This window comes from Carassius auratus, chromosome 43 (assembly GCF_003368295.1).
Source record: "Carassius auratus strain Wakin chromosome 43, ASM336829v1, whole genome shotgun sequence".
Lineage (NCBI taxonomy): Eukaryota > Metazoa > Chordata > Actinopteri > Cypriniformes > Cyprinidae > Carassius > Carassius auratus.
Window position 1 is genome coordinate 2,577,587 of NC_039285.1, and position 123,885 is coordinate 2,701,471.

At 34.5% G+C, this 123,885-nt stretch overlaps 8 protein-coding genes across 12 annotated transcripts; 4 read left to right on the top strand and 4 right to left on the bottom strand.

The window, feature by feature from the left end:
- Positions 1–20,382: 20,382 nt before the first annotated feature.
- LOC113061250 (hemagglutinin/amebocyte aggregation factor-like) lies at positions 20,383–21,855 on the top strand. The gene is made up of 5 exons (XM_026230291.1): positions 20,383–20,495; positions 20,580–20,658; positions 20,976–21,164; positions 21,240–21,392; positions 21,788–21,855. Exons 1-5 carry the CDS (start codon positions 20,441–20,443, stop codon positions 21,831–21,833), a joined length of 522 nt encoding a protein of 173 aa, XP_026086076.1. The 5' UTR covers positions 20,383–20,440; the 3' UTR covers positions 21,834–21,855.
- A 1,733-nt stretch (positions 21,856–23,588) lies between these two features.
- On the bottom strand, positions 23,589–25,185 carry LOC113061251 (hemagglutinin/amebocyte aggregation factor-like). The gene is made up of 5 exons (XM_026230292.1): positions 25,054–25,185; positions 24,863–24,931; positions 24,039–24,227; positions 23,805–23,954; positions 23,589–23,697 (listed from the first exon to the last, which is right to left on the bottom strand). The coding sequence occupies exons 1-5, from the start codon at positions 25,122–25,124 to the stop codon at positions 23,652–23,654; spliced, it is 525 nt and encodes a 174-aa protein (XP_026086077.1). The 5' UTR covers positions 25,125–25,185; the 3' UTR covers positions 23,589–23,651.
- A 26,235-nt stretch (positions 25,186–51,420) lies between these two features.
- Positions 51,421–80,729, bottom strand: LOC113061425 (leucine-rich repeat and calponin homology domain-containing protein 3-like). 4 transcript variants are annotated; one of them, XM_026230522.1, is made up of 21 exons: positions 80,415–80,728; positions 69,857–70,001; positions 67,954–68,080; positions 67,775–67,880; positions 67,555–67,691; positions 67,319–67,428; positions 65,247–65,340; positions 65,015–65,141; positions 64,786–64,931; positions 64,640–64,716; positions 64,271–64,316; positions 64,009–64,149; positions 63,056–63,103; positions 62,407–62,487; positions 61,385–61,456; positions 59,858–59,891; positions 59,652–59,753; positions 58,090–58,190; positions 57,772–57,909; positions 57,596–57,673; positions 51,421–53,567 (listed from the first exon to the last, which is right to left on the bottom strand). In XM_026230522.1, exons 1-21 carry the CDS (start codon positions 80,662–80,664, stop codon positions 53,409–53,411), a joined length of 2,319 nt encoding a protein of 772 aa, XP_026086307.1. In that variant the 5' UTR covers positions 80,665–80,728; the 3' UTR covers positions 51,421–53,408. The 4 variants fall into 4 exon arrangements, with proteins under 4 accessions (XP_026086307.1, XP_026086306.1, XP_026086309.1 ...); XM_026230521.1 differs by lacking the exon at positions 51,421–53,567 and adding an exon at positions 56,792–57,354 and having other exon boundaries at positions 80,415–80,729; XM_026230523.1 differs by lacking the exons at positions 51,421–53,567; positions 61,385–61,456; positions 62,407–62,487 and adding exons at positions 56,795–57,354; positions 62,873–62,926.
- Positions 80,730–82,758: 2,029 nt separating this feature from the next.
- LOC113061426 (stress-associated endoplasmic reticulum protein 1) lies at positions 82,759–84,452 on the bottom strand. Its single transcript, XM_026230525.1, has 3 exons — positions 84,216–84,452; positions 83,915–83,990; positions 82,759–83,381 (listed from the first exon to the last, which is right to left on the bottom strand). The coding sequence occupies exons 1-3, from the start codon at positions 84,297–84,299 to the stop codon at positions 83,341–83,343; spliced, it is 201 nt and encodes a 66-aa protein (XP_026086310.1). The 5' UTR covers positions 84,300–84,452; the 3' UTR covers positions 82,759–83,340.
- Positions 84,453–85,389: 937 nt separating this feature from the next.
- eif2a (eukaryotic translation initiation factor 2A) lies at positions 85,390–91,199 on the top strand. Its single transcript, XM_026230526.1, has 14 exons — positions 85,390–85,472; positions 86,180–86,249; positions 86,338–86,409; positions 86,492–86,610; positions 86,786–86,885; positions 86,995–87,077; positions 87,530–87,603; positions 87,687–87,831; positions 87,921–88,037; positions 89,216–89,790; positions 89,865–89,978; positions 90,054–90,167; positions 90,596–90,661; positions 90,888–91,199. The coding sequence occupies exons 1-14, from the start codon at positions 85,445–85,447 to the stop codon at positions 90,951–90,953; spliced, it is 1,743 nt and encodes a 580-aa protein (XP_026086311.1). The 5' UTR covers positions 85,390–85,444; the 3' UTR covers positions 90,954–91,199.
- A 15-nt stretch (positions 91,200–91,214) lies between these two features.
- On the top strand, positions 91,215–95,397 carry LOC113061429 (DCN1-like protein 5). Of its 2 annotated transcripts, none has more exons than XM_026230528.1 (11): positions 91,215–91,335; positions 92,015–92,056; positions 92,168–92,210; positions 92,315–92,417; positions 92,499–92,590; positions 93,037–93,107; positions 93,205–93,296; positions 93,375–93,483; positions 93,779–93,883; positions 94,811–94,913; positions 94,987–95,397. In XM_026230528.1, the coding sequence occupies exons 4-11, from the start codon at positions 92,347–92,349 to the stop codon at positions 95,040–95,042; spliced, it is 699 nt and encodes a 232-aa protein (XP_026086313.1). In that variant the 5' UTR covers positions 91,215–91,335; positions 92,015–92,056; positions 92,168–92,210; positions 92,315–92,346; the 3' UTR covers positions 95,043–95,397. The 2 variants fall into 2 exon arrangements, with proteins under 2 accessions (XP_026086313.1, XP_026086312.1); XM_026230527.1 differs by having other exon boundaries at positions 92,168–92,202.
- A 2,420-nt stretch (positions 95,398–97,817) lies between these two features.
- Positions 97,818–121,412, top strand: LOC113061430 (calpain-5-like). The gene is made up of 13 exons (XM_026230529.1): positions 97,818–97,966; positions 101,641–101,813; positions 105,128–105,259; positions 112,167–112,375; positions 113,731–113,923; positions 114,008–114,201; positions 115,740–115,817; positions 116,757–116,952; positions 117,036–117,158; positions 118,103–118,299; positions 118,390–118,511; positions 119,608–119,744; positions 119,822–121,412. The coding sequence occupies exons 2-13, from the start codon at positions 101,649–101,651 to the stop codon at positions 120,002–120,004; spliced, it is 1,929 nt and encodes a 642-aa protein (XP_026086314.1). The 5' UTR covers positions 97,818–97,966; positions 101,641–101,648; the 3' UTR covers positions 120,005–121,412.
- On the bottom strand, positions 110,220–111,275 carry ompa (olfactory marker protein a). The gene has a single exon (XM_026230531.1). It carries the CDS (start codon positions 111,025–111,027, stop codon positions 110,443–110,445), a length of 585 nt encoding a protein of 194 aa, XP_026086316.1. The 5' UTR covers positions 111,028–111,275; the 3' UTR covers positions 110,220–110,442.
- Positions 121,413–123,885: the final 2,473 nt, after the last annotated feature.

The window sequence follows — 123,885 nt, forward strand, 5'->3', positions numbered from 1 at the left end:
CTGTAACTGGATTAACTACATCAAGCTATTAGTTTGTCCATAGGGAAGCTGCAGTTTAAAAGTACCTCTGGTTGATGGGAATCGCACAGATCTCGAGGAGAGAGACAGAGAGAGAGAGAGAAATAGAAAAACAGGAAGCCAAATCAGCCAAGGCAAGCCGAGAGCATATGGAGCTGCACACAAACACTAGCACACACACACACAGTATCACATAGAGGCATGAAAATACATGCAAACCATTCATGCATATGCTCAATCGCTCACACACACTTGACAGCATCCACAATTTCCTTATCACCCGCTGGACCTGTTCACCTGCCAGAGCAAAGACTGCACCAACTGCACTAAATGAAGGGAAATGCACAGTATTTCTACAGTCAGCATCAGAATGTAGTGTATAATGCATGTTGATGTGCAGCCTGTGAGATCTATGCAAGCGAGGAGTGCAGCTGCCCAGTAGATGATAACGTTAATCTGCTCCCCTCCAGCACAGAAGAGGTTAATGCACGTCTGTGCCACACATTTGAGCATGACTTTATAATCCAGCACTTTAAAAGGCATGCACTGGGATAAAGGCAAGCAATAAAGCTGATGTAGTATTTGATGTTAAATATGACCAGACAGCTACATACATAAGCTGCTCCAAAATATAATGATTCCTCAATCATGTGCCTTGTTGAGAACAGGTGTGTTGGTACTTTACTATGTGATCAATTTAATTTCGGTGGACTGAAATCTGTTCTGTTGGGGGTCTGACACACTGACAGATTAAGGATGAATGAGGGGTGAGAGACTAAACGACTGAGTCTGACGTTTCCAATTCCCCATCGAATATTACAACGGCCCATTTTGGCAGCAAATCAATGCACGGGGAATGAGAACAGCAGCGGCGTGGACATAAATGATTGGAATAGACTGAATTAGGATGTAATTCATGCAGTAACTTTAGCCTGTGTGCAATAGTGCATCTGGTCCTGCGAGACTCACTGCAGAAAATATATGAGCATGAATGGCTTCAGTGGGAAAAGATTGGCATGGAAAAGATTAAAGCATATTGTAATTATAAATTGAAATTATTAAAATAAATTCTTAAAAAAACGTATTAATTTAGGTCCGATTAAATTATTAAAATGACGAAAGAGAAAAACAATAAGAGGTTAATTTTAAAATGTAAATCACATATTTTTGTTTTATGATAAGGTTATTTTAATTTTTAAACAGTGGTTCTCTGACCCTATAGTAAAATCTTAACAGAACATGATGGTTAAAAAGTCCCCCATAAAAAAACTTCCACCTATTTCAACAAGTTGCTGCTTTAAATTTTAAGTGTAAAGAATTTGTTTTTTTAAATTATATTACATTAAACTGATTAAGATGAATTTCATATAACTTATAAAAAAAAAAGCTGAAATTGTAAATGTAAAATCAATGTAAAAATAAAAATGTTTTGCCATGACTTTCTAATCATATCATTTTTTACTGTGTGTAAACTAAACTTGGTCTGCACAGAATGCAACCCAAACACCAAACCAGTCACATTTACTTATTAACTCTAAATGTTTGTGTCTCTTGCTGTATATAAACTTGCATCAAGTCATAAAAAGACTCCAGCAAACAATATACAATATAGTTCACTCCGTTATTATTTTTATGTTGCTTCATAAAAGCTAATATACTTGAAATATTATCCTTCAGTGTGTTTTTGGAGTTAAATTAACTTCAGGAACAGAGCATTGCTACAGTACATTTGGCTGTGAATACTGCAATGGTAAAACGTCAATATGAGAGCTAAAATACATACATAGTGCTTACGTATGTATTATACAACAGGCCTCAGGCGACAATGTGTGAAAAAGACCAATGCAAGTATCCAAAATTAATTTACTGACTCCAGAAGGTGCTTTCTGGAGTATATGTGTGTGTAACAGTGTTCACGTATTTATAAATGAGTGTGTGTGTCCTTCCTCAGTCCAGGCCTTCTCTAGGGAGGTCAGTGAATCTAGAGGAGTGTGTTCGTCTCGCTATCAATCACACTAAAGGAAAACTCTCTGAGCTGAGACAGCGGGAGGAAGTTTTTGCAATAAACAAGTTCTACCAGATACTAAAGGAAAAGCATGCTCCCCTTCCAGTAATGTTCAAAAGCATCCCAGGATGACTTTAGCTGATGAATGTCCAAAGCACAGCTAATAACCAGACAAAATCCCAGATATGAGAGAGATTTCACATGCTTCCATTTGTTTTATTTCAGAGTTTGCATCACTTTAATATTATTTCAACACGTGTAAACTAATGGTTTGCAGTGTAACGGTTTATTCACCGGGTCAGGAGCTGTTTGAAGACAGCTGTTTGAGAGCGAGACAGAAACAGACAGATTCTTTTAGAGAGAAACGTGAGACACCTGAGAGCTTCACACTTTTATCCTGGGAATCCAAGGAGACTGGATGAAAAGCACAAAGGGAGGAGGAGGAAAACTGGAATAAGGAAAGCGGAGCTGACAGGAAAGACACCTGGAGGACTGGAGACTCTCCCAGTCATCACGTCTAAACGCATGAGAAAGGCTTGGGTACAGATGCATATTCAGCAGCACTGGCTTCAGGATGAAGAGATTAACCTCCTGAGCGCACTAGAGGAGGAGAGAGAGAGAGAGAGAGAGAGAGAGAGAGAGAAAGAGAGAGAGAGATGAAAGAAACAGACACAATAAAGACAACAAAGAAATGAAATCTGCAGGTACTAAAGCGATTGACTCAGCTCTCGTTGAGATACAAAAAACAAATAATTACAAATGTTAAATCCGAGGCAGAAACAAATTAGATTAATTAAACGACCATCTCACAGAATCTCGATTGAATTGCTAAACTTTAAATTAAAGAGTTGCTTGCACCATGCAATAAACTTACAATAAATCAATGTTTATCTATTAATTCTGTCCAACTCATTCACATTTTAAAACTTATTTAAAATACAATCAGGCTACATTAAACACATAATTTTGGTTCAGTAGGCCTAGGTTAATTTTTTCGTATTACTTCAGATCTTATTTAATTTTACAAGGTTTAAGGGAGGTTTAATTTTCCAAAATGGCAGCACTTATTGATTGCTTGGGGACAATAAAAGTTGTCTGGATAAAATAAAATTCCCCCTTTTGAGTTTAACGCAATGCAATATGACCTACACTATTGTTTAAATTATATATATATATATATATAGAGAGAGAGAGAGAGAGAGAGAGAGAGAGAGAGACTTGACTTTGACAATCCTTTAATTTACCATTTTTCGGACAAATTACATAATTACATTACTACACATAATATAACTACACACAAATTCCACCACACCATACGTAATAAATATTACAATTTAAAAATTTTCTAAACACCTCACAGTTTAAAAACAGATCAGAAAAACAAACCATTCGTTGTTTAAGAGAAATAAAAACAATTAGAAATTAATTTGCAGAGAACCATCAATATCAATTTCACATAAACACTTTTCCACTCCCCAAGTATATTTAAATGTTTCTATGTCTTTAATCAGTTGATAGTACGCATGTTCCACCGTTAGCCTTGATTTGACTAAACCCTTTAAGATAGCCACTGCATCGGTTGACCCCACACCATTTAGTTTACCTTTACGTGACAGCCATATTGCCATTTTGGCCTGCCCAAACAAAAAGTTTAGCATCACGTGGATCTGCTTTCTATTTTTTTTATACATGGGTCCATAAATAAAAAGTACAGGTGAGAACACTTCTCCTAAATTTCTACACCATTCTTCTATTTGAGATAGCAAAGCTTCAAGTCTACCACAGTAAAAAAACAAATGCAAAACAGTTTCTGTTTGCCCACAAAATAGACATTCCTCCCCTACCTGTGGATCAATGTGTGCTCTGTATCTGTTTGTGGCTATTAAACCATGCACAATTCTCCACTGAAGGTCCCCGCACCTTTTTTCAATGGGAGGTTTGTACAAGGTCCCCCAGCTTCTTTTAGGGGAAGTGCCTGGTCCAAAATCCTCCTGCCATTTAGATTCTTTTAGTCCTTCTAAAGAGTTCATGTGTGAGACTTTGACACATGTGACATACAGTGCTTTTTTCCCAGTTTCACTGAAAAGTTCCATTTCAGGAGTCTTGAAGGTAAGCAAAATCCCTTCCCTTTCTTGAAAAGCACTAAAAGCAGGTGCAATTTTTAACTCTGGGAAAGGAACATCTATATCTTCATTTGATGTCTCCAAACCACGTTTAAAATCCGTTGGCAAACGTTCAAAGAGCTCATTCAACAGTCTCTGTGTCAAGCGAATTGACCTCACCCCCAGCTTAGCGGCCAGCATCTCAGCAGACATCCATTCATTCGTTGTTATTAAATGTCCAATCTTTGTTATTCCAACATTCCTTAAAACAGTCCTCATTGTTGATGACTTCAAATTGTCCAAGTCCACAACAGGATTGTACAGCAGGGGTTCCTCTCTCATCCAAAGGCCTCTCACATCCTGGAGATTCCTTGATACATTTAATATTTTCCAGGCTTTCAACATAGACTGATAAAAAGGTGTCAGTCCAGACAAATCCATTCCTTGAGTGTCCATTAGAAAGAAATGTCGGTCTAGCCCCATATTGCCTGCTTTTCTTAAGAGGGCACAAGCTACTCCAGTCCAGCTTACATCTTTTCCATAAAGTAGTCTTTTTGCCGTCTGAAGCCTGAAAGTCTTTATTCTGCTTCTAATGTCCACCAATCCTTGGCCTCCTTCTTGTCTAGGTAGATATAACGCAGATGCTCTCAGCCAATGTTGACCAGACCAGAAGAAATTCACCAGACGTTTTTGAACACTTTCCACCAATTCCTCAGGGGGGTTCTAAGACAGTCATTTTATGCCATAAGGATGAGGCAACAAGGTTGTTGCAGACCAAAACTCTTCCCCTGTACGATAGCTGGGGGAGCAGCCAATGCCAGTGAGACAACCTTGCACTCACCTTTTCCATCAGGCCCTCCCAATTCTGTTTCTTATATTCCTCTCTACCTAAAAATACCCCTAAGTACTTTAACCCAGCCCTTCCCCACTGTAATCTAGCTGGAAGCTGCGGTCCCTTATAATCCACACCACACCATAGTGCATCACTTTTATCCCAATTTACTTTGGCAGATGAAGCTTTCCCATAACTCAGCAAAATATCTTTTAAAACCTGAACATCATATCCATTTCTTAAAACCACAGTGATATCATCAGCATATGCTGAGATTTTCACACAATCATTACAATTTAGAACATTTGTCTGTAACCCCGTTAGCTTTTCTCTCAATTTACAGAGGAGAGGTTCAATGACCAAACTATATAGTTGCCCTGAGAGTGGGCATCCCTGTCTTATGCCTCTTTGTACCTTAACAGGAACACTTAGTCCACCCGCCATTTTTATCATACATGTGGCATTATTATACAACAATTTTATCAATGAAACAAACTTGTCTCCAAAACCAAAAGCCTTTAAAACCTTGAAAAGAAACTGGTGATCAACTCGATCAAAAGCCTTTTCCTGATCTAATGATAAAATTCCTATATCAACATTATTTTCCAAGGCATAATCAATAACATCACGCACTAAATGCAAATTATCAGTGATACATCTATCTTTTATACAATAGGATTGATCTTTGTGTATAATTCTGTGCATTATCTTGTTTAACCTGTTAGCCAAACACTTTGATATTAGTTTATATTCGGAACATAAAAGTGCAACCGGTCTCCAGTTCTTTATTAAGGTAAGATCACCTTTCTTGGGAAGTAGGGTTAAAACTGCTCGTTGACAGCTTTTAGGCATCAAACCTATTCGAAAAACTTCTTTTAGTACTTCGTAGAAATCAGTTCCAATTAAGGTCCAGAAGTGCTTATAAAACTCGCCAGGTAGACCATCTATACCTGGGGTACGACCTGAGGCAAGTCCTGATACCGCAGCACTTAATTCACCAAAGGTAAGTTCTGATTCCAAAGTTTTTTTATCTTCAGCGTTTAAACAGGGAAGGTTCTGTAAAAGTTCATTCTGGCTCTTCTCATCTGTGTTTTCAGCAGAATATAACTTAGAATAAAAGTCCACTGCCAATCTTCGCATTTCTACGGGATCGCTTGTATCATGACCATTACTGTTTTTCAAACTAAGCATTTTATTTTCTTGTACACTTTTATGTTCCAAGTTAAAAAAAAAAGAAGTAGGCCCATCCATATCTTTCAATAACATAAACCTGCTCCTCACAAGAGCACCCTTAACTTTCTCATTTAGAACAGAACTCAACTTTAATTTCTTATCACTCCACTCTTGTACATACGCATCAAGATCTCTCATCATGTTCTCTTCAATGACTAGAATTTCTTTCTCAATCCCTTCCAAAGTTCGTTTCAAACACAAAGTTGAGTAAGATGTATATTGTTGACAATATTCTCTTATATGTGTTTTACCAATTTCCCACCAGAGAATTATGTTTTCATATCTGCATTTTTCGCTTTTCCAAGTTTCCCAAAAATGCTTAAAGGATTCACAAAAAAACTTATCTTGAAGTAACTTTACATTAAAATGCCAATATGACCTCTTATTTCTTCTCGATATCAAAGTACAGTCAACAGTAATAAGCTTGTGATCAGTAAAATATGTGGGGATAATAGCTGTATGTACAACTCTATTTTTCATATTATTTGATAAATACAATCTATCTAAACGTGCAGCTGAAATTCTCCCCTCATTCACCTTTACCCAAGTATATTGTTTTACCTTAGGATTGTTTTCTCTCCAACTATCCGTGAAGTTAGAAATTTTTACAATGTTAGCTAAAACCGTAGGTGACTGAAAATTAGGTTCTTCTCCATTTCTATCAAGAGATGGATCAAGTGTACAGTTCCAATCCCCTCCTAAAATGATCAAATCATTAACCTGCTGTTGTTTTAAGAAGATCTTCAATTTATTAAAAATATTTATCCTATCAGATCCAATATTAGGTGCATATATATTAACAAAAACAAAAAACAGACCATTAATATCAGCTCTAACTGCCAATAACCGTCCTGGTTCAATTTCTTTTTTTGACAGAATTCTAACTTTAGTGGTAGGAGAAAAAAGAATTGCAGCTCCTGCACTCAGGTTAGTCCCATGAGTAAGAACACACTCATTACCCCACCACAGTCGCCAGTCAACCTCATTATTCATATCACTATGAGTTTCTTGCAGGAAAATCACATCTAAATTTTTCAACCTGATAAATTCTATTATATTTCCTGCCTTCTTCCTATCCCTCATCCCATTAACATTTAAGGATCCCACCCGTAAAGTGTCCATCAGAAGAAGAGAGAGAAAAAAGACAGACAATAAGAAAAGCGTATTACCCATAGTGATTATTAGTTAGATTTTTTACCCCTCTTTGGTCCAAATTTTTCAGTTTTACCTTTATGTCGAATTGCAGTGATGTGTTTTCTTAGTCTAAAACGCTTCTGCTGTGAAAGCTCTTCATGATTGCTATGTCTCCTTGCCCACATAACAGATGTTATAAACTTCTCCAAGTCTGGAAAAAAATCACTAACTTCAACTTTTCTACCCTTCGTTTCATCAAGAAATTCACTGATTTCAGCCACAGTATACAAATCTTCCTTCGCCACTGTTGGCATATCTACACCTTCCACCCATTGATCATCATCTTTCATGCTATCATCTGTACATTGAGACATTCCATCCAACTCATCTACTGAGCCTTCCTCCACTGTTTGTACATCTGTCTGTGTCACATTCTCAACCACATCTTCAACTTCATGATTTGAATGCCTGACAACAGCATAACTACATCCAGCTTTCTCACCATCGCTTTCACTCACCTCATTATCCCCGATGATTCGTTCAGCAGGCCTTTTCTCTGTCACTTTTTTTCCTGCCGTTGTAATTTCCACGATATCCGAACTGTTGTTATCTTTTGACGATCCACTCTCGGTTGAAACGACAGGCAAAGGCTGTTCATTGTCCACTTTTTTGTGCGGGCAATAGAAACGTTTGTGGCCCAAATTTCCACATTCGAAACACTTAAGATTATCAGTACTCGCATACAGCATATATGAACTTTCTCCATGACTCACGCGGAACGAAATCTCTAAAGTGCGCTCGGGAGAAGTGAGAAACATCAAAACCTGCCGCCTGAACGAAAGGACGTGTTTCAATGCCGTGTTTTTACATCCCAGCGGGATCATTCTAACTGGACTAGCAATTTTTCCATAACGAATCAACTCTTTAATGATGGCTTCATTTGAGATGAAAGGTGGCACGTTTGAAATTGTTACTTTCGTGGCCGGAGCCGCCAAGGGAGTCACAGGCACAAAAGTTTCATTGATCCAAATCCCGCTCTCTGTCAGCTGATTCACTAACTGTTCCGTTTTTAGAAACACTACAATCGCCTTGTTCATTCGTGATGCTGAGAGAATATTCTCAAAACCAATCAATTCTCCCACCACCACGAGAACATCCTCCACGCTAACACCGGGCTCGACCACACACCTGCACCCATTTCGCATGGACACGTGTGGGTTTACCTGTGCAGTGTCAGATGCCATACCGTCGCGCGACAAAAGCCGCGAGCGGCTAAAAATACAAAAGTACTTTTACTAAATAATAATTAAATTTAACACCAAAGAGGGGAAAAAAGAAAAAATTAGATAAGAAGAACAGTTTTTTCGCTCGCTCAAACCAACACACTCCACTCTTCCACCACACGCACCCTCTCGCTACCCAGCATGCAACACACCAGAGAGAGAGAGAGAGAGAGAGAGAGAGAGAGAGAGAGAGAGAGAAGAACACTTTAATTCAGCACGGATGCATTAAATTGATCAAAAGTGACAGTCAAGACATGTAAAATGTTACAAATATTTTCTATTTCATAGAAATGCTGTTATTTTGAACTTTGAACTTTGACTGTTTATGGTTCTTACACAAAGGGGAAGAGAAACGGAATCATGGCTGTTTAATGAAACATAATTAATCTGAGATAAAAAGTTTCAGGGGAAGTCGTGGCCTAATGGTTAGAGAGTCGGACTCCCAATCGAAGGGTTGTGAGTTCGAGTCTCGGGCCGGACGGAATTGTGGGTGGCACATGAACAGCTCTCTCTCCACCTTCAATACCCCGACTTAGGTGCCCTTGAGCAAGGCATCGAACCCCCGACTGCTCCCCGGGCGCTGCAGCATAAATGGCTGCCCACTGCTCAGGGTGTGTGCTCACAGTGTAGTGTGTGTGTGTGTTCACTGCTCTGTGTGTGTGCATTTCGGATGGGTTAAATGCAGAGCACAAATTCTGAGTATGGGTCACAATACTTGGCTGAATGTCACTTTCACTTTATTCCCTGATTTATTAACATAAACTGATGAACACCACTAAAACTTAAATGGAAAATCTAGATAATAAATATTGGATTAGATGAACCCTGCTGTTCATCTCTTATTCTGACGGCACCCATTCACTGCAGAGGATTAGTTGGTAAGTAAGTGATGAGATGCGTCATTTCTCCAAATCTGTTGCCATGAAGAAACAAACTCATCTACATCTTGGATGGCCTGCGGACATTTTCAACAAATTTTCAATTTTGGGCAAACTATTCCTTTAAAGCTAAAGGACGCATCAGAGAAAAGGGAAAGTAAATAGTTCATTGGTTCTGTGTCACTCGGCTCTCCTCCACCAAATGCTCTCATGTCTTCATCTAAACTTCAGGATGGTCAGTGTAATTTCACCATCACTCAACAATAATCAAACCTCCAGCCCAGTCTGGCTCTTTCCACTAATTTGGTTTGTCAGTGTCTCTTTAGAAGAAGGGTTTGTCACCTCGGCAGGACTAGAACTCTCTCTGTCTTTGCAAAAGTGGAACAAACTCTCAGAACTGTCAATTTAGCTTTATATTCAGACATAAAACAACCTGGCCAGAATGAGAATGTTCCCTCGTAGTGAAAAGTATCATGGTACTGTTTGGTTGTTTTGGACATTATGCGTGGTAATGACATGGTATTCTAGGTAGTATCATGTAAATACCATGATTCAGTATTGTAAATCAGATTACCATGATATTATGATCTGAAACCATAACATACCACGGTCTTAAAAGGGTTTAATTAAAATATTAATATGTTAGTGTGGATGAATGATTCTAAAATGCTGATTTCCACTTTTTTCAATCTTTTGCAGATTAAAAAGCTATAAATTATACATTTTAAAAGCTTCTTTTTATCATCAAAAACCAAAACTTTTGTTATTTTAACCCAAATAAGCTCAAATTTGAAAACCCTTCAACTGTACATGATAGAAAGTTTTATTTACATTTCTAAACTCAGCATCATCAAATTATACAATAAAAGTCATTTTTGCAAATCAAAAACTTTGTTATTATTAATATAATATGCCTTTGTATGGTATAATTTCTAGTAATATTGCTACAGTATATTACCCTTCTAAAGTAATATCATGGTATTTTTTGTGTTTTTTATTATTTCATTTATTTATTTTGTGTAAATAAATATACATAAAAATACATTCTTAAATCAATACATTTATACATTTACAATATGAGTCTAGTTTTCTGGCAAAAATGAAGCGAGGTATTGCTTACATATAGGAAAAAAACTGGCAATGGGGTCAAAAATAATACTCTTGGAAATAAATGTACATAGAAATATGGAAAAAAATATGGTTATTTCTTGAATAAAATCAATGCAACTCATTTCTATAGACAGTAAACAACATCATTCAGAGGCCACTCTACAACCCCACAAACAGTTTTAACCCTTATGCGTTGTTGGGAACGTTTTCATCCACTAGGAGGTAAAGTTGAGTCTTATTTTGGCCACAACTTTCTCTGTGTTTGAGCTTATGGAATGATTTTTGAAAAATTTTAATTTTTGAAAAACTCAACGGTACACTCTGAGCTGTAGCTTTTTACCAACAATCAAGAATCTCTCACACACACAAACACTATAATTTGCTGTTATACTCCATATAACTCCATATACACGCCATATCTAAGCCTTTTTTTGGACAGGCCTATCTAAAGGGTTAATGGTCCCACCTAGTGATCAACTGTAAAAATAAAATTTTTTACCTCTTCCCAAAAGGTTAAACCACAAACAATCAAGAATGCATGATTATATGGTGTCATGGCTTTGAAATCAAAAAATTGTGTTATAATGGAAGTCAATGGGGCAAAAACAGCCACCAACAACAAATAAGGGAGAAAAATTTTAAATCTAATGCTGCACAAAAACTAACAATGCAACAAAGCCAATGTTGCTACTAATCTTTGACATGCCCAAGACTGTTATAAAAAGTAAAAAAAAAAAAATCCAGCCACAATTACTTTTATATTGAAAATAAGTCATTTTGTGTGTTTCCCCCCCCCCCCCCCCAAATCAGTGACATCATTTATGAACTTGGCAAATAAAGAGCTAAAATCTTGGATTTTTTAAAAACATTTGGAAGTTTTGATGAGGACTGAAGTTGATTCACAGATTTATGCAAAAAAATGTGAGAAAAAATATGAATCTGACACATTTTTACAGCAGTTTAATTGAGTGGATGTTTTCATCCCGAACATAACGAAAGGGTAGTGAATTTGAACAATGAACAAGGGTTAAAAACACAGAAAAACCTGTGCTTTTGTGATTGCATTTGTGTTTTATCTTACTGAAAAATACTTAAATGTCTTATAGAAAGAAAGAAAGAAAGAAAGAAAGATGGCAAAAGGGCATGAGATGTGTGTGTGTATGCATGTGTGATTAGTATTCTGTGGCGAGTCTTCATCCTTCCGAATGTCAGCAGCACCTGGTCACGCCTCAGAGAGCATGATGGGATTGATACGGGCCTCCCTGGAGGTGGAGGAAGCGTGTCAGAGAGGAGTGTGTCTAACAAGACTCTGCTCTCCCGCTTCCAGCGATACGGACACCTGGGCTCTTTCTGCTCTGAATGCAGCTCTCCCGAAACCCCAAAGGAGACGCTCCGAATGACCGGAACCCAGACGTGCAAGGGCTTCTCCACACACAATGTGCAGAAGAAATCCTTTTACCTGTTAAAGACTTCTGACACTCCTGAAATAAATCTCTCTTTGGATGAAAAGCACCACTGAACGCCTCGTGCAAATTCGTTTAAATGCTTTTAGATTTAAGCCTGTTCCAACAACTCGAATGTTGAAGCACTTTCACTGGATTTTTGCTTCATAACCAAAATGTAATGCTATACAGATGATTTCTGATTTCTGTTTCTACATTGATTTTTTACTCAAGATCGACATACAATGGTTATCAGAAGCAGACTACCATCATGAAACGTAATTAATATATTTACCTTATTAAAAATTTATATGGAACCCAAAAATCACTACTAAGGAAGAAATACTGTTAATGCTTTACAGTAGGTTTTAACTACATTAGTTAACAAGAACTAACAATGAAAAACATTTCTACAGCATTTATTAATCTAAATTTCAACAGTTATTAATAAATTTTATATGCATATCATTCTTACATACATATATATATATATATATATATATATATATATATATATATATATATAGCATATATGTATATATATATATATATATATATATATATATATATATATATATATATATATATATCATCAAATAAAATAATGATATAATATAACGCTTTACAACAAGTTTTGTTGGCTAGTATAGTTAACAACATTATTTATCATGAACCTACAAATTGACACTCCTGAACCAATTATTAATCTTAATTAATGTTAATTTCTAACTAAAGTTTAGTTTCTAAAACATTTTTTAAAGTCAGAATTTAAATTAGTTAATGCACTGTGAAGTGAAAAGCAACTATGAACACCTGTGTTTTAATTAACCAACGTTAATAAAGATTGATAAATGTAGCATTTCAATCTTTGATGTAATGTCTTAGAAATATAATATAATATAATATAATATAATATAATATAATATAATATAATATAATATAATATAATATAATATAATATAATATAATATAATACATTGTTAGTTCATATTACATAATGCATATCTAATGTTAACAAATGAGACATTATTGTAAATTAAAGTAAAAAAAAAAAGGTTACTCTTCCTCACGGCCTGGTCTACTGATGCCAAACAATACAGAAACTCGACTCTTCAGACCTTTGAAGTGAAATCAGCGTCATTATTATTCTAATCACACAGCTGAAGTTTACTGAGTCTCAAGATATCAAAGCACTAGAGATTCACCATGTTCTTCAGTGAAGGTCTCGCACCTGCTTTATCAGCAGAGGAACAAAAAAAGAAAAGAATAAAGATTTAATGGAAGATCAATGGTTCAAACTTCAGACTATTTAAAAAAAAATAATAATTATATATATATATATATATATATATATATATATACATTTGTATAGACAACTTAACATTTAATAATAATAAAAAATACTTCAAACAAATATGAAAAATGCATTGCTGAAAAAAAATATTGGTCACCATTGAAAATTGTTGATAGCGCAAGTAAAATGTTCTTGAGCTCAAAATAGTTATGTTTGTATCATCCAGTGTTATTTTATACTAAAGTTATTTTACTTTATTTTGAATCATTTGAATCAGTTTTCATTAAAATTTTAATTGTTATTTTTGTTAATCTAGTAATCACAAACACACACACACACACACAAACACACACATATACATACACATAAACGTTTTATAATTATAGTACATCAAGTCAAAATGTTGCTTTGGAAACTAGCTGAAATCAAAAAGCTTTTCATATTTTATTTCAGTTTACATTTATTTTATTTCAAGTAACAAAATGTGTGTGTTTTTTTAAGGGTTTTAATTTTAGTTTTAGTGAACTATAATAACTCTGATACCATCTAGACGGTATTCACATGAAAGACTATTAGAACTTATTAAATTTATAATAAGATAAAACTTTCACTGCAGTAGATTAAAAGACTGCATCAACAATCAGATTAATAAACAATTTGCTTCTCTGCAGGGTTCATAAAGAGACTTCAAAACATTATCCAAATATCCAAAATTAATATCACAGTATGTAGATGTCAATCACTGCAGCCCACTGTGAATCTCTGATGAGAAACTGGGGAGTTGAAGATCTCGTCTTATAACTGAAGAAGAATCATCTTTCTGCAATCAAACATGTGACACATAAACACACTGATCGCTCTTCATAAACCAGCACCATTACACTGCAGACAGAGAGGAGGAGAGATGATGACGATGATGATGATGATGATGGAAGAAGAGGACTATAATGGGCCACTGGGAGATCCAGGATGAGAAAAGACAATAAAGATTGTTGCTCGAATACAGACACCACATTCGTATACAAACACCTTTATTTACTTCTACTTTAATGATCTTTTCATCATTGTATTATTATAAAAGTAATCTGTATAACTTGTTTTACAAGTCTGTCAAGTCATATGGTTACTTTGTTGTAAGTCGTTATGCTGTCATGATATAATATAACAGTTGGTCATGTGACACAAAAAGAACCAATAGCATTCATGCATTAATTTAGTATTATGCAATGGAAAAAAATTGTGTAGTATCACATTTAAATTGGAAATGAATAGTACATTTCACAAATATTTTCAAATAAAATGGTGACAAACACACTGATTTTATAATTTTTTTTATAAAAATGTGGATGTAATTTTTTTAATAGAAAGAGTGAAAAGGTATTTTCTTGTCAAATATATTCCAAAAATCTTAAAGTTGGTTTAATTTTTTTTTATGTTTACATTTTTTAATGTAGAAATAAAGCACACAAATCAAGTGGACTAATTTTATATTAATATAAAAAATTATATTAATTTTTGAGTCTTTTATGATGCTTTTTATCACTTTATAGATTAAATGCACCTGGTCGCTGCATGCAAGCATGAAAATCTCAGCAAGTATCTCCTTTTATGTTTTATAGTAGAAAAATAAATGATATAAGGTTGTGTAAATGATGAAAAATTTCAATTCTTGGTGAACAAACCCTTAAAAACAGCAACTTTTAAACATTTAAAACAACATTTACAATTGCTCACAACTCAATAAAGTTTTAATACAATTATAATGCCAAACCCAGGGATCTGAAGCTTTGGTTAAGCAGCTGTAAATGAATCAACTATGCCAAACCAGCTCAAAACAAACAGGTTGGGAGAATGAATTTTCCAGCTAAAGGCAGACGACTAGAAGCTCCAGAACAAGTCTAAATGAAAAGTACACCACATCCTCAGCTCGAGTTAGTCCTGAAGATAAAAGCTTCAGGCAGCACATGCAGAACGGACACATTGAAACCGAGGCCTTTAATGGAGCCTTCAGACCAGAGCGCCGTTCCACTGGGGATTTTATGCTGTGGTTTTATTGGAAGTGATTTTCTTATGAGCCAACATAACATCACAACAGTGATTGCTTTAGATTCCAGGACCTTCTTTGGGTTTCGCTGGACTGATTTCTACTGCTGGAGGATGGAGTTTATGGCTGGGAGATTTTATTGTCTAAAAACTGTCCCAAAGGCAGCTCGGTTTGATCACATAAACAATAACTAGTGAGTACTTCAAATTTCTGTTGTTTACATATAAAGCTAAAAAGGTTTGAAATAATTTAATTTTTTTTTGTTTTTGAAATAGACTTGCAGATTATTATTTTAAAATATAGTAAGATATAAAAGCTATTTTAAATTGAAATGATATTTCATAATATGACTTTTTTTATTATTATTTTTTTATACAACTGCTGACAAAGCAAAGTGAAAATGTGCCTGAAATGTACTCACCATCCAAGATGTAGATGAGTTTTTCTCTTCATCAGATTTGGAGAAATGTATAGCATTGCTCACTAATGGATGCTCTCCAGTAAATGGGTGCCGTCAGAATGAGAGTTCAAACAGTTGATAAAAACATCACGATAATCCACATCAGTCCATCAGTTAACATCTAGAGAGGACAAAAGCTGCATGTTTGTTGGAAACAAATACATCATTAAGACATTTTTAACTTCAAACTGTTGCTTCATTCTAAAATGAGCCCATAATCCACAATAATGCTTCTTTCATTGAAAAAGTCCATCTCCTGTTGTCTCTCGCATCAAAATCCAGCCACATTTGTTTAGAGCTGTTTTGGCTTGTAAACTGTGCTTGATCTGTGCAGATTTCACTACTGACTTATGGAATTATATTTGCTTCAAAAATGTAACTTTATAAAACTGAACATAACTTCAACTATAACTATCAAAAATATGCCATTACAAAAGAAGAAAAACGCAATGAATTGTTTTTACCTCAATCGCACAAATTTAACAGGATCTTCAAATATGCTTCATTCTTTGTTAATGTTTTTCAAAGATTAGTTTTCACTAATCGTGGATTCTGAATGCATTGCCACAGATTTTGCTTACGCTTCACAGTTTTTCGTTTGGTGTTTTGACACAAACCTCTCGTGGGGGCGGGCTTAACAGTGATCTACTCTGATTGGATAGTGAGCTTTTGATGGACAGGTGCTCTCTGACCAGGAAGTACAGACGTCACTCATTAGCGCGCATATTGGAAAGCTCTAACGGTGATTTGTATGCAATACGTCATGCTTTGTATGACTAAATATTTGTATGATTTCTTTTTCACTGGAGAAAGCAATATTATTATCAAGAAATCGTATTTTATCTGTAAGCAATGTTTTCTAGATAAAAAAAATAATAATGATGGTTTTAATTCCTTCAAATACTCTGCTGGACTGGAGTGGTGTGGATTACTTGTGGATTATTGTGATGTATTTATCAGTTGTTTGGACTCTCATTCTGACGGCACCCATTCACTGCAGAGCATCCATTGCTGAGCACTGATACATTTCTACAGTTATGTTCTAAAGAAGAAACAAACTGGATAAACTATTACTTTGTTGCTCAGCTACACATAAGAAAAGAAAGAAAAAGAGTAAGACAGAAAGCTGGTAATGATTTGCCAAGATAAATATATGCAGCCTATACGTACAGAGTAAAACAGGCCTGACACATTTCACATATGTTGCTTGGATAGATGCATCTGCATTCATATACAGTAGTAGCACAGAGGATGTTTGAGACCTAACACAGCAGTCGATTCCTGTGAATCCATACACACACAGAAGATATGGTCATAGAGCCAGGGCTCTTGAGACTCGGTTCACTCTATAATGAGGCGTCAGTCTCCAGCAACACTAATGCGAAGCCCCCAGGTAATAACTGCACACTGTTCCACATCTCCTCTCTTCTTCTGCACCTAGAGAACCAAGCAGAGAGGAAACACTGTTCTATATAATGAACATGTGTGTGTGTGTGTGTGTGTGTGTGTGTGTGCGCACGTGTGTGTAAAATAGCTGCAAAAGGGCACTTAAGTGTATACTGCAGTTTCTGGTGGTTTGTATTGCGGTGAGTTTCATGCAGAGGCACCACACCAGCCCTGTGTAATTAATCAAAACTGGATTACACACACACACGTTTGTTTTTGTGAAAAGTGTGCTCATCCCATAGGCGTATTGGTTTTTATACTGTACAAACTGTATATTCTATCGCCCTTCACCAACCCTACACCTAACCCTAACCCTCACAGGGTTAAAAAACTCATTCTGTATGATTTATAAGCGTTTTGAAAAATGGGGACATGGCTTATGTCCTCATAAGACACCCTCTCCTTGTAATACCTGTGTCATACCCATGTCATTATACAGAGTTGTGTCCTGATATGTCACAAAAACAAGAGCACACAAACACAATCACACACACACTGTGAGGACAGTAGAGAAGGACCATGTGCATTCATGTCTGTTCATGTACTCGTATATCATAGTGTGTGTAAAACCTGTGCTGTCTACATACAGGTGTCTACTAAGGCAGCATACTAACTAGGGATGGGAATTATCAGGATTTTAATGATTCAGGATCTGATTGCACTTAATGATTTAGCTTCCTTAACCATTTCATTCATTAATCTTTCTGTACTTGAAGAATAATTGTTCTTAGCTGTAAACAAGCTACACAAAACCATCAACCTCTGGTACTATTGTATATATGGAAGGTGGCACAACCGTGGAATATGTTGTTATATGTTTTGTAGCAGAGGCAGTCCGGTTTAGATTTTTTATCTGTTAGTATTTGATAGATGTCATGCATCTGAAGAAGATTTCCAGGCGTGTTTATGTTACAGAATAACAAACACTTTTTGAACGATGTGATCAATCGTTTTTTTCTGTTTAAGTTGATATCTGTATCATGGTGAGGTTGCTTGTCATGTCCTTAACACTTTTTAAAGGTAATGACCATATCCAGTGTCTGCTTTCATGTGTTTTGTTGATTTCAAATTATTTAATTAAATGGAAAAATGCACAATTGATGCATGTGTAAATCCATACAGGACAGAAACTATATCAGAGGTCTATCTAAAGTTCCAAGGAAAGACTGTAACACTACTTTCTTCAAAGCTAGCACAGCTATTAATGTCAATTTCTACATTAGCTATGTTTTCAAATGCACATTTTAGGATATTGCATGAAAAATAACTCCTACTGTTAATCTGTTAACTGTGGATATAAATGCCAAAATGCATAAAATAAAATAAAAAATGTGCATCGTAAAACATGAGCAACTCAACTCAACTGAGATGGGTAGTTTATTTATTTATTTTATCTGATAAAATGATGATAAATCAGATCATGTGAGATAAACCAGATCTCACAATTTTGATATGAACTTGAGAAATATCATGATTTATTGTCTCAAAATTCTTCTCGCAATTGAGAATTGTTTATTGTGCACATTTAGTGATTCAGTAGACCCACATTTTATTTACTTTACAAGTGAGTTACTTAGTATTTAATTTATTAATGCAATAGTTTATGTATGGATAACCTTTAAGACCACACCTCTTTTTTGTTAATAAATAAATTAATCTCAAGCGTCTCATGATTTATTATGTGTGTAATTATTTGGCTAAACAAATTGTATTATTGTATTATTTAAAAAATATACAATAAAGTCAAATCATATATTTATCTTAGATCAGCCTTAGCCTTTGAGTAAATATACATAACTCGTCTTTCATAACGATTAAGTTTAACTTTCAAAATCAAGCACCCAATGCACAACTTACCAGCCTGGGATCATTGTTTATCTCCGTTCACACTGCACAAAAGGAAATGTAAGTATGTTTTTCAAAAAGTCTCAGTTTTGGACCGTTTAAACTAAAACGCAAGCCCAGACGTCTCAAACTAAAACAGGGTCTACAGCGTTTTCGAAAGTCTCTGTTTGTGAGGGTTGAAAACGCTGGAGAAGTGTTAACGACATGTGTAATCATTGCAAAAGTTTTGTGCTTTAAAACGTAAATCCACTAGTGTAAACATATTTCATATTCATCCCATTGTCTGATAACTAATATATCAATGAAAACATTTTCAATGAGAATTTGGCTGCATTGAAATATAGTATGTCAGCACAGAGAGGCAAACAAATGTAAAAGCAATAACGTCATGAATATGCTAATTAGTATATGACATCATTAGTGGGTCGACTTTCCTTTGAAAGAAGTAGGCTACAGTGGTCACTGCTGAGGATGGAGATTAGGATTGCAGAGTAAAGGCTTGGAATTGGTTCTGTTCCTCGCAGTTGTATGGATTGTGAAGATCTGGATTAGAATGCACAAATAAAATTGATTCCTTTTGTAATTATATTGCATTTTTTTAGTGTATTCAATTTAATGTTCGCTTGTCAGTCACAGCGTGTCAGAGAAAATGCTTTTTGTGTCCCACGGGCCACGGCAAACAAAGTAAATATTACATGATGAATAATGGTTAAACAATTGCAGATATGTTATTCATTTGTAAGGATTTGAAGTGTAGCCTTGTTAAGCATTATGTATTCTTTGAAATAAGTTGACTGCAGAAATCACACAGAACAGAACAAAATGTTATTTTATAGTAAGTAAATGAGTAGACTCAATTTAATAATGCAATTGAAAACATGATGATATTGATATGACAACTGAATACAATGATTTCACTAGGATTCATTTGTAATGTTTAATTTACAGCACTGCTTATCTGTTTCCTGTTAAAGGTACATGTACTGTTTCCCCACAGACAAAAATCCATGATTCCCTGATAAAGATGAACAAAGCCACACAGTGAAACAGGTGAACTGCGTGAAAGATTCTCCAAAAGCGTCAATAAAACAAGTTAAATTTCACCCGGCACAGACAATACGATATTTCAGGCAGAAATTCCAGAGAAGCACAATAAATGGCTTTGAAATCAGTCCCACCTTTTCAAACATGACTAGAAGCCATTTGTTAATTAACAGAATGACCTTATATTGCGTATAGGTGACCTTAAGTCTTGAAGTCCTTATAAAAGTAGAAGTTTTGTCTCAAGTCTTGTATCATCCCTCCAACCACACCATGAAGAGAGCTGCTTCATTTCTACTCCTGATGTGTCTCTTGGCCAATGGACAAGGTAGGACACTTTATGAAAAACTGTTTCCTTTTATCAATCGGTAGATATGCATGTTAAATGTTCAATCTGAATCAAATCTTACAGAGTTACGCTGGGAGAACACCTACGATGAGCCTCTTGATTTTAAGTGCCCCTCAGGACAGTCAATATCCTACATAAAAAGGTGAGTTGAATATTACTTTATTACTTCATAGGGCCAAAACCACTGAAATGCACGTTATTTTTCATAAAATATAATACATTTAGCTTGCAACTCTTGAAAAGTGAGCAAAAAAAATCAACTGTAAGGATGAAAGATATCATATTTGCTTTGGAAATTAGCAAAAATTCCAGTTCGATATACTTGAGTAAAGTATGCATTCTAAAAAACAATGCTTTTGTATTATTAATGATACATAAGTAAGTATATATATTCAGAATGTCATGTTATGATAATTCAGCTGAATTATTACAATGTTTCCCTGCCTAACAAAACCAAAGCCAACATCACAATCATCACGAGGACCGAGTGTGGGAATTCGGCTGTAAAGACACCTTTGACTCTACTTCAGACTGTTTCTTGTCACCTAATGTCAATGATTTTGACCAGAAATTCACCTTTGAGTGTCCGCCTCACCACATCATTACAGGAATGAGCAGCTATCACAACAACAAGCATGAGGACAGACGGTGAGCTCTGATTTTGCACTGACTTTGCACGAGTTCGCCCGAGCCGATGTCTTTACTGTGATTTCACACATGCAGGTGGCAGTTTAACTGCTGTAGAAGTAACAACCAATGTACTGCTGACTGTGAGTGGACTCCTTTTGTGAACAACTTTGATGAGTATTTCCACTGGACAGTGCCAAACCATAACTACCTGGTGGGTGCTGAAAGCTACCATGAAAACAAACACGAGTAAGTACAGCTCCCCAGAATAATTCAACACACTGCACACTGGCTTTATATGAGCCTGACGGGATTGTTTTGAGATAGTGATTGGCTGCTTCAGGAACAAAATATACAGACATGGTCAAATATTTACTGATTTCTGAGAGCAGAATGTCACAAATAATCAATCAGAATTAAGTATTACAAAGAGCTGCATAATTAAGATTAATAGTTTCAGCATATTTTCAGCATATTCAGGGGGAAAAAGTGTTGTGTCGTGTCTTTATTTGGTATATTTTTAATATTGATAAAGGTTTTCATGAGACAGTGAAAACAGGTGATGCAAATATGATACTGTAGTCATAATAGCACATGAAACTGCCTTTAAATACTAATGTGATGTCTTTTTACATATTTTTCAGAGACCGGCGCTGGAAGTACAAGTATTGCACCAAAGTGCAATGCTGAGACTCTCACAAATTCCCCCAAGTGCAAAAACATTCAAATTTAAATTCAAAATGGAAATGTTGTCATTATTGACCTGAGAATCTAAGGTAAAAAATGCTGACAGGTCTAAGACTGTAAATGCATATGAATATCTGTAAAGTCATTTTTGCACATCAATAAAATCAGGTGTTCTGAATAAGTCATTTTCCAACCTTTTCCAATTGATAAAATAATTAGTGTTTGAACCATATCTTTTTTACAGTAAGAGACTGTAGATACAAAACTCTTAGACCACTTTTTGGATATGACATCTGTACAAAAGATTTAATTATTTTTTCACAAAGGATTTGTAATAGATAATACTGAACATAATGCCATCGATGAGACAACTGATTACAATACAACAAAATGTTAATGCCATGATTTCACTATTCATAAGGATGTGACAAAAAACAGACAAAAATCCTTTTTTTTTTTTAAGCACAGCAAACACTTAATTTTACAAATCTAAAGTGGGCTTGCTGCAATCTGAACTTAACGTTTTCTTAAAATGTCACTAATTTTATGATAATGCATTATTTCATTATTTTGAGTCACTGTGAACCAGAAGTACATCTAAAGTTGTATGCATAAAAAAAGAATACATTTTAGAGAGAGTAATTAAAAATTGTTTTAAAAGGCTATAAAAATTCATAATGTATTTATAATTTCTAGCTATATGATCCTCTATAGAGGTGCTTTCCATTTTTGTAGATAATTAACTAAATTAAAATAACTTTTGGCTATGCAATGTCACTGAAAACAAAAGTGACACATTTCATAGAAAAACAACAACAACTGTATCAGTGATGTAAACAATAAAATAAACTACATTATGTTTAAAATAATTGCATTAAATTAAATAACAGGTATTTTAAGACAATATTTAGATTTTTTAAATTGTCACATATGGAATAAGTTAAAATCTACTTGTCTAAGTAAAGTGAAATTAATAAAGACAATAAGTAACATTACTATGGCCATTAGTGTTGAGTAATTTCTACTTTAGTTAATGTTTACTATGCAATACTCTGTTTCAAGTACATGTTCTTCAAACAATATAAGACTATAAATTAAGCCAAGCTTTTAAAGTGTATGCTTTACTTAGAAACATCTATGTAAATAATAAACAGTAGATATTGTGTAGACAACAAATACTCAATACTTGGTACACAATAGGCTACTCAACAACGCTAACATCTAATGGATCATTTCGGAGTATGAATGTGTCCTTTTGAGAAAAACCTGAACTCCAGATGTCGCAAAACAGCAAGTTACTAAACCTAACTGGAAAAGAAATGATAAAACAGTGTCCATACAGCTGGAAAAACTAAATGAGTTTTTCTTGCCCCAGTGCATGATGGGAACGGCAGTTTCAGAAAGTTAAGTAGTTGAGTAATTTTAACGTTTGAATTACTACAAGCTTAAATTGAGTACAAACATACAATTTACTTTTTTTTTTTTTTCATTCTTGCCTGAACTAACTTATTCATGTAAATTACTTTCTTTGTAGTAGTATTTATTTCACCACACTGTCATTTTTACACCCCCAGTGAATGAATGTCAATATTGTGATGTTTTTTTTTTTTTTTTTTTTTTTTGGAGATTGTCTGGATTTGGCACATGATTAAATTTATGATTTATTATTTAATCCAATGATTTCAGCCTATTGACACATGCACACACACACAAACACAAGCCTGTCTTTTTTTATTAAACATGAGATCAGCCGCAGAGTTCATTTTCAACTTGCATTTATTTCAGAGGATCATGAGAGAATATCATCATGAATTCTTGGAATCAACATCTGCGCTGGGAACAGACCTTGAACCGAAATCGGCGATCTCTGAAAGAAGTACAATACATTAGTGAACAACAGAGCTCACAATCTGACATGTTCCACTTGAAATAGTCATAGCATGAATATATAGAAATAACATAAATTCTACCCACTCTTCACGATTTTGATGGTAGCTTTGAGTGCCCACCAGAACGCTCTCGGAAGGCACAGTCCAGTGGAAGTACTCATCGAAGGAGTTCACGTACGAGGTCCAATGACAGTTTGCAGAAATACAATTACTTCTACAGCAATAAAACTTCCAGCTGTGTGGAAACATGGTATTGGCATCAGCTCAGAGGAGTTAGAGAGAGTCAGAAGATGAGAATCGGTCAGACATCAGAGCTCACCGTCTGTCCTCATAGCTGTTACTGTGGTAGCTGCTCATTCCTGCGATCACGTGTTGTGCTGGACACTCAAAGAAGATCACTTGATCGAAGTCATTGACGTAACTTGTCCAGAAACAACTTCCACTCTGGCCATTGGTGACTTGACAGCCAAAGTCCCAAACCCGGTCCTCATAGTTATTGTTGTGCTCGCTTTGTTAAGTTGGAATGGAGAAATGTATATTTATTATTATTTAAATTGCATTGATATTTACATTTAAATTTGAAATGTTTGAGTTTCCATTTAGCTTTGCTAAAACTGACATTTATAGACATCCCAAATCTCCTCAAACAGACAGCATCTCTGCAAATTATATACAATACTCTGGAAATCAAGCAAGGTGGGAGGAAAGTCCTGTTTAGAGAGTATTAAACAGCATTTTTGGTGATTCAGTTAGAAGTTTGTTGTTTCCACTTGGTATACGTACATGTGTTTTAAATTAAATTAAAATTAAACTTTTATGCATTTAGCAGACGCTTTTAACCGAAGTGACTTACAGTGTATTTTAAATTTTAAATGCTTCTCCTTTGACACTAAATCACTTTTGCGGTAATTAACATGAAAACTGAATGTGCATCCAAACCAGGTAATGCGGCATGATTCAAGGAGTCCTTGATAGTGTATTATACTTATTTATTTCTGATTTAATGCTGTGTCAGCAGCAAAGGTAATATCCAACCATTGCATCACAATGTTTACAACAATTAAACAATTCTGTCTTAAAAAGTCTGATAGTTTATTATATGTTTATAATCACTCAGTACAAATTAATAAGCAGTATACTCACCTGGTTATAGAGGATATTGACTGGCCTGCGGGACAATTAAAGTTTAGAATCCCATCATATCTGTTCTTGCCAGCCTGTGTAGAGAGAGATATCAAACCAAATTCAGCTTGGAATACAGTATTTATTAATGCATACACACACAAACACACAAAAAAAACATGGTCCAGGTGAAAAGGATCAATAGAAAATGCTAGAGAAGCCTCTCACCTCGTGCACGACCCACCACTGCAGTCAACAGCAGAAACAGAACAACTCTCTTCATTGTGTTCAGGGATGCAACTGCAATTTGTGGTGTTTATCTAAGCTCTTGCTGCGCAAACACTTTTGACAGTGCTCGTCCTGACTGTGTTCTTTTAAATACTTTATCAACATGACTCAATCCAGCAGTGACCAATCACGAGTCAAAACAAGCCAGTGAAATCTAAATATTTATCTTGTATCATGTGATTTAATGGTATTTTGCATATTTTTATGTGGTGTTATCAGTTTATGAATTACATGAAAACACCCTGAAATATAATTGTATATATTTCTTTATTCAAAGACCTTTCTCTAACAGTTAGGGTTAGTTTAGTTTTTTTTTTTTTTTTTATGCCAAATGCAACTTGCAGAGTACACCTTTAAATCATTAATTGATATATATTTGATTAATCCACAATTAATTCCTACTGATTTGTAATTGTCTCACCTCATGGATTTGCATCTCTGTGTGTTGATATTATACACTATGTGTTTGTATTACCTTATGAATTCTGATACCATTATAAATTGCTGCAGTGTGTTCATAATGAAATACATGTCTAATATAGAGCCCTTTTATGAGAAATGTTAATACATTATTTAATGAGGATTAGGACTGGTTAGCTAACCAAACTCTAAGAAAAAAATAATAAAATGCTTTCATAAAGGTAATTGTGCATACATTTATGGAAGCTTGTTTCCACCATGCAACAAAGAAAAAATAATTGATGATGAAAGATAATTGCATTCTCTTATCTTGCAGTTCTGACTTTTATTTCTCCAAATTATGAGGTTTTTTATTTTTATGTCTATACTATATCTATACCTATACATTTTATATCTATACAATACTTTTTTATTAATAAAATCTGAATTTTTAGACTCGTATTTGCAAGAAAAATGTGATTTTATAACTCACTATTGCAGATTTGTATCTCATACTTCTTCTTTTTTTATTATTATTATTTTGCCTTGCAATTCTGACTTTATAACTTGCAAATTCTCAGCTTCAATCTTGCAATTCCGAGAAAAAAAAAAGTTGGAATTGTGAGATAAAAAGTTGCAGTTACTTTTAAAACTTTTTTTTTTCGTCCATATAAATGTGTCCACATAAAAGGAAAAAAAAAACACCACACTTGAAACCACTGAAGGCCATTAGCAAAAAGCAATTATCTTAAACATAAACAAGCATATTTACATACAATAAATTTCTCACTAAATGGAGAGTCTTTTTGTTGTTGTTCATATTTTATCTTGCATTTGACACCAAGTGAGTCAGACGTGCCACTCTGGACCCTCACATTACAATAAATTAATCAATAAATAAACTGGTATAAGAGTGCAGCACTCAAGTGTTTACCGTCATCATCTAGTTATGACTCATATTATCAGATGGATAATGAATGAATATAACTCTCTGTAAACCCTTGTCTTTTGACTCATGATTAATGTTTCTTAATCAAACACCCCTGACTGTTTCATTTCATCAGCACACAATAAAAAAAGTCCATCCGTTTCAAATACAGAATTTGGGTTCCATTGGTGCCTTGAAATTTAAGTACAATTAATGGGACTAAATGTGCACGGTTACTTCCTGCTTTTAGAAAAACCAGCTCAGACATTTCCGGTCGACTGTCAAAATCAGCTGTGTTATAAGAGAAGCGACCTTACTCTACATAATCCATTCACAATTTGAAGAACAAGGGACCATACTGTATACTATATACTAATGTAAACGGTTTCAGGAATGACTAACACAAGTGTAAAAAATTGCACGAGTGAATCCCCTAAATTTTTTCATGAGTCATTGCTATGATTGACAGTCAAAACTGTAGCAATGGACAGAATGAACTTTCTAACAAGCCAATGTCAAAAATTACCTGTGTATTCTGTGATTCAAGTCAAGTCAGCTTTATTTATATAGCGCTTTAAACAAAAAAGCTTGCGTCAAAGCAACTGAACAGCATTTATTAGGAAAACAGTGTGTCAATAATGCAAAATGACAGTTAAAGGCAGTTCATCATTGAATTCAGTGATGTCATGATCTCAGTTCAGTTTAAATAGTATCTGTGCAATCATTTGCAATCAAGTCGTCAAAACGTTACAATTTTTAGCTTTTAATTTAATTATAAAAATATTTTATGCATTATTATTTAATTATTATAACATTAACAATGAACTTATTTAGTTTAACTAGTTAAGTATTTAAATAATTAACCCTTCTAGGTTGTTGGTGTCTGGGCTTAATTATTAATTAATTTTTCAAATAACATGAGACTTTGTGACTTCCTGCACTTGCTTTACTTTACTTCAGTACAATAAAAGACATCACTTCATGAATGAAAAGTTAATCTAGCTAGTAAGCATTTAAATGTACAATCAAGTTTCGGGGTGCTCTCCTGGGATTACAGGCTCAGCATATGTTGTTAAACAACTTGAAACTACATGTTAATGCCACTTTCATCATTTACCATTTTGCAATTATTTTGTTTCTCAGTTTCTGGAAAGATCTAGGCAGGAGAGGTTTATGTGAGGGTCCTTAAAAGTCTCTATATATATACACAACATCAAATGATGCTTATCTTAAAGCAGAAGTTATGAGGAATACTCTATGCACATACATTGGCTGCATAAGTTATTTTGACTGAAATGATAATAAATTGGCTTTAAAAAACCAAGCTGAAGCTTGTGTAACATAAAAAAGTTGAAACTGAAAAAGAAACAAAGTTTACAATATAGTAATTAACTTTCAATATAATAAATGTTAGCATGAAATACAATTTTAAAATACGTTTTCAAAATGTAAAGAATGCTTCCCACTGTAAATGTTATGATTATGACACTCTCTATTATTTTGAGTAGCTTTGACCCAGAAGTACATTTTAAATGTTATGCATTAAATTAAAAATTATAGATTTTAATACATTTTTGAGATATGGTAATGAAAAAAGAATACAAAATAAGTAAAAATAAATAAACTGTTATAAGAATACAGCACTCAAGTGTTTACCATCATGCTCTAGTTATGACTGACAATATTATTTAATGAATGCATGACTTGAAAACATATATTTGCTCTGTAAATCTTTATCTTTTGACTCATCATGGCTCAGTAGAACAATGGTTCCCAAATATGTTGCTCCAGGAGGAAATAAAACAGTTCATATTTTCGTAATCAAACAGAAAATGTGCATAGTGTAAACACAAACTGGATACTGCAAATATAATTCAAGTCATGTTTGAGGAGTGATATGAAGTTTATTGAAATGTGTCTGGTATCTGATAGCCTGAGGGGGAAAGACACCAGAGTTTTTCACCGCTTTTAATTAATCAATGTTTAATCTTAGATCCAAATCAATGAGTAGACCTTCAGTGTGTTTAAGATCCTCTTCTGGATATAACACACTCAAGTCTTCACACCGCAGGTGACGTCTTATTAGGGGAAATTTACACTGTGTCAATATTTGGCGATATCTTTATCCACATGCAGAACAATGGGTTTCAAAGTGAGAAAAAACCAGACATCGAAGTAATTAAAGATTCAGATTACATAAATTATCAAAACAGAATTTTTAAATGTAGTTAGGATTGAATGAGCCACATTCAAAGCCTAATTTATATACTTAGTATGCTTAGGGCTTGATTATGATTTAGCTTTATTTAGAACAAATTTTGTTATCAGAGAAAAACAAAAACAAGACACAACTGCCAGCACTGTCTAAAACAAAAGTCACCATTATATAAAAGCAATATTACACTCACAAACTGATTAACAACAACTGTACACTTGCTTGTGTTAATATACTACAAAACATCACTACTGTACTGCCTGAAACACTTTTTCAATGGCTAAACCACACAGTATTCCTTAAGCACTAAGCTATTACATTCTTAACATGCTTTTGCCAATGCATACTATATTTTTCCAGAGTAGGCATACTGTATACTACAAGCATCTGCCTTTAGTTGAGGGAACCCAAAGAGAGCATTAATCTTATTATACATGACCCAGTTTATGAAAACAGTGGTGGAGCGGTGGAGACAGAACTGGGTTTGGACACTAATTATTAAATCAGTTCTGATGGAGGAAAAATAAGAGATTGAGAATGATTCAGATCAGTCCTGTTATTACCGTCCATTTCAATTTGCCTCGCTCAAAAGCAGCATTAGCAATGCTGAAAACTAACATGAGTTATGTAAATAGCATTCAGAATATACCAAAATAGGGGCTTTATGTCGGGAAGAGCTGGACAAATATTAATTTGGCTCGTGAAAAGTGGCTGTTTAAACAGTCAGTCATTTGAATGAAGTAAATATTGTCGGGAAGGGATATAATTTTCCCAGCAAACATTATTGATACATACATCAGCGTGCACTTTCCTTCTCCTATTCACACACACACACACACACACACACACACACACACACACACACACACACACACACACACTTTTCAATTATGATTGATACTTGGATATGGTTTTTAAATCGATGGTATTTAAATGACAGTAATTTAATGATATTTTAATATGTCGTATCATCTAGCCCTTAACACTTAACACTTTTCTGCATGTTCATGGAGACATTATTTATGTGTTTATTATGATGTTTTCTCACGGGAACCGTTGGCTGTTCAACACTGTGCAGCTCATTTCAGGTTCTCATGCAATGTAAAATAAAGGCAAAACCTGAATATCATAGACCTTGACTGTTTTATTATTATTTATAATATTATATTATATTATATTATATTATATTATATTATATTATATTATATTATATTATATTATATTATATTATATTATATTATATTATATTATATATGATTTGGGTATTTGTAAAATATAAATAAATGTTAATACAAATATAATTAGATTATATATTAGTTAAATTATTTTCTTATATGTAATATGTAATTTAATATAAAGATGTTATATTTTATTAAATTGTACATTTTAAAATATAAAACATATTATCATTTAAATATACATTAATAAATGATTAAATATATATATATATATATATATATATATATATATATATATATATATATATATATATATGTGTGTGTGTGTGTGTGTGTGTGTGTTTGTGTGTGTGTGAGTGTGTACAATTTTTATATTTATATATTTTTATATATAATTATTTAATAAAATTAAATTTTATTATTTAAAACAAAAATGTATTTACATTAAACCAATACATTTAAATGACAAATTAATTTAGATTAATTACATAAAACTATACAAATGAATTATTGTTTAAATATCAGTAATTAACCCCTTAACTGTCACTCACATTTTTGAAGATAGACTTGAATGTGCATGATACAAACCTAATTTATTTTGACTGAAAACATTTTGTAACATGATATTGATGTGCCATGTTCATGGTAATGCAATGTTAGAATTAAAAATGGGTTTCAAAGGATGAATTTTGAGATTTTAAGTTTTCAAGTGATATATAATTTCTGATGATTTCTAAAGTGTGATAGAGAAAAAAGGCAACAAAGAAGACTTTTTTTGACAAAGGTCAGAACTGTTGTTATGATTAAGGTTTTTGGGGTCCACTCTTGCCATAAATTAATCTACTACTCTTCCAACATAATTTTTAACTAAAAAGATTGGTAAAATATCTATTTAGGAGTCTTAGACCTTTCCAACGATATAGTTTGTTATGATTACATAAAGATTTTGTGAAGTAAACGTATGGGGTGACAGTTAAGGGGTTAAATACATTTAAATAAAAGTAATCTATTTAAATCATATATCAATGATTTTGTGTGTTATGCAACCTTCACAGCGCTGTGAGTTCACACTCGTTGTGTTGATGCTTGCGGCTCCTCCGATCTCCTCCAATCAATCACACGTAGCTGCAGCGCTGGGAGACAGGCTTTCCCCTCACACTGCACACGCTACAATACACTCTATCTGACGGTCTCATCATGAAAACACTGACTTACAGCATCTCAGACAGGTGTGAATTCTGTCAGTGATTCAGCACTCACGCAAGAAGCAGAAAAGGTTCAGACTGACATCTGAGACACAATACGGGCCACTGTGGGTGTTTTTGCACTGCCAACGAAAAGAGTGAGATTCAGGAGTGGGATCAACTGATGGACCAACAGGAACCAAACCACATTGCATCACCCCAGTGTCAGATTTTTGGACACGTTTTGCCTCCTTAGTTCTTCCTGTGTTTCCTTTTATGGTCTTTTTCCTGTTTCACTTAGTTTAATTATGATTCCTGGCACCTTTGTCAATCATCCTCTGTATTTAAGTTCCTGTTTGGTCCTTCCTTCCTTTTAACTTCAACAATTAAATACAACATTGGATGACATTACTGATCCAAAAAATAAATAAATACATGCAACAATGTACCGTGACACCTAGCAATCGCTTTCTAGCAACCTCTGTTAGCAATGAATTACATTGTTGTGTGATTTATCAGCAAAGCATTAATTATTTAAATTAAATTAAAATGTGAACAAATGTTCTGTATGTTTTATGGCCATATTTAAGTGACTTAAATATGCATAATCAGACTTTAGCCATTAATATGGTTTTAATAGACTGAAAAAAGCACACAACCCTTTAAAAAGCAGATCATTGAGTAATGCGTTTTAAAGTCCTCAAAACAACACCCACGGTGTCATGTACATAGATTCAGAAATCCAGAAACTGTCCTTTCAATCAGATTTTTTTTACCCAGTGTCATTTATTGGTTGGTTTGTTGTACGGCTCTATGAAGTCATGTTGAGAAACATTTCTAAAGAAATAAATGAACACTCTTGACCAATCAGATTTCAACAATGCTGTGGTATAAAAAATCAATAATGCTTGTGGGAATCCCTTGAACTTGATCAATGTCATTTTTAAAGGCGATATATATATATCATACACAAATAACAGATGACACAGCATTCAGTCTCCATTGAACTATGGAGAATTTTAGCACTGAATGAAATATTAATACACAGCAGAGTAAATGGCTTTAAAAAATATACAATATAATCAGGTTTTATTGATGCATTCACTCTGAAATTGTGATTTTCTTTTAAACAAAACGTTTATTGTTGCAAAGTAGATTAAAATATCGAATGCAAAAAATACATTAAGTGTGTTAAATATGAATAATAAAGGCATGTTTTAAAGTAATAAAAATGTGTGCAAATAAAAAATATACATGTGTTTTATTTACACTACCCTTCAAAAGTATGGGTTCATTAAAATGTTTAATCTTCTGCTCACCAAGGCTTCATTTATTTGATCAGAAACATGGTAAAAACAGTAAAATTATAAAATATCACTAAAATTTAAAAGAATTGTTTTCTATGTGAATACATTGAAAAATATAATTTATTATTATGTTTAAAGCTGATCAAATGTTCATATCAATACTGCAGTCTTCAGTGTCACATGATCTTTAGAGATCATTCTAATGTGATGATTTACAGCTCAAGAAACATTTCTGATTATTATCAGTGTTGAAAACAGTTGTGCTGCTTAATTTCTTTGGGGAAACCGTTATATATATATATATATATATATATATATATATATATATATATATATATATATATTTCAGGATTCTTTGAAGAATAGAAAGTGATAGAACAGTGACAGTGATTAAAAGTGCAAAATGCATGTGTTATTGCCTAAAGCACCTGTCAAAAAAGCAGCTACTGCACATTATTCAAGTATATCAAACCTGTAGCCCACCAGATTATGCTGGTTCTTCACAATAAGTTTAGAAACCCACAGTGTAGATGTTTTCCAGCATGTTCGGTGCCATTATGGAGACACAAATGGTTCTGATGGGTTTGTTGTGAAGCAACATAATCAGTTATTTTACGAACACACATCTGAGTATTAATGAAATCATTTAAGCCATGCAATTGAGCTTTGTTTTATATTTTGCAATGCATTTGAAGTTGAAATGTGACGCTGGTCACATCGATTCAACAGCGCAGACAAATGCCGGGTCTGACGCGCTCCAATTTAACATGCTTATCTAAACATTTCTCTCCCCTGAGTCTTTAGAAACGAGTCCTGCAGGCTGGATGAAATCTCTCTCCAACATCTGTACAGAGGCACAAAGGCTAATGGCTCAACCAGATGGTTTTACTAACGCTGGGGAAGACAGATGTACACTTCGTAATATGTCAATCTGGTGACTTGAAACTAAACAAGAGATTCGTATTCGAAGAACATAAATTGTATTTTTTATTTAGATGCTTTGACATATGGTCAATGCTCTGAAACCAGCTGAAATGTTGCTCTCGTTCTTTCATGCAATCAGTTCTGATTTTTCAGTGCAAATGTCAACACACTCCCATTTTCTCATAGGTCACCTGACCCTGTCACGTCACTGCAACTTGATCAATGTCATTATTAAAAGCGATATATATATATATGACAGATGAAAGTGCCTACTGAATTCTAGCACTGAATGAAATACTAGTGCACTTGTAAGTGCATACAGCACAGTAAAACATTTATATAAAATATATATTAGGTACACCTTGTTAGTACCGGGTTGGACTGGTATGCATTGAATATGCATACCTAATAAAGTGGCTGGTGAGAGTATATATATATATTGTTGTACAATGTACATTACAATTTTATTTTTATTTGCTCTGAAATAAGGTGTTTTTAAAAAACAAAATGCTCATTGTTGTAAAGTATATAAAAAATAACTAATGTAAGAAGCACATTAAAGTACATTAAATGCAGTATACAATTTTTGTTTTTATCAATGCATATTTTGAGAGTAATGAATGTGTGTGAATAAAGAATAAATATTTGCAATATTTGCACTACCATTCAAAAGTTTTGTTAGGATTTTTTAATGTTTAAAAAGTAGTCTCTTGACGATGCATTTATCTGATAGAAAAATGCAATAAAAACAGTAATATTGTGAAATATTATTCCAATTTGCACTGGAAAATCATAATAGTTTATGTGTATATATGTTAAAATGTAATTTATTTCTTTGATCAGTATATATATGAAAACATATGTACAGCCATTGTGCATTCAAAATGTACACATAGTATACACACTGTAGAAATACTATAAAAAGTGTGCTATGTGAACATCTGTCATTTATTCTAATGGCTCCACCCACTGACATTATGACATCATGAGACTCAAAACATATCAAGACGATGTAATTGTGCTGCCAATACCTTGAAGGAGCGGATGAGACGAGCCAAAGCCTTTAAAGCACAGCAGGTGCTGCATGAATAAAATAATGCATATTCATGAACATTAGCATTCATTTGCATACATTGATACATCATGCATCAAAATAAGGTCGGTTTAAAGCAGTCTAGAGGTGAAACACCTAGAGCCATAATAGGACTCTAACACTTCTACCAGAGTTATGCTTAAGGGTATGCTTTAAAATATTCACAGTGTTGGGGAAAACACTTGCTGAACTACTAGCTGCATAATTTAAAGCAGCTATAGCAATCTAATGGTTTTTAAAGGGATAGTTCACCCAAAAATGAAAATTAGCTCATTATTTACTTACCCTCAAGCCATCCAGGCGTATATGACTTCCTTCTTTCAGATGAATCCAATTGTACTTATTTTAAAAAAATTACTTTGATCTTCCAAGCGGTTTATTGACACTCGGTGGGTGTTGCAGTGAAATAAAACACATCCATCCATAATAAAAAGTTCCTCACATGGCTCCGGGAGGTGAACAAATGCATCCTGTAGCGAATTGATGCATTTAAGTAAGAAAAATATCCAAATTCTAAATTTAATCACTTAGCTTGCGCCAATAGCTGTACGTGGAAGCAGCTCCAGGAGGATGACGAATGAGGTCGGCGTTGCACATGCGCTTTATTTCACTTCTTTTGGACTGATGCACTGCAACACCTGCTGCCTGCCACTAAACAGCTTGGAAGATCAAATACCCCAACTGGATTTGCCTGAAAGAAGAAGTCATATACATCCAGAATGCCTTGAGGGTGAGTTATTCATGGGCTAATTTTTGGGTGAGCTAAATTACTATAGAAAGAATTGGGGAGCGTGATTTCACCATGTACAACATATTCCTGGATCAACATCCTTGTTGATCCTGGAACAACATTCCAATCAACCAATCAGATCTGAGATATCACTTTTAAGAAAATATCTGTTTTAGGCTTACAGGATAAGGGTAAGGTGCTTCTACACCATTGTTAACCCTTTAATGTTCAACTACTTCCTTCAGTCAGCGTGATTTTGCCAAGTAAGACATGTTCCTGATCAACATCTTTTGATGATCCTGAATCAACATTATTGTCCAAAAATATAGACTTTACCCAGTCCCTACCCCTAAACATAACCATACCCATATTTTATTCCTAAAATCAGTGGGAAATGATAGCTGATTAACAAGGGTGTAGAAGCACCTTACCCTGATCCTGTAAGCCTAAAACAGATATTTTCTTAAAAGTGATATCTCAGCTCTGATTGGTTGATTCGAATGTTGTTCCAGGATCAACACGGATGGTGAAAATCACGCTCCCCACTTCTTTCTATACTAATTTAATACACATAGACAATTATAGGTAATCAATTTATAGGTCAGTTCGCCTGAAACAATGAAATGGAGCTTAATGCAGGACTGTCCAAGAAACTTGTTTGAACATAGTCTTTAATTTTGCAATCTGCTTGGTAGGAGTTAAACAAATCATTGATCCGTGATCCGTATGGACCAGGCCCCGCAGTTCGGCACACATGTGACCCACAGATTAACTGCAAAAAGTAACCATGTAGAGTGAATGTTTTCATTTGTACATGTTTTCTAGCACAAGAAGAGGTGAAAGAGACCTCAATTTGGGACTCATGCATCTAGTCTTAAAGGGACGGCAGCGTGTGATCAGAATCAAAAAAAGAAAGAGTTTTATTGCCAGGTATGTTTACAGATATGAGGAATTTATATAAATACATGCTGTCATGAATGCCAATCAAACAACAAAACAAAGCTTTAACAAGATTAATATGCATTATATTTATATAGTGAATACTATGCAGTGTTAATATAATTAAATTTCTGTACCTGAATACTACAGACCTTATTTTATTTGTAACTTTGTTCTATTGTATTTATCCATGCTTGTAATTTGTGTATTTGTTTTTTTTTCTGTTCACTTGGTAGGTATCGAAGAAGGTATCGAAGAAGTACTTAGCTTCAAGTAATAAAAGGAAAGCAAAGTTATATGGATCTTTTTTCTTGCTGATCCGAAAAACATCCGATTAGTGACTCAAAAACCATAATCGTAATCCATTGAACCACTACTGTCTGATGACATTAGTGTCACAAAAATGACACACATCACCTTTAAACTAATGGCAAGCTACAATAAGAGAGCGGATAGGAGAATTAGATTTAAACTACATCAGGAGACAATTAAACTGATTTGAAAATAAAGATTTTCATTATCTAGACTTTACAGGATGGCGATAGCTGGAAATAATCTATGTTGGAAATGCAAGGAAAAAGAGGGCACTTATTTACATATGATTTGGTAATGTTCTTTAGTTCAGATGTTCAGGCATAAAATTCAGAGAATACTTGAAGAGTGGTTGAGCTTTAACCTGTGGAACCACACTTCTGCCTTCATGGAGATAAATCAGTTGTACCTAATGTAGCAAAAAATGCTTTTACCCTAATTAAGATTGGTTGTATCACAGCTGCCAGGATGATCTTGCACAATTGAAAATCCCCAAAACATTAGAAAAGATTAGATTGATGGGATGATTGAAATTGCACCATATGTATGTTGGGGAGACTGCAGAGTGAGGGAGAAATAAAAAAAAACATGGGATCATTTTTGGCAGCATATAGAAATGGTGTGATTGATGAGCAGGATTCCTTGACAACTGTTAAATTTCCATGTGCTTTTGTTTTGTTACACTGATGGTGACTAGTGGCTGTATGTGAAATTGATTGGAAATGTGAATATTGATGACTGTTGAACAATAAAAAAGTTGCATTATGAACAAAGATAATCAGTGAAAACTACAAAGGAAATTAGCTTATTTTTGTTGTTATTATTATGTAAAAAAACAGATGCATATGAGATGCAAACTCAGAATTCAGAGGGGAAAAAGACATAATTGCAAGATAAGTCACAGTTACCTTTTAGTTATTCCGTGTTAAGAAATTAATAAAAAAAACATATATATATATAAACAACTGCAAGAACTAAGAATTCAGAGAAAAAAATAGAATTGTGAGTTTATATTTCGCAATTCTGAGTTTCAATCTTACAATTAAATTTTTTTTGTTATTTTTTATTTTTTTGTTGTTTTTTTTTCAAATATAGCATATATAGGCTGCAAAGTTTGAGGCCGAAAGGTAGACAAAGGAATTCATATAGCCCTGACTGTTACTAAAGCAGTTTTATGGATGTTTTTGGGTTCCATCTCAACTTGCCAATAACCACTCTTAAGGTCGAGGATACTGAAGACTGCAGCACCATGCACAGACTCTTTGGCTTGAGAAGGTCAGATCATTTGCTTATCCAGCATTGTCTTGATCTCTTGGTCAATGAAGTCTTGTTTCTCTTGAGATACACGGTAGGCTTTCTTATGGACAGGTACTTCATTTGTGGTGATGATACAATGCTTGACTACACTGGTGTGTCCAATTTCACTTGTGCAGACAGCAGGCCAATCTTTGAGTAATTGATAAAGTTGTGACTGGTATATGGGCGGGGGGTTGTCAGAATTTGTAACCAGTTAATAAATAGCTTGCTGTGTTTCTGGTGACTCTTCTGGAATGGGTAAAGAAACGAAGAGAGACCACAGTGCATCTTTAGCAGGAGAGGACAAGAATGAAAAAGTTTCTTTTTGGTAGATAGAAGTCGCAGGTAAGGTATATTGAGCTTTGAAAAAAAATTATCTGTGTGCCAATTCTCACCAACTCACCCCCTTCACAGTGCCTCTCAATAGACTTGCAAGTTAGGGGTTGCAATTTCTTAAAATGGCTTGAACAATTTCTTTCTCCGTCATCTCCTTCTTCCACCTTAGACAAAGTGCTCGGTATTGGTAAGCAAAGACACAAATGGATTCTCCGGAACCTTGTTTCCTCTACAAAAGATGCTTAGCTGCTTCGGCTTCATAGTCATCAGTAAGGAAAGCATGCAAAAAAATATTATGGGTAACCAATAAGTTGTTTAAACTTTTGTTTAAATTGTTTAAACTGTTTCCAGGTAAACACATGACTTTGTTCAGCCAACCACTAATCTTTAGCAGTACTCTTTAGAATGGAAGTAAGGGATGCTAGTGAGAGGTCTAATTGCAAAATACTCTTTGCTTAGTTATACAAAAGAGACAGGATCACTATTGTCATCAGAATCAAATTTGGGGAATTCAGCTTTTACAGGTGGGCGATATGCAATATCATTGGAATTATCTGGTGAGATAGGAATTTGATGAGATCTTGAAGGGTATGCCGGGGTAAACACTGGAGTGGACATGACAGGGGCATGACTTCAACCACTGACTTTCCCAAATCTTGAGTGCTTAACTCAAGGCTTTACTTGCACTGGTTGCAAAGGTGTGGGATCACCTTTGCAAATACCAGAATTGGTCTGATGTGAAAGAGTTCTACCAAAAAATAAATTCATGAACGAACAAAATGTTTTTGTTTTGTTTCTTACAGCATGTTTTCAAACAATATACACATTTCTACATACACAAACCCCAAATACTGCAAGTCATATACAAATACACACATACATACTATTCAACAAGTTTGCCATGAATATGGTGCATGTGTGAGGAATTGAAATGGTCAGCAAAGTCCACTGCAGGTTGAGATCACAAACAGTTCATAAAATAATGAGCAGAGTTATGAGGGCTGATGATGATGTCCTAACCTTGGATCTCTGGTCAGCATGAAGATTTCATTCCAAATAAACCCAAGGAGTTGCTTCAGCAATATAATGATGCCATAGTCCATAAAAACAATGAGGTAGCCACATACTTGATCAAGAGCTACAGAATAAATAAGCCTGTTTGAGCATGTATGTATGTATGTATTAATAAATTATTTATTAGTAATTGCAAGGAAAATGTCAAAAATGTGAGATATAAACTCTGAAAAATCTGAATTGTCAGAGAAAGAGTTGCAATTATCTTTGTGGCAGAAATGGGCTTAGAAAACAGCAGCTGCTTCATATTTTCAGGAAACTGTGATGCATTTTGTTCCAGGATTCTTTGAAAAATAAGATTTATTCGCAACATTTTAAATGTCTTTACTGTGTCTCAACTATATAATACTGTAACATACTGTAAATAGACAACTTTCAAAAGGAGGAGAAAATTATTCCCATGTGTTTTGCTGTTGATGTAACAAATTAAATGTCACCATGGAAAAAAATCTAAAAATGTCAAATAAAATAAGCAAAAAACACAAAAAAAAAATGTCTAATCTCACTTTTGATCAATTCAGTGCATGCTGAATTATTATTTTTTCTTTTTAATCTGAAGACCCCAAACTATTGCCACGTTAACAGGTGGTTGTTTATTTTGTCATTATAAATGCATACACTTTATCCTTCCTATTACAATGGCTACTTAAAGGAATAAATACACACAGCATGAAATATTGATGTTTAGACATCCATCAAAGGTTTTTATGTCACCATATCTTCAAAATGAACACTCATGAAGGCCTACTGTATTGCAGTCAGTAGATAATTGCTTCTCTATTTTGTGTATGAAAAGATAGACTGATAAAAAACAAACAGTTTAGTTCTCATTATATATTAGACTCAGTCCTGCGACTGGCCAATCAGAATCAAGCATTTAGAGAGCAGTGTAATAAATGAATCACAGTGAGTGTTTGTTTTGCTGAATGTGGACTGGATTCATCTTTCTGAGAGATATATATGACCGTGTCTCTGTGTTCAGGATCTGTGGCCCTAAAGGAGGCTTTGATCTGTTCTTTCACCCCTCAGGTCACTGTGCTGAAGGAAAAGAAGAGGAGGTGCAGAGATCAGCGCTCACACGGAGAAGGAAAACCAGCGGAGGTCACAGAAAAAAGGATCAGTGTTGTACTTTCTGATGCATTCAGAGTCTGTAGCCTCATGTTTTTAAAGCAGCTCATCTCAACTGGTGGGTCACGACCTAAAAATGAGCCTCGGGTCTGTTCTGAAAACAATGCTAATGCCAACAATTAATGCAAATAACCACATAATCATGCACAGTTCAAAAATGAACTGACTTCCAATCAAAGTCTGCTGTGTTGTGCCATGAATTCATTCAGTCACTTGGTTGAAACTAGTTAAATCAGATGCCAACATGAATGTGTTGTGTGACAAAAATCATGATTACAGTAAAACAGAATGCAAGCAAATTTGATGATTTAATAACAATCTTTAAAATGTAATTTATTGAAATGACATCATGATAACCATAATCAAATACAATTCATTGAATTAACGCATCAGCCTAAAGTAAACTTGAATATAAATGTATATTTTGTTCAATCATAAAAGTACTGAAACCAATAAAAATCAACAATATTCTAATCTGATAAAACATTGACTTCTTGTGTACCGTGCCTTCATGAACAAATCAACACAAGTTTAAAGAAAATATATTAAACCACAAACGTGTTGGAACTAATGTAAACATTTCAGTAGAGCAAAACGTATTGAGACATAGATTTGTGCATGCAACAACACAGGGTTATTAATTATAGTTAACTAAAACAGCAACTCATATTAGAAACCTAAAATAAATAAAATATTTAAACTATTTTTATTTCAGCTAGTAGCTTAGGCAACACTTTCCATTTTAATTTAGCTTAGCTTGATGTACTAAATTAAAACTGAAAAATTAAAGTATAGACACAGAATAGCTACTAAAATAAATAAAAAAATCATTCAAAATATTAGTATGAACTCTAATAGTATCTCGATACTGGAACAAAAGTCACTGTGAATAAAAAGTTATTTGTGGACCTTAAAGTTTCTTCTACAACATCAAGCTATAAAACTTTCTGGTTATTTCTAATAATGCAGAGTGAATTGTTGCACAATCTGCATGGCTCTGTAAATTAGAATGCAGAAACACTTCAGATGTGCCACTGTGCACCGCGGTTTCATCCAGATGGATTTATTATTGCAGAGCGGCCACAGAGGGCAGTCGGCCTCGTTAATGCTCTTCACAAATGTCAGCGCATAAATCTTCGTTACTCTAATGATATTCAAAAACTTTGCCATCTTGCAGTCGCCGCTCTGATGCCAAGACGCCACATACGTCTAATGTTATCCAACCTGCTGTTGCTAAGTTACCAGCGCTGACACTGGCTTCTTCATGCTGATGAGCGAGCGGGAAACCCAACGGTCTGAGAGAGCCTGGTCCATGAAGCGAAGCCAATCACTTAGAAGTTATTGCAGAAGAGTACAGCAGTTGCTTTCATTGAAATATATCAAATACATATCCAGAAACTGAGCATGTCCATCGCTTCATTCTTTCAACCTGATGTATGTCACCAGGTGTCTTTTATTTCAAAGAAAATTAAAAATATGAAATCATTGAATCAATATTTAATATTTATTTATCAAATAATATGCATTACACAGTTATTTAAAATATAAAACATTTTGGGCGCAAACTATATTGTGCTATATGCCTTAACACTCAAAAAAATAAATAAATAAATAAAAATGAACTGGATACAAAGTTTCCAATGTTTTAACCACAAACTAATAAACTTAATGAGATGCATATTTGTCAGTTGCACATTTATGTTATTTATGCACTCAAAAAATTATAATAATACTTAAACTATTTGCCTTTATTTGATTTTATCTTAATAATGTTTTTAAGATGCATTTATTCAAAGAGCTTAGAAATTGGCATAAATGTGTTCATTGTGAAAACAATTACATTCATTCAATTAAAAAATTATGAGCATAGTTAAATGAAGGATTAAGCTAAATTTATTTTCTTTTTGTCAAAAGTGTGTAATGCAAATATATATATATATATATATATATATATATATATATATATATATATATATATATATATATATATATATATATATATATATATATATATATATATATATATATATATATATAACTTTTTTAGCATGTACTTTTGATTTAAAATTCATCATATTGCAATATGATATAAATTACAAAATGCATTATAAAATTAGTATTTGTGGCCCTACAGTTGAGCCAGTTCTATTTCAGCTTCCTCCTCCTAATGTCTGAAACACATGTGAAGAAAAGGTAACACTTTTTTTTCTTTTCCTATTTTTTTCTTCAACAAGTCTGATGAAAGAGAGAGAAACAAAGAGATTAAAGGCAGTTCGATATGTTCAGACATTTTAGAAAAAAAAATCTTATGAATTTTTATTCATTTAGTAACAGGACTATGACAACGCATGAGAATAGTGAGCTGCCTACATAGACGGCATTTAAGGCATCATAAATGTAGATGTTCATGAACATGCTGCCTTCTTTTAAGGTTTATGCATCCTCACAGAGAAAACAATCCCATAATGCATTACCAATTAAATAATAATAATATAATATATTATTATTAATATAATATAATATATCATATAATATATTATATTATAATAATAAATGGTATTGTATTGCTGGAACTGAAAAAAATAGTGAGTTGAGCGTCTGAAGATCATGTGACACTGAAGACTGGAGGATTGATGCTGAAAATTCAGCTTTGATCAAAGAAATAAATTACTGTTTACAATATATTCACATAGAAAGCACTTATTTTAAATTGTAATAATATTTCACAATATTACAGATTTTACTGTGTTTTTTTTTCAGCCTTGGTGAAATCAGCAGGTAATTTTATCAATTGTTTAGTTTATATTCCTGCCACATTGCTCCAACAACACTAAACCAAAATCCTGCTCCACATAAATGCACATAATATATATATTCTGACTGGTTTTCACTGTGATTCTTTTTTTATTTTGCACCTGGTTAGATTGGCATCTTTCCCCTCATGCACACTAACCGTATATGCATCCTATAGGCTCTAATTGACCATTAGCTGTTGGTGCATGCATGACACGCTCACACGCCTGCTGTGCTTGAACCCAGAGGATCTTCAGCTCAGATTCACACGTTAACCAAGTGAAGCCACATGCTGACCTGCTTTTTGACTATTTGCAAACCAAAAGCTTCATTGTCAGCAAAAATAAGACATGCTTTTGAATGCAAATTTAAATTAAGTCAGAATTAATTATTTAAGGGAACAGTAAACCCCAAAATGAAAAGTTGGTGAAAATGTTCTCACCCTCAAGCTATCCTAGATGTAGTTTGTTTCTTCATCAGATTTTGGAGAAATGTAGCATTGCATCACTTGGTCAGCAATGGATGCTCTGCAGTGAATGGGTGCCGTCAGAATGAGAGTCTAAACAGCTGATAAAAACATTACAGTAATCCCCACCACTCAATCTGTGTGTTTGTAAGAAACAAATCCATTAATAAGGTGGTTTTAAATTCAAACAGTTGTTTCCAGTAAAAATATGAGTCCATAATCCATAACGCTTCCTCCAGTGATAAAGTCCATCCCCTTTTCTCTTATATCAAAATCTACTCACATATATGTTTGGAGCTATTTTGGCTCGTAAACTTCTCTTCAAATGAGATGACTTTTTCACTGGAGAAAGAAATATTATGGACTCCTATCTTAGCACATTTAAATTGCCTTCAAAGTAGTTTTTTAGCATAATTTCCATTAATAAAAGGACTTTAAAAGACTCTTACATTTGTGACCACGGACCACAAAACCAGTCATAAGTGTACATTTTTCAAAATTAAAATTTATACACAATCCAAAAGCTAAATAAATGAGCTTTCCATTGATGTATTGTTTGTTAGGATCTGACAATATTTGGCCGAGAAACAACTATTTGAAAATCTGGAATCTGATCTAAATATTGAGAAAATCATCTTTAAAGTTGTCCTAATTAAGTTCTTAGCAATGCATATCACTAATCGAAAAATTAAGTTTTGATATAGCAAATTTACAAAATATCTTCATGGAACATGATCTTGACTTAATATCCTAATGATTTTTGGCATAAAAGAAAAATCTATCATTTTGATGCATGCTATGTTTTTTGGCTATTGCTACAAATATACCCCGGAGACTTAAGACTGCTTTTGTGCTCCAGGGTCACATGTGGCCTGTGCCTACTTCTTGTGTCAATAAAGGGAAAATGGCAGCTCAGGAAATGAAACAGCTCTGGTCAAGCCTCTTCGTGAGGTCTGTGTAGTCTCTGCATCTCGTGGGACGTCTGCTCCTGTGAGACTCTCACCGTCTCTCTCTGTGTTTCACACAGCTGTTCTGTCAAATAAAGCTGTCAGAGCTCACAAACACACACATTTGACATCTCCACCGTCTATAACTTGACATATTATCAACATGGTTCAAGAGGCTAATTCCAGACAGTCTGTTAAGCCAGAAAGTGAAGCTGAACAGGCAAACGAACGCCATTGAGACGACACTCACAGATGCAACGACTCAATGATCTGAAAGTATTATAGTTTGCATATACTACAGTTTCAAGCAACATTACGTTTGACACAACAATAATAGTTTATGACTTGCTCCTTGCAAAATTGCAATCTAAACCTATTGAACTGAATCCAAAACTCTTTTTATTTGCACTATATTCTTAAATAAATCAAAAAGATATCAGGGTGGGATTTTTCTGCAGTTTCTCTCTCTATAGAAACACTCTCCTGTGTGATATAATCAATTACGGCCTCAGGGAGTCTCTTTTTCAACACATTTGTCATTGAGCCTGACTTCATTTGCATATTTAATAATTAGTGATAAAGCTCTGCATCCCATTTGGGAAAATAAGATGCTGCTGGCATCCTGCATTTGGTCGCAAGGGATAAAGATTGATTTGATGAGCAAAAACAAAGAGGAATGAAGTACAGTAACCCAAATGCACTCCTAATGTGCATATTCATCTTGTGAAATGATGTAATTATGTGATGATATCTTCTGATAGGTGCAGATGGAGAACACACCCATGTGAAGGGCTTTAATGAAGCGCAGCAGCGACCTCTACAGGACAAGCGTGATATTACAGCACAACCACGTCACAGATCAATAATAAAGTCATTATTATTTCTTTTTTCTCTTTTAATTATCCTCATCATATGTTTGAAGAAACTCACAACAAGCCACTTGTTAACCAGACAGCTCATTTAAATTAATTTGCATTCAATAACTCCAATTCAAATACAGTAACCATGTTTAAACTACATGCTTAGTGAAGCAAAACCATGGTTATGTTTCTTAAAGGATACTCACAAAGGTAGCAGTATAGTAATATATTTCAAATAGGACCAGCTTGTATAAACTATGTTGGGTGGAAAGTCTGTTTTATGCATATAGATTAAGGTTCTAAATAGGAACTATGACTATTTGTCAGTGGTTGTGTGGTTACAGCTGTTCTTGTGTAACAGTAATTGGTTACTGAAGTGCTGTAGATGTTTCTGCTCAGCAGCTGCTGAGAAACTCAAGTGCTGAGAGCACTTAATGATCCATCTACACACTCACAGACAGGCAGGAGAGAGACAACACTTTCACTTTGTCAAGCTGCTTTACAGGAAACAGACTCTGTTAGAAGACCTGGAAAAAAGAAACGAGAAAAACACGACTGTGATTTGATACAGGACACCGGGGCTAGTTGTCACACAGGAAGTCAAAAGTTAATTAACGTTTTTTTTTTTTCTTAAGCAGTAGATGTGCATTTAAGATAATATTTATTCATTTAGTCTTTCAAATATATACCGTAAAACCACACTGACATAACTTCCACCTGAAAATAAAAACTATCAACATTTACTTTTTCTATTAAAACTTTCACTTCTTGGAAAAGAGCAGCCTGGACATTCATCTAAACATCTGCTTTAGTGTTTCACAGAAAGAAAGTCATACAGGTTTGAAAATACATTACTACAATATATTTTGGGGTGAATTATCCATTTAAGGCAACAGAAAATGACATAATAAATAGATAAACAAGTGTGGTTAAAAATGACATATTGAAGTTGACCAAAACAATAAAAAAAAAAATTATTCTATATTTTTCATTTTTTTTAAGCCATTAAATAGCCATATCTTAATTGCAATTTTAGCAATTATCAATAGCAATTTTTATCTCTTAATATTATTATTATAGCATGCTCTACATAGTCAAAGAGGCAGGGCAACAACAGTGGACATGTTTAATATCTTTTATGCAGTCAATACTTTAATGTTCGTATATAAAGAAACAGATTTCATAAACTCATCAGAATTAACTCAGGCACCGGAGTTTTTGCTCTCAACACAGACACAGCAACATCTATGAGAACATTAATTATATTTCCACATTTCTCTTGCAGTGTGTGAAAAGCTCCTGTAGCTCAGTGAGTGTTTGTGTGGAGGACAGAGTCTGGATGTGCATTTAAAGCAGCTTTGAAGCATCTCAGGAGACGGATTTCACACTTTCTAGGAGTGGATCACAACAGACTGCAGAGCGAAAACCCAAACCAGACTCACTTCAGACCACACACACTAAAACCTATCATGCTTTTCAGGATGGACGTATTAAAAAGTCAAACTATGAAACTTAACTGCAAGTTCATATCCAGCTAATGCATTTTATATCTTTGAAATAGGAAGTCTTTGTTCAGATATCACCAGAACAAGCCTGTTTTAAATCCTGGTGAACACATGCAGAATTAATGACTTGCATATGGGCGTTTCTTCAATTTAGGACTCAAATGAAGAACTTTAGATTTCAAATAACTAAAAAATATTTGAATATAATGAAAGTGAATCACTGAAATCAGTGTCTGGGAATAAAGATGTGCTCAGCCTAAAACTGGTGTAACGTGCTCATGAGGATCTTTGATATTATGTGATTGTTTTATCACTTTAGAATGAAAAATTATAGCACAGTTATTTATCAGTCAGTTAACACTGCATTTAGGCTAATTTCAACCTATAACCAGTCAATACATTTATTTAGATTGCTTTTATTTACTTGCATGAAACTCACATCCACAGAGCAACAAAGGTTGTCTGAAATACCCATTAAAGTATTAAATAAGTTCACTTTTGAGCTTAGAAAAGGTAGAAAGACTGGCAATTAAAACTCGGTGTAAGTTAATATCACAAACTTGTAAAAAAAAAAAAAAAAAAAAAAAAAAGCAATCAGTGTGGATTGTGGAAAACAATGGCTGTTTCCTCCGACAAAGACTGGAAACTCCCAGAAAACCCCTCTGCAGCCCATTCAGAGCAATATCCTGTAACAGATCTCCAAACATGAACAAAAATCATGTTCATTTTCACACAGCGAGCGTTACTCCTGTCCACAGAGACAAACAAAACACCTGCTCCATCGAAACACCGATCAGTCACCGCCACTTCACCAGAAACAAACAAAAAAGGCCTTGAAGGCATGTGAATAATGAGAAACACAAGGACAGAAGCAGAAAAAAACATTCGCTCCTTTGAATAAAAAAAGTGCAACAATCAGACAGAAGTCCAGAATAACAATAACAGATATATTTGTGCTTAAAGTAATTTTTTACCATAATCAATTCTGTCATTTTTCAAATAAAATGAGCTGTAGATAAAATAATGATTTGTGTTTAAATTATTGCATGAGAAGAAACAGACTTAAACACGAGAGAAGGAAAACTAGCACAACTTTATAGGGAATCATTTGCATGTGACCGCGGTCAAAACGTGTGAATGTAAAATACACCTGACCTGCAAAAATCTCAAAACAACAATAAAAACCTGTAAATAAAGACACTGTTGCATCCAAATCCAATGCACATCGAAAGAGTCCAAATCAGAGATGGGACCAAGTCACACATGTGCAAGTCTCAAGTAAGTCTCAAGTCTTAACCTTCAAGTCTCAAGTAAGTCCCAAGTATTTTTTTCTTGGGCAAGTCAAGTCAAGTCACAAGCAATGTCAAGTCAAGTCCAAGTCAAGTCACCTTTATATTGTTATTTTACCTGCATAATCTGATCTTAATAAAGTTAAAAGACAAGATATAAGTAACTGTCAGTAAATGAAAATAATTTGGATTTGCATTGTAAATACTCATGTTCAGTAAAATACATCATGGAATCAAACAAAATGGTAACTTCCTAAAATTATTTATTTTTCACTTCTGCCAACAGTGTTTGAAATGTTTTACATTTTCAACATTGAGTCCATAAAACTAAACATCCAACAGACTCCTCTCTGAACACCTCTCTCTCTCTCTCTCTCTCTCTCTCTCTCTCTCTCTCTCTCTCTCTCAAACACAGTTTACATACAACATTAAACTGTTACATTTCTCCCCTCTCTCTCTCTCTCTCTCTCACTCTCTCTCATACACACTCTCTCTCTCTCTCTCTCTCTCTCTCTCTCTCTCTCTCTCTCAGAGTATAGAATATAAATATGACGTATTTTCAGTTGTTTCATACTTTTTTGTTATGTACAGTACAGTCCAAAAGTTTGGACACACCTTCTCATTCAAAGAGTTTTATTTTCATGACTATGAAAATTGTAGATTCACACTGAAGGCATCAAAACTATGAATTAACACATGTGGAATTATATATGGAATCATATACATAACAAAAAAGTGTGAAACAACCGAAAATGTCATATTGTAGGTTCTTCAAAGTAGCCACCTTTTGCTTTGATTACTGCTTTGCACACTCTTGCCATTCTCTTGATGAGCTTCAAGAGGTAGTCACCTGAAATGGTCTTCCAACAGTCTTGAAGGAATTCCCTGAGAGATGCTTAGCACTTGTTGGCCCTTTTGCCTTCTGTCTGTAATGTAATATATATATATATATATATATATATATATATATATATATATATATATATTACATTACAGACAGACAGAATATATATTATATATATATATATATATATATATATATATATATATATATATATATATATATATATATATATATATATATATATGTAATATGCACTTCTCATGATTGGGTAATCGCGGCAGCTACATTTGTTTTTCTGATTAATTGTTTTGCTCTATGAGAAAGACAAGGTAACAAAATATTCGGGGCTTATGCCCCCTTAGCCCAGCCCTAGCGCGGCCTGCTAGCGGATCATTAGGGGCCGTTCACATCACGTCTTTTGCGCGCGCAAGTTCGTTATTTCCAATGTAGGCGCGCGGTATGCGCACTCATAATGGAAGCAACGCGCTCGTGCGCGTCGCACTGCATCGAGTTAAAAACATCCAAACTTTTCAGATTGCCGCAAGCGCACCGCAGGTCATGTGACAATAACTAACCAATCAGCTTCATCCTTTTCCGTAACAACGTTGAAAGCTCAGCTAAGATGAAGGAACAGCTGATCATAGCTGTATATGGATTGCCATTTTGAAATTAATTTAGTAGCAGAGCTACTGCGAGCGATTTTTAGTGCTGCAAATCCATTTATCCTTTGCTGAAATTTCTACGTCTTCATTGAGAGAGAGCGTGTCATGGATGCTTAGCAACGACAGACGCCCCAGGAGCACTTCTGCCCGAGCGCTTTGGAAAGAAGTAGAAAGCGGCGCCACTAGCGTTTTCCACGCGTTTTTAGGCGCGAACTATTGAAGACAAAAGCGATGACCCTCGGTACTTCTCAGGCTGACATGTTGATGTGATGTGATATCTGATTTAAGTGGGCGTGGTGTGTGTAAGGTAGAGAGGGCATGACTGATGATAGTGTCCTGATCCAGTCATGACGCTATTCTCAGCCTGCGCTCCAGCTGAGTAATCAACTTTATTTTAAAAAATAATTTATATATTTTATATTCAAACTGAAAACATGATGTGATTAACACTCAAGTCATCGTGTCTCAAGTCAAGTCAAGTCCCGAGTCTTTAACTTCCAAGTCCGAGTCAAGTCTCAAGTCCTAAAAATAGCGACTCGAGTCGACTCGAGTCCAAGTCACCAAGTCACAAGTCCCCATGTCTGGTCCAAATAAACCACACCGCAGCAGAAATGGGAAACTTTTTATTAATGTAAATTTCATAAATCCAAATGTTCAGACCATCTCATGTCCAACATCAAAATTTTACAGAAAATGTTTTGCAGGGAGAAGTGTTCAAAATCAAAAGCGTGAAAATAAAACGGCTAATGTTGGGGTTGTCTGGAAGCGCACAGTAGGTCCTCGTGTTTCAGGTGGACAGTGGTTCATACTTATAAACGTATGGAATGTATTTATTACTGTACAGACACGCAGAGACAAACCCTGCAGAAGAAACTACATGATCTGTGCTGGGGAAATAACCCTAGTCAAACTATTCATTTTATAGAGAAAACTAAAAACAAACATAGTAAAAATATACAAAACCTTTCGTTAGATATTTTTATACCACTTTTAATTCCCATTTTAAAGTCTCTAAAAAAGCAAGTTGAAACCGTAACTTAAATGAGTCGGTTTTCTACACCTCTTTCTTCCGCTCTCAGTATTTTCTTTTATCAGGCATATCAAAGATGATGAGGAGTTTTGTAAATGTGGCGTTATTATCTCTGAAACCCACATAAATAACAGCACGTTCATGACCCTATGAGTGAATCACATGAAAATATGCCCAGGTCACATTTCACCGACACATAAAAAAAAAAAAAAAAAAAAAAAAACTTTTTTTTTTTTTTAAGATAATTTTTGCATAAAGAAAATGTAGCCTATTGTCAAGCTTTTTTTTTTTTTTTTTGCATTGTTATTTTATTTTCATAATAAATAAGCACATTTTCGCATCAAATGTTTATTTCTTTAATTATATATATTTATAAAAACAAAATTCTTACCAGCAAAGTGGTTTATTGTAATTAAAACGATTAATTATGGTGATTGTCATTCGAGTTCATTTTATAATTTTATATAATAAATAATATTTAAAGACTTAAATAATACATAATAGAATTTTATTGGGGATTTTATTTTCTTTGCATTATTAAACAGCGAAAAGTGTTGTATTTTTTTTTAAACTGCATTATAATGAATCACAGCGTCATAGAGGGGGGAAAAACATTTTAATAGTTTTTTACTGAATTATAATGCTAAGAAAATTATTTATAAGTTTAAAAGTGTTTATTAAAATAATATTTTTAATATCATTATAATGCAGTAAACATTTGTTTGAAAATGTTTTCCCCTCCCAATGCATTATACTGTATTATTTGAATAAAAAAAACAAAAAAACATGTTTCATTTTTATTTTTGTGTTATAATGCAGTGGGGGAACAAATCGTGTTTAATTTTTTTTCCCCACAACATTATAATGCAGACAATTAAGTCTACAAAGCATCATTTAATGAAATTCTTAGCATACTAATAACAATAAAAAAACTTGCTTTAACACATTCCCATTGCATTATTTAAATGAACCTGTTTTATATTTTAAAGCATGCAGTAAAAATGTGCTTACTTGTCATGAAAAATAAGTAAACATAATTGATTTCTCTTGATTTTGGGGTGTAATGACCTGGCCATGCTCTTGACCGTGTTCAGGACTCACTCCAAGTGGATCTGCAAAGCCTACGTCCTCAACGAGTGAACAACACACACAGACGTCTGGGCTCCGGAGGAGACGTGTGTTGTGTTGAAGACAATCCATAATCAAAGACATGCAACGGTGCCAATGTAACAATCTCAATAAAAAGGAAATAAAATAAAAACAGCTTTTATACCGCCGTCCCATTTCAGTCCAACTCCCAACACCCAGAATCCCACACATGCAAAACCAGTTACATATAAACACACAACAGCAATAGAAATCAGCCCTCGCCGCTCGAAAATAGGCTATGAAAATATAAGTGTTTTATTCATTTACCGTGTTTCAAACATCTTTACATATATATTTTTTTTTTGTTTTGTTTTTTAACTGTGCCCATCATGCTAAACATTGCTATAGCACTTTAATATGCCTCTCAATTTGACTAGGTCAATAAAGTCTGTGAGCTCTTTAAGTTTTAATAGTTTTCTTCTGGTGCGATTGTAGTACTCAAAGTAGCACTAAAAGTGTCATTAGAAAAAGAAAAAAACACTAAAACTGTACAGAAACTCTCTCTGGATCCCTCGTGTGTTATTCTAGGACAGCTGTGAATTAGTGTCATTCAGTCATTTACACGCTGCTCTGGACTGTTTCTATAAACGCTCACAGTTGAATCTCACGGAAACACGCCACACTTCACCTAAAATAAACAAGAAAACAGCCTATGGCAAGGTTTAGTTATCTTTTTCATTATGACATTACTTTCATAAAAATGAATTCATTTCCTGCTCCAGTTCTTATTGTCATGATGCATTTGAACATTTTATTATTTCATTTTAGTAATTCTCATTATTCAATAATTATTCTCATTACTGTAATATAGTACAGATATGGCAATACATCGATTATTTAAATCTTCACGAATTAAAGGTATTAAGTTAATTTAATAAAATAAATGCATAAAGTTATTTTAATAAATGTAAGTAATTTAATTTCATAAATTCAAATGCTTTACAATTTATTTAATATTTCATTATCATAATAACAATACACCATGAAAATGTGTGTAAAAAATATGTATTTATTTTTCACTGCAGTATAATGCAAAGCAAATTGTTTATTAAAATTGTTTTTTATTATTTATATAAATACATCATTTTATTTGCATTATAATGCACTGAAAAAAATAGACCAATATTCAAATGTATTATAAAAAAAAAAAAAAGTTTTATTTAAAAAAAATACATTTTTCTTTGCATTGTGATAATGAGAAATTGTTTTGCACGTTATGAAAATAATGTCACACAAATCACAGTGGTCCTAAAAAATGTTTCCATTTCTGTAAGTGTCATCTTATTTTATTTCATGTGAAATGTGACCTGCGCAGGTTTTTGTGAGATTAAACCACCAGCCAAAGTAACTCCGATACGTGAACTCTCAATCTCACATAACTTCAGAGTCGATAATAATAATAATAAAAATAAAAACAATACAGAATAAAAATAAACACCACCCATAATAGTTAAAGATAATGAAGTGTTAAAAACGAAATAGAAATCTAGCTTCAAAGAAGTCTCTGGACATGTTCGCAGGTCTCGTCAGTATTCTCTTCTCTCCGGGTTTGAAGAGCAGGTAGTGTGTGTGTGTGTGTGTGTGTGTGTGTGTGTTACCCTTACAGAACCATTCTGAGTGTCACTCAAGATCAGAAAGGGGTCTTAAAGATCTTCGGGGGTGATGGGAGGAGACTCCTTTAGCTCTCGGTCCTACAGGGCGAGGGGGGAGACCGTGTTGAGCCCGGCGGGGGTCGTGCTGGGGGAGGGCGTGTTTTTCGGAGGGGCCAGATCCAGGAGGGCCCGAACCGTCCCGGCCACCTGAGGCAAACCTCTCTCTTCCAGGATGTGCAGAGGGAGACACAGCTGGCTCTGCGGCCGTAAACACACACACACACACACACACACACACACAGAGCAGGGGCGAACAAAATAGGGACGAAAAGGGTGTGTTAATGGAGAAACAAAATTATAATATCAACATAACTTAAAAAATGTAATGATCAAAGGAATAGTTCACCCAAAAAATGAAAGGTTCAGGAAAAATTAAACATTGCTTCTACTTTAGTTTTGGAGAAATGTAGCATTGCGTCACATTCGCTCTGCAGTGAATGGGTGCCGTCAGAATGAGAGGCTGATAAAAACATCACAGTAATCCACAGCACTTCCAGTCCATCAGTTAACATCTGGAGAAGACAAAGGCTGCATGTTTGTAAGAAATAAATCTATCATAAAGGCGATTTAACTTTAAACTGTCGCTTTTGGCTAAAATATGAGTTTGTAATAACTATTCTTCCATTGAAAAAGTGCATCTCCTTTTATCTCTCACTTCAAAATCCAGTCGCACATTCGTTTAAAGCTGTTTTGGCTTCTAAACACTGCTTGATCTGTGCAGATTTCTCTCCTGATTCAGACCAGACGACCTTTTCACTGGACGAAGTGTTATTATGGATATAATAGACTTGTATTTAAGCAGAAAGCAACGATTTAAAGTTAAAACGTCTTAAATGTTAGATTTGTTTCTTACAAACACACAGCTTTTGTCTTCTTCAGATGTTAACTGATGGACTGGAGTGGATTACTGTGTTTTTATCAGCTGTTTGGACTCTCATTATGACGGCACCCATTCACTGCAGAGCATCCACTTCTGAGCAAATGATGCAATGCTGCATTTCTCCAAATCTGATGAAGAAACAAACTCATCCTAATCTTGATAGGCCTGAGGATGAGCACATTTTCACCAATTTTTAATTTCTGAGTGAACTATTTATAATAATGAAGGAACTCCAATAAAACAGATAATATGTGCAACTAAAGAAGGACTTAAATCGAGATGAAAGTAAAGTAAAGGAAACTTTTGGAAAAAAAAAAGATGGAAGAAGAAGAGGAGAGATGGAAAAATCATTCAAAACCTGTCACAAACTAGAAATTTTACATCAACTAGACTCTTTGTGCTAAAAATATGAATGATAAATCAAACTGATGAGCCATCTATCTACTCAATATACAGCTGTGACTCTGAGACTCAAACACACAACTAAACTAGCGATAAAACACACATCTACAGCCGATGCATGAGTTTAGATTTTATTGTAGAAAAGCAGAAGACGACAACAGTCAGACTGTAGGAAAATCAGGCAATATGGCACACAAATCTGACAAATACGCTCACACACCGTCTGCGACTGCTGTTGCGTTTCCTACATGTGTTAGGAATATATTACACTGTATATTTATTAACAACAGGCATGTACTGAGTAAACTGTGTTCTGGTGCACGACTGACAACAGGCTTGATCACTGCAGGGTTACAAGTGGTTTCCTAACTATTTAAAGGGTTAGTTCAGCCAAAAATGACAATTCTGATGTTATTTACACACCCCAAGTCATTTAAAACATGTATGCTTTACTTTCTGGACAAAAGGAGACATTTAGCTTTTTTCCACATAACGGACCTCATTTCCTGAAACACAAGCAGACTTTGTGTGTAAAGTTTTTGGATGCATAAAAGTTCATATTTGCATTAGATAATGTCTACTTTTAGTTTTAAGTTTATGCAATACTTTTTTTTTTAAGCAAACTGCATTTTGATAACACTATTTAGCATAATTGCATTTAACACTGCCACAAAATTATCATAATAAAATAATACGAGATCAATATAAAAAGTCACTTTGGAAGAAAGCACAAAAGCATTTAAATATTATTGGTGTTGTACATAATTATTAAAGCAATTATAAGAAAATGTATCTGTTTTAAATAATCAATCAATTAGTTAAATGTAAAAATAAATTTAATTGATAAACAAAAATGATTCAAAAGCGTTTTTTTTTTTTTTTAATGGATTACAATTGTTCTGAGCTCAAGCGGTATTTGTCTATATCGCAATGCTTTAATTTAAGAATTAAATTAATTTCTTTTGAATTTATGCAATACACTGAAGCCAAACCAGAGGATAACCAGCGTTCCTGTACACATAATCCACCTAAAATGTAATTTGTGGGTGGGATTATGCTAATTATGAATGACCACACATGACTGAAGACCGGAATTCATTAACAAACTTCTGTTTATCAAATCTGAGGTTTATGAAGGGTTTTTTTAACAATTTACTTCAAATGTACTTATGTTTTTATGAATGAGGCCCAATTAAAGTTAATATGACTCGTGTACTATGTTACAAAAGTACTGTGTGAGAAAACAGTATGGAAAAGAGAAGGTCTTATGGAATGCCCAAATTTCTGCTTTTGTGTTTCATGGAAGAAAGCAACTCGTACAGGTTTGGAATGACATAAGGGTGATTAAGTTTTATTTTTAGGTGAACTGTTGTGCTAACTGTGAGGTGGAGGACATTGACATACACACACAGTAAGGCACAAAAGGGGAGTTTATGGTTTGGCATCCTCGGTCTCATTTCCGTCTTTCACAAACATCTGGGAGAATTTAATTCATGCAAACCTTCCGGAACTCAAAGCTTCACATAGTACTCATACACTTTGGCAAACATGGGGAAAGTGTGCAGAAGTACTAACGCACAATGAAAGGCTCGTTCTGTCGTCTTATTTAAGGCTGTGTGGGTGAATCCACCCATCTTTGTGCTTTTTGATGAAGCTTGGAAATGTGCTCTCTACACACACGCGCATATAAACACTCTCAAATGATTGTGCACTAAGCCCCGCCTTATAACACCACTGACCAATCCCATCTTAACAACTATTGCTGTTTATGAAAGATGTTTTTTTTTCAGCAAGCATGCATTATATTGATCAAAAATGACACTAAAACATTTTTTAAAATTCTAAATACTTAAAAAAAATCTTAATAATAAATAAATAAAATGTTTTTTACTAAAATATTCAGCAACACAACTGTTTTCTACATTGTTAATAATCTGAAATGTTTCTTGAGCATCAAATCAGCAGAAATCAATTGATTTCTGAAGAATCATGTGACACTGAAGACTGGAGTAATGATGCTGAAAATTCTGATTTGATCACAGAAATAAATTACATTTGAACAGATATTCACATAGAAAACAGTTACTTTAAATTGTAATAATATTTGTCAGTTTTAATGTTTTTACTGTATTTTTGATCAAATAAATGCAGCCTTGGTGAGCAGAAAAGTCTTCCTTTAAAAATATTTAAAATGAAATCTTTTACCTCAAACTGAACAGTAGTGCAATTTAATTTCCTTTAAAGAAATGGCCTTTCTTTCATCACAATTCTTTCCAGTCTATGCACTAATACAATTCAATCAACTTGTATCATTTTATCAGCACACTTTACTGAAATTTGCTTGAATGCTTCAAAGCGGACAAAATCACACAAAGGGGGCGGAGCTTAGCAAAGTATCACTATAAATGTAATATCTGTGCACATAAACACAGCCTATCCTGTAATTCTGCTCAAACACACAAACAGTTGGAAATTTTAAGGCTATGATCAATAAGGAAGTGTGATTTAAAGGGTTGGCACCAGGTGGCAGTAAAGAGCACACAGCAGCGACATGATTGACAGGTAGAAAAGGGCAAATCCAGCCAGCTGGGAAGAAGGGGCGGAGTGAAGAGGAGGCGGAGCCAGGGAGAGCAAGGCCTCAACCAGCCTGAACACACAAACCACCTCCCCTTTCAGCACGTCACCCGCTGAACACAAACTATCCTGCCCACAGGGCCGAGACAAGGACCAAGAGGAACAAATAAAACACAACGAGGGGTTGATGGGATGGTTTAAATTGGAAGGGAATAGAGGGAGAGAGAGAAAGAGTTAGTAGTATTAGCGTTAAAACTTGACAGCACTAGAGGAAACAGCAAGAGATGTTATGTTTGAAGCAAACATGCAGCAGAGAATTAATTTTTTTTATTTAGTTTTAAAGACTTAAAGTGCAGGAGACCAAATATACCTGAGGAACTCCAATTCTGCGGCACGCCTCCAGGAAGTTCTCCACATTTCGTCGACACTTGGCCATCGTCAGTTTGGGCTGGAAAGAGAGAAAACATGAAGCCTCCTATGGACAGACTCGCACACACACTTAAGAAATGTAGCATTGACTAAAATAAACCCCAAAAGGTCACCCACCACTGCCGGTGAGGGTACATGGATGCTCGATATGGATCGGGGACGCACGTGGTTGGCCAGATGGCACAACACGACCCCGTCAGTCAAAGCTGCCCCAAGATCACTAGGTAAGGACACCTTGAGTCGACACTCGATATTCTACAGGAGGGATGAAAATAAGACAAAGAAAAAGGGTAAAAACTAAAACTGCACCAAATATAAATTAAAGCTACATTTTTACATAGCAATAATAATAAAAAGTATATATACGTATAGAAATAATAGATACATAAATGATGGATAACTGAAAGAGGAGGGTACTAAAGGAGTTTGACGCACCCTTCTCAGCTGCTCTATTAGGATCGCCTCCTCTCCCGTTGGGGCGGGGCTCTGTGTGGGAGTGGCTTCCACTGGCTCCGCCTTCTCTGTGCCGGATTCTCCTGTAAAACACGTATTCCATTCGGAGCATGTCACAAAGTAACAATCAGCAGCAATGATTGACATGCTTGTAACGGAGCACAACAAAAAAGCCCAGTTATTTTAGTATTTATACACAGTATTTATTGATATTTTAAAGTAGCTGTTATATTGTTTTTTTTTTGTTTTTTTTTTTTTATATTTGTTTAGCTTTTAACTTACATTTCAGTTTTCATGTTTATGTTTTTTCAATTTAATATTTATATTTCTGCTTTATTTCAATGAGCACTTCAATTATATATTCAATTTCAGTTATTTAGCTAACAGTAACAACATTGACACATTTTCAGTGACTTTTGATTCCCGTAGCTTTTCTCACATTTTCTCTATAAGGATTTTAAATTCTTCAATTAAGAATTCAAGACAAACCAACGACGAATGACATCATCACAGCAAGAGTCGACCGATAATGATTTTTGCCGATACCGATAGCTAGGTTGGACCACACTGGCCAATACCGATTAATTCACCAAAAATGTATATTGAACAAAAACTAAAAAAGTGCTTTATTTGTGCAAAAAAAAAAAAAAAAAAAAAAAAGAAAGCCCTATGAAATCCGTTAAATTTCCATTTCCATTTTAATTTTTCTCCACTACTTTTTAATAGTTAAACTGAAGTTTATTAATCATAAAGCAAGTCTAATTAATTAAAAATACTGAAACAAAAATGACATGTTTAGGGCCCTATGAAATGTTACATTTTTTTATCACCATATTTTTTATTGTTACCAAATTTGACCAAATGTTAATGTATATAAATGTAAAATGTATGTAAATGGATGTCGCATTCAACTCGAGCAGTGGTCTAAAACAGTTTATTTATTCACAAAACGGACCAAAGTTTACTTCAAGAATGAGAAATGAGGCATAGATAAGTTTGAAGTTCATTGTTTAAAAAATGGAGCAAACGGAAAGAGCAATCTAGATTCGGGGCGAATATAACGTAATTTAACAGAAAGCATGGATTTTTGCAGATAATCGATTGTTTCAGCAATAAACTATCGGTACCGATTAATCTGCAAAACCGATACATCGGTCAACCTCTAATCACAGCATGAGATTCAAAGCAAAGTCTATGAAAACAACTGCAAATAAAGGAGGCAATGGTACAACCCCTTGTACTTCAATTCTTTCCTGAGGGTTAGGAAACAGCTACACAAAATGATTAAACATTATAATGCAAAACTGCTGACTACAAGCAACTGCTAAAACACAATACTTCAGGAGTTCATTAGAAAACATTAAAATATACAAACCAACATTAAAAACCTTCATTGTGGGAGTGAGCACTGAGCAGTCAAATAAAATAACTTTTTAGATTTCTGTGGTAATTTTATATAAAATACGAACCATAAGCACAAATAAAAGTGTCCGAGCATCATATGTTTAATCAAAGAAGAAATTGTCTGCATCAGGTGAACACACCTTTTTTCTTCTCCTCTCGCTGACTCAGGCGAAACAGGTAACTCTCGGGTCTCTGATTGGGGCCGCAGGAGGGGGACGGGGGGGACTGAGGGGACTGGAGCGCTGCACGACATGCAAAGAGTTAAAATGTGATGTGGGACAAAGAGATTAATGATAACACAGCAGGAAAGAGGATAAAAAAAAGTCTGATTTAAACAAACACATACCGGAGGGTGACACCGAGGCATAATCTTCACCTTGCTACCGAAGGAAGGAGAAAAAAATAAAAGGCCAAATCAGTGGAAATAACACAAATAATGAACAGTGTATCTTACGAAGATGTCCATCACAGCTTTTCTTCACAGTTTAATGACCTCACTTTCACACGAGGTTTTTGATGTGAGAACTTCCAAACCCGAAACAAACATGCACACACAGCGTTACATCATCAGATTACTTTTTTCAAGCAACTAGTAAAGTAATGCATTACTTTTTAATTTAAAACCTAGTATCGGAGTTACTTTTTCAAAAAAGTAAAAGGTTAGTTACTTTGTTTTTAACATTTATTGACTGACAAGTCTCCTGTCCCCATATTGAGAGAAATCTGGAGTACAGAGGCGTTGTGTGAACATGATGTAGTTCTAGACTAAATGTGAATGTGCATTAATTCATTCCACTAGCAAAAAAAAAAAAAGTTTAGTATTCAGCAAAATTAATTAAAACAGTGAAATGCAAACTCAGTATAAATTAAAATGTATGCATTTAGCAGACGCTTTTATCCAAAGTGACTTACAGTGCATTCAGGCAAACATTTTTCACCTAACGTGTTCCCTGGGAATCGAACCTACAACCTTGCGCTGCTAACACAATGCTCTACCACTTGAGCCACAGGAACACTATAGAATATGTTAAACAACACAAATATAACTAATCCCATTTTATTAACTAATGTCTTTGCTGCTGACCTTTGATGATCCAGTTCAACCATACTAATAAGCAAAAATGATTATCAATTGTGCTTTATTGTTGTTGTTTTTTAATTGCTGAAGAGTGTTGAACCTTCTTCTCCTGTGTTCTACAAAGTGAATTTACTTCTTAATCCTTCAGCCTGAGGTTTATTCATTACACTTTATGATGTGAAAGGGCTTTTACATTTGCTATGAATAGAACTTATAATTTTTAAAAACAATCGAGCCCTGTTAATATTTTAAAAAGTAACGCAAAAGTAACACAAATGTAATGTAACATTACTTTTCATAAAAAGTAACCAAGTAATGTAATAAGTTACTTTTTTAGGGAGTAACGCAACATTGCATTAATAATGCATTACTTAAGTAACTTTCCCTAACACTGCATGCACATGCATCAGCTGAAATCTTAAACCACGTCCTAAACAGGCAGCTTTTCAGCATCATTTCCTCAATTAAATGCAAATACTACTCAAAGTTTCAAAATTGCAGTCAATCATTACATATTTCAGGTTTATTACAGTTCGAAAAGAAACAAAAAGGCCAAAAACTGATATTTTGTTAAGCAATGCTTGTCGGAGTTGCGGCCTGTTTTGGATTAAACTCCTATTTAACAGATTGATCAAATGATGCTTTGCTGCATTCAGGCATGCAAGATCTTAGTGCTAGCACAATAAATTTGTGTGGGGATTTTTTGAAAGAAAAATCATCCACATTAATCATATTTGCATCTACAGAAGTACAGTGACAGAGGCAGATCTTCCCCGGGCTCTTGTGGTTCAGTACCTGCGGCGTACAGGAGGCAGAGACGGAGAAAGTGGGAGACACACACCCATCCAGAGGCACAGCAGAGAGGGACTAGCCAGCCAGAGCAATGAGCAGAGGGTAACGAAAGGGAAAAGGGTGATACAGGAAATAAATAGAGGGTTTGAGAAAGAGAAAGTCTTTGTTCAGGAATAGTCAGAGTATAAAAGATTTAATAAGTTTATTACTGAAATTACTGCAGGAAACATATGATGAGAAAATATTACTGCAGTAATTCATTAACTTACGTTTTCATTTATTCCAAAATTTCTAAATGCTTTCTTTTAAGGGTCATAATCTGCTTTGCCTTAAAATAAAACCAAAATAAATTACTATATTATAGTATAATTATTATTATTATTATTATTGTTGTTGTTGTTACGACTACTACTACTGCTGCTAAAATGTAAATAAATCAACATAATAAGATTATTTGCATTTACAGAAATAAATTGATGGAGGCGGATTATTTTTTATTAATCTATAAATAAATAAATATTAAAATTGACAAGTTTAAAACAACTTTTGAGAATAAAATCATAAAGAAAAAATAAGCTTATTTGCAATCTACAGAAATTAACTGGAGGCAGATCATCTCCAGGCACAAAAAAAGAAGATATTGTTATTGTTTTACATTTTAAAACTTAAATTTAAATTATATATATATATATATATATATATATATATATATATATATACTGGTTTATAAATCACTAAATGGTCTAGGACCTCAATGCACTGCAGAAATACTCATTGAAAATAAACACTCAGATCATTAGGATCAAGTCAGTTAGAAATACCAAAGGTTCACTTAAATCAACAGGAGTCCGCTTTTAGCTATTTTGCCACCACTGTATGAAAAGTGCATTATAAATAAACTTGCCTTACCTTGCCTAACCCTAATTATGATCAACACTACTAATTGTGAAACACCATTAATCAATAGTAGTGCATGTTAAGTCCCCATTTAGAGAGCTAGCTAAACATGTCTGTGTGTCTTTCACCTGTTTGTGAGGGTCTGGCCTCTTCTTTATAGTGTTGGTATCTGTGTCTATCTCAAATATCAGTAGGGGCTCAAACTCACTCTGACAGAGGACCAACATGACAGAGAGAGAAAGAGAAAGAGAAAGAGAAAGACAGAGGGAAGATGAAGAGAGCAGACAGGGAAGCAAAAAGAAGCAGGGCAGGCGTGTTAAAAAAGCAGATCTAAAATTAAAGGTGCACTCAGCAAGCTTTAATAGTCAATATAAATATAAAAAACAATATTTTCAAGCCACTAGACTAGGACAGCAATTATTTGAGTAAACTTTTAATTACTGAGTGCAACTTCAAAAAGGATGCCAGCAGTTCAAACTGAATAGAAATAACCTTAAATCATGTTAATACATTATGCAAAGTTAACGGAGGTGAACACAAGAGAAATGAGGTGAGGCAGATGGTGACGCATGATCCGAGCTGATTGGCTCTTACCATGAAGAGGGCGGAGTCATCGGTGTGAGTGGACCGTCTGGAGGGGTACAGATTCTGGGGTGGGACAGTATGCATATGACCACAGAGCCACACTCTCACATTCACACACACACACACACACACAGCAGGAAGATGTGATGGATAGGGAGGAAGTGATTGTGCAAATCTGAAGAGGAGACTCACCTCACTGTCTGTTGGACTGAGCTTCGAAGGGCTCTGAGACAACTTGTGCTGAAAATACAAAGACAGAAAATGCATTTCTAATCTCTAGAAACACCACCAGGCAGATCCGGGGAGCGTTTCTGATCAGGATTTGGATGCTACAGATCACATTTCATCGTGATGTATTTTGCTATAACCTGAATAAGGCCAAATATCATTAAATTAAAACTACTGGTAAACTTTTAGTAGCCTAAAGCAAGATTTAAAGGGATAGTTCACCCTAAAAAATGCAAATGGTCATAAGTTACTATGAGTTTCTTTCATCTATTGAGCAGAAGATATAAAAAAAAAAAAGATATTTTGAATAATAAGCTGATGGTAGCCATTGACTTCCATAGTAATTTCTTCCATACTCTAGAAGTCGATGGCTACCGTCAAATATTTAGTTACAAACATTCCCTAAAATATCTTCTTTAGAAGAAAGAAACTAATAATGGTTAGTAACGTCTTGAGGGTGAGTAAATGGTGACCGAATCTTCATTTTTGGGTGAAGCATATCTTATTAGCTTTACAGTTCTGCTGGGATGATGCACTTACTGTTGCTTTCTAAGATTTTTTTACCCAAATGGTCACTAACAAGTGTCTAAATGGGACACTTAAACATCTTCACACCGAACAGGCAAATTCATTTAATTCCTAGTCTGCTTTTACAACCTCGCTGTGTTTATAATCATGCTCTTGCAAACTATTCTCTAAACTCAAACTTTAAAGAAAATTGTATAATTGTATTTAGGCTTCAAAATTCATAAAGATTGTGTTAATTTGTGAATATTATCATGATGAATAAAGCATATATGCATCATGAATGTTTTTTGGTCACAGAGCCTATTTAATGCAATAGCTCAAAAGCCACTGGAAAAATCAGAACGGGTTTTAGTGAAGGGAACAAGTGTGATGCTAATTTCTAGACTTACCTTGGCATTATTCATAACAGCATCTCTTTGCACTGATCTTGTTTTCTGTCTCTCTTCTTCGTACCGCAGAGCCGCCAGATGAGCTTCTCTTCTCACTCTCTCCACACCGCCACCAGAACCTGACAACACACCAGCGGACCGCTGACACACACACACACACACACACACACACACACACACACACACACAACCAGAGTAAATCCACAGGTTTTCGATTTGATTGGCTGCATAATGAGTGGTGTATGTGTCCCGGGACTCTCACCTGGTTATGAGTGAATGAAGATGTGACCGCTGTATCCGACCCACCACTAAAGAGAAGAGAAAACAACTTTTAGTGAACACACAGATGACATTTGACTTCTCTGTTCAGACTTAATTCTGTTTAAATCGTTTTTTTTTTTTACTGAATTGTCCATTTTTTTATGTATTATGTGATTAACACACACATATACATGCATGCATACATATATATTTATTTAATTATGTATTTATATATAAACTTTTTTTTTAAATAATAAAAAAAATATAAAAGCAGGTGGGAAACAAGCATGAAAAACCAGATCACTAGTGTTTATGATAGTGTGGAGAGTACATTACACATTGTAATGATCAAGTTTAATAAGCTCAGTACCGGTTATTTAAGGAGGTTTGGTGTCTCGGATCATCGGTTCTCAAGTCTCTGAATGGGCTGGTCTTCACAGGTGAACCCTAGAAACATAATAAAGCTATCATTAGCACTAGAAGTGATGTGATCAAGCATTAAGAAGAAGTGCGCACCTCTCTGGTGATTCGTCTTTCAATGTAGGCCATGAACTGTGAGCTGAGGCTGACAGGCTCCGCCCCTCTACGGCTCCGCCCATCCTCCCCCTCATCATCCACCGTACAGCTGTCAATGAAGTCTATCTGTTCAATCTCCGTTTCCACTTCAGAAAGACACAAAGATAAAATTAAACTTCCTGTAATGGACCGCTTCTCGTCCAGAACTGGTGTGTCATGAGCCTCTCACATGTGCCATTGGTCACGTGAGACCCCGTCCGAGGATCCTCGCGCTCTCTTTCTCTGTCTCGTCTCTGTCTTTGCTCTTTGGTGATTTCCGCCACTCTCAACGGCAAGTCTGACAACTCGTCTGAAGGCTTTAGATGGGGAAGAGGAGGAACGGAACAATAAATAAAGCGATAATAAAGAACAACAGCAGGATAGAGTAGATTCTTGATAAGAGTGATCTGAATAACACTTGCCTCATTTCCTGACCACCTCTTGTCTCCGCTGTCCACGCTGTTAAAGCCAGAGTCCAGAGCTCCGTACGGCCGGCCGGGAAACAAATCCTCTGCACTGAGAAACAAACAGACCGGAGAGAACAACATCACGTCATCTGAGGTTTCAAAAGGACCAAACACATTCAAATAGTCTGCAAAAAAATATATATATTTTTCTAGCATCCATATACATTTTAACAAGAGTTTGGGTAGAAAGTGTGCATCTGTGCGAAACCCCCACGATGCCAGGATCTTATTATGCATTTGCCAAAGAGTTTTTTCCCCAAACACGTTGATATGTGGTTTCTTGAGAGTTGTGGGTGTTTTTTTACTGGTCCAACTCAAAACGGTCTGTTGGATTTTCTGGTTTTTAGAGATGGTCAATGCAAGACTGTGGTATATTCTCATTGTATTTATTATTTTATATTTTACTTGATTCTATTTTTTATTTTAAATAATTGTATATTCTATATTTTAGTGTAGTTTATATGTAGACTTTTTCATTTTCTGGTCTCTAAATAAGGTTTGTATCCCTCCTTCAATGCAAATTGTGGTATTTTATCACTTATTTTATTATTATTATTTCTTGAATTTTATTGAAATGTTTTTTCATTTTATATTCTATATTTTGTTTTACTTTACCTCAAGTCTTTTTTTCTGGTCTCTAAATAAGGCTTGGGTCCCTCCTTCAATGCAAATTGAGGTATTTTCTCACTTATTTTAATAATAATAAAAAAATAATAATAAAATAAATTGTTATTGCATTTTATATTCTATATTTTATATTTTGTTTTACTTTACCTAGGGCCCTATGATTTCTGCGATGCAGAAAACGCGGACAAAATCGCGGAATCCAGTCATAAAAACGGATTTTACAGTTTAACATGGAATGTCACGGAATTTGCCAAATTTTGGATGAATTAATCAAAAGTTGGTCATTGCACTCACATCAAATCGCGATATGGACTGTTCAGCAGCTTGTACATAGTCTACTACTACTAAAAAAAATCTAACAATTTTTTTTAAGGTTTAAATCACACAACATTTCTTCCATGTTTTATTTTTAGTAGTAAATCCCCTTGGTTTACCAAAAAATAAAAGTTTGCTTAATTTTCTATATTTAAAATATATATTAAATCAATGTTTAATGCCTTCATTTGAAAACCAGAAAAATGCAAATACACAACAGAGTTTCTGAGGGGGAAAAACATTTCATAAGGCTATTTAAAAAAAAAACAAAAACGAATAAATGTAAGTTGTTTTTATGCGTTTAAATAATTAGAGATGTTAAAACACAGAATTAGGTAACAATAAAACATATGGTGAATAAAAATAAAACGTTTCATAGGACCATAAATATGTAATTTTTGTAAAACTTTTAATAAATTGATGCGAAAATGTATAAGTTTTATGATTTTAATGAATTAGACACGCTTTTTTATTTATACAACTTAATTTAACCATGAAAAAGGAGTGGAGAAAAATTAAAATGGAAAAAAATGGAATCCAGGAAAATTAAAACGGAAAAAAAAAAATTTAGGAAAAAATAAAACAGATTTCCTAGGGCCCTATTTAACAGAGGGGTTTTTTTTTTGGTCTCTTGATGGCTTGGGTCCCTCCTTCAATGCAAGTCTGTTGCATTTAATTTTTATGCCATTTTATAATTTGGAATAATTTGGAATCTTTTAGATTTTCAGATTTTTATATTTTATTTTCTTCACCACCACAAAAAATATCCTGCTTATTCAGAAAAGTAATAGCAACCTCTCGCCAACAAGATTTCGTACTGTATTTGTGTACACTAGTTGTTCTGTATATCATCTGTCAAATCTCCAGAAGTTTGATCTCTACATCATCTCATCTACTGTCATCCGGTCTTGCTGCAATCTCTCCCGTCTTCATACCTTCATTCCGATCAATCCAAGCTTTCATTCTGCCAAGTGTTTTTTCCTTTCCCTCCCTCCTTATCTGCAGAATCGCCCTGCTCTGTGCGTCCTCTGAGAGACACGGCCGATAAACACACTAAAACCCAGGGAACTGAACTGAGTTCTTACTAGGATCCGTAGGGCACTGGTCTTCTGTCGTAGTCTGGAAGGTCTGATGCTGCTTTACACGCCTCCATGTTGAGATATTTAAATATATGGATCTTTCCCTTTATACAGATCTGGAAGAAGATGCAGAAAAATGATGATCCCGAAGGATGTGTAACCTCACAGAGATGCTCCAAATTTTGTAATTTCATAAAATGAAATATTTATTCAATGTAGATCAAAACAGGAATGTGTGTTACCTGTGCAGGTGGACTCTGGAGAGGATTGTTGTCAAGAATGATGCTCTGGAGGTGTCTGAGATTGCGGTAGCACACTGGGATCGTCGTTACCTTATTACAGGAAAAATCGAGCCGGACCAACGGCAGCTCGGCCAGCTCTGCAAACCCAACAACACAGAAATGACACAAGCACATCTATAAGAAAACATGACTCGTTTCATCAGGTGTGTGTGGTTCTGACCAGGAGGCAGACGAACGAGGTGGTTTCTGCGGATGTTGAGGTCACGCAGAGCTTCCAGCTGACCGATCTGTGGAGGAAGCGTCTGGATCTCATTGCAGCTGACATCCTTGAAGACAGAGAGAGAACTGATGAGTAAAGTGCACTAATAGCACTAGTGAGACGAGCGCTGGTCCACACACCAGTTCAGTGAGCTGTCTGAGTCTGCCCAGATCCTCCGGCAGCGATAGCAGCTTGTTATTGCAGGCGATCAAAACTTTGAGCGGCAGTCGGCACAGATGAGCGGGGAGACTGGACAACTGGTTTCGACTGTGGAGAAAAAGACAACCAAGGGAATAAGAAAACACGGGGTACAATGTCTAGAGTGGTACTTTCACTTGAACTATTAAATGTGACCCTGCAGCACAAAACAAGTCTCTGGGGTATATGTGTAGCAATAGCCAAAAAAACATTGTATAGGACAAAATTATCGATTTTTCTTTTATGGCAAAAATCATTAGGATATTAGGTAAAGATCATGTTCCACGAAGATATTTTTTTAATTTCCTACTTTAAATATATCAAATCTTAATTTTTTAATTTTTGCATTGCTAAGAATTTTTTTTGCACCCTTAGATTCCAGATTTCCAATTAGTTGTATCTCGGCCAAATATTGTCTGATCCTAATAAACCAAACATCAATGGAAAGACACTTAAGACTGGTCCAGGGTCACAAATATAAAAGGCAATGCAGTTCATAAAGAGTTCTGAAGTGTTTATGTTTCTAACAGTGTTGTTATTATTAACTAGACCTATTTTAGTACTCTATTAATTTACTGCTTGTTTTCTTTCCATAAAAAAACAATAGCTTTTCTAATCTTTTTATATTCTATTTGTTTTCTTTTTATTAATTATACAATTAAGAAAAGCAAAAAAATGCCTCTAACATTAGCTTGCTCTTTTCTTTTTCTATTCTGTTTTCTTTTTAATTATTATATAATAAAAAATAAACCCTGTTACATTTACAGCGTTAAGCAAACTCATTAGCTGATAAACATACCACTGCTCTTTTAAATTTTTATTGCATGCTTATATAGTCCTCGTTTTGGGAATAAATGACTAAATGTAAACTAAAACTAACAAAAAAAATGTTTAAATAAAAACTATAAATATTAGATGAAAATATGTTATTTTAGATTTTCAATATAATTTTATTTTATAATGAATAGTTTTGATTTTATTTTGAATATTTTTTGAGATTTTGCTAAAGTGTTGTTATTGTTAACAAACTATAAAAAATGTACTAAAATTTGAATGTAAAAATGTATCTAAGAAAATAGAAATAATCAGAAGGAAAACCTAAATGCAACAACTTTATTAGAAATAAGAAATGTTGCTTTATAAACTAACTGAAATTAAAAGTATTAAAATGACTAAAAGCTAAATAGAGTAAATAGAGTAAAAAAAACTTGGAAATCTAAAAATAACAGCTCAAAATATTAAATAATACTATAAAAATAATAATATATAATACTAAAATACAATAAAATAACACTAAGTGGCTTTTAACTTGACTAAGCCCTCTCAATTAGATTCTCTTCTCTAGGTATGGCCTTCAATGTAAGGCTGCGTGATTTTTTTTTTTTCATCTTCGGATCACTTACAGTAATAACACACCTCATGCATGTCTAAAAAAGCCAAACACTATGAAGTGTCATTATGTCTGAAACACAAACAGTGCAGGACCCGTAGAAGCTGAATTTGGGTCAGACATTCTTCAAATGCCTAACCTTACGCATAAGCAACAGCACTTTAGTAAACACCATTAATTAACATTTGTCTCAAAGCAACTGAAAATAAAATATGGTTTTGGTGAATTACTCACTCAACTGAGTTACTTGTCAGACGGTTGGAATCTTTTTAGGAAATGCATAATACGAGATGGTTTAAATCTCAAAATCAAATTTTTTTTTCACTCCAAAATGCCATGTTAATACACTTCTGCTGTTTAGCTGTGGTAACAATGAAAATGGTTAAATAGCAAAAATTTCCTCTTTTTTTTTTTTTTGCATGTTGTGTTATGAATGCCGTGTCTGCGGATATGACCTGATGTTTAGGTAGGTGAGAGACTGTAGGTTGATCAGACTCTCTGGAAGAGAACGTAGGCAGTTCTGGTACAGGTTCAGATTCTCCAGCGACACGTACATGCACACCTCCACCGGCAGCTCCGTCAACCTGTTTCGTGATAGATCTGAGAGCACAGATAACAGAGAGAAAGAGACAATGAGAAACGCATGTCTGGCATCCAGGACTGCTGCACACCTGTCTTTGGTTTGGCTCATGTTAAAGCGTGTTTGGTGAGCTCTTGCATGGAAATACAATCTCTGAAAATCCTCTAGAACTTTGTTCTATTTTCCTGCTGGTCAAAGAAATGATACAAATATAACAGCATCAGCCAAAATGTATGTATATAAATATATATTTTATTACTGTTTATATAAGCATATTTCCACCTTTTTGTGTACTAGTTCATACAACACATAAATAAAATAAATCTATTGAAGGACAGCGATCTGAAGAATGTGATCTTTCAGAAGTTTCTGATCATCACAAACTCATTATCTGCTACAAATGGTAAAATAGGGATCAGATTCACGTCTGAATGGGGGGAAAAAAGAAATACATTTCTATTGCACACTTATTATACAGGTTCATGGATGTGGTTGTATTATGAATGTCAATGAAATATAGATGCATGATTATAGTTGTTGTAATTTTAATTTGAAATGCATGCTTAAATGACAATGAAGAAATTCAAGTAACACTCGCTGTATTTTGCATGCACACAAATTTTAATTTCAAATAGAAAATGCATGCACATATTATACAAAATAATTAATTTAGAGCCTTATGTTTACTGCAATGCAGAAAATGTGGAGTGCAGTCATAAAAATGTTAATTTACTGTATAACACAGAAGAATGTCATGGAATTTGACAAATTTTGCATGAATTAATCAAAATGACAAAGTTGTGAATGAATGGCTCAAATGAGCGGTTTCATCTACTTCACACATACAAGCACTAGTGACACTACTACTACTACTTATAGAATTATTAAAATGTTATTTTTTAAGGAATAATTGCACAATTTTATCTACCAAGTTTTAACTTCAATATCAAGCATCTGTTGCAAAGGAGAGTTTGGTTAATTTTCATTTGATTAAAGGGTTAATTAAATTAATGTTTAATGCCTTCATTTGATAACCAGAAATATTTAAATACACAACACAGAAGAAAAAGAAAAATTTAATTTCATAGGATTATATTATTATATAACAAAAATATAATAAAAATAATCAATTAAATAAAAAAGTTACAATTAAGTTCCGTTTACACATTCAATTAAACAGAATATTGTAAAAATTAAACTAAATGAAGATGCATCTGAAATCTGAATCTGATCTAGTAACAGCAATATTGCAGCCTTTTTTACACATTTCTCACTTTTTCCAGACCACTTTCAATCCCACAATACTCCAAGTTAAACCGTTTAGTAACTGTGTAGGGGTAAACAAAGTCCCTCATGCATCAAGATTTAGGATCTTCTTCAGATCTAATCCAGAAATCTTGCTTTGATTTCAGAACAGGGTTCCTACACATTTCATTTCAAAATCCCATGCTTTTCCAGACTCAAATTTCCAAACCTCTCCGTAGATTTTTTTTGACCATGTTTAACATAAATGGTTCATAAAATATTATTTTCAGCTTTATATTTGGTATATGCTGTAGTACAGTCATCTGTATTAATTAAATAAAAATAAAACAAATTATATATATATATTTTTTTCTCCTCAGGGTTTTTTTTTCTCTCTGATTTTCTCAAAGTGACAACACAGAGCCTATAAAAAAATGCAGACTTTTGCATGCACACAAAGAACATTTTTTGTGCCCTCAAGAAACCATTAAATAAAAAAAGAGATCAAATCTCACAAGCATGGATCAGTGTTTTGCTACACATATAGAAATCATGCCTGTAAACAAAAACTAACAAAAAAAAACACACACGTCACATGAAAAAGTGCACTTTGAATTAATTCAGTCATGTTTGACAATCACTGATAAATCCCTAAAGAGCTGCCATGAAAACACACTTCTTGTATGATACATTTATTTTCATTAAATTCTTAATTAGAAGAAAACTCAAAAAGTCTGGAAATGCAAACATTTTTCCCAAACTTTGCTTTTTGTTTTCACACTCTTCAAGAACTGGAAATTACTCGAATTCCCTACATTTCCAAACCACGTAGGAACCGTGTCATAAAAATTCAAGTGACTCTTCATATATTAGCATGCACAAATATACTCAGACTTCACCCTCACACACACTTTCAAGCAGGACCCCATGACCACCAAAAATAGCTGCTGGGCTGGGAGTGAGATAAGGGTCCATTTTTCTGTTCTGGCCTACATGAAAGAGGCCAGTATATCCTCACTGCGGCTCTAAAACTCATTTCTACTTCAGACCAGATTCTGGCTCTAATAATAGCAAAACGCAGAGAGAGACATCAGACAATGGTCACGCAGGAGATGATGAAGATCTTACAGCCGTTTCACACACACCACATGCAGCTGTGATGGTGTACGGTTTACATTACAGCTCACAAAGCTACAGGACAGGACCGCTCTTACCCCAAGAAGAGACCAAGCTTGTTTTGTGAAGGATTTGATCTTAAAATCCATCATCATTGGTTTAGATGCTTCTCAAGTACAAAATATTTTTTTTCCGGCAAAAACTACAAATAGCACTTACTTGGAAATTTTGTCTATATTTTATATAAATTAATTTACATTTAAGATGATTTTAAATATATATATATATATATGTATATGTATGTATATATATATATATATATATATATATATATATATATATATATATATATGTATATATATATATATATATATATATATATATATATATGTGTGTGTGTGTGTGTGTGTGTGTGTGTGTGTGTGTGTATGTATTATGAATACATTCACATTTTCTGAGTATAGTAATAGCAAAAACACAAAAAAAGAGAACAAAGATAAAATATTTTAATATAAAAATAATAAATATAAAATATATATTTATATAACAATAATAATAATAACAATAATAATAATAATTAAAAAAATATTCTTTATTTTCTGATACGTTGAAGTTTTTTTTTTTTTATTCTGTTGGTATGTTCTGAATAAACTAAATAAAAACAGAGCAATTCTCACACACCTGAATCAGTGTTTTGCTACACATAATCAAAGTAATCATGGCTTCACGGCCTGTGTATGTAGTTTGTGGAGCTGTGTGGATGGACTAATGGATTTCCAATCCACACTGGATCTATATTTGTAACTGTGCAGCTGTGCAGAGATCCGGGATGGGGAAGACAGGAAGTGCTGCTGACTGTAACGTCTGCTACCTAAAACCAGCACACATACAGATCCATTACACAGAGCTCAGAACAGAATTTGGTAAAAAAGGAAGTGGAACGCAAGAAAAAATAAAACATTTCATCATAAATGCCAAAATGCAATTTCTCTTAATTTTTCAAACTGATGTTAAAGTGTACACGTTTCATGATTTCATGACACCCACACAATAAACTGGATATATGTTTACAAATCTGAGGGTGATTCAGGGTCAAAGAAAACTAAAAAAACTAAAATATGCATGAATACAATAAAGCTTATTTTTTAGGTTTTAGATGCTCATGCAAACCTCACAAGCACACACTGTTATTGGAAACACCCACTAAACAAGCAAAGTGGGATCAAGATCATATCAGGCCTAGACAGGATCCAAAACACTTGTGCTAAACAGTCCCTGATCCCCTTGTTTACAAACCTTACTGTAATTCTGAGACGAGACACCAACATTATACAGAACCGAGATGAGCAATGACTGAGTAATGTGCATCAGCTCTTCTCGTTTTCCGTTTGTGAGTTCATTCTGAGATTCTGTCAAGCACCAGACTCAGCCGGACTCATGACCTCTGTCAAGTAATATCAAGATGACTTCACTTCCTCCATACTTTTACACAACAGCTATCACTTCTGGCCTCGAGGCGAGACAACGGCAGACAGTTCAATCCTGCATTTCCCTCAAAGGATTCCTTCTAGATCAAATATCTCTTTCAGTAGTCTTTCCAATAAAACACACTGCAATACACTATTCTATTCATGCATGAGATAAATAAACATACATACATCATGAATCTTCAATGCATCACACAGAATTAACACTAGTAACAAGACCACAAATTAAAAATAACTTCATGAACAATGTTATAACACAGTACAACAATAAGAAGCCCAGACATTTTCAAGGAACAATCCTGTTATTATGCCTAATAGTAATGCAATTTCTTGCTTTTGTAGTTGCTCTTTTCTGTCATGGACACGTCAGTGCTGCATAATGAAGACAAGCACTTCTTTCTCGGTCCGTGTCTGTGATGTGTGAGAGCAGAACACAAGAGAAGACACGCCAGCGTATGTTTAAGTGCTCATCATGTTGCAACCAAAAGTCTCTCAGCGGTGAACTTCACATGCCTCTTTATAGGGCCAAAAGCCTCAGTTTAAAACAAAGCATGGCGTGGGAAAGTGTGTAACTGCAATGTCTCCAACATTTACAATGCAAGTAAACTGACATGACCACAGTCAACAGTGCTTTGAAAGAGTTAGTGTTCCTCAAAACACTCATGCACTGCTAAAACATATTATCGGTCCAAATACATTACATTTCGCCCCAAAATCCTTTTTTTTTTTAATTTTAATGCCACATTGTCATTATGGTATAAAGTATGGTACTTTTAGTGACTCTTCTTTTGAATAGATTTTTTTTTACTTTAAAGTTTTGTTTTTTTTTCTTTTTTGACAACATTACAATGGAACATTTGCATGCAACATTTTTGATGTTACTAACATCAAAAATGTTGCATGCAAATGTTCCCTTATAAGGGCAAAATTCACTATGCAAAAAAAAAAAAAAAAACTTAAATGGTCCTAAAACAGGCAATGCAAACCTATAATTCTTATTGTATTACTTTTATATTTTAGGAGGACCCAAACCGAAAAGTTTCTTGAGATTAAATCTTAAAAGGACTAATTAAAATCTAATTAAACTAAACAAAAACACAATATTTACAAAAGGTTTTTATAGTTAGTCTTAGATAAAAAAAAAAAAAATTAATACAAATAACCAATAGATAAACACCCAACAAAGAGAAAAAAATAGCCAATAATTAAATAAATAACTAATAAATAAGTATCCAATAAATTAATAACCAACAAATAAATAAATAACTAAACATATATCCTAAAAGAGTCATTTAGGAGTTGAAATCATCCCAATAAAATAATCAATGAAATATTTGCACCAGTTAACAAAACCTTGAGAGTGCTAATTAAGCAGAATGATAATTTAACGGTGAGCCTAACATTCACAACCAAACCTCCACTGCAATTTTATTCTGTTTTATTCTTATTCTTCGTGAAAATATGTTCAGAAAGATTAATAAGCTTTGTTCGGGATGTTAAACTACTTTAGGAGCCCTAAGGACTGCCATGGTGAAAATATTATTTGAAATTTCCTCGTGAAATTTGCCAGAGTACGTATGGGTCAGTGTTTTGATTGCAGAAGAGTTCGACCATGGATTACTAACTCCAGGTATGTTTTTGATGAGGATATGACCATGCAGAATGGTTAAAAGAGTCTATGTTGAATGATAAAGACCCTTTATTAATAATTTACTTGGGGGAAAAATGTGCAATACTAAATCATAAGTACATAATCGCAAAATAATCGACCGATTAATCGATTATCAAAATAATCGTTAGTTGCAGCCCTAATTGACACAGTGGTCCAGAATGCCTTGTTATCACTCTCCGATGACAGACACCTGTTTGGAGTCTTCTGCGCTGAGGGAAGATAGCGTTCCTCTTTCACAGGAGACCAGGACATTTGACACAGTTCACAGGACAACACAGCCAAAGCAATCAGAGGAGGTAATATCTGAGGTCAAGTCAGCAGAGACTTACAAACACTCTCAACAATAGCTGCTCGACTATGAATTATTAAAGACGAACGGCCAGCAGATCATTTCAGTGATGCATTTTTAGATTACACCCCAGGTGGAGCATTCAGATCTGTAACTCATTAAAATGACTTCACACACTGTCAGAAGCATTCGTACTTTTAACTGAAAAAGAGGTTAAAATACTTCCTGAAAAACCTGTTATTGCTCAGCTGTATGTTATTTACCATGTTACACTGTAGTGCTTCATTTACACTGCAAAGGTGGCATAGAGGCGCTTCTGAAGAGGCATTCAGGTCTTTACACTGACTGTTTAAAACTTTTCAGGGGTGGCATAAATGCATGTTCACTGCATTTACAACTGTATATGATACTAGGGGCTGAGTCTTGGATAATTTAGGCTGACTTTTAATGCGCCTCGGTAAAGACATCCTAATCTTCATATTTGTGAAGTTGTTTTAGAGATACACTAGAAGTAATCTTATGCCTAATGTACATAGCAAATGTGGCAAGGAAGCGCTTCTTAAGTGGCATTTAGGTTAATTATGTTTAATGCTGCTCAGAGAAGGAAAAAATGCATGTTCACAGCATTCACAACTATATACTATAATACGAGGGGCTGAAGTGGGTCACAGTTGGCATAATTTAATCTGGATTTTATATGAAATTGGGTCTCGTCACTATATTTTAAACAGGCACAGAGCAGCCATAACTCAGCTGTGCAAAGATGGCTATAAATGAAAAAGTCCCCATTAAAAAAAGAAAAAAATAAGTGTTATTTTACTGTAGGTTACCTTATTATACACTCTAAAAAATGCCATTGGTGGTTTCAAATAGTGGGTAAAATATGAAGTAACCTAGCTGGTGGGTTAAGTTTTTTAATTAAATTTATAACCTAAAAGTTGGAGAAATCATATTAGATTTCACAGGACAAATTGTTCAATTTTACTGTTTTGTATTTGTAAAGATTTAAAGGGATAGTTCACCATTTTTGTTTTCTTTGAGCAGAAAAAGTATTCTCGTAGCTTCATGACATTAAGGTTGAACCACTTGTGTAACAAGGACTATTTTAAAGGGGGGGTGAAATGCTATTTCATGCATACTGAGTTTTTTACACTGTTAAAGAGTTGGATTCCCATGCTAAACATGGACAAAGTTTCAAAAATTAAGTTGTACGTTTGAAGGAGTATTTTTGTTCCCAAAATACTCCTTCCGGTTTGTCACAAGTTTCGGAAAGTTTTTTTCGAGTATGGCTCTGTGTGACGTTAGATGGAGTGGAATTTCCTTATATGGTCCTAAGTAACTTCTGCCGGAAGAGCGAGCGCTCCCGTATAGCAAAGCACTGAGAGCACAACAGACTTCACTGATCAGAGCGAGAGCGTCACGAAATGTCACAAAAGAAGTGTGTTTTTGGTTGCCACGGCAAGACAACCCTGCACAGATTACCAAAAAATAAAACAGCATTAAGGGACCAGTGGATGGATTTTATTTTTACAGAGCATCCACGGAGTTGTGCAAGTGTTTTTGTTTGTTCCCTGCATTTCAAAGATGCTTGTTCACAAGGCCCAGTTTGACGACGGATTTGCGTATCGTTTATTTCTTAAGGATGATGCAATCCCAAGGAAAAAGGGTCACGATAGTGTGTTGGAACCGCAGGCGGTGAGTAAAACTGCTTCAAATATCTCTGCTTCCTTGTTAGTGCGTCCGCCTCCCATGCCGGAGATCCGGGTTCGAGCCCCGCTCGGAGCGAGTCGTTGCTGCTGCTGCTCTCGTTCAGTTTCAGCCTCTGGATCTGATTCGGGATCATAAATAAACGGCTGAATCTGACTGTTAGCCATGGTTTGTTTTGGATGATGGGTTTTCCCTCACGGTAATGTCACAGCTTCCAGACGCTCTCAACACAAAAGCCTACTCGCGCTCGTGATTCTTTAGCTCCGCCCACACGTCACGCCTCCAGTCAGTCGTGTTTTTCCGGGAAAAATCGGTACAGACTATCTTTCTCTTATGAATATAATAAAACTAAAGACTTTTTGGATTTATGAAGGATGCAGTACTACTCTATATGTACTCAAGATTAACAGGATATTGAGTGAAAACGAGCATTTCACCCCCCCTTTAATGATGTCTTTACTACATTTCTGTGCCTGGGCACATTTCAGTTGCATTGAAATGTCAGAAAGCTCTCAGATTTCATAAAAAATATTTTAATTTGCATTTCAAAAGGTGAACAAAGGTATTTTTGGTTTGGAATGACATGAGAGTGAGTAATTAATTACAGAATAAAAATTGTTGGGTAACAACGCCTTCACAGAAAAAAAGCAAAAAAAAAAAAGCAAAATGTCATTATTAATAAACCTCTCAGTAGGAATCAAGAGGCAATGTTAAATTGCTATTATCAGCCGAGAAAAAAAAAAAAGACCCATAAACTCTCTGGCAAAAACAAAGCTATGGCACTCACAATCTGTCATTAGCAAACCATAACAAACTCACAGTCACAGCAAAGCAATAGAACTATTTTGGGTGTTGCAAAGCATTGAAAGCTTTCCTTATTTTTTTTCCCCCATTCATTCCTACAGTCTGCATTTTTTCGTGAACCGGCTTTGGATGAGAACGAAATCAAGAGATTTTTGTGTGGATCCCAGAATGCACTTCACAGACGATCAATATTGACACAGACACAAGACACCAAGTATGCTCGGGATCAGAGCTGTAGTCCTGAGCGACGATGACCATTTCCTATTTTCAGACCGTGCAACACAATACGAGGTGGCTAAGCGGGGTAACACTAACTAGACTTTGTTGAATAAGGACAGTAATAGTGAAACTTACATTAAGAAACGCCACTTTATTCCCTAAAACATAAAATGCTTTTGTGAGTTATGCATCTAAATTTCTACGCAATGCAATTAGCTCTTTGTGATATATAGCTGATATCTAAAATAACCATCTATCTTGGTAATTTGAGACATTATGCATGAAATACTTTGTGCAAATAAAACCGTCAATTAAATAGCAATTTTCTCAAACATCAGCAATTTGTCCACAACACTTACACTGAACTGAAAACCACAAAGCAACTGTACACACACTGTGGCATTTTCATAACTGTTAAGATGAGTAATGAACCTGTCTATCTGCATGCCGATCAATTAAGTAGTCGTTTAGGGATTTAACAGTCATGCAAAAACTTAAAAGATACAGCAGTCCGTAAAAACCTTCAGAGAGATGTTTATATAGCCTGCGCTGGTTTTACTGTACACACAACTCATTTAAAGAGGTAAATGCAACAAAATACAACTCTTTGTATTAATATATGGGGTCTTACACAGCTCTCGAGCATGACACACTGCTTTTCTGATTGTCATTCTTGCCATGAAATGAAAATCGCATGTCTGAACACGTCTAGAAACTCCTAAACCATAATGTCTGCACCTGTATGTGTCAGATAAGCAAGCTACATTACTAGTTTCATTTGATTACAGCAGGAGCAGGTCCTGTTTTGATGTGCACAAGAAACTAAAAAATAAAAATATGCATAATGAGTAATAGTATCAATAATATACTTCTCAGTCACACACTACATAAACATTTGATTTAAAAAGCAATGGACTGATTGGAATAATCATAATCATCAAAATTATATTATATATACTTAAATATTATTCAATTAATATTATTCAATCCAGCAGTACTGTTACAATGTTACATAATAGAAAACTAATTATATTAAAAATGATATTCTTTTTTCAGACTATAAATTATGTCTTTAAACATGGAAAAATATACAGAAGCCTTTTAAATTTAGGATAGGAATCCTTTCGACAAGGATGATATATATATATATATATATATATATATATATATATATATATATATATATATATTATGCAATTTATATTATTCAATCCAGCAGTACTATGTTATAATTTTACATAATAGAAAACTAAATATATATTTAAAAAAATATTATTCATTTTTCACAGTATAAATTGTGTCTTTAAACATTTAGCACAGGATCCCTTTGACAAGGATGATTATGTTTGGGGGTCCATGGCATCTAAAAGATTATAAAACCCCTGATTCATATGAAAAACAACCACACATCAACACTATAATATCGCTGGATCTCATTCCGTCAAACAACTGACCAAGTTCAAATCTCGATCTACTTAAAGATGAAACCCTTTTAATATGTCTGCATACAACAAAACTTTGTAAACAGACCTTATAAAGTCAACAAGATGCTCAAACCTGTCAAACAATACCTGTGTTTGGGTCTCACTGTATATAACCTATTCTGAGCTCAATCTGACAGATCTCTGACGCATGTTCCTCAAGTACCCCATTAACATCTAACATGACCTGAAAGTTTACGAGTTAATATCAGAACTCATTTCTTAAGGATTTATTGGACACAAATGACTGATCATGAGTTCAGATGGGCTTCCAGCCCAGCACACACCCGCGTGTTTACACCAGTCAAACACAGTGTAAACTAGTGTGAAACTCGCCCGTTGGGGCTTTCTATGTAGCTTTTGGGTGAATTAACGGTTAAGGGGGAACAGAATATAAAGATTTGTCTCGGTACCGGCCCGGGTGGTGTCGGTCAGGTCGTGTCCGGCGGCGCTCCTCGGGAACTCCTTCAGCTTCCTGCCGCTCAGGTTGAGCGTTCCGGTGGCCGCCGCCTCGTCCAGCGCCCGGTCCAGCGAGCGGTTCCAGGACGCGGGTCCGGGAGCATTGGATAATCCGTGATGAGTAGTTCCCGCCGCACCGGCGGGATGGCCGACGGTAAAAGAGGGCACGGCGCTTTCCGCGGAGAGCAACACCGAAGCCGCCATTACACAGCTAACACTCCCGCTGGATCTTCACGGGCCCCACACGAGCGCGGACAGCGGCAATGCGCATGCGCGGACGAGGACGCGCAGAGAGATGGAGCCTTTTTCTTTTCTCATAATAAAAACATTGACAGAATTTTTTGTTTGTTTGTTTGTTTTTTGTTTGTTTAATTATTAATTAATGGGGTTTCATTTTATGACGGCGTTTTAGTGCCACGTTGAAAAAAAAAAAGAATAAAAGATTACGAGATTGAAGTCGTAATATTTCGAGAATAAAGTCGAAATATTAGCCTACTAGAATAAAGTCGAAATATTACGAAAATAAAAAAGTCGAAATATTACGAGAATATAGTCGAAATATTACTAGAAAAAAGGCGAAATATTACGAGAATAAAATCGAAATATTAAGATATTAACTCGAAATATTACGAGAATAAAGTCAAAATATTACGAGAATAAAGTCAACATATTACGAGATTAAAGTCGTAATTTTAAAGATTCAAAACTTTTATTTGTTTCATACATGGTTATATGGAGAGCATATTAGATTTAATTAGATTCAACTTTATTGTCATTGCACATGTAAGGTACAAGGCAACGAAATGCAGTTAGCATCTAACCAGAAGTGCAATAAGCAGTATACGGAATATGCAAGGTCTATAATATATACAATAACTTTTCAGTTAACTATTCAGATAAGGCAGTATTATGGATATAATTTACAGCATGATATACTGATAGGTGTACTATGATAATACTATACAGATGGATTATGTAAAATATGTATGTACACTATAAGCAGAAAGCATGTACATATGAACATCATTTACACTAGTGCATGGACAGTAAAGTGCATAGAAAATATTTCAGTGTGCAAATGGATTATTCAGTATTCTGTACGAACAGACAGTAGTGCAAGTACAGTAATAACTGGTTTATTGTTTATGACAGCAGAGAAATGTTTATGACAGCAGTGAAAAGTCAGGTCTGCTCTATGGACAGTGCAGTTATTAAAGAATACAAATACAAGAATATTATATTTTATGGAAAAATTAAGATTAAAAAAAAGAATAAAATAAAAGTTTTTATTCATTCATTTATTCATTTATTTTATCACACAAACAAAATAAAAAAGCTATACTAAAACAATACAAAAAAAACTGCAATTAAAAAGAAAAAAAAAGAAAATAAAACTCTGACCATTCTGTTGTGTTTCTCAATCTCAATCTTCTTCTTTATTCTAATTTTATAATTTCTGTTTATTGACTGACGAGATATTTTAATAGCAATAAAAACTCCAACCAGTACATTTATGCATGCATTAAATACATAAATTTATACACATAATGGTAGACAACAAATGTAATGGAAATGTTTGCTAAACATAAATAAGATACTTTTTTTTTTTTTTTTTTTTACTTTACACATTTTTTACATCCAAGTATATTTTTATATAGGCTACCACTAAATTGACCAACCTAATTTTATTTATGCTCTATGATGTTCTCCAGAAGATGTATCTACAGTATCACGTTTGTTTATTGGATGATAAAAAAAAAAAAAAAAAATTAAAACTCCAACCATAAATATAAATATTCTAATTTTATCATAGTTAAATACATAAATGCATGCATATAAGGGTAGCTGACAAATATATATATATATATATATATATATATATAATGTTTAACAAATTTTTTATATCGAAGTAATAGAAGTGCATCCAAATCTTGATTTAAAGTTTGTTTATAGGATTTAAATGTTGAATGTATGTTTCGAAAGTCTGTTTATATGATTCAAATAATAAGAATTAAAGAAAAAAAATATTTATGGACTTGCAGCTCTATAATTGATTAACTCTCGCTGAAGGAAGTGTATGATATAAAATACAGACAAATGGATTGACCTACATATAAAAACATGCAAATACCCTCTACTGGTCATTTTATTAAACTGAGATTTGGGTTGTCAACCCAAAAACCCATAAATTTAATTATTTGTAATAAAAACACACTATATTATAATTGCATTATTTTTATAATATCAAAAAAAACTTTATTATAAACAACCATTATCACACTATGCTAACAGCCAACAGAGATTTACATTTGTTTAATGATGGGTTTTATATCAGTCAACGGACCGAACGTTTGAAAACTGGATTTATTTTTACAAAGACAAAAAAGAAAGACATTTTCAACATTTTAAGTCTTGATTTTTTTTTTTTTTCCATGTTCTCTACAGATACAACTGAATATGTGGTCCTTCATTTCCTTGCAAACAGTTAAGAAACACATATTCAGCTCTAAATGTAGAGGAAAATCCAATAAAGGTGCATAGTACCAAATAATGATAACAAACATGTACTGGTCCAAAATCTAGAACATAGAAAATTCAATGCATCATTTCATTTAAACAAACGTGTTTTTTTTTTCCACAGAAAAAGATCAAACAGTCATTTGTAGTCTTGAGTTTATTGCCTAGGATTCAGCAGCAATATTGACTGAAGTCCCAAACTGGAATGTTTCAGAAGATAATGTTCCTCCAGCTTTTGAGTAAGGCACAAGAGACCGTGGTGTTGAGGTGAAAAAGACAAAGATTAAATAAGAAAAGAGCAATGATCAAGCAATCCTCAGAGGAAAAAAGCTAAGTGATGTACAATGCTGAAGACCGTTTATTTCACATTCCCATCCTGATGCTCTGGATGATCTGGAATATTGCTGTCGTGAGAGGAAACATTAGAAAGACAACATTAGAACAAAATATTATATAGTAAATGTAAAGAATTCCTATTATCTGCTCATTTTATTTCTTTTTTTGAGGTGATGCAGTATCTTTGCATGTTCATCAGAAGAAAACAAAGAAAAAAAAGTGCATGTTGATGAGATTTCATGGTGTGTTTAATTAAAGTGCACATTGGTTCGAGCACATCACTAATGAATACGGTGATCATGCATGTGAAACACTCCAAATTTCAATAAACAGATATTTTTCTATTACGCTAGCATACTAGCTAATGCATGACTTAAAAATACTTAATGGGATTGTGTTGGAAGAAATCAAGTAATATCAGTTTTGTTGGTCTGAAATCAGTCTGCATTATATGCACTTTGTCCCTTTTAACATGTGGTCAGGAAATCAAGTTCACTTTCTGCTGTGCTGATTGGATGCATTTGATTGAAGTCATCATCAGTGGATTCAAAGAATGAATTAGAAAACACATTTAATGACGATTTTTGGGTTGTCAACTCACCTGATCCACATACTACAAAGACAAACAAGGCGAGAAGCCAGGGTCCCACCGCTGCCTTCTCTTCTTGAGAGCCTCTCTGGAGAGAATATATATATTAATATTAGTACATTAACATTAAGAGAGAGCGAAATAGCTTCTAAAAGAAAGACAATATTATCAAATGAAAATATTACAGTGCTGTCTAGTGCAATCTCACATAAACATAAGAAGTAATCGTTTACTGAAAAGCAAATAAAGCTATTTTAGATAACATGTAAAGGATTCTAGTAAGAGTCAGGGAGCAGTAAAAGCGGTGGTTTACCGTGGTTTTGGCCACATTGCCTCTCTGAGTGATGTTCTTGCTGTGTTTCTCATTCGCCATGCGAATCCTCTGTTTTGCCACCATGTTTTGCTCTTATTTTTAAACAAAATGAAGAGTTGGAGATATCAGAGTTTGGGATCAGCTGTCGTGTGATCTCGGACTGGTGTATGGTTTAGTATACGTGTGCTTAAGAGAAACTCACTCCACCCACGAGACGTGGACGCTTCGAAACAGAAAAGGAAGAAGAACTGCGATTCGAATTAAAGGGGAATATGATGGGCGGGGACTAACCAGCTAAATGATCTAAACATTATTATTTTTTTCTATTTCATTTATTTTAACTGTAATTTGTATAGCCAATTTCCAATAAAGTTAGTCGCCGTCATTATTTATAAATAAATTGTTGTCTTTAACGTTTTAAAACGCAGTGTAGTTGTCATGTGGTTAGTGTTACTTTAATCAGCGCTGACTAAGCGGACCAATCGCTGCTGTTTTAGCTTACATGAAAAAATATTAATTTAAGTAATTTTGGGGTGAAGATTAATTTACGTGTGTTAGGTGAGGAAACGTGTAAAAACGTGTAAAGTAATATCTTGATTTTATCGTAAAAATGTAATGAAAATAGATTTTTATTTGAATGCGGATTAATGGAGCATTGGCTGTGTGGCCGCCGATCGCCCCCTGAAGGATGATTACGTTTAAAACATTTCAACATGATTTCACTGCTCATCTGAAAACTCACACGTTCTCTTTTTAAAAATGTCCATGCAGGATAAACGTCATCCTTTCCCCCCTTTGCCAGGAAATCATCTCTTTGATTGAGTAAAACAATAATGTAATCAAAAGAAAATAAAAACTTTATTATTAATATTATTATTATTATTATTATTATTATTATTATTATTATTATTATTATTATTATTATGCTAATGTTGTTTTTCAAAAGACTTTACAATAAATATAGATTGAACTAGATGAAAAAATAAATAAAATATAGTCCTTAAATCTGTAATACGATTTGTTATTGAGATAAAAGCAATAGTAATTTTGAGGAATTGTTTTCTGAAAATCAAACTTAATCAAACTTTAGTTTTTGGATTAAGTTTGGACATTTTAGACGTCTGTCTCAACCATAGACTGTAAAAAAAAAAAAAAACCGAAACGCTCTATAGTGACGTCTGCGTGGATTCGGGCTGTGACGTGGCACGTTGTTGTACTTCCGTTTCAAAATGGCGCCCCCCATACCTCATTTAGCAGGTGAGTTGACGCTCTAAAATGTATATTTCATGCTCCCTTCAGTGGCGTAAAGATGAATAATCAACGTGAGATGAAGAGCATGTTATGAAACAACTGAAGTGTTATTTATTCTCAAATTCTCCAGACATATTCACGCATAAACTCATTCATAACCATGTCACATGCGCACATTTTTTTTTTATTACACCGTTATATTAAAGAAATCAAGAGCATTGATCTAAAGCGTTCCAACGTAAACACACATATGCAAATATGAAATATAAAAAATTATATTTAATATTTAGCTATTGACCAGCTGATAAATTATTTAAAAGGATTCGTGTCATGTTCAGGAGAAGCCTTTTTTTAAGCAGACTTGACAAAGCCATAATGGAACTTTGGTCAGGGTTTGTTGTTGTTTATTTTTAAATCACTACCTTGAGACCAATTATTGAACCGTTGCATAGTTTTCAAGCTACATCCATCAATTAAATCCATGCATCCATCAGCAAATCCTTCAGTTTGTTCCGATTTAGTAGACTATTATTGTTATTATTTCTCACGGTTAACAGTTACAAATCCCCCCCATAATGATCAAATCTTCAAGGCTTCAGATCTCCTTTCAAACAGGCCGAATATTAAATCTACACAAGATTTAAAACCTCTTCAAGGGTGTTCAATCTTTGTCTTCCCTTTCCTGGTTTTTAACATTGTTTCGTTTCAATCAGTCCGAGGATCAGACGGCACATTTCTATTGTGTGGACCTCCGAGCTGTCAGGAAAGCTCTGCTTTTCAGAGGTGACTTACTGCATTTACTCCACTGAGAAAGATTTGGCCTAAAACGGTGCCGTTTTTATTAACAACAACTGTTTAATTTGTTTTTTAGAGATGAACGGCAAGGTAAATACATGACGTTCAGCAGCGACGGAGCTCTGTTTGGTTGGTGCAATGGCTCACAGTAAGTATTCAGCATTGTAGAGTTCGATCGTAGTAGTTCAAATTGATGTTTGATTAATAACTGTCCCATGTGTGTCTTACAGGGTCAGTGTGGTCAAGGTTTCCACCGGAGAATTGGTGAAGTCTTTTGATTTACCCAAAACCACTGCGCTTGAATTCTCACCTCTGAATAAAGTTCTGGCCACCTGGCAGCATTATACCAGTAAGAGCTTGAAATATATATATGATAGTATGGTTTTCTGTGGCATGCTAGCATTATAATGAATATAAAAGCAGACAAAATGTCACCTAAGTAAGCAACCAGCACCTTAGCAAATGCACACTCAGTACTCAATGCAAGTGCATGCTACTGCCTTGAAAACCACCTTATTTTTCAGAAACGCAGGATAACCCTCAGGGAGAGGCAAACCTGCAGCTGCTGGACTTGCAGACCGGTGCCTGCATCAAAGCATTCTACCAGAAGAAGGTCACAGGATGGTGAGGGACTACTGAAGCTCATAACTATGTTAATGAAATGCAGAATTACTGTCAGTTTGTTCCTGATCTGTCTGTAATTGTAAAAGGCGCTCGTTGTCTATTCTCACAGGTGTCCGAGCTGGGCTGACGATGAAAGTATTACTGTCAGAAATGTCAATAATGAGCTCCACTTCTTTGAGAACAACAACTTTGGTAACACCGTGTTCTTCTGTTTACTGAATTCAGTGCACGTGTTATGTTTAAACTGGGTGGAAACAAGTCGATAAATAATGTTTTGTTTTTGTAGTATACTTTGCAGTGAATGGGTGCCATCAGAATTAGAGTCCAAACAATGAGAGTCTTTTAGCATCACAAGACATTAACTGCTGGACTGGAGTGCTGTGGATTACTGTGTTTTTATCTCTCATTCTGACGGCACCCATTCACTGCAGAGCATCCAAGTGATGCAATGCTATATTTCTCCACACAAGGTTGAGTAAATTGTCATTTTGGGGGGAACTATTCTTTTAAAGAAACCTGCATAATAAAATACATATGTTTTAGTAGCCCTGCATTCCATGTAGCTTGCAATTGTGGTTTTTAGATTAAGTAAATGTCAAATATCATGACGGATACTTTAAACAATAATGCGTTTCATTGTGTAGAAACGATCGCCAACAAGCTTCATCTTCAGAAGGTGTCTGAGTTTGCTTTGTCTCCTGGATCACAGCCGAGCAAGGTATCAGCGCGCTTTCCTCTCTGTGCTGTATATGCTCTTTTACTCCTAGAAACGTGTATTAATTGTTTCCCGTGTTGCTTAAGATTGCCGTTTATGTTCCTGGAAGCAAAGGAGCTCCGTCTTTTGTACGGCTATATCAGTATCCCAATTTCGGAGGTCCGACATCTGCTCTGGCGAACAAAAGCTTTTTCAAAGCAGATAAAGTAACCATGCTGTGGAACAAAAAAGGTAGATGATTACGGTCGGTTTCTTAAAATGATCTTCAACTTTCACCTGAGGTTTCCATATGTATTCATGTTTTCTGGTCTTTCTCAAAGCCTCTGCGGTTCTAGTGACCGCCAGCACAGAGGTTGATAAAACAGGAGCCTCGTACTACGGAGAACAGACCTTACATTACGTCGCCACCAATGGAGAAAGTGCAGTAGTTCAGCTGCGTAAGTATGACTCCATCTTTTTGAATTTTGATTCATCAGTAATTGAATATTTAATAAAGAATTAATTACAGTGAGTCTATAGAGTTTAATACAATTTTCTATTTCTGTCTGTAACGATTAAACTCACTGATATTATATTATATCACTGGACATTTTTTTTATATATACACATTTATATAACAAAAAAGTTGATATTTCCCCAAAAAATTATTGTGCAGTTCAAATGTTCTCAACACTGATAATAATCAGAAATGTTTCTTGAGCAGTAAATCAGCTTATTATACTGATTTCTGAAGATCATGTGACACTGAAGACTGGAGGAATGATGCTGAAAATACAGCGGAGTATCACAGAAATAAATTATATTTTACTATATAATACAACATAAATTAGTTATTTGAAATTGTAATAATATTTCATAATTTTACAGTTTTGACTGTATTTTTGAACAAATAAATGCAGCCTTGGTGAGCAGAAGAGACTCTCACCTATCCCAAATCTTTTAAATGGCATTGTCTGTTTTGAAGGATATTAAAACTTTTTTTTATAGGTTCATTAAAATGTTTTTGCATTGTTGTTTTCTCAATGAAATTGAATTAAAGCTGCAGTAGGGAACTTTTGACGCTCTAGCGGTTAATAAACAGAACTGCTTGCGTCTTGCGGAAGAACATCGTAGCCGGAACTACTTCTCTCTGTTTATGTTTATGAAGAATCACAAAGGTACTGGGTTACTCCGCCGCGGTACCCCGAAGCAATCTAAAATAGTCTGAATATAAACACTTATTATAGGTGCACCCTAGTGATTCAGGACAAGCTAAAAACACGGTTTGGAAAATGGATTCATGGTTACTCGCTTATTATATAAATTTTTCTAAATTTTGAACACAAACAAAGTTACGGACCGCAGCTCTGATTGGTTGTTTCTTACCGGGAGCGCATGACTTTCTGCAAATGGCAATAGGACACTGGGAGGAGCCAGAGGAGCTTGATTTTTTCACAGATTATCTGTCTCATATTCTACTGTCAGGACATAATGACAGGTTTAACAAATATGTAAAAAATATTTTTTTTTTTACAAAAGTTCCCTACAGCACCTTTAATATATATTATTTAAATGAGTAAATAACACAAAATCATTATATTAATGACTATATGTTTGCTTTTTTTGTCCCGCACAGCAAAGAACGGCCCCATTTATGATGTATCCTGGAACCCCAACTCATCTGAGTTTTGTGTGGTTTATGGTTTTATGCCGGCCAAGGCGACTGTCTTCAACCACAAGTGTGAATCAGTGTTCGACTTCGGCACGGGTCCCCGAAACGCAGCTTTCTACAGCCCCCAGGGTCACATCCTCGTCCTCGCCGGGTTCGGGAACCTGAGAGGGCAGATGGAAGTTTGGGACGTGAAGAAATACAAGCAGGTGTCCAAACCGCAGGCTGAAGACACCACACATTTCTCCTGGTGTCCTGACGGAGAACACATAGTGACGTCCACCTGCTCCCCCAGGCTCAGGGTCAGCAACGGATACAAGATCTGGCATTACACCGGCTCTGTGTTGTACAAGCATGAAACGCCGTCAAATAAAGAGCTGTGGGAAGTGTTATGGCAGCCCTTCCCGACTGGAACCTTCCCGGAGAAGCCGGTGAAATATCAGGCGACTCCGAGTGAGCTCGGCAGCACTGAAGCCAAACCAGCGCAGGTGTACCGTCCACCTGCTCTCCGCAATAAACCCCAGACCGCCAGCTCCAAACTAGTGAGTTTGTGCAATGCCCGTTCTGTTTACCTCCACATTATGAATGTGCCGTGACAAAAACTTCTCTATCCAAGCATGAAGAGGAGCCGCCGCAGAACATGAAACCTGGTGCTGGAGGAGAGAAGCAGATGTCTAAAGCTGCTTTGAAAAATCAGAAAAAAAGAGAAGCAAAGAAAGCAGCTAAACAGGTACAGGTGCTTTTAGGATTTGCATCTGTTCGTTAAACTGTAAAGAGGAATAAGGGATGCATTCTGTTGTTTCAGGAAAACAAGTCGGATGAAGCTCCACCTCCAGCAGCAGACTCCGCCCCTGACAGTCATGTGACTTCCAGCTGCGGAGACCCTGAAACTGACAAAAAGATCAAGAATTTAAAAAAGGTGAAATGGTTAGAATATGATAAATAAGATCAGCATATATACATTGATAGTGTGAGGAAAAAATAAATTCAAATTCAATTACAGTGAGAGAAGCTTACTGCAGGTAAAGAAACAAAACTGTCATTTACTCTTGACTTGGAATAGACCAAGTAAAAATGGACCTACTTTCTATTCTATTCTTGCCATGAGAATAGTCTCAGCTGCTGACATGGCAATGTACATTTATTTTTAGTAAATTGTGATAATAATAAAATAAAATAGACTTAATTTCTCATTTATGCCAGATAAAAAAAAAAACAAATTCCCGTATAAACTGTATATGTCAAATCATGCATATGTAAAGCATGCATACAAATCCATAATTGCTTTGCTTGTTCAGATCACGGTGTTTTTCATTTGCTAATGTGATTTTTATGCTCATCTGGCAGAAACTCAAAGCCATTGATGAACTGAAGGAGCAGCAGGCGGCCGGCAAGGTCATGCAAAAAAATCAGGTACTATAGCAAAGCTTTATCATCTCATAAGAACCTCTTAATTCATTTTCATTAAAGCAATTTTAATGCATTTGCACCACCGTTTCTAAATTCATTTTAATATTTATAATATTGTATTGCTATAGAACAATTCATACATTATTATTATTTTAATAATTTCTAATAATTATTATGTTTACTAGTTGTAAGTTATATAATAATTGTAATGTTTTCCCCCTTTTTACAGCTTGAGAAGATGCATAAGGAGGCCCAGCTGTTGAAAGAGCTTGAAGACCTTGAATTAGGATTGTAAACTCACTTTACAAGTTTTTCACATTCGGTCATCACTTTTCAATCCTTGCTACGTCATACTGTTATAAAAATGTATTGACTTTTTTTTTTTTTTCACAAACTACTCATGATCAATAAATAAAAGCCTGTTTTGCTTCTTGGCTAATATAATAAGGACTAAATTGTCAAAAGCAATATTGCTATGCAATGTGACGTCCAGCACCAGAGAACATCCATGAAATACGAAATAAAAATGTTGAAATTCAAATCGCGTGACTTTTATTATGTCTGTTGGGGAGCCGGAAGTGTTGTTGAAACCAAAGTAGTCGCAGATTTCAGCCCAAACGCAGCTGAAATTAACAAATAAACTCAACGAGACTAGACGGAACCAGCGGATATTTCAGGTTTGATGAGAGCACACTTCATTATACTGAGTTTTGGCTCTGTAGAGTGTTTTATCGAGTGTTTATTTGTGATATTTGGATGAGCCGGTGAACTGGTGTTCATATAATAACAGTTAACGTAACATGCGTCTGTTTAATTTCACGCAGACGTCTAGCTCTTCACGGCCTAATTTTAATTTTTCTCTCCTTCTAAATGTATTTGTATTAATTCTACACGTTTGGATGACTTTGAGGCTCTTGGTATTTAGCAGTTCAGCCATTTCATGAGTCACAAAGAAGAACAGCTCATCGGTTTTATTATTGTGTTGTTTTAGCTTATAGCTCTCACGTTGTTTGTCTTAAAATCTATCTTTAGCTTTAAACATCATTTGTATGAATCAAAAGAGGAAATTTCTTGGATGTAATTACGTTAATTATATAACTTGAATCTGTTTTTTATTATTTAAAATAATAAATAAAAATGTAATCCTTTATGCATCGAGCGCATTAAGTCATTTATTTATTTATTCTGTCAAAAAACTGTTCTGTTTTACACATCAACATCATGATTTGCGTTGGGAATGAAAAAACGACTGTGTGACGTTATCCATATTTATAGTTGTTTTCTATTGAGTTTACAAGCAAGCTAAGACAACCAGAAAAGAAATATGATGCATGCATTTTCCACCTTTTTTTAAAGGTCTTGGACGGTGAGACGTTAAGAAGAAAAGTGATATCCGAGGCAAGTCAAAGTCTAGAAAGCACGCTTATGAATTTGAGCATTGAATTAAGATCTTGTATACTGTAAGGCATTCGTTAAGTTGTTTTATTTTTTCCTCCTGTTTGTTTTTAGAGTCTGCTGAACTTGAATGGACAAGGTACCCAAAGGTACACAGGTAGAGCTGTTTTCTGCTCTTCATTGACCTTGAAATATTTAATCATATGGGAAGGAAAGCAGCTGTCGGCTTTAATTTGTTCTGTTCGTTTGTGATTTGTTTAGTAAGACCAAACCAGCTCTCCCGAACCTTCATTATGCCTGTGAAAAAGAAAAGAAAGTCATCAGGCTCAGAAGACCCCAGCATCAGAAAGTGCAAAATCAGCAGGTACAAAATATTTGTGTTTCGCTCTGCTTCTTTTACTCTCTAATACATCAGTTACGGTATCTTCACCTCTTTGAAATCCAGTTACTGTAGGACACAGACTTCGGGACGGGTGGTAAATCCAGACGATCAGTTCTCTAGCAAGAAATGTCTCACCTGGTTTTACGAATATGCAGGTATTTTCCTCTTCTTAGTCTTCATGAAACTTTGTTAATGTGGCGTTTTTCGAAGTGAAATCAAAGGAAGAAATGTCCTCAAATCTCAGGTCATCCAAGATGCAGATGAGTTTGTTCCTTCATCAGATTTGGAGAAATGTAGCATTGCATCACTTGCTCTGCAGTGAATGGGTGCCGTCAGAATAAGAGCTGATAAAAACATCACAAGTAATCCACACCACTCCAGTCCAGCAGTTAACATCTGGAGAAGCCAAAGGCTGTGTGTTTGTTAAAAACGAAGCCATCATTAATGCTCAATTTCTCCAAATCTGTTCCCATCAAGAAACAAACTCATTTTCATCTGGGATGAGCACATCTTCTGCAGATATTCATTTTTAGGTGAGCTATTCCTTATCAAGCAAATCTGAGCTGATACGATTATTGTGGTGGTTTTAAATCTCGTTTAGGTTCAGATGACATCGTCGGACCGGAGAGCATGGAGAAGTTCTGCGAGGACATCGGAGTAGAGCCTGAAAACGTTAGCAGATCCCCTCCATATATTTCATAGTGAATCCTTAAAGCTAGGTTTTAAGATCGCTTGAAATAATGCACATTGTGTTTTTGTGACCTTTCAGATTGTCATGTTAGTTTTAGCCTGGAAACTTGAAGCAACGAATATGGGATTTTTCACAAAAGAGGAGTGGCTGAAAGGAATGACGTCACTACAGTAAGATTGACCATGCCTTGAATATCATGAGAAATCATTTCATATATTGACAGTTGAACTTCTCTGGTCTGTCTACAGCTGTGACTGCACTGAGCGATTGCAAGGCAAACTGGATTATATGCGCTCTCAGCTGAATGACCCGACTGTATTCAAGAGCATTTACAGATACGCCTTCGACTTTGCCAGGGTGAGAGCATTTCTTTAAAGAGACAAAAATGTACTTTTTTTTTTATTTCCATTTTAAGATAAATTAAGCATTTTAGGATAAGTCACCTGCTTCTTATCTATATATAATTTTCAAGTTAATATTCTATGCTTATTTATGTTCTATTATCTTACAGAAGTTATAGAAAGTATCACCCCCCCTTTAAAATTATCACATTTTTACGGACACAGTTTTTGTTTTATGCAGCTTTATATACTCAATGCAACTTTTAACTTCCTTTTCTATAAACGCTGTATTTCTCTGGTTTTATATAAAGGATAAAGATCAGCGTAGTCTTGATATGGACACTGCCAAATCCATGTTGGCTCTTCTTCTTGGAAGAACGTGGCCTCTGTTCCCAGTGTTCAATCAATTTCTGGAGGTTTGTCATCATTTTCTTTAAACCAAATTGTCTGTCAAACTCCCAAACAGAGGAAAAAAAGAAAGAAAAGCACTGTAAAACCAGCTTACTTTTTTCCCCCCAAGGAGTGCATGTGCTTCTAATTTGAAAAAGTGTCCATAAAGTCCTTTAGGAATGCAATGAAAATGTATCAAATAATTTGTATATCATTAATATGAACGGATACAAATAGACATTTACATGTCATTTTTAAAGTTTATCTGAAAACAAAAAGTACACTAGGTTTTTAAATATTTCTTCTTTATGTAATATATATTTAATAATTATACAGTTATTTATATTTTAAATGTTGAATCAAAACTAAAACACCAAAACATAATCAGTAAAAAAAAAATGTTCCGCATAATATGGGACTTTTAATTATAACCATGTTTGAAATACACAGAGACTCTTATTTTGAAATGTTTTGTTCTACTGTGTTCAAACTGCACTTTAAAAAAAATATTACAGTGAAACTGCAAGTCTGCAGAAGGTGCAACATTGTTGCTTTTTTGCTCCTAATTATTTAATTATACCATCACATTTAATAATAACCGCATTAAGCTTTCATGTGATTCCTGTTTTATGTCCCCAAATTTAAAACCTTCTAAAATCATAATGAATATGTTTGTTATATCATTTAAGATGTTTTACGGCCTCCAATTTGAAACTAAATTTAAGACTTTTTATACATTTTTTTTTATTATTTGCACATTTACTTGTAAATACATCGTAAAGTTTGCATACATCTATTTTTAATCGTAAATGTAATGAAACATTCACACTGTCAAGCACTGAAAAAAGTAGTCCATTTAAAGCTAAACTGAGCCCTATGAAGCGCTGAATTTAGTAGGAGTAGTTTATTCTTTAATAAGGAGTGTTATTACTAACCGAATGTCTCTTCTCTAGCAATCAAAGTATAAAGTCATGAATAAGGACCAGTGGTACAATGTGCTGGAGTTCAGCCGCACGGTTAACACAGACCTGAGCAACTATGATGAAGACGGAGCCTGTAAGTGCGATGGCTTTCTTCTTATAAGAGGCTTCTCAGTTGAACGGCTGCTGATCTCTGTCTGTGATTTCAGGGCCAGTGATGCTGGATGAGTTCGTGGAGTGGCATAAAGTCAGAATTGCATTATAGCACAAGCAGGTGCTGAATTAAAGCACAACAGAGTTTTGGTTGGTTTACGGTGTGCCCCAGACGATGGCATACCTCTCGAGGACTGCTTCAACATGTCTTACATCACTACCCAGAGACTCTTACAGTGTTACTTCAAAAGGAAATGGCACGGAGGAATCACAAGACAAAAGGGGAAATATTTTTCATATGTACTGAATTTGTCGCTACAGGTCTATTGCCAGTGTTATATGAATTTTCTGAGCGGGAAACGGTCTGTTTGCAATTTCCTTTCTTCTTTTTTTTTTTCTCCTCTCTCCAAGTTTTACTTTTGTTTATAGTGTTTTGAAAAGGAAATAAATAAAGCAGTTGTAAATTATGTTTTCTTCTAGACTTTACTGGCTTGGAGCAATTATATATATATATTTTTTCATCTAAGTGAAGCGTAAATAAAAAGATTTACTTTACATTCATTAACACACAAAAGTTTGGAGTCAGTAAGATTATTAATGTTTTATAAAGAAGTATGCTATGCTCACTAAGCCTGGATTTAAATATTTGATCAAAAATACCATAAAATTGTGAAATATTATTGCAATTTAAAATATTTGTTTTCTATCTGAATAAATGTTAAATTTAAATTTATTTCTGTGATGCGCAGCTGTATTTTCAGCATCTTCAGTGTCACATGATTCTTCAGAAATTATTCTAATGTGCCGATTTACTGCTCATTTCTGATTATTATCAGTGTTGAAAAGATAAACTGTCATGCATTTTTATAGAAAATAGAAGTAGAATTCTTTTGTTACATTATAAATGTCATATTTTCAATCTATTTTAATGCATCCATGAATAAAATAATCTTACTGACCCCGTACATATTCTGATATTTGCATCAAAATTACTTCTTTTGAACTACTGATAATATTACCTGTGTGTTAAACACATTAAATGAGACGTAGACAAAATAGCTTGATTTAAATGTACACTTGATAAGGCTGTTAGGAGATTTTGACCAAAAAAACATTGATAGCAAGTTAATTGTCCAGTCAGATTCAGTTATTAGACAATATTTGATGACTTCATCTCATAATCATGTCCATCCCGTAGTCTTTGATGTGGCTGTATGGATTGCCTTTTTCATCATAGTTGTAGATTTTAATGATGCTGATCTTCATCTTTGGATGTGGACTAACTGCTGATCTCAACTCTTGGGTTTGTTGTTCTGCTTAACATCTTTGAGGCTCATCGGACTCGTTCTTCCCGCTGTTTCCTATAGCGTCTGGATTATCAACATCGAAGTGTTCCTGAGCAACCAAACCAATGCCCACAGTGTCTTCACTATGAAAGAACACTAACTAGTTAACTCCATAAGGTGCATTTGTTTATTCATTCACAACTAAAACTAAAATCATAAATTGATTGAATAAAAACTATATAGACAACAACAAAAACTAATAAGAATGAAAAAAATTAATAAATTACTAAAGCTTTAACTAAAATGGGAATTAAAAAAATTAAACTAAGTTAAAATATGAACAAAAATTATAACGGTGTCTCAATTATAGTAAAATAACACTTGAACTAATTGATTTGTTTTATTTTCAGTAAAAAATTTTTTTTAGGTTTTTATACTTAGCTAAATACTTACACATGCTTATACTTTGCTAAATTTTTGCAGAGGAACAAATGGAAAATTGATGATTAATCATCTTTTTTAAGAAAATAAACATCTGATTGTATCCATTCAGTGAAATACATCAGCAGAAAAGTCATATTTGTTCATGCAGATGATAGATTTCTGTCAGTGATGCATTACCATCTTGATAAATCATGGAGAGCAGGGAAAACACTGCTTAAAAAGGACAGTTCACTTTCAGTTGCTGGTCCCCATTGACTTCCATAGTATGGGAAAAACACCAGCAACTGAAGGTGAACTATCCCTTTAATACAAAGAAAGAAATAAGATTTTTACTTTTGATTTAATGTCAAAGTGTGCATATATACATACTTTATGTATTTCAGAACAAAGTGATTCGTGATTATATTGCTTCTAATAATTTGGGCCAGTGTTTGATCTATTTTAATGCATTTGAAAGTTTTATTTTATATTATTTTTTTGGTTCAGTAAAACAGTACGTTTTTAAACTGTACTGTAAGATTTGGGATCTTAAGCAAAACCAGTTGAGAACCACTGATTTAGATATTCTTTCTTTCTTTTCACAAGGAAAATGGGAAAGAGAAAATGTATTTTAGTCTTAAATTATTTCAAATTTTCATTAGTTGCTGATTTTGTATGGATGTGGTAGATCACGCTGCCCGCCAATTTTAAGAAGATGTAAATCAGTCTTAGCATCTGATTAAATGAAATAAATCGATGCACGAACTCATCGTGACCTGCGCTGCGAAAAGTAACAGGTGTCACGTGACACTGTATGCGATCTAGCCCTACTCGGTGTTTTTTTTTTATATATATATGTATATATAAATTAGTTTATTATTATTATTATTAATACCCGAATAGAGACTATTAGTCACAGTAATCGCAATTCTGCCTGCTTGTTTCAGTTCTGATTGATCCTCAATATAAAATCACCACTCGGTGGCAGCAGGAACCTTAAACATCATCATAGTGCGTTAAACCATATGTTTTGTGTTTTTCTGTCGTTTGTTGTTTTGTTTTTCTCAGCTGGCTATAGCAAACGAGCGAGTAAAGGGGTTTCTCAAAATAGTTGAATTCTGTGGCTCGATAATAATTTTCGCCCTGTGTTTCCTCTTTGATAAATGTTGTAAAAACGCCCACGAGTGCTTGAGCAGTGAAGGCCCCTCCCTCAGAGTCCGGAGAACATGAAATAAACGAGGAAATAGACACAAACACACAGTCTGTGGACACGAGCGTGTCTGATGGAGCAGTAAACCATAGAAAGCATCAGTTCAGCCTCAAACAGGTAAATGACGGCATTTCAGATCATGTTTACTGGGGTATTTTTCAAATGTGTGCAAGTGTCTGGGGTGTTCCCTCTCAAGAGAAGCATATCGCGGGGCTTTCTCCCGTTGAGAACGCTTCGAGTGTTTCTGTTGAAACATGTCTCGGGTTCGCGCGTGTTTGGAATGTTGAAAAGTTACACTGTAACACTCTGTAACGAACTTGATACATTCATACAGTTGACAGAGTTCTGTGGTCCTGACTAATTTGAATATGAAGAATTGTTTAAGTTGTGGTTTCCAAGCCTGACGAACACTGACGAATAAAATCTCTATAAAATAGAGCCTGCAATTTTTTATCCAAAATACAGCAAAATCAATAATATTGTGAAATATAATATAAAGTCAAATTTAATTTATTCCTGTGATTTCAAATCTGTATTTTCAGCATCATTACTCCAGTCTTCAGTGGCACATGATCTTCAGAAATAAACGTAATATGAAGATTTTCAGATCAAAAAACATGTATTATCATTTTTTTTGTTATGTTGAAGACAGCTGAGTTGATTTTTTTTTCTAGTTTTTTTGATATGGAGAAAGTTCAGAAGAATAGCATTTATCTGAAATAGAAATCTTTTGTAACATTATAAATAAGTTAATCATCACCTTTGATCAATTTTATAGCCTTCTTGCTAAATAGAAGTATTAATAGTGTAATGTATAATGTTATGAAAACGTTTTATTTCAGATAAATGCTGATCTTTGGATCTTTCTATTCAGCAAAAAATCCTGACAATTTTTACTTAACTGTTTTAAATACTAATGCTAATAATAAATGAGCAACAAATCAGAATATTAGAATGATTTCTGAAGATCATGTGACACTGAAGACTGGAGGAATGATGCTGAAAATACAGCTGTGCATCACAGAGATAAATTACATTTTAAAATATATTAAAATAGAAAATTAGCTATTTAAAATAGAAAAACGAATCACAATATTGTTTTTGGGTCAAATAAATGCTGGATGGTTAGCCGAAGATAATTCTTTAAAAATATTTAAAATTCTTATCCAGATAGCTCAAACTTTTGCAAACACTATGGGAACATTGATTTAGTCCTTGTGACACAATGTGCATTGCTTTTAGTTTTCTATACTGAATATTTTACATTCCAGACTTTATCATAAACCTTAGTTGCGTCAGTCCAGTAAGTGTTCATCTTAAAATATTACGAAAATTGAGCACAGATGACGCATGTTTTATTATTATTTTTTTAATGCAATGACATTGACACATTTTAAGCATCCAGAAGCTTTCTGAGACCTTTTAAACTGCTCAAATTATATGTCAACAAAGACACACCCTCTGGAAAAACACTATGCCATGGCTGACTCATTCTCATGAATTGATTGTCCAGAAGTAAGATCCATGTGTTGTATAGTGTTTGTCTTCAGAAACCTGGATCTTTTGTGCTGTCAGTGGAATGGTGTGGTTCAGTAATTCCGGTCTGGATGGGTGTATGGTGTCTTAAACTGATTCAGCTGAGCTCCGAATCGATCTTTTCTCTCTCACAGTCGTGTCTAATGCTTTTATGGTTGTGTGCAGATGTGAATGGGCTTTGTCTTTCATTTGTAAATCCTGCAGGACGACCCCATGGTTTTCTTTTCTATCAAGAGTGATGAACACCAGAGCAAAAAGCAGAAGCGTACAGTAAACTAAAGGAGGGGCCAGTCATCTTTATCAGATACTTACAGACAATTTCTGAATTTTTTTCCTCTTTTTGGATCTTCTGGTTTGACGTTGTGATACTGAGTCACGTCTCACTGCTCATGTGGCTTTTAGATGTGCTTTGCATGGAAGTTAAACCGTTTTACATAAGAAATAGTTCCCACAATGTCATTCCAAACCCAAATTAATGACATGCAGCCAAAACCATTGCTTTTAAGGCATTGGTCAATTTTGAGATTTCTTCCATAACATTTATTCTTTTTAGACTAGTGGAAAGAACATCATTATTATTATATTTTACACAAAAATAGATGTTTAGCAGAATGTCAGAACCTCTGGATTTTCATTTGTGTTTTGTTTAAAGAGATATCCACTGTATTCTTAAAGGAATAGTTCAGCCAAAAATCAAAATTTGCTCAAAATGTGCACACCCTCCAAGATCAGGATGAGTTTTTCTTCAACAGATTTGGAGAAATGTAGCATTGCATCACTTGCTCAGCAATGGATGCTCTGCCGTGAATGGGTGCCGTCAGAATGAGAGTCTAAACAGCTGATATATATATATAATTCAATAATTCACAAGTAATCCACCGCACCTCCAGTCCAGCAAGTTATATCTTGAGAAGAGAAAAGCTGCATTTTTGCAAGGAACTTACAATTCATAAGGTAATGTTTCCTTGTCCTCTATCCATAATATTGCTTTCTGATTCAGGCGAGAAATTTGCACAGATCAAGTACCGCTTACAAGCCAAAACAGCTCTAAACAAATATGTGTGTGGATTTTGATGTGAGAGACCATAGGAAATGACTTTATTTCACTGGAGGAAATGTTATTATGGATTGTAGATTTTGGCTGGAAACAACGGATTGAAGTTGAAAACATCTTAATGATGCATTTGTTTCTCACAAAGATGCAGCCTTTGGCTTCATAAGACATTAGAAGTATATTTCACCCACAAATGAAAATGAAGTCATCATTTACTCTTCCTGTTGTTGTTCTAAACCCGTGTGCCCTTCTTTCTTTTTCGGACCACGAAAAGGGATTTTAACAAAAATGTGCCATGCGTGCTTGTCTATAAAATGACAGTATATGGAGATCAATGTCAAGCTTTTTATAAAAGACGCAAAAGTATTACAGAGTGGTTCCATGCGACATGTGCCGTATATTCCAAGTGTCCAGTTGGTCTCTGTTGCTTTTTATTAATCTTGATTTTTTTCATGCAAATGGTGCTTTTCCTGGGCGAATCGGAGTGAACTGTGGTGCTAATAGTGTCCTGAACACACAGTCCTCCACTGAGACCAACAGCCAAGTCAGGATATTCTTTAAATTATATGTTGGAACACTTGGAATAAATGGCTTGTCACATGGGACCACTCTGTGATACTTTTGCATCTTTTTTTAAATTCTTTATGTTGATCACCATACACTGCCATTATATGGACAAGCACACGTGGGACATTTTTTTTGAAAAATCTCCTTTAGTGGTCCAAAAAAGAAAGAAGGGTATACAGCATTCAGACAACACAACACTTTTGGGTAAACTATCTTTTTAAATTTTCTTATGGCCTGGAGTGGATTACTTGTGGATTATTGTGATGTTTTCATCAGCTGTTTAGACTCTCTTTCTGACGGCACCCATTCACTGCAGAGCATCCACTGCTGAGCAAGTGATGCAATGCTACATTTCCCCAAATCTTGGATGTCCTGAGGCTGAGAACATTTTCAGCACATTTAAATTTTTGGCTGAACACTTCCTTTAATGTCAAACTCACGCATCCAAAACTGTTTCTACATTAGGCTTTTTGCTCTATTATATAAACGGCCAAAACTCAGTTCCTGTTCTGAATAAATCATATTTCCTCTGAAAACACACACGTACAGCGGAACAGATCAGACACAGTGAGGGGTGTTGCAGCGTCCAGGTCAGGTTCCTGCATCATGATCTTTAGTCCGTGTGTCGTTCCAGACAGAAGGATGTTCTCGTCAGTGAAGCCGTTTGAAGGCCAGCAGTTTTCAGCCCTGAGGAAACAGTGCCAGCAGAACGGGACTCTGTTTGAAGACCCCGTCTTCCCCGCTGTGGACAAGTCACTCTTCTATAGCGGGAACCGCATCGGAAAAGTCACCTGGAAGAGACCGAAGGTAAGGAGCAATCACCACACGAATGCAAATAATGCAAGTTATTTCTATCTTAAGCTGCATCTTAATTTTGTCTGTTTTCCCTATTGTATTAGTTAATAAACCTAATTGTTTTAGAATCAGGTTTATTTCATAAATCTGATCATTTAACACTTAAATTTCAGGATTTAAATATGAAACTGATTATTGGTCATTTTAACTTTTTTTTTTTTTTTTTTTTACTAATTAAATACAATTATTTTATAATGCAGATTATTTTATAAATCTGATAATTCAGCATTTGAAGTTCAGGATTACAGTATGGAACCTTATATTTGTATATTTTTCCTATTTGATTAATAAATAAGTCTAATTGTTTTATAATCCGAGTTATTTTATATATCTGATCATTGAACACTTGGAGTTCAGGATTGAAATATGAAACTATATTTGTATATTTTTCATATTTTATTATTAAACTAATTGTTTTATAATCAGGGTTATTTCATAAATCTGATCATCGAACACTTAAAGTTAGGATTAAAGTATAAAACTTGTAATTAGTCTTTTTTACCTATTTTTCTTTAAATAAATCCAATTTATTTTTAAAATCTGAAAATTCAACATTTGAAGTTTAGGATTACAGTATGAAACTATATATTTTCTCATATCATAAATCTGCTCATTTAACACTTACGCTTCAGAATTATAATATGAACAGAAAGTACTAGTAAAAGCAGTAGTAAGCAGATAGCACTGGTTCATCCAAAGATTTGATAATAAGTGCCCTTTCACAACTTTAATGCACTTGAAGCGTTTGAGGGTTGATTTTACGGCTGGTTCACGTCATCACTGATCGGATCTGATCTGTGTGTGTAGGGAAGGTGTGGCTCTTTTGGCCGTAGATCTTGTGTAACTGCACAACACCTATTACTTACATGTTAAAACTCACGCCAGATAAAGTGTTTATAGTTGAAACAATAGCCTCTTCACACAGACCCCCGCTTGACTCCTTTCTGAATGCTTGCAAATATTATATTTAGCCAGAGATTATAATAGTTATTGTTTAGAAATGTGCATGAGTAAAGGTTTGTGTACAGGACTGGTTTCCTTTAGCAGTCATAACTGAAGTCTAGTGTTGGGATAAATTAATGTTTTCTTAGAATATAAATAAACCTGAGCTGGGATGTATGTAGATCGTGGCAAAAATGATTAATAAATCTGTTTTGATATGTAATATTCAATACACTACCATTCAGACGTTTGGGGTGTATTAGCATCTTTGACTAGCTTTTGACACATCTTTAGAAATTCATAAGCAAGCACAACCTTTAAGTGCAGACTGTCTTTATAAAAAAATAAAAAAAACATAAATGTAATGATTTGTTCTGTATGAAATGTGTTGTTTCTCCTCTTCTCCTCCCTGCTGTTTTCAGCAGCATTTAGCTGAAGCTCATCACACAGAAACAAGCCGTAAAGATCTGTCAATTAAAACTGAATCCAGTCCATTAAAGGCTCTGGGAGAAATCTTTTTTGCAATCCATGGACTAGTTAAATATGCATGAGGTTTTAATTGACCCTTAAGTGGACTGTCATTTGTTAGATGAGCTTAAAGCTTGCTTTATCTAGTGAGCGGCTAATGTAGCCGTGTTTGTTACCGTAATTTTTATCTGTACCAGGTAAAAATGGTGCATTTGATCACTTCTATTACTTCTCTTCAACAAACTTGCAATTTGAGGAATCTTTCATGTCAGAAACAACCCAAGGTTTAATACTAAGCATGCTTAATAGTAAACACCACTAGAAAGGTCACACAGAGCAGCATGTTTGCCTCATACGTTCAGGACGTCCATCATGAATGACTGTTCTGTTCAGGCATGTGAGTGCTATGTAGTTGAACAAGTGCCATGCAGTGTTCCTCCTACTAGAAAGCTCCTGTTTCATGAACCGCAGCGTTTCTGTTAAAGCTCAAGTCTGTTTTGTTATCTCTGGCCGGTGGCAAAACAGACCTTCACTAATGACTGTCACATGAAGCAGCTCTTCCTCACTGCAGCTGATGTCTGAAACAATACTAGATGTTGTGTTGAGGAAAGCTGGGCAGGGAGAAAGACTGTGCAGCTCCATGTTTGTAGTGTAGGGATGCATACTTTGGCCCCAAAAAATTATTACTTTTTTTTTTTAAACAATTTTATCATTATATTATCAGTATGACTTAATAATAATAATAAAGATAATAATAATAATTATTATTATTTATAATAACAATAATTAGTATTATTATTTATAATAATAATAATAATAATAATAATAATAATAATAATAATAAAGTATTATTATTATTTAGAATAATAATAATAATAATTATGATTATTATTATTATTATTATTATTATTATTATTTATTATAACAATAATTAGTATTATTATTATTAATAATAATAATAATAATAATAATAAATTATTATTATTATTTATAATAATAATAGTTATTATTATTTATAATAATAATAATAATAATTATTATTATTTATAATATGATAATAATAATAATAATTATTATTTATAATTATGATAATAATAATCCATTTTAAGTATAATAATACTATAATAATTAAAAAAAGTTTAACTATTTTTTTTAATATTAACTCATATTAAAATATAATTAAAAATAGTTTTATTTTTAGTACCGTTATTATTAACAACAATAGGAATGATAATTAATAAGAATTATAATTACATCTTAAATTCTTAATTTTCAACCATTAAATCGTTAATCTTTAATTTTACTGGAAAACCACAGGAAACCTTTAAAGTTTTTTTCTTTGTTAGCAATAGGTTCATAAACGCTTCTTACAAATCAGGTGAAATTAATAATGCACGTTGCGTTCCCAAATGCATATGTGCCTAAATGTGGTTATAGTATATTGATTTAATTAAACCCCAATCATTCAAGTTTTAATTAATCATTCAACACCAGTCTCATCGGCATAAAATAAAAAATGCTAGTCAGTCTCTGTCTTTTTTGTTTGAATATCTTGAATTTCATGCTGACTTTTAACCAGAAAAACCAGCTTCCCCATGTTTGTTTCATTTCAGGACAAAAGGAATCCTTAAACTAAGCTTTTAAATGGTTAGTTAGAACATTATGCAATTTCAGCAGTCATTGCACATCTATGACACACTAAACATGTTAACCAAGAACAGAAAAAACATGTCTGGATTAATAACCGGTGACATAAACACACTGCCCTGCGGTCCTTCTGTAACTTGACTCTCTTTAATACATGTGTGATCATAGAGGATCATGGGAATCTCTTTGTCTGTCTGTCTGTATAACAGGAGCTGTGTGAAGACCCACACTTGTTTGTGAACGGGATCAGCGCTCATGACCTGAACCAGGGGCAGCTGGGAAACTGCTGGTTTGTGGCGGCCTGCTCCAGTCTGGCCTCCAGAGAAGCTCTGTGGCAGAAGGTGAGTTCATGTTCATTAGATGTTACCATCAGAGCCGTTGAGAAATAGTTGAGACACTCCCTTAGGCTTCCATAGGAGCATAGGAGCTGTGTCATGGAGCAGTCAATAGATCCAGTTTTGAAGCCCATTCATTTCAGTGCTTCTCGAGGACACTCGCTGGTGAATTGAAGAAATTAGAGCATTTTTTACATTTTAACATTCATTTCTCAGGACTGTGGACCGTAGTGGTATTTAAGAAGTGTGCTATCGTAACGTTTCTCATTAGATAATCAATATTTTTACTATAATTTCACTTAGAAATAGGAGAAACGCCTTAATAGCGACTATAACCAGATGCTAGTTGTCATATGTTTAAGGTTTTAGTCTTTCTGCAATCTTTCTCTCCCTGTAGGAGGTTGAATTTGTTGTTTAATTCTGTATTTGCTTGCCTTTTTTAATATTCACTTATGATGTATGCTTGCGTGAATATCCTAAAATAATACTGGAATGTAATACAACTTTTTAATGTATAAAAATAGTGTTTGATAATGTCTAAATATACATTCAAATGCAAAAAAAAAAACAAAAAAACATGGACATCTAGTGGTTAAACTGTGGCATTACATATGAATATTATTTTTCTGGCCATCAATGCCTTTAATTTGCCTCTTTGCACTTAAAAAAATGTTTTCTCCGTTTTAAGTATTAACTAAATTAAACTGAACTTAGATGTAGTACAATTATTCACTCCTCAGAATAAAATGCTATTTTAAAAGGTTACTGGAAATTGCTCCAAATATAGTGAAATTGCTGTCTGTGCAGATCGATCCATGTCACAACTCTCTTTCTCAGTGCATCTGGATACAATTGTGTCAACTCTTTTAACTTGACATGGCGTCTTAAAATATGCAATAAAACGCTGAAAAACCAGCAGAAAAAAATAAATCGGAGCACGACGCCGGTAAAGCCAAGGTTATGGGTTCAATTCCCAGGGAATGCGTGAACTGATAAATAGTTAATCTTTAATGCAATGCTAGTTGCTTTCTATACATATGCAGTACTGGTCAAAAGTTTGTTTGTTTCCACAAAAATATTAAGAAAGAAATGTTTCTTGAGCAACAAATCATCATATCAGAATGATTTCTGAAGGATCATGTGACACTGAAGACTGGAGGAATGATGCTGAAAATACAGCGGAGCATCACAGGAATAAATTACATTTGAACATATTTTCAAATAGCAAAGAGTTATTATAAATTGTAATAATATTTCACAATTTATCTGTTTTTTACTGCATTTTTAATTAAATACGTTCATCCTTGGCAAGCAGAAGAGATGCATACAAGTACAGTAAATTTAAAACAAACCCTTGCTGGATCTTACATTTCAATTATTTTACTTATTTCATTTTTTTGTTTTGTTTAGATGTCAGTTGTGGCTAATACCACCTTCATTTTAACTAAAATAACTCTAGTAAATCTGATATTTTGTCTGAAACGGTGATTACTGTGGTAAGGGTGTCCTCGCTCAGTGATATCAGCGGCCCGCTCTCTTATCATTAGTTTGGTTAATGAATAGGTTAAATGTCGATGAAAGTTAATATTCCCTCTAGTGAGAAGGATTGCACCTTACTAGTCAGAAGAGGTGAGTTAAATAGAGTTTATGCTGTGGGAAATCATTCTGCTTCAGTCTAGACTGACACATTCACACCATATTCGCTCGTCATAACCCCGCAGGGTTAATTATTGCCTGGAAGATACCTGTGTCAGTCTTCATGAGCAGCAGTGTGTTTGTGTGTCCTTTAAAGAGTCTGAAACACTGAAGCATGTTAAAACATCAGCATGCCTTGTTCAGTCTGAACGCTTTCACATCATGTCTGGTTTTATCAGATTTTTTCAACTCTGTGATTGTACATTTGAGTTATTAATATCTTTGGACGGCACAGAATCCTTCAAAACGTCAAAACAATGTTCTTGATGTCTGTAAAATCAGGGCTCAACCAAGATGATTTTTACTTGCCCTGCCAACATTTCCACGACAAAACATTTTTGAGCAATCTTTTTTAATATTTGTTAGAAATATTTCAATATTTAATTTTTTTTTGTTTTACAAAACTTCTGTAATGCAAATTTAAAAACAATGCAAAACATTACTGATTGGTTTAATTATTTTTTTTTGTATTTTTGTTAGTTTTTTATATATCTAATAAACTTAAAAAAAACAGTTTTTTAGTTCTAGTCTTTTTCGTATTACCTCATTTTGGTACTTAAATGAAAGTTATAGAAATATTGCCCTGGCAACAAACTGAAATGAAATCAGTTTTATAAATGTTTATAAATAAAAAGGTTTATAAATAGATACATTTAATTTTTTATACATTTTATAAAAAAATTTTTTATAAGTTAAATTTTTCATGAAATATTTTATTTCAGCTATATTTTAACCCCTTAACTGTCACTCACGTTTTTGAAGATAGAGATGAATGTGCATGATACAAACCTACATTTTTATAATTCATGACTGAAAACATTTTGTAACATGATTTTGATGTACCATTTACATGGTAATGCAATGTCTGATTTAAAAATGGGTTTTAAAGGATGAATTTTGAAATTTTAAGTTTTCAGTTGATATATAACTTCTGATGATTTCTAAAATGTGATCGAGAAAAAGGCAACGAAGATTTTTTTTTTTTTTTTTTTTTTTTTTTTTTTTTAACCGGTCAAAACTCCTCTTATAATTTGGATTTTTGAGGGTGCACTCTTCTCATAAATTACTTTTCCTACATCATTTTTAACTAAAAACATTGGTAAAATATATATTTGGGAGTCTTAGACCTTTCCAGCGAGATATAGTTTTTCAAGATTAGATTAGATTTGATTGTAATATACGGGACGGGGTGATAGTTAATGGGTTTTAATTAGCAAAAACTATTTTGTTAGTTTAAATGTGTTTTAGAGATCAGTTACAACATCGTTTTTAGTTTTCAGCACATTTTTACTGTGCTTATGTTTCCAAGACAATCACAAACCATTTTTGCAATACTGACAAAACGTCAGACGCAGAACACAGTATAAGTGTGGCACAAATATTTCTATGAATGTTTGGATTTTAAAAGACTTGTTTTTAATGAAATAAATCCTCAGTGTCTGCTTGTTCCTGTTTTCTACAGTGGATCGGTGATTCCTCGAGTGTTAACTCATTATTTCACACAGAACGTGACGTGTTTGCAGGTACACTGTAATCCTTCCAAACAGAGTCATGGGATGTGCTTCATTATTAGCACTAGTTTTGTTTTAGAGAGGGAGATTTCCTCGATGGCTTCTGACTAATTGGAGACTTGGGGTTATTACCTCTCTCCATGTTAACTTGTGTCCACAAACGATGCACACTTGTGGACAAACACGAGTCCCACGAGACGACTTCTCTTGGTTTCTCTGTCTTACACATTTCCAGATGCGAATGCATGGAGAAAGTTTTTTAAAAAGACTTTCCGTTCACTCATGAGCTTACAGTCGTACGTCATCCGTCCACGTAATTCTCATTAAAGAGCCTCGCGGGACGCCCTGCCGTAACGCACCTCACACAGATATACACCAGTGCGCAGGACGCCGAGCTCTCCATCTCCCTCCGAGCGCTGCGTTCTGTCTCTACTAGACGTGTCGTTTCCTCTTGAGGTCTCATTACTGTCTTGTAACACATCCCTGTCTTCCTGCCGTCCCCCTGAAGACCTGCGTCACACACACACACACACTCTTTTGTAGTGAGCTGCCTACCTAGCCAGTATTTCAAGATGCTAAAGCTCATCTTAAAGGTAGGCAGGGATCATATGTTGACATTTAAGAACTTACTTTGACCATTTTGTTAAGGCAACACCACATCTGTGCTTCAAGGAGAAAACCATCCCAGAATGCATTGCAACTAGCTCTGTAGGGGAAAATTAATCATTTTAATTGTGGGATGGCTCTTATTCACGTTACATGTACTTACAAAATAACAATACACTATGCAGGATTACATGCAACTAAGTAACTTTAATATTACTTAGTACATATTTGTATAATTATAGATTAAATGACCCAAATTAACCCCTAGAATTATACCTTAAATGAAACCTTAAAATAAAGTGTAACTAATTATAGTTTAAGCTTTAGTAATTATGTGCTTTTGTCACTTAATAAATAAAACAAAAACTTACTAATTAGGTTTAATTTATTTAATTTTTTTAGTTATAGTTTTTTTTGTGTGGCACTTTTAGTATTTAGTATTTTTTATTTTATTTAACTAAAATATTTTGATAGATTTAGTCAATGATATTTTTTTTTTGGATTATTAAAAAATGCATATAATTTATAATTATGCAAAACTGATTTACATTTTATTTGCAATTTACAACTTTTTGTATTAATTTCAATAGATTGTTATACATAAAGTAAATATAGTATAAACATTTTTTCAATGTAATATTTTATTTCAGCTTTCATTTACAAAACATTTTTTAATAGTTTTTATGTTTTGAGTTTGCGGTGTTGACAAGCTGAAACGTTAGTTATAAAAATACTTTTTTATATAATGCAAATAAAATATTTTATATAATATTATATATTATAAATTAATACAATAATTGCAATTATAAAAAAAAATCTGTTTTAAAAATCTAATATCTATTTTAACCATTATTTGAAACCGAGTTATAGATGTTCATGCCTGGGGAAAAAAACAGTTTCATGGATAATGTGAGAAATGTAATGGAAACACTCGATGACATAAACGACTGATGAATTGGCTTTTTGAACCAGTTCATTGAATCAGTGAGTCATTCTTCCCAGAACTAATGCGTGACACTTGCCTGAAGGCAGGGCGCTTTGATTGATTCCCGAAGTTGATTCGGCTGTGTGTTGGTTAGAGCCGATGCTGGTCAAGACTGATGACCTTCCAGTACTCAAAAATAAAATAAAACACTCACATGCAGAAACAGAATGATTGACACATAATTTTTTATTGAGCTGTCTATAAGCATCAGAATGGCACTGGATTACATATTCACCGGACAAAATGCATAAATAACAATCTTTCTAAAATGTTGCTTCTCTGGACCGCAGGATGAGGAATGAATCTAAATCAGTAATACATGGCATTGGTGAAAAGAGAGCATCTGACCTGTCTGGGGTTTTAGGATACGATGCTCGGAGAGACTCGATCTGTTAATTGTTTTTGGTGAAGGTCAAAGAGCAGGAGATTTTCTCTTTGGTCGCTCCCTCCTTGAAAGCGAACAGGAAGTACATGACTTTCCGCACCTTTGCCAGCTCCGCGATCCTCTCTCCGAACTCCTGGATATCCGCCTCCAGACACTTGATGGGCAAATCGTCTGGATCTCCGGCGTTCCTCCAGAACTGGCCGATGGGCTCCAGCAGCTGCCTGGTCATCAGGTTGGTCAGGTCGGGCGTCCAGAGCTGGCAGATGCCAGTGACGGTGAAGCGTCCCGTTCCTTGCAGGCTGACGTTCCAGCGGGAGAAGGTCAGGTCCTGTTGGCTGAAGTCCAGCTTGTAGACGGACTCGTGCGGCAGGAGCAGTCTCTCTCCGTCCTGCCGCTTCTGGCCCTTCTGCTGCAGCGACTGCACCCTCAGACGCATCACCTCCGTCAGCTGCAGGTCTTCGGTGAAGGTCAGCTCTATTTCCGAACCCATGACCGGATCGTCTTCGAGTCGAGGGAGGATCGGTGCGCTTGTGGCTTGTGTCTGTGTGCGACTGAATAAACTCTCTCCTCTCTCAGCCTTCACTCTTTCCATCCCACCCCTCCACCCGCCTCTGTGGCCCCGCGGGGCAGAAAGCCTGGTTTAGTTGGGGACTTTATTGATTCTGCCACACATGCTCTGAGCCTCTGGATGAGTTTTGGGAGCAGAAGGAGGAGCGAATCAACCAGAGGTTCACTGCTAGAGTTTGACGTGTTGCAGCACTAGGCAACAGATGCTTAGGATATTATTTTTTTAAATTATTATTTAAATATGCATCTGAATGATAATACTGCTTTTAATTATTTTATTTTATTTTAACCCCACATTCCCTTTACCTAATGCCAGTAGATATATATTTGTATTTTATTTGACACCACATTTCCTTTACCTAATGCCAGTGGATATTTAATTTTAATTCTTTTTTTATTTAATTTTATTATTTTATGTTTATTTTTTTTTGACCCCACATTCCCTTTACCTAATGCCAGTGGATAATTTATTTATTTATTTTTATTTTAATTGTTTTTATTTTTTATTATTTTGTTTATTTTTTTGACCCCACATTCCCTTTACCTAATGCCTTATTTTGTTTTATTTTATTTCATTTATTTATTTATTTTTAATTTTTTTTTTTTTTACCCCACATTCCCTTTACCTAATGCTAGTGGATATTTTATTTTATTTTATTTTTTATTTTTGACCCCACATTCCCTTTACCTAATGCATATGGACATTTGACTTAAATCTAAAGTAATTCAAAAAAAATTTTTTTTTTTTTTTTATGTCTGATTATTTTCATTAGATTGTCATGCAGTAAAAATCAAAATATTATTCTTATTATAGACTAAGTTTTTAGTATTGTGGTATTCTGACTTGAGGATTAAATGTGCTTAACTGACAAGAAAATGCAAAAAACTAAAGCAAAACTAATGCTATTAAAATTTCAGAAAATTTGAAACTATCCAAAATGTTGAAGTACTAAAATTTTCAATGTAAATTATTAAAATATATATATAAAAAAAACAAGATAATACTTATTTAATAGGAAAACAACATTGCTTTAAATAGGGTTAATTTATTACTAAGCTCATGTCATTCCATGACTTTTTTTGTGGTTTTTGTTTCTCATTTTCCTCGTCTGCATCAGAGGTCTGATTCTAGTTATAAAAAAGCAGTGTGTTGTCTGTTTATAGGTTATCCCAGATTGGAAGGACCAGGAATGGGACAAGCAGAAACCGGAGAGCTATGCTGGGATATTTCACTTTCGGTTCTGGCGTTTTGGAGAATGGGTGGACGTTGTTATCGATGACCGACTGCCGACCGCAAACGGGAAGCTCATCTACTGCCACTCCAACGACAGTAATGAGTTCTGGAGTGCACTGGTGGAGAAAGCCTATGCCAAGTAAAACCTCCAATATCACACATCATATATAATTTGTTTTAATAAATGCTGTTCTTTTTAACCTTTTATCTATCAAATTTCCACAGAAGAATAAATAAATAAAGCAGCACAACTATTTCCAACATTGATAATAATCAGAAATGTTTCTTGAGTAGCGAATCAGAATATCAGAATGATTCTGAAGATCATGTGACACTGAAGACTGGAGGAATGATGCTGAAAATACGATTTTGATCAAAGGAATAAATTACATTTTAAAGTATATTAAAACAGAAAAGTGTTTTTTAAAATTTTAATACTATTTCAGAATATTACTGTATAATTCTGTATTTTTGCTCAAATAATTGCAGCCTTAATCAGCAAAAGAGTCTTATTTAAGAAACATTAAATATCTTACTAACCCCATATATATATATTATTTGATCAAAAATACAGAAAAAAACTGTAATATTGTGAAATATTATTACAACTTAAAATAATAGTTTTCTATTTGAATATACTTAAAAATATATATATATTCCTGTGATGCAAAGCTGAATTTTCAGCATCATTCCTCCAGCCTTCAGTGTCACATGTAACATCAGTCGATCACATGATCATTTAGAAATCATTCTTATATTCTGATTTATTATGAGTGTTGGAAACAGTTCTGCTGTCTAATATATTTGATCAATAAAAGGTTAAAAAGAACTGCATTTATTCAAAATAAAAAATAAATTCTAATAATATATATATTCTAATAATAGATTTTATTTACTATCACTTTTTATCAATTTAACACATCCTTGCTGAATAAAAGTATTGATTTTATTTAAAAAGAAAGAAGAAAAAAAATAACTGACCCCAAATTACTGACCAGTAGTGTATATTGTTATTACAAAATATTTATATTTTAAAAACATAGCTTCTTTTTTTTCTCTTTTTTTTTTTTTTTTTTTTTTTTTTTTACTTTTTATTCATCAAAGTATCCTAAAAAAGTATCACATGTTCTGGAAAAAATATTAAGCAGCAGAACTGTTTCCAACTTTGATAATGAATCATCATATTAGAATGATTTCTAAAGGATCATGTGATAATGATCCTAAAAATTCAGCTTTGCATCACAGAAATAAATGATCATTTAAAGTATAATACATTTAAAAACAATTATTTTAAATTGTAATAATATATCACAATATAAAAAAAAAAAATCTGTATTTTTGATCAAATAAATGCAGGCTCGATGAGCAGAAGAAGCTTCTTTCAAAAACATTAAAAATAGTAATGTTTCCAAACTTTTGGTCTGTACTGTATATATATACAATTCTGATATGCTTCTTAATACTGGTTCATTTATCTGGTCCCTCTTGTCTCAGGATCTGTGGATGCTATGATGCTTTGGATGGTGGAAACACGGGGGACGCTCTTGTGGATTTCACTGGTGGCATATCTGAGCCCATGGATCTGCTGGAAGGGAAGTTCAGTCAGGATGAAGAGGCCCGAAATCAGCTGTTCGAGCGCGTTCTGAAGGTCCACAACCGAGGAGGCTTGATCAGCTGCTCCATTAAAGTGAGCTTCACGTGCACTAGCATTTAATGCATTCATGCGTCTCATCTCAGTCTTGTGTTCATATTTGGATTCTGGTTTTCGTAGGCGATGAGTCAGGCGGACATGGAAGCCCGTTTAGACTGTGGCCTGGTCAAAGGTCATGCGTATGCGGTGACTGATGTGCGTAAGGTGCGTCTGGGCACCGGCCTGATGGCGTTCTTTAAATCCGAGAAGCTCTGCATGATCCGTATGAGGAACCCGTGGGGGCAGAAAGAGTGGATCGGAGCGTGGAGCGACAGGTTTGTGAACATCTGGAAGCTGTTTAGTGTTACTGTCGAGCGTGTGTGGTTTATAAAGGAGCCTGAACACATTTAAACACTCCTGCATGATACTCCAACAGGAACTAAATTTACTATTTTGTGTTGTACTGTTTGTGCAACACGAGGAAACTTGGCCTTATTTAAGCCTGGAGTTTTTCCCAGCCTTCCCCTGATGTAAATAGTTTGATTTAAGGCACAGAAGCACTTCAAGTGATCATGTAAACAAATTCCCCAGTTTCTAGACAACATGCGCCTTATGCTAACATTCCCAAACAACGAGGAAGAGAAAGATTTAGAGCGAGACATGATTTGTGAACGAGAAGGATTAAAGTATTAAAGTTATTGTGTAGAATGCATGACTCACCCATGTAAAAAAAAAAATGTAAAAAATAAACATATGATAAGATGATATGGAAAAAACAGGAAATGTGAAGGCTGTGGATGCATCAAACCACAGATTGTTATTTTAAATGCTAAAATGTATTTTTGTGTTCATAATGCCACCTACTGGAGGACAAACTCAACATCAAGTGTCATATTTCAGCATCGTAAAATGCTTTAAATACTTTTTTTGTTCATGCTTCGGCCAGTTAACATTGAGTCAGTACTGACTGTGTTCACATTGCAGGGTTTTAGGAGAGAAAACAACATTTAAATACTCCAAATCAGGAATCTTCAACCACTTGTTTAGTGACCTATAACGTGAATAATGTAATATTAACTCGTTTAATTTTATAATGCTTACATTGCAAATTCATCAAAATAATCATAATTGATGTACAGCATATAAAAGCATTGAATTTTAATTTAATTTGTACATTTTAATACAATCATGTTGATGAATATAATTGTTGGATGAAGGTAATTAAATGTTTACATTCTAATATTGTATTTTCTTAAAAGCATTTTTTTATTAAATCAAATCAAAGGTTAAAAAATACAAAAACAAACATATAAGATATGCCATTAAAGGCATATTGGGTTAAATATATATATATGTTATATATGAAGGTAAATCACTTTTTTATATAGTTTATGTAATACAGATTGTTTCAAACAGCTTTACAGTAATACCGTATTTTTCGGACTATAAGTCGCACCTGAGTATAAGTCGCATCAGTCCAAAAATACGTCATGATGAGGGAAAAAACATATAAGTCGCACTGGACTATAAGTCGCATTTATTTAGAACCAAGAGAAAACATTACCGTCTCCAGCCGCCAGAGGGCGCTCTATGTCTTCAGTGTAGACTACAGGAGCACTGAGCAGCATAGAGCGCCCTCTGGTGGCTGGAGATGGTAATGTTTTATCTTGGTTCATATCTCTTAGTTCATTTCTCTTGGTTCATGTCAAATGAATTTTGATAAATAAGTCACACCTGACTATAAGTCACAGGACCAGCCGAACTATGAAAAAAAAGTGCGACTTATAGTCTGGAAAATACGGTAAACAGGAAAAGAATGATGTTTGTTTGTTTTTTTCTTAACCCATCTGGTTCTGTTTCTGTCCATCTGCAGCTCTGAGGAGTGGAACAGAGTCAGTAAGAGCGAGCGAGAGAAGATTGGTGTGACCGTGGAGGATGATGGAGAGTTCTGGTGAGATTCATAAATGAGATTAATATTCAACAAAGAAATATTTTGATCAAATACAGATGTTTCTGTTCCGGAAAACCCAAAACTGTCAATTTTCCCTTTGATGATAAACATAATGAGTACTGTCATTGTTCTCATCATTGTTAATATCTCAAATAATGTTTTAGCATTTCTATCTGTGACGTGCTGTCTATTACCATAGAGCATAATGTTTCTTTAAAAGCGGCATTGTTAAATTAATTCTTCATTGCAAAAATACGCATCCTCCCTTTCTGGCATCTTTTCAAAAGTTATTGGGTTTGCCTGGCTTACATGCATGACAGGAATTATATTGCATGTGCGTTTTCACATGACACTATAATTTTCAAAACATTGTGTATTTTATAAATGTGTGTGTGTGTGTACCATATTTTTCGGACTATAAGTCGCACCTGAGTATAAGTCGCATCAGTCCAAAAATACATCATGATGAGGGAAAAAACATATATAAGTCGCACTGGACTATAAGTCGCATTTATTTAGAACCAAGAGAAAACATTACCGTCTACAGCCACGAGAGGGCGCTCTGTTTTCAGTGTAAACTACAGGAGCACTGAGCAGCATAGAGCGCCCTCTGGTGGCTGTAGACGGTAATGTTTTCTATTGGTTCATTTCTCTCGGTTCATGTCAAATTAATTTTGATAAATAAGTCGCACCTGACTATAAGTCACAGGACCAGTATAGTCCAGAAAATACGGTATATTCCCTAAAATAAGTAACAAGTTGAAATGTTCTATGGTTATCAATAGGCGCTGCACTGTGCTGTCAAGTTTTACTTGTACTTTTGGTTAAAGCTGAATTATTTGGCCGTAAAGCATGCAGCTGCTGATTCAGGAAGTCTTCTCTTTATCTTCCTGTTGATGGTTGTTCTTTTCTGTCTCTCTGCTGCCTTTCCTCTCCCAGGATGGAATTTGAGGATTTCTGTAAGTATTTCACAGACCTGATTCTGTGCCGCTTGATTAACACGTCGTACCTGAGCATCCACAAGATCTGGGAGGAGGCCGTGATGCGGGGCTCCTGGAGTCGCCATTATGACCCTTTATTGAACCGCTCGGGCGGCTGCATCAACCACAAAGCCACGTTCCTCCAGAACCCACAGGTGCGGCGCCGGCGGGGGCTCGTTCACTACGGTGTGTGTTTATTGTGTAGACGTGTGCTGAAGAGCGTCTGTGTGTTTTTCAGTATGTGTTCGACGTGACAAAGACCGAGGACGAGGTTCTGATCTGCCTACAGCAGCAGGACAAGAGAGCTCAATCCAAAGACGGGAAAGGAGAAAACATCGCCATCGGCTTCGATATCCAAAAAGTATGTCTATGACACGCACAAACGAATCTTGAAAAAGATAAAGAGGCCTAATATTACATATTCTGATGATGCAGAGTTTAAAAATGTCAATAAAACGTTCCATTGTGAATTTTTTTTTTTTTTTTTTTGGCACTCAAAAGTCAAAATCTGTGGTTTCAGTTCGTCCTTCCACAAATGAAGGCCTTATGCAGAAAGCTTTAAATGCATAAAGTTATGGCATTAAATGTTGCATGCACTGCGAAAACTAAATATCTTCCTCTGTATTTCTGTCTTGTCTTCCAATACAAATATCTAAGCATTCTTAAATCATGATGAATTTAATGGAGATGAAAAGGGAAGATATAAAATCTTGTTTTCTAAGAACAGACATGTCAATTATTATTATTATCATTATTATTATTTAAGCATTGCATTATCATAAACTCGCTTTTATTGTCTTACAGTAACTTAAAACATTAAGAGATCGTATAGGCTTATAGTGATCCCTTTTATTTATTCCTTACATGTTCTTTATTTGGTCTTAAAAATCTTTACATTACTTTCATCAAACCTGCAGGAACCCTGAAACATAATGAGTTCTGTGATTGCTAAGATTTACATTTAATCATTTAGCACTCACTTTTATCCAAAGTGACTTTGTTAGACTTTGATCTCATGTAATGTGTTTTCTGCATGTAGGTTTCTATCTGTTGCATAACACAAAATAATGTGTTCAGAAACAGTCATGCATGTGAAAAAGGAGAATTTTCAGTGATTCTGACAGGAACTTCTTGACTTTATAGTTCACCCAATTAAATAGTTATTGAAAGCAAAAATGCAACAAAATGCACATATTTTTTGAGAAAGCAGACACTATCTTTGGCAACAGCACCTCCAAATTAGTATTAGGATTTCATTTATCAAATACGGTTTTATTTGATTGATCGAGATGTGTTTTCTCACAGGTGGAGCTCAACCGGACGTACCGCATGCACACCATCCAGAAAACAGTGGGCAGCTCCATCTACATTAACTCCCGCAGTGTGTTTCTGCGCAAGGACCTGAAGGAGGGCCGCTACGTCATCATTCCCACGACCTTTGACCCCGGCCTGCAGGGAGACTTCCTGTTGCGTATCTTCACGGATGTACCTGCCGCCTGCAGGTAATGCATCAGAAATGTGTTTTGTACAGCAGTCTTCTCTCTGTGTAGCGTTGATTGTGAGTGTATTGATGAAGGCTGTGTGGTGTTTAGGGAGCTGGCGTTAGACGAGCCGCCCCACACCTGTTGGACGGGGTGTTGTGGATACCCAAAGCTGGTCACACAGGTGCACGTCCACAGAGCAGATGGGCTCGCGGCTCAGGACTCGGACGGATGTGAGTAACGTCAGATTCATCAAATATCATCTGCCTATTCAAACATTCGTGATATGCACAGAAGTCATCTGACATCATGAAATGGATATAAAAATGCATGCACGTAAAATCCTTAGGAGTGTAATCTTATTATTATACACATTTATTGTAGCGCTTAACATTTTTAGAATTTTTGAGCATTTTTCTATCATTTCTGTATTGAAGGATTTTTGAAAAATGCATAAAACATTTACAGCCGTTATTTAATTATTCTACAAAAGTGTTATAATCGCCAAGTAAGATAATAAGTTATGTTATCCGACAACTTAAATATATTCAAGTGTACATTACAATACAGAAATGTAAGATTTTTAGATTTTTTTTTATGCTTTTGAAAGAATTCTCTTAATTATTTGATCAAAACGACAAAAAAATCAACAACAGTAATATTGTGAAATATTATTACAATTTCAAATAACTTTTTCTATCTGAATATATTGTAAAACGTAATTTATTTCTGTGATCAAAGCTGTATTTTCAGCATCATTACTCCAGTATTCAGTGTCACATGATCTTCAGAGTTTGATGCACAAGAAAAAAATTCTGATTATTATTAGAAACCATGCATTTTTTTAATTTTCCGGATTCTTTGGTAATTAACTTTTAAAAGAACACCATTTATTTGAAATTGAATTATTTTATAACATTATCAATATCTTTACTATCACTTCTAAAAAAAAAAAAAAAAGTATGCATCTTTGCTGAGTAAAAGTATTTTAATCTAAAATATTTATTTGTAATATGTGTTTTCTTTATTTTTAAATATACATTTTTGCATGATTTCAATTCACCTTTTACTTAATGCATTATAAAAAGTTCCAGTTATGTAATGTTTTAAATAACTTCCTGACATGCAGTCATAAGCTCTGTGATCTCATTTCCTGTTTCTTGATTTGCTTGTCACATGACGACAAAAATGTACTACTATTCTTAATAATAACAATTTAAAACATAACTGCTAAAAAGGACTGTCGGCTTTTTTTAATGAGACCGACCTGTTTGAAATTGACAGTGCAGTAACAGAAGTGCGTTTTGCTGTTTCTGAATGACATTTCAGCGTCTGACCCGTACGTCATCATCAGCTGCGAGGGAGAGAAGGTTCGTTCGCTGGTGCACAAAGACACACAGAGCCCAGACTTCGACGTGAAGGCGGTTTTCTACAGGAAGAAGCCGAGAGAGCCGATCTGCGTTCAGGTGCCGGTCTTCTAACAATCATTAGGGATGGATTCGCTCGTGTTTCCTCCTGTAATCTGCCTCCTTCTCTCAATCAGATCTACAACAAGAACATTCTGAAGGACTCGTTCATGGGTCAGGTGACCTTGACTGGCGACCTGTCCGACCTTCAGAAGCTTCACACCCTTAACCTGCGAGACAAAGGGAGCCGGCAGAACAGCGAGCTCCCGGGTCAGGTCTCGGTCAGCCTCACGACCAGCGACGTCCTCGCCAACATCTGAGCATGTCACGGTGACCACAGAGGGTTTACAACACGTCCTGTGTCTGTGGAAAGGGTTACACTTCTATTCACCTGCTCTTTATCTTCTTGGGAATGTTTCGTGAAGGCAGATTTACTTGTTTACAAGCACGTTTTACAACTTAAAGGGATAATCCAGTCAAAAATTAAAACTATTTACACGCACTCAAGTTGGCTTTCTTTCTTCTGTTGAAGATAGTTTGGCAAATAAATAGTTGACGCTAGCCATTGACTTCCATAGGAACCAACATTATTCAGAATATCTTCTTTTGTTCGCAGCAGAAGAAAGAAATTCATACAGGCTTTGCGCAACATGAGAACAGATTTAACATTTTTAGGTGCACTGTCCCTTTAAATGTATCATTTTCTGCTCTTTTGTGCTTTCAGTTGTGTGTAAATACATCAAGGTATCGTAGTACATGCATTTATATTAGTATATGAAATAACATGCATGCATATATCTAATACCACTATGTACTATTCATATATGTAGTTAGGAATTTCAGTTTTATGATCATAATTTGATCTTTCGTTTGCCAAATGATCTGAAATGGAGGGAGTTTATGCTCTCGGTTGTGTTTTCACTTTAAAATACTTGCCATAATCTTGACCACATGTTGATTTTTTTATTTTTATGAATCAGTTTATCAAGCTTTTGTGAAAGGAAACATTTCAACAAATGATGTGGTGTTTTATTTAGTGTTTTCATGTGTTTACCAGATTCCAGGATTCGTATTTAACATGGTGTTTGAAGTAAATATTCCATACAGGCATGTGAAAATGTCTCTATTTAAGGAAGAGCCAATGCATGATGAGTATAAACCTGTTTTAGAATCGTACAGCTGTTAAAATATACATTTTAAACATTTAATAGACATGATCACTACTGTTTACTATATATTATCCACACAATTGTGAAGAGCAGTTATAACCACTAGGTGTCAGTAAGTCAACAGAGGAAGAAGCAGCATGAAATATGAACCAAAAATATTATTATGCATTATATAAATATCAGATTGGTCATGTTCTGCTTCTGCACACTCTGGTAATAGTCACAGACAAACTTGAAAAATCACAATGTCATCATAAAGCCAAAACTGTTCTCCTGATTTGACACTTTTTCGATGTGAAATGTGATAATCTCAGTACATCTGTGCCATTTTACAACCACTATGAATTCTTTAGATTTTATTATTCATTATTTTTCAGTTTCTTTGCGTGTGATGTCTGTTGTTTACAGATGAATAGATGTGCCTTATCAGAACGGGTAAAAAAAAGCCAAAGAAATCTTAAACGTATTCTGTGATGTATCTTTTTGTATTTTAGAAATTGTGTTTTTCTCACTCTTTTACAAAATGAAATAAAGTTTAATTGAATGTTCCGTTACTTGCCTAAAAATACTGTTGTTTTTGTGTTTTGAACCGGATTTCTGTGATCATGCAAAATATTGGAATTGGAAAATTGCTATTTTCAGACTTGGCTCGTAAAAATATTTTATCAACTTCTGAAAGAAAACTCAATATGATTATATAAAAAATATTTTATTTGTTAATATTAATATTTTATTTAATAATATCAATGCCTGAATGAATGGAAATGTCATGGAATTTAATTGGTCAAAAGCTTGAAACATCATATGCATTTGTGTTTTTGTGTGTGTATTGTGTCAAATCATCAAAAGCTGGATTAAGACTGGAGTAATGATGCTAAAAAAATCAGCTTTAATCACAGAAATAGATTTATATATATATATATATATGTATATATGTGTGTATATATATATATATGTGTGTGTATATATATATATATATATATATATATATATATATATATATATATATATATATATATATAATTATACTTTACTTAAATTTTTACAATATCTTTTGTCAAATAAATGCAACAATGATGATTATTAAAGCTGCAGTCGGTAACTTTTGACGCTCTAGCGGTTAATAAACAGAACTGCTTGCGTCTTGCGGAAGAACATCGTAGCCGGATCTACTTCTCTCTGTTTATGTCTATGAAGAATCACAAAGGTACTGGGTTACTCCGCCGCGGTATCCCCGAAGCAATCTAAAATAGTCCGAATATAAACACTTATTATAGGTGCACCCTAGTGATTCAGGACAAGCTAAAAACACGGTTTGGAAAATGGATTCATGATGTACTCGCTTATTATATACATTTTTCTACATTTTGAACACAAACAAAGTTACGGACCGCAGCTCTGATTGGTTGTTTCTTACCGGGAGCGCATGACTTTCTGCAAATGGCAATAGGACACTGGGAGGAGCCAGAGGAGCTTGATTTTTTCACAGATTATCTGTCTCATATTCTACTGTCAGGACATAATGACAGGTTTAACAAATATGTAAAAAAATATATTTTTACAAAAGTTACCTACTGCAGCTTTAAGTATAACAGACTTCTTTTCAAAAACATTAAATATGATCAAAATGATTATTACAAACTTTTGACTGCAAATGCACAGTGGAACTGTTGGTAAAATATTTCCCCCTGTGTTTATCAATGCTTGTTCAGGTAGTAATGAATCAAGCAGACGCTACACTCGTGTTATCAGAGGCGTTCAGGAGAAATCAGCTTGTCATCTCCAGGTTGCACTGCTGTAAAACTCATCTCAAATCAAACGGCCTGGAAAGCGGTGACCTTTTCATCAGTAATACAGAGCGTCTCTGGTGAAATACTGCCTGTTCATGTGCATTCAGAGTTTGATTACTGGGCCGCTTTTCTCTTTTAGTGCATCTCTATTCTGCATTCTAAGGGATGTTTTCTGTATAAGATCATGTGTTTTAGTATGTTCTTCATGTGTGTGTGTGACCCGCCATGCTCTCTTCCCCCCCGTGGAGTCTCCTCCTCCTCCCTCCTGTCACCCGGGACGTCCCGTGTGTGTCCTGACCCCTCCCTCCCTCGCTCCCTCCCTCCGCTGTGAGGATCAGTGGCTGTGAATGAGAGAGTCACAGTCATCGGGTGTCTCACACTCCTCATCCACACTCGTTCTTTATCTGACGCACCTGTGTGGACGTCTGGATCCTCTCAGCTCACCTGAAACACACAGAACACACACTTTCCTGAACTGAGGTGAGCATCTATCTATCTATCTATCTATCTATCTATCTATCTTTGTCATTCTATCTGTCTATTTTACAATTTATAATTTTTTTGTATTTTTATAAATTTTTATAATTATTTTTGTCTTATAATATACTGTAATATTTTAAATAATTATATATATATATATATATATATATATATTATTTTTTTTATTTTTATTTTTATTATTATTACTATTTTTAAGTAACACATTTTTTTTACGATTTTTCTTAGATTTTTAAATGTATCTATGGTTTTATCTAATGTATCTAATAACTAAAAGAAGTTGGTGGATATATTCCAGTAAATCTGAAAATAACACGATATAGTGATTACATTTTACTAATGAAGTCCAGCTAATTTGACATGTTTTTCACATAAAGATGCATTATTCCCAAAGCTTCGTGCTCTTGTCCTTCACATGCCGTTTTCTATCAGATGTGTGTTCGATGAATGAGTTCAGATGAGCTGGATTCAGTGTAACTGCACTGTTTGTCTGATAAATACTAAATTACAGTATCTTCTCAAGGACGAGATGCAGATGAGCTTTGCATGTTTTTATTGCATTTCGGCATTTAGTTTGTCCTCTGGCTCATCAGATTTTGCTTTCTAACAGAGTTTATTTTGCCAAAAAGTGACGGTATCATCTATTTAATAATGCATTGATATATGAGGCCAGTATAATCCAGGAATCCACTTTTTGCAGACAGTGTATAGAGTGTTAACCAACCAGTCTGGAAAAACCTCATC

Coding starts and splice junctions, on each gene's coding strand:
- LOC113061250 (XM_026230291.1), top strand. CDS start 20,441: ATGAAGAGAGCTGCTTCATTTCTACTCCTGATGTGTCTCTTGGCCAAT. Junction 20,496..20,579: donor TCTCTTGGCCAATGGACAAG/GTAGGACACTTT, acceptor CAAATCTTACAG/AGTTACGCTGGGAGAACACC. Junction 21,165..21,239: donor AACAAGCATGAGGACAGACG/GTGAGCTCTGAT, acceptor TCACACATGCAG/GTGGCAGTTTAACTGCTGTA.
- LOC113061251 (XM_026230292.1), bottom strand. CDS start 25,124: ATGAAGAGAGTTGTTCTGTTTCTGCTGTTGACTGCAGTGGTGGGTCGT. Junction 24,228..24,862: donor TCAATATCCTCTATAACCAG/GTGAGTATACTG, acceptor AACTTAACAAAG/CGAGCACAACAATAACTATG. Junction 23,698..23,804: donor TACCATCAAAATCGTGAAGA/GTGGGTAGAATT, acceptor TACTTCTTTCAG/AGATCGCCGATTTCGGTTCA.
- LOC113061425 (XM_026230521.1), bottom strand. CDS start 80,664: ATGGCGGCTTCGGTGTTGCTCTCCGCGGAAAGCGCCGTGCCCTCTTTT. Junction 64,932..65,014: donor TCACGTGACCAATGGCACAT/GTGAGAGGCTCA, acceptor GTCTTTCTGAAG/TGGAAACGGAGATTGAACAG. Junction 57,355..57,595: donor GCAGAATTGGAGTTCCTCAG/GTATATTTGGTC, acceptor CCCTGTGGGCAG/GATAGTTTGTGTTCAGCGGG.
- LOC113061426 (XM_026230525.1), bottom strand. CDS start 84,299: ATGGTGGCAAAACAGAGGATTCGCATGGCGAATGAGAAACACAGCAAG. Junction 83,991..84,215: donor GCAATGTGGCCAAAACCACG/GTAAACCACCGC, acceptor TATTCTCTCCAG/AGAGGCTCTCAAGAAGAGAA. Junction 83,382..83,914: donor CTTTGTAGTATGTGGATCAG/GTGAGTTGACAA, acceptor CTCTCACGACAG/CAATATTCCAGATCATCCAG.
- eif2a (XM_026230526.1), top strand. CDS start 85,445: ATGGCGCCCCCCATACCTCATTTAGCAG. Junction 86,886..86,994: donor CAGAAGAAGGTCACAGGATG/GTGAGGGACTAC, acceptor CTATTCTCACAG/GTGTCCGAGCTGGGCTGACG. Junction 90,168..90,595: donor AGATCAAGAATTTAAAAAAG/GTGAAATGGTTA, acceptor CTCATCTGGCAG/AAACTCAAAGCCATTGATGA.
- LOC113061429 (XM_026230527.1), top strand. Junction 92,418..92,498: donor AGAAAGTGCAAAATCAGCAG/GTACAAAATATT, acceptor TTTGAAATCCAG/TTACTGTAGGACACAGACTT. Junction 93,297..93,374: donor AAAGGAATGACGTCACTACA/GTAAGATTGACC, acceptor GTCTGTCTACAG/CTGTGACTGCACTGAGCGAT.
- LOC113061430 (XM_026230529.1), top strand. CDS start 101,649: ATGTTCTCGTCAGTGAAGCCGTTTGAAGGCCAGCAGTTTTCAGCCCTG. Junction 113,924..114,007: donor TGATCAGCTGCTCCATTAAA/GTGAGCTTCACG, acceptor TGGTTTTCGTAG/GCGATGAGTCAGGCGGACAT. Junction 116,953..117,035: donor CGTTCCTCCAGAACCCACAG/GTGCGGCGCCGG, acceptor TGTGTTTTTCAG/TATGTGTTCGACGTGACAAA.
- ompa (XM_026230531.1), bottom strand. CDS start 111,027: ATGGAAAGAGTGAAGGCTGAGAGAGGAGAGAGTTTATTCAGTCGCACA.